Here is a 144179-nt window from a genome sequence, read left to right on the forward strand (position 1 = left end):
TCCAGCCTTCTTTCCCAGATGAGGAGTGTGGTCAGTGTGGAGAGCACATACTCACAAACGGGCTCTGCAGAGAAGGCAGGGAATTTTCCTATCAGAATCACAGACTCTTTTGGGTTGGAAGGGGCATTAAAGATCATACAGTGCCACCCCCTGCCATGGATAGGGAAACCTCCCACCAGCCCAGATGACTCCAAGCCCTATCCAACCTGGCCTGGGACACTCGCAGGGATGGGGCAGCCACAGCTGCTCTGCCCAGCCTGTGCCAGGGCCTGCCCACTCCTATCATAAAGAACTTTGTTCTAATACCTGGTCAGCCTAAATCTCTCCTCATAGTTTAAAATCATTCTCCCTTGTCCTATTACTGATTAAAGGGACTTATCTTTATTGATTGATCAATCCATCTATCATAAAATGTGCTTAACAGTTATTATAAAAATCACTTTATATAAAGTAGCTTAGTATATAGCTTCTATACTAAGGGACCTTAGGGATTTCTTATACTAACTAAAATAGACTGGACACCCTATAAAACAAAGATAAATCAGAAGATATGACAAAAGAACAGGATAATTAGAAAAATTCGCCAATTAGAGCAGTTATAGTTGCCAACAGTTCCAGTTTAGAGCACTTTTGAGCCAAAAGTAAAACATTCATATGAAGAAAACTACAAACTTCATCCCCAAAGACCACCAGAAGACCCTCGCCCCTAATTACCAAGAGGAAAGGCACAGGTGCAAGAAGGAGGTGCAGGGTGCAGAGAAGATAAAAATCAGTTTTTAGAACTCATTATAATAACCCTGCATTTTTAAAGAAAATAATGTTTATGCATGAAGGTATAATGAATATGTATAACTTACGTGCATATAAACAAGTTGTTAATTCGACCAGGTGTGCACGTTTTTAGAAGAGCTATCCCCCATGCACCTGGGCCTTGAATAAACGTACCTCTCTACAACCTTCTCAGATATAGTGTCTTTTCTCCGTAAATCATTGCTATCTGCTCATGTTAAAAGTCAATGTCCACCTTTTTTATAACCTGTCTTTTAAGTACAGGAAGGCCACAGTGAGGTTTCCCTGGGGCCTCCTCTAGGCTGAACATCCCTAGCTCTCTCCAGAGCAGAGCTGCTCCAGCTCTTGGAGCATCTTTGTAGCCTCCTCTGGACCTGTTCTAACAGGTCCACGTCTTTCTTGTGCGGAGGACCCCAGGCCTGGACACAGTGCTCCAGGTAGGCTCTTACAAGGGGAGAACAGAGATGGGCAATCACCTATCGTGACCTGCTGGCCACACCTCTTCTGATACAACCCAGGATGCATTTGGCCTTTTAGGTTGCCAATGCACATTGTTGGTTCATGTCCAACTTTTCATCCATTGGAACTCCCATGTCTTTCTTCTCAGGGCTGCTCTCAATGAGTTATTTTCCCAGTCTGTTTGGAGAACCCTGACCCAGGTATATCACCTGACACTTGACCTTGTTGGACTTCATGAGGTTCTCATGTCCCACTACTCAAGTTTGTCCAAATCCCTCTGGATGTGCCTGTACTGCTCAGCTTCATGTCATCTGCAGACTTGCTGCCATCTTACAGAAGTGATGCTTGTGTGTCACTTGAGCAACACCATGTCTTCACTCCTGTAGCCTGAATCTTGTCCCTTCTAACTCTTGTGCTTGCTCCCCATGGATGTATTCTCCTTACCTGTGCTTGAGATGGAGACAGAAATACTCCCAAGAAACAACTCTTGTGTTTGTGTAGTAAGGAAAGCACCCAGCTGGGAGATGGGCAAGGTACACATTCCCTTTTTTGTTTTCAATTTGTGCAGAGTGTTTCCTCTTGGAGGCCCACATCTGTAAGCAATAGGACAGAGCTGGAGATGTTTAAAAGTGTTCCATCCCCTGCTCATGCCTCCAGGGCCTCCTGAAAGAGCCTCATCCTGTAGAAGAGCCTTTCTGCAGTTCTGAGTGGAGTTTCTGTGTCCAGGAGATGTGATTAACAGCATGGTTTTGCTCAGACACTGTCTAGGATACCTGTCTTCCTTCTACAGCCTCTGGTATCCTGATCTGTGGAAGTCTCACCAGTTGTGGAGGATGGGACCTCAGCATGCATATTCCCTCAGGGTTTTTCTGCCAGTGCCCTTGAGGGGCAGTTTTTCCTCAGGCATTATCGATTGTTTTGTGGCATCTCTGGAAATAATGACTTGTCACAGCAACAAAAGCATGTTTGGGAATGGGTTCCACAGCCATGTCTCTTGCTGTTGCCTCCAAATGGCAGGAGCTGCAGCTCTTGTTGAAGTCCTCTGCATATTCCCATCTACAGAGAACCACCAGAAATTATAGGGTCTCCTCCTTACCTCACCAAACCCACACAGCTCTGTAACACCACGTCCTGGGTGAAGATGGTGATGGCAGTTTTGGGGTACTCAAACCATTTTGGTGGTGATAAGGGTTGCTGGGACCTGTGGAAACTTTCCATGCTGCTGAGTCAAGAAAATTGGGCTGGAAGTGATCTCCTTTAATTGGAGAATGCCTGCATTTGATGTCTCCATGGCCTTGAAGAACAGTGTTTTGGAAGGGAGATAATTGCTACCTAGAGCTTTGCAATGGAGAGGTGAATTATAAAGTGTTGGAATTCCAAGTTCAAAAGGTGATGGTCAGTACTGCAAACTCAAACTGGCAGATAGTTATTAGTGTAATCTTGTGGGGATCAACACTGTTTTTATTAACAACCTGCATTATGGGACTGAGTTGACTCTCAGCTAGTTTGTGGACTATATCAAATTTGAAAGAGCAGTTGATAGACTGGAGGGCAAGGTTGTTGTTGAAACTTACCTTCGCAAGCCAAAAAATGTATGAAAAGAATCAGCACCAAATTCAGTGAAGTTTAAAGCAAAGTCCAGATCTGACATAACCTCATTGATTACAAGTCTTGGGGTTGATTGGCTGGAAATCAGCTTTGCAGAAAGAGCCCTGGAATTACTGTGAGCAGGTGATCATGACTCAGTAAAGAAGATATTTTCTGGGTCACCTTAACAAGAACACAGGTCAAGGAAGGTGATTCTTCCCCTCTGCTAAGCACTTGTGAAAGCCCTTGTGCAGAACTGGCTCCAGTTTAGGACTCCACAGTACATGGCAGATTTTGGTATATTAGAGCAAATCTGGGCGAGGTGGAGGCTGGAGCACAAGGCATGGCGCTCAGACAACTGGGTTTGTGCTGCTTCAGGAAGAGAAAGCTCAGGTGGGACCTTGATGTGACATTCAGCTACCTTTTTGTGGGGTGTATAAAAGGATCTTCTTACAGGTACACAGAGACAGGAAGAAAACCAGTGGACAGAACACAAAATATTTCAGTTAGATATTCAGAAAAGATTTTTCACAAGGTAACCAAACATTGGAACAGGGACTCTGAAAATTTCCTTAATGTCTTGTCGATTCTCAGAATCAAACTGTACAAGGCCTTGTGCAGCTGCTGCAGTTGGGTCCTGCTTTGAGTTGAACCAGAGATTGTCAGAGGTCTCTTCTAAATTATATTATGTTGAAAGTTTCGATCATGTAGTAATTCTATAAATGATTATTTTAAAAACACCCTACAAGGACCCTGTAGTCAGGCATTCCCATTTTCTGCACTTCTAACATCCTTGCAACTCCCACAAAGATTCTCTGCCCATTTTTCTGTAGCACTATTTCTTTTTGCTCCCCCTCAGCATCTTTGCCTCTGTCCTATGTTGTTCTTCTCTGTCTAGAACCAACGTAGATTTAGTACCTAATTTACTATTAATTCCTCATAACTGAGTCAGACAACATCTTGGAAAAAAACAACTAGACAACCACAGAACTGATCCTGTTGTCCTCAAGGCCTTTGGAAAGAAAGTGATGTCCATGACTCAGCATAAAAACCGGGAATGAATACTCAGAGATCATTTGAGATTTCTTGGTTGAATTTGATTTTTCTTTTTGGACTGACAAGTGGAAATTCTTACTTTTTTCCTCACCCAGTACTATCCAAAATTCATCTCTTCTGCTGCAGCTATGTTAACTTGAAAACTTCTGAAGCTTTTTATTTGTGCTGATCCTTTCTGTAGTGTAGAAGTAAAGTAGCTAAGACCTCAGAGGTTTCCAGACTTCCTAGTTGGGAGATTTCTGCAGTATGATTGGACAGCTTCACCAAGTCAACATGACCCGACTGTTGAGGGAATGACATGTTTGTAAGTGGATGGACTTACCTGAAGTAATTTTCCTGCTGTCATGATTTACCACATTCTGTTTATCTGACAAAGCTCAGTGAAGGATAAATCGTATAACCCAAAGGTGTCTAAACTCAGTAACTGTCCCTTTTGGTTCATGGCGAAGGAATTAAACCTAACCTGTGAATTCATTCCTTCAGGAAGAGAGAAAATATTAACAATCAGAGTGGAGTTTTGATTCCTGCATGTCACGTGTTTTCCTCTCAGAGTTCTCTCATAAGCCAAAGACAATTTTAATACTGCTTTTTGATTTAAACAAAACCTTGCAGTAACGCATCTGTGGCAACCCCACTTCTAGTACCAAATTATTGTCACGTGACAGGGGGGAGAGACAGAAATGCAAAGATTTCTAGTCCCACCTGTATTAATATAAAGTTAATAGCTATAAGCATCCTCAGAACAATCAAAGCTTTATGAACCCAGCACTGCCTGTCGAACTATGGGCAGGACACAGGCTGGAAAGATTTTTGACTTTCCTGTGAGGACCACACTTAAGCCGGGGACAACTTAATAGCAATAAGCACCTCCAGAAAATCAGAGCCTTATGGTCCCAACACTGCCTATCAACTTTGGACAGCACACAGGTTGGAAGGGTTTCTGACCTCTGCTATGAGACCACACTTAAGCCAGGGAGAACTTAATAGCTGTATAAGTGTCTCCAGACAATCAGAGTCTTTGGACCCAACACTGCCTGTCAACATGGATATGATGGTTGGTTTCTTGTAGCCTCATTATACTGTGTGCTGAAGGAATCTGCAACGATATGGAACTTCTCCTGGTCCTGAATTATCAGTCCATTAACCTAGGAGAAGTGTGTGCTCTCTGCTTACCCCGACCATGTGGTCTCTGAGAGCCCCCAGAAAGAACACACAGGGACCACCGACGAAGGCAGGAACAAAGAGGAAGTTTAATCAGGGGTACAGGCTTATATGGACTTTGGAGGGATATAAACTCACCAATAAGGGACAAGGGGGGGAGTCTGGCTTTGGGCCAATAGGAGTAAGGGGATTTACATTCAATGGGAGGGGGTATCAGGTAACATGAGGTCACTGTCCTTCTCCCAGCCCCCTGGCCTGGCAGGGGGTTATGGGAAGAAAAAGGAATGACAATGCAGTTTTTACATTCAGTACACTCAAACCACATTAAAAACATCAGTTGTTAAAGCATTCTCAGTGGCTGGTGTATTTTCTTCATCAGCCCATTTCTGACATGACATTCTCCAAGACATGTATTGAGAATGCATTGCTACACATGGATAGCACACAGGTTGGAAGGGTTTCTGACCTCTGCTATGAGACCACACTTAATAGCAAGAAAAGAACTTTCCCCACAACAGCTCCCAAAATAACATTAATTAATTAATACAAGTATGTGACCGTTATTGTGGGTTTTGCATTGCCAGCGATAATATTTAGCTGCAAGATTGTATTTAATTGATAACTAAAGACCCCAAAAGAAACCAGCACAAAACACATTTTACAGAGACAAGCATACCAAACTTGAGTTTCAGTACAGCAGTGTATCCCAGTCCCATGACAGGCAGAAACTAGCAACAGAAAATTATAAGAAATTTTGGAGAAATTATAAGAAAACCACACCTTTGTGAAGAGGGAGTTGGATGCCAGGTGGGGCACCTCAGGGCATCTCAAACTCCTTGCAAGCCCCAATTCTGCTTTTGTGATAAGGTACACTTGAGGTTTTCCTTCAAGGGAGGGAACTGATGCTGATTTAGTGACAGTGATAGTGATCGTGTGTGTGTGTGTGTGTGTGTGTGTGTGCTCTGTGAGCAGTGGAGAGTAGAACTTGGGAAGCAGAGGGGCAATGCCAAGGGGTCCTTTGTCCAGTCTGGTTTATCTTCATCATAACGTGGAGAGAATGAACATTGTTGCAATTTCTTCCTACATCACTTGTAAGGTTGGCTGTTGTAGTTCCTCTCTTGGAGCATTCTCTGAGCTCTCACAAGAGGTAGTGGGATACGTGGACATCATGAGAAGCCCTAAGTACCATGGTTTTATCTCACAGAACAGAGAAGGAGATGTTCAAGGACTTAATGGGACAGAGGATGGGGACAGAGGTGCAACATTTAATTCTGTATATTTGAATCCAGAGTTGACCCAAACTGAGATGGAAGGAGGGAGCTGTGAGTTAGGGTGGCTGGTGGTTCCTGAAGGTGTTATCAGTGTGTGTTACAGTCACAGGGTGTGTTACAGCTACAGTGTTACATCCATAGTGTTTCATCACAGTGTATGTTACAGTCACTGGGTGTAATGGATGAGAACTTAACTGAGAACTGATGCCTGCTCATGACTATGAGAAACATTATAAAGTACCTCTTTGATTAAGTGTGTAGTTGCTATGAGTGTATATTGGAAAAAGGTAGGAAATGTTTTTGTGCAACTGTTCTATGACATCCACGTTTGACCACACCAGGTCACTGGCCAATGCTCTGCTTATGGCCAGCTTAGAGATCATGAGAAACTGAATGTCCACATGGATTAATAGTCACAGATCTGGCATAAAGCCAACTGTCTTTCTAGGTGTTATGAGTTTGGCCAGGTGGGCCTAAATTTAGGTTTTAAAGTTCAACTAGGCCTGGGATTGTCACCTGATTTAAACTGGGCTAAGCTAGCTAACAGCTGACTTCTTCCAGCCAATAATATTGTATTCCATATGTCCTAGTTCAGCTGGAGGGACCAGCTAACCCTGTGTGGTGGTGATCAAACCTGTGTATTCCACCCCCTCTATTCATTCCCCAAGGACAATGGGCCATTAGCAGCAGCTGCCCAGGGAGCCATTATCACTTCACACCCAGCCTGAGGGGGGCGGAGCTGCTAATGGGCCATCAACAGCTCAACAACCCCTGGCTCCCAGAGTCAATCACCCATTGTGTGAGTCCCCGCCCAGGGGGAGGGACTGAGTGCTCCCTGAGGGTACATAAGTGGTGGGTAAGAAGACCTCAGCCCCTTCTCGTCGGATCCAGAGCAGCAGCAGGACCTCGACAGCAGGAGATCACCGCTCTCGCCCAGACCACAGCCCTCGCCTGCACCAACAGGTTTTTCTTTTCCTTTTGCTCTGGACTTGGGGGAGCCACAGGGGTCTCAGCACAAGGGCAAACAAACCCCCTTGGGTTTGTGCCCCAGGACACTGGGTTATACTGCTGGGGTATTGTGAGTTGAAAGCAATTTCCCTTGTGTATCAGTGTTGTTATTGTAATATTATTATTAAATTTTAGCTCTGACTTATAATCTCTCTCGTGGTGAGTTCATTTCCCCTGCTGGTTCACCTTCAAACCAGCACATCTTTTGGCGCCCAACGTGGGGCACGAGAGAGAAGTCAGAACTACAATTTCATTTTGTGTATTTGGGTACAGAAACTCCCTGACTACCATGTTGCTTGATGTATTCATGTGGATCGTGTATCTGGGCCTGTTCATATTTCGACACATGGGGAACCATGTGCCTGTTTTGATGCTCTCTTTAGTACCAGGGAGAAGAATCAAAATTGCTTTATTAATATACTATGTTTATGTTGTCATAACATCAGAAGCAATGAATTTCATTGTGAATGTATATTCAGTCTGGTTTGCCTGTCCTGGTTTGGGTTGTTACCTCTGGGGTCTCATTAAAAATAGCACCCAGACTGTGGGGAAAACAGGCGGAGATGGTTACTTCCACCTTTTCACCTCTGCTACAACAATCATTGAAAATATTGAGCTTCCTTTTGATGTTAGGGACAGCATAATCCTGCTGTTAGTGTTGCTTTGTCTCCTCTGTACTGTATACACCATGTTTAGGGTCAGAACTGGGCTCTCTAAGGAGACTTGCTGGAGGCCTGCCCTGGGAGCGGATGATGTTGAGTGGCACGGGAAGTGGGAAGATATGGGCCAGTATTTGGAGACCTTCTCTCCTCAAATGATCTGGAAATTCACCCCGGAACAACTGCAGGACCCTGCCAAAATGCTAAGCTATGTCAAAGGAAGATGCTCTGGTAGTCCCAGAGATATGCAGCTCACAGCAACCTGCTGGGCCCTGGCCACTGCCTACCGCACACTGCTTGGTGTGGTACAGCATCATCAGGAGGAGGAGAAAAGGAGCAAATCCACAGGCACCATGTCCACCCAGACCATGACTGAGCCAGAGAGGAAGAGAGATACATCAACTAGCGCCATGTCCACCCAGACCATGACTGAGCCAGAGAGGAAGAGAGATACATCAACCAGCGCCATGTCCACCCAGACCATGACTGAGCCAGAGAGGAAGAGAGATACATCAACCAGCGCCATGTCCACCCAGACCATGACTGAGCCAGAGAGGAAGAGAGATACATCAACCAGCACCATGTCCACCCAGACCATGGAGGAGCCAGAAGGACAACAGAAACCGATAGCAGTTGCCCCTGTCCAGAAAAGAAAATCAAAGACCAAATCAGTTCGTATAGTGCATGACGAGGAAGAGTCAGGACCTTCATCTCAAGCAGAAGAAATGGAGCCAGAAATAATCACCCGGTCCCTATCCCTGGGAGAGCTGCGTGAGCTCCGGAGAGAGTTCACACGACAGGCAAATGAGTCCATCTTGACCTGGCTACTTCGAATCTGGGATGCTGCAGCCAATGATACAATTCTAGATGGGAGTGAGGCAAGGCAGCTGGGATCCCTGTCTCGAGATGTTGTCATTGATCAGGGCATTGGAAAGAGACAGGAAACTCTCAGCCTCTGGCGGCGACTGTTGTCAAGCGTGAGGGAGAGATATCTTTGTAAGGAGGACCTCCACGTACAGCAAGGACAGTGGAACACGATGGAACAAGGTATCCGGTGCTTAAGGGAATTAGCCGTACTGGAGATAATCTTTTCAGAGGATGAGAGATTCCCTAAAAGTCCAGATGGTGTCCAGTGCACATCCCAGATGTGGTTAAAATTTGCACGACTTGGGCCAGAAATGTATTCTCGCTACCTTGCAACATTGCAGTGGAGAGAGGGAGAAGACAAGGTGGGTGCACTGGTCAGCAAACTCAGGATTTATGAAGACACTGTCACTGCTCCATTACGAGCCCATGTCTCAGCTGTGGAAACAAAACTGGCTGAACTGGAAGAGAAGATTAAGGAAGGACTCTTCCATATCTCTCCAGAACAAACAAGAGTCTCTGCCATCAGAAGCAGGCGTCTCCCAGCTAAGGAGAAAGGGTACACTCCACGCGGCAATCTGTGGTTTTACCTCCATGAGCATGGAGAAGATATGAGGAAGTGGGATGGGAAACCCACCTCTTCCTTAGCAGCTCGGGTACGTGAATTGCAAAGAGGCACAACTAACACAGGGAATTCTTCAAGGTTGAAGGCTGCTCCGGTCTCTCGTGGGCAAGGCTCCAGACAGTATAGGAATGATGATGTTATGCCCGATCCTCTTGAAGGAACCTCCCGGTCATATTCACAGGGAGAGTGCAGTGAATACCATGACCAGAACTAAGGGGGCCCTGCCTCTAGCCAGGTAGAGGAGAGGGACAATCGGGTTTATTGGACTGTGTGGATTCGGTGGCCTGGCTCATCAGACCCACAGAAATACAAAGCTTTAGTGGACACTGGCGCACAATGCACGTTGATGCCATCAGGATACGTCGGGGCAGAATCCATCTCTATTTCTGGGGTAACAGGGGGATCCCAACAGCTGACTGTACTGGAAGCTGAAGTCAGCTTGACTGGCAAGGAATGGCATAGACACCCCATTGTGACTGGTCCAGAAGCCCCATGTATCCTTGGCATAGACTACCTAAGGAATGGATATTTCAAAGACCCAAAGGGACTGCGTTGGGCCTTTGGCATAGCTGCTGTGGAGACAGAGGAAATCAGACAGCTGAGCACCTTGCCTGGCCTCTCAGAGGACCCTTCTGCTGTAGGACTGCTGAAAGTTGAAGAACAATTGGTACCGCTGGCCACAGCCACAGTGCACCGTCGGCAATACCGCACTGACCGAGACTCTGTGACCCCCATACACAAGATGATTCGTGAGCTGGAGAGCCAAGGGGTGGTCAGCAAGACTCACTCACCCTTTAATAGCCCCATATGGCCAGTACGAAAGTCCAGTGGAGAGTGGAGGCTGACGGTGGATTACCGTGGTCTCAATGAGGTCACACCCCCCCTGAGTGCCGCTGTGCCGGACATGCTGGAGCTTCAGTATGAGCTGGAGTCCAAGGCAGCCAAGTGGTATGCCACCATCGACATTGCCAATGCCTTTTTCTCCATTCCGTTGGCAGCAGAGTGCAGGCCGCAGTTCGCTTTCACCTGGAAGGGGGTGCAGTACACCTGGAATCGACTGCCCCAGGGGTGGAAACACAGTCCCACCATTTGCCATGGACTGATCCAGACTGCATTGGAAAAGGGTGAGGCTCCAGAACATCTACAGTACATCGATGACATCATTGTATGGGGGAACACAGCAGGGGAGGTTTATGAGAAAGGAAAGAAGATAATCCAGATTCTCCTAAGAGCTGGTTTTGCCATTAAACGAAGTAAGGTCAAGGGACCTGCTCAGGAAATTCAGTTCCTAGGAGTGAAGTGGCAAGACGGGCGTCGTCAGATTCCAACAGAGGTGATCAACAAAATAGCAGCTATGTCCCCACCGACCAGCAAGAAGGAAACTCAGGCTTTCCTAGGCGCCGTGGGCTTTTGGAGGATGCATATCCCTGAGTACAGTCAGATTGTAAGCCCTCTCTACCTTGTGACACGGAAGAAAAATGATTTCCAGTGGGGCCCTGAACAACAACAAGCCTTTGAGCAGATTAAACAGGAGATTACCCATGCAGTAGCCCTTGGGCCAGTCAGGACAGGACAGGATGTGAAGAATGTGCTCTATACTGCAGCCGGGGAGAATGGCCCATCCTGGAGCCTCTGGCAGAAAGTACCTGGGGAGACTCGAGGACGACCGCTGGGATTCTGGAGCCGGGGATACAAAGGATCTGAGGCCAGTTACACCCCAACTGAGAAAGAGATCCTGGCAGCGTATGAAGGAGTTCGAGCTGCCTCAGAAGTGATTGGCACTGAGGCACAGCTCATCCTGGCACCCCGACTACCAGTGTTGGGCTGGATGTTCAAAGGAAAAGCTCCTTCTACCCATCACGCCACTGATGCCACATGGAGTAAGTGGATCGCTCTGATCACGCAGCGAACCCGGATAGGGAATCCTAATCGCCCTGGGATTTTGGAAATCATCACCAACTGGCCGGAAGGTGAGAGTTTCGGATTGTCCTCTGAAGAAGAAGAGGAGCAGGTGACACGAGCTGAGGAGGCCCCACCATATAACCAGCTACCAGAAGAGGAGAAGCGATATGCTCTCTTCACAGATGGCTCCTGCCGCATTGTAGGGACAAGCCGGAAATGGAAAGCAGCTGTATGGAGTCCTACACGTCGAGTTGCAGAAGCGACTGAAGGACAAGGTGGATCAAGTCAGGTCGCAGAGCTGAAAGCTGTTCAGCTGGCTTTGGATATCGCTGAACGAGAGAAGTGGCCAAGACTCTACCTTTACACTGACTCGTGGATGGTGGCCAATGCTCTGTGGGGATGGCTGGAGCGCTGGAGAAAGGCCGGCTGGCAGCGCAAAGGGAAACCCATCTGGGCGGCTGAGATGTGGCAGGACATCGCTGCCCGGGTAGAGAAGCTGAGTGTGAAGGTCCGTCACGTAGATGCTCATGTACCCAAGAGCCGGGCTAATGAGGAGCATCGTAACAACGAGCAGGTGGATCGAGCTGCCAGGATTGAAGTCTCTCAGGTAGATCTGGATTGGCAGCATAAAGGTGAATTGTTTCTAGCCCGATGGGCCCATGATGCTTCTGGTCATCAAGGCAGAGATGCAACATACAGATGGGCTCGTGACCGAGGGGTGGATCTAACTATGGACAGTGTCTCACAGGTTATCCATGACTGTGACACATGTGCTGCCATCAAGCAGGCCAAGCGGGTGAAGCCTCTATGGTATGGTGGACGGTGGTCGAAATACAGGTACGGGGAAGCCTGGCAAGTTGACTACATCACACTTCCCCAAACACGCCAAGGCAAGCGCTACGTGCTGACCATGGTAGAGGCAACCACTGGATGGCTGGAGACATACCCCGTATCTCACGCCACTGCCCGGAATACCATCCTGGGCCTTGAGAAACAAGTCCTGTGGAGACATGGCACACCAGAAAGAATAGAGTCTGACAACGGCACCCACTTCAAGAACAGCCTCATAGACACCTGGGCCAGAGAGCACGGCATTGAGTGGGTGTATCATATCCCCTACCATGCTCCAGCTGCCGGGAAAGTTGAGCGATGTAATGGACTGCTGAAGACAACCTTGAAGGCGTTGGGTGGGGGAACTTTCAAACACTGGGAGCTGCATTTGGCAAAGGCCACCTGGTTGGTCAACACCCGGGGCTCCATCAATCGAGCTGGCCCTGCCCAATCAGAACTCTTGAATACTGTAGATGGAGATAAAGTCCCTGTGGTCCATATGAGAGGTATGTTAGGAAAGACTGTTTGGGTTAGTCCCACCTCAAACAAAGGCAAACCCATCCGAGGGATTGTCTTTGCTCAAGGACCTGGTTGCACTTGGTGGGTAATGCAAAAAGATGGAGAAACACGTTGTGTACCACAAGGGGACCTAATTTTGAGCGAGAAGAGTTTGTAATGTTTCATTGTATACATGTGTATATATATGTATAGGTAAAAAGGGGGTTAATTTGGGAATGACTAGATGGAGTGGAATAAGGGGTGGATAATGTCCTAGTTCAGCTGGAGGGACCAGCTAACCCTGTGTGGTGGTGATCAAACCTGTGTATTCCACCCCCTCTATTCATTCCCCAAGGACAATGGGCCATTAGCAGCAGCTGCCCAGGGAGCCATTATCACCTTCACACCCAGCCTGAGGGGGGCGGAGCTGCTAATGGGCCATCAACAGCTCAACAACCCCTGGCTCCCAGAGTCAATCACCCATTGTGTGAGTCCCCGCCCAGGGGGAGGGACTGAGTGCTCCCTGAGGGTACATAAGTGGTGGGTAAGAAGACCTCAGCCCCTTCTCGTCGGATCCAGAGCAGCAGCAGGACCTCGACAGGAGGAGATCACCGCTCTCGCCCAGACCACAGCCCTCGCCTGCACCAACAGGTTTTTCTTTTCCTTTTGCTCTGGACTTGGGGGAGCCACAGGGGTCTCAGCACAAGGGCAAACAAACCCCCTTGGGTTTGTGCCCCAGGACACTGGGTTATACTGCTGGGGTATTGTGAGTTGAAAGCAATTTCCCTTGTGTATCAGTGTTGTTATTGTAATATTATTATTAAATTTTAGGTCTGACTTATAATCTCTCTCGTGGTGAGTTCATTTCCCCTGCTGGTTCACCTTCAAACCAGCACACCATACCATACTACATCATCTCAAAGGGTGTAAAATCCAGTGTGTGGGAGGTGTTTGGTCAGTTCTGCCATGGCCGAGGTACAAGCCGGACTGATCCAGCTTCTGTCTTGGAGCAGACCTTGCTCCTGCTCCTGCTCCTGCTGCCTCTACTTGCATTTTGTTTGAGTTCAGGGAAGTAGAAATATTTTGTTGTTATACTTTCTCTTTCTTGCAGGGTGTCTTTTAGAGTGCTTATAAATCTAGAGTAATGGGCTTTGTATTAACTGGGGAGTGGGAGGTTATATCTTGTTATACTATACATAACTTGTGTGTGTGTTATATTGTAGTTTTCTCTTAATTTTCTCTTTTCTGTATAAATACATATAGTTAGTTTCAGCATAAACCTGGTTTGAGGTTTTTTTTTTCCTCTCCCTCTTCTTCTTCTTCCCTTAGCTGGTTGGGGGGAGGAGGAACCCTTTTCACTCTGTCCTGAACAGTTGGCATTTTGCCAGCTCAACCCAAGACACTAGAAGTATAAAAAGTGGGCCCCTTTTGCAGGTGATCCAAAGCCTCACCTATGGGTGGAGGCACCACATAGGAATTCTCCCAGTTACCTGAGACTCTGGGCATGGGTTTTACTGGGCCTTCCCAGCTGAAGTGTGGGCATGGATGTGAAGCATTAGGTGGTAATTGGTGATGCATTTCTTCATTTCTTCTTAATCACTGTTCTCTCTATATATCTCATCATCATCATCATGGCTAGGCTTCATGAGAGAGGATTTGGGAAGGGCTCTACCTATATGGGTCTATTTTTCAATTCTGTGCAGTGGATTTTTTAGGTGAGGCACAGCATGTGCAGAACTGACCCTACTCTTTAACTCCTAGGGTTCATCTGCCACAGCTGAGCGAGCTTGGATGGTGACAGTGAAGTCCTCAGGACTAGAACCTAAAGCACCTGCTATTCCCAGGTCTCCCTTCCAAGTCATAACTGGGCCCGACCCTGCTTAGCTTCCAAGATCTGATGGGACTGGGCATCAGGGTGGCATTTAACTGCCTCTCTCAATATATAAACACACTGTATATTTTTTATGATACATTGCTAATTTTTATTTTATTTGTATACATATATATAATTCATTTTATTGTGCTTGTTTGAAAAACTTTTCATATCATACAGTGACTAGTATGAAGTCATTTTGCTGAGTACCCTACCTGTCAGCAAAATGATTTGGCATCACAGCACAATATAAAAAAAAAAGGCTTTTTTAAGTAAAGAAAAATGTTTTTGGTCCTGGGTATTCCTAGCTGGGAACAGTGTCCTTTTCATATTTTGGCTGCTGACTGGTCATGTTGTGGTTTGTGTGAGAATTGGACTTCTTTTTGAAGGAGGTAGAACTGCTTAATGTAGCGAAATGTTTCCAAAAGGTTTCAGTAGAGAAAGGAAAGGAAGTGAATTCTCTAGCAAGACGAGGATGGATTTTTCTGGCTTCATATTGAAAGCAGCATCAACAGAGAGAACAAATATGTAAGGATAAGATTGATTTGGAGAAGCAAGTATGTGAATTGCAGGGGGAAATACTTATGTTGCAATGTCAAAATTGACCATTAATGGACAAGTTGGACACTTATCAAACAGTAGCAGAAAAAGCTGCTGTCCTAGGAGCCCAATATAAATATCAAAAGCAAAGCTGTTGAGTAAACAAGAAACAAGTGCATGTTGTGATTGTAGAGGCAAGGATAGGCTGGGATCCCCAAAACAGGATGGAAATATGTGGGATTCAACTGATTTAGATAGTAGTTCAAGGGGTAAAGTATTTTTGAAGCAAAGACAATAATATCAAGGAAATTGGAAGGTGATCCTAATGGCTATCCAGTTAGGCGTGATGTTGTAGAGAATTTTATTCAGCATGAAATTTATTACATTATATATAGATTTAAACAAAATTCCGGAGAGTCTTTGGCCTCCTGGGTAGTTAGGCTGCATGATTTTGTAGCCTGTGATTAAATTAGACTTGGGACATAGCAAGAAGTTTGTAACGTGTTGCAGGAAATTTGAACGGTACAGGCCACAGCCTGGTGTTAGAAGTTTGTATGCACAACCCAGTCTATGCAGAAAGTAGCAAAGCCTGTGTTCTTAAGATAAAAGGGAACAGACCTGCAATAGCAGCAGCAAGCAAGGACCAATTGAATTGTGTCGTAAGGCATAGACACTATTAATCAATAATGTGCTTGTATTATTCACATGCTTTTAGAGGTATGAGATATAGTGTGTGTAATGTAAACAATAAATCAGAGCAATGACGATACTTCTATGAAGGGGACGTCTTTGACTCTGCGCTGGACCCTTAGGAGCTCAAAAAAATCGACATTTTTTTACTTTAAGTGGTGGAGAATGCGGGCAAAGAAGTGGCGATAAATCATCCTCACAGGTCGGTCAGAGACTGGACAAGGGAGCTGTGATCAGTGTCTGCTGAGTTACGCTGGTTGGGAAGCTGAGTAGACGGAGATAGGAGAGGTTACCGACGGTCTCGGGGTCCGCGGTAAGCAGAAGTGAGAGTTGCTCTCTCCCTCCTATCAAAAAATTTTGGCTTATTGAAAAAATGGAAGCCGAAATTGATAATTGGCTTATTGATAAAATTAGAAGCCGAAATTTGCAGCTGTTGCTCATGCTAGATAGTCTTGCTAAGCAAGAGAAGGCAGTTTGCGAGAAGCTTTTAGGAAGCTTTTAAAGTTGAAACTTAATTTACGGCTGATGTGTCAGCTACATAACCTCTGCTCCCTCCTGATAATGAGACCTTGGAATAGAGGGAAGCATCTAAGGAAAGACTTCTTAGTTATCTTCACGGAAAAAATAAAAAGCTTAAAGTGCACAGACAGATGCTTTTATATAAGCTGCTTTTAAAGTAAAAACTTTGATGAACCCTGAAGTTTTGAAAGGTTAGAAAAGCCACAGATTTGTTAACAATGTGAAGATTTCTATGAATTTTGTTTTGCTTAAGAAAACAAACTCACTCTACGCTGGACAAACAGCAGGAGAAGGAAACAGTTTTATTGCACAATAAAGACATTTATTACCTACTAAGCCTGCAAAAAGCCCTAAGTTGTAAAAAACTGGTTTTTTGGTTCTGTGTTACTCAGTTTTTCACTCTGAGGTACTGCAAAAGTTTATTTACAGCTGGTTTGCAACTTTGTCGATATGAGAAATTTTAATGTGCAATATCAAGATGGCGACACCACCACCCCCCCCCCCCGCTGTCCTGCGATAAGTCCCAAAATCAGCGCAAGAAAGAAAAACAGCACAAAACAAGAACTGAGAAAAAATCTATACTTGCTAAAGGACAGTATAACCCCCAACATGGCTGCTGGTCATCACGCACCACGTAGGCTTTGTTCTATACCATCTCCGAGCTCCACGTGTTTTCTTCAGCCTGCGTAAAAACTATAAGTTACCAAAAGCTGCTGTCTTAATTCTGTTTTGCCTCGTTTCCATCTCTGATGCTGCAAAAGTGTTTTTTTCCAGCTGCGTTCAAGCTGGCCCTTGCGAGAGAATTTTTGCTGCGCAACAGCATGGCGCTTCCCCCTGCCCCCCCCCGCCATCTCCAAGAGGAGGGGGAAAAACCTTCTCACATTACATCAGCAGCTTTTTCTGTCATGAGCAAGTCCCGCAAAGCATTGTGGTTGTTGTAGTTGGACAGGCAAAGTCTTGCACTACGTCATCAGCTCCTTGCAAGGTCTTATGGGAAAAGTAGTAGTCTCTCAAAGAACCTTGGGAATTGTGGTTCCAGCATGCACGTAACAGACGCAAGCTGTGTCAGCATAAGAGAAAACAAGCAGGCTAAACAGACCTTAACACACATCAGCCAGTTTGCCTTTGAAACAACGGAACACAAGCACCTGATGCCCTGCAATCACAGTTCTGCAATACAGCATGCAAGACAGAATCTTTCTCCAGCAGTTCAGACAGCAGCATAGAAGCCTAAAAGAGATCTGTTAAGCTAATTCCCTTGTTAATTCAGCGTTTATTAAATGGTTATAAAGTGTTGTAAGCACTTAATAATCTAGGGAAAAGTTCTATTTTTGTCTCCACACGTTGAAGTCAGTGATGGATAAGAACAATAAGTTTCCTCTGACTGAATCAAGATCAGTTAACAGAACATTTGAGTGACTGATTAAGCTTTTGATTTGATCCTTCAGATTCAAAATTCATAACACCTGTTAGTAATTGATGTGTTTCCATCTGTTGGTTCTAAGTATTTTCACAAAGCTCTTATTAAGAGTTCTGAAATGAATTAAAACAGATAATAGTTTTAGCTCTATAGCACTATATTGGTTAAGATATGTTCTTTTAAATGCAGAAATGCATATTTACCACAAGTGACACTAGAATTGCAAGAATTAAAAATGTTAATGTCTGGAGTTTCTTATGAATATAAGACTCAATGCAACATAACCAGTTTATAGAAATAGTATTGTGTAGTGTTATATTTCTGTTAAAGTTTTAAGTTTTCCTTGATGCATCACTGACAATGCTGGCAGGAATGTGTTTTTCATTTGTTACAGAAAATAATGATGTTAAGCAGACAGAATAATGTTTTTTCCTTTGTTAAGATAGTTGTTAAGATAATGAAATAATATTTTTAATCTGTTAAGAAAATAAGGATTTTAAGTAAAATGGAATAGTCTTTTTAATTTGTTAAGAAGTTAAAATGTTAAGCAGAATAAGTTAAAAGTTAAAGTGTTAATTAAATTAGCAAAGTGGTGTTGATTTAGTAAAAGTTTAAGTCATTAGAATAAGGTTACATTTATAGCTTTAACTGTATTAATAGCTAGTGCTTTCCTATATAAAGTTATGTTTGTGTCTTGGTTTGAGATAAGCAACTGCCAACCCCCCCCAAGCACAGAGAGAAAAGCCTCCCTCCTAACACCAGGGAAAGGGAGGAAAAGAGAGGGGAAAGGAAAAAAAACCACTTCAAACTGCGTTTATACTAAAACTACATATATTTTTCACAGAAAGAAAGAGACAATTAGAAGAGAGTACAAATATACACTCACACAAGTTTGCAACAACAAGTTCCTCACTTCTTAATGAACACACAAACTTTACTGTCTTAACTACACATTATTTAAGAAGAAGCTTATTCCCCAGGGAGACAAACTCAAGCAGAAAGGAGAGACTCAGAACAATACATTTTACTTTCCTGAGGTACCCTGTGAGCCAGTGGTGGGCCTGGTCCTCTCCATCCCCCCTGGGACAGCATCGTGCGTCCTCCCAAGAGGAGGGCTGAGAAGCGACTGCCTTAACCACTCCCACACTGGTTCCTACTTCCCTGGAGATGATGTCATAATGTGGTATGGAATACAAAGTTACTGGCTAGAAGAGGTCAGCTGTCAGCTCAGCCCAGCTCAAGTCAGCTGACAGCTTTGGCCTAGTCCAAACTTCAGAGCCCAAATCTAGGCCCACCTAGGTGAACCCATAACAGTTTGTCACATTACAAATACAGCAACATTGAAGTTACTAATTCTGAAAATAAAAAAGGGAGGAAAACAGTAAATAAAGCAAAAAGGGAAAAAGAAAAATACCAGAAAATAAATAAATAATTAAATAAATAGTTAAAAAAGAGGGGGAGAAAAGTGAAAGGAAATGATAAAGTGAATAATAGAGTGAATGATAAAAGTAGCTAAACAAATTGCTTCAAAATGGACTATAGATGGATTATAACTAAAAAGTTTTTATCTATGGTGAAAACTAGATTGTGGATTTTTGTGATTGTGACAATTGTGCTGTAGTTAACATCAGGCACAGGTGGTCTTCTGCTTAGGGCCCTGAAGAGGACTACTGCTACCATTTTTGTAGCACAATTATAAAAAGGGAAAATTATCAGAATGACACTGTGTGTGTGTATTCTCTGATATTTGTAATGACTGATGAATGCATCTTTAAAGACCAAAAAACCACCTGCAAAATGTAAATGCCTTGTCTTACCACTAATATGGAAACTATTAAGTATGCATTATTGTAAATTAGAGCTGCTTTTAATTTTCTTTGCTTTCAGCACAGCTTTTAACTCAAGTCCTTAGTTTTAAAGAATTGATGTGCTACATGAAATTGTCAAATCATTCAGTGTCTTTTCATGCAAATTTAAGATAGCTAAAAGACTATATAAAAAAGCTATTAGTAACATCATCTGCTTTTAATTTTTAGTTAAAAAGCTAAGATTTAATGGTTAATTATTCAATTTACTAAAAAAAGGCCTAACAACTATTTTAATCACTGTAGTTATTTTAGTTCTATTGCTTTAATTGCTAACAAAACTAAAGAAAATTCTTTTTGTCTCTCTGTAGCAACACCCAAAGACCTGTTTAAAACATATTTAATAAAAGTCACCAGGAAATCTTTAAAGCTAATTCAAGAATTGGCTTGTTAAACAGAAAAAAAAGCTAAACATGACAGCAAAAACCCTTTCAAAGTTAACCACTCATGTGGATAGCATCAAGCATGCAGTGTTGCAAAATAAGGCGGCCATAAACTTCCTACTGTTAGCTCAAGGCCATGGATGTAAAGACTTTGAAAGAATATGTTGTATAAACCTATCTAATTATTCCCAATCTGTACATAAAAGCTTTAATCAACTGCAAGAAAATTTTCATCAATTGACAGTTTCAACTTCTCCCTTCAGTAATTGGTTTGGGTCATTGAGTATTACCAAGTAGCTACAAAATTTATTTAAGCAAAGTGTTATATGTTTAATTGCCATTCTAATCTGCTTGCTTATGCTTAGCTATGCTTTATGGTGTATAAAACAATCATTCTTAAAAGCAATTAACCAAGCCTGACTTGTGCAAAAAGAAAAAGGGGATTTGTTGCAGGAAATTTGAACAGTACAGGCCACAGCCTGGTGTTAGAAGTTTGTATGCACAACCCAGTCTATGCAGAAAGTAGCAAAGCCTGTGTTCTTAAGATAAAAGGGAAAAGACTTGCAATAGCAGCAGCAAGCTAGGACCAATCAAATTGTGTTGTAAGGCATAGGCACTATTAGTCAATAATGTGCTTGTATTATTCACATGCTTTTAGAGGTATGAGATATAGTGTGTGTAATGTAAACAATAAATCAGAGCACTGACGATACTTCTATGAAGGGGATGTCTTTGACTCTGCGCCAGACCCTTGGGAGCTCAAAAAAATCGACATTTTTTTACTTTAGTAACATTAAGTTCTGATTATCAGCTCCAATTCGAAATAGGATTATTAAGATTACTTCACATGTACATAAAAGTGTTATAATGACTTTACTGATAAATGAAACAGGAAATCTCATGTTACAGATTTAGATTCTCTTGTGATTTCTCCATACCACCACTGGGCCATGCGCACTGCTAACAGTGCACCACGGCCCGGCTGCAGTCGGCGGGGGACCAGCCACGGGGGGGGGGGGGGGGGGGGGGGCGGGCACGCTTCGAGGTACATGCCATAGCAAACGGGCTGAGGGGGGAGTCAGGGGAGAGGGAGGTTCTCATGAGAAGTGATACTGGACTTCGAGGAGGATAAGAGTGACTTGTGGGATGGAGACCGCCTCTCAGTCCCTGTAGGGGAGCTGGGAAAGCCCTGGATTGATCTGCAGTCCCCAGACATTGCAGAACCACTGCTCATACAGCCCCTGCCCACAGCCAACTCCAGAGCAGCAGCTGTCTTCCCCGACTGGAGCCGTGGCACCTGCCAGCACCGCAGTGTCTGGAGTCAGTGGGTCCGCTGCCACCACCTGTCCCGTGCAAGCCTCCGCAAGAGCTGGGCCATCCCTGGAGCCCATGCTGTTTTGCTGCCACAACAGGCGATCCCTCTCTGCATGAGGTCTGAGCCGCCCGGCGCTCCCACCGCCGGTGCTGATGGTGCTTTGTTGCCATTTTCCGTCTGCACTGCCGGGGTGGCCGCAGTGGAGAGATCCAGGAGCTACCTTTGGAAACTAATCCTGTGTCCACCAGGCACACTGGCGGTGTCGCCCTGACTCCATTGTATCACGTTACTGCATTGGATCGGCATTGTCGCTTCAGGAACACGAAAGTGAAAAGATTAATTTCTGGGTGGTATTCATTCTCTAAGTTTTTATTCTGTTTTGTTCCTTGTGTTTTTAGTAAAAAATGTTTTTTTGTTTCTGTACACTGCTCAAAGGTCTCGTATTTTCAAATTTAAGGTAAGTCCAGGAGGGAGTGGATCTCCTTTGGAGGTCCCTCCTCCTGGCATACATTGTTTTAACCCAAGACACTCCATAGGAAAAGTCATAGAAAAAATCCAGCAGTTAGGAAATTTGGCAGAATGGGGACCCAAACAAAGTGGGGAGAGGTGATAACAGGAATGGTGAAGTGAAAGAGAATCGAGTCTCTTGCAATTAAATGTTTGCTGACTTGTTGAAACATTGAGACAAGGTTGATGGGCTGCCCACTAACGAGATGTGGAGATTAGATGAGCAGCATGGGTTGAACAAACCTGTTTAAAAAGTAAAGAATTCCAGCTCAGGCCAAAAAGGTGACATGATGGATGGAGCAATTTGACCTTCTGCTTCCCTCCATAAACCTCAAATGGACAGTACCCTGGCCAGTGGAAGACTCCCCTCATTGGTGAGTCAGTGCTTCGGGGGGACAAAAGGGGATCGGATCAGTATGCTGATCTCTATTTGTGGCCAAATGTCAAAATGGTGCAACAATTGAGAGAATTAAAAGCAGAATGAGATGAAGGCCAAGTTCGAGAACAAGGGAGGGTGAGAAAAGACCTACGTCCTCACATGGAACTTCAAATTAATTGGGAAAAAAACCCTTGTCAAACAGTTAAGGCCCTTGTTAATACTGGAGTAGAGGTGCCTCTTTAATTTATGGCAATTCTAAAAATTTTAAAGGACAAAAGGTTTTGATTACAGAAGTAGATGACAAACAAATTGAAGCCATACAGAGAAAAATTGAGATGAAAATTGGTAATCTGCCAAAGCAAACTTATCCAGTGATGATTGTCCCTGAATATATAATTGTCCCTGAATATATAATTGGAATTGATATTTTAAAAGCACTGTCTTCACACTTTCCTGATGGTAAGTATCAATCTGAAACCAGGACATGTATATCAGCCTTATCAGTTTTAGTTGGGAAACCTAAAATATCTCGGGTCAAAATTCGACCTGCGACCAAGGAATAACAATAAACCAGTATCTTATACTAGGAGGACATGAAGAAATCTCACAGACCATTAAAGATTTACTCAATATAGAAGTGTTGAAACCAACAGCCACTGCCTTTAATAATCCCATCTAGCCTGTTAAAAAAGAATGATGGAATGTAGCGAATGACAGTAGACTATAGGGAGCTTGATAAATTTACTCCACTACTGACAACTGCAGTATCAGATACTGTAACTTTAATTGAAAAAAAGAAAACAACACCCTGGAACTTGGTATGCAGTGACTGACTGTCCTAGTTCAGCAGGTGGGAGCAGTTTATCACTGTGTGGATGTGACCAAAGCTACGTATTCTACACCCTCTGTTCATTTCCCATGAACTGTTAACAATGGACCACTTGCAGTAGCTGCCCAGGGCACACCCGACCCCTCAGGGTGTGAGCTGGGTGTGAAAGACACCTGTGAGATAAGAGCTATGATAACTCCCTTCCAGGAAGTCATTAGCACCTCCACACCCAGCCTGAGGTGTCATGTCTGCTAATGGGCCATTAATGATTCCAAATACCCTATGACTTGCAGAGCGAGATTACTCACTGTGTAACTCCCCGCCCCGAGGGAGGTACTGGGCAGTCCCACCTGGACCTGAGGGCATAATATCTTGGGGGCCTGGAGACTTGGGAAAACCACTCATTGGATCCAGAGGAGGACCAGAACCTCGATAGGAGGAGACCACCACTTTCAACCAGATTGTGACAAGCACTCTTCACCAGACTGCAACCATCAGCTGCACCAACAGGTTTTTCACTTCCTTTTATTCTGGACTTGGGGGAACCACGAGGGGTTCAGCACAGGGGCTAACAAACCCCTTTGTGTTTGTGCCCCAGGGTGCTGTGTCATACTTCTGGGTTTTGTGAGTTAAAACTGTGTGCCATGGCATTTATTGCACTATTGTTATTAAATTGTAACTCTGATTTATAATCTCTTTTGTGTTGGGTTCATTTCTCCTGCCGGTTTACCTTTAAACCAGCTTAAACTTAGCTAACTCTTTCTTTACAGTACCCATTGCTGAGGAACATTAGGATCAGTGTGCTTTTATTTGGTAAGGCAGGCAGTATATGTTTATGTGCTTACCCCAAGGGTGGTTTCATAGTCCCACCTTCTGCCATCAAACAGTGGCAGAACACCTGGATGAATTGTCCTTGCCAGGGATGGCGCAAGTGATACATTATATAATGATTCAGATTCTATTATTTTTCCTATTATAAAATGGCTAGTGTGGAGTGATTTTGTTGAGTACCTGGCTGTCAGCAAAACATTGTGTTACAGTCACCGGGTGTGTAGCAGTCATGGTCTCTGGGTTGAGCATTGTAACTGAAGCCTGGGAAGCAAGGGCCGGTGCATCTGCCATTGTTTTGGAAGAGAAGGTTTGGAGAGGTGAGTCCATGGCATTCCCTTTCCACCTGCCATGTGTGCAGGTTGCTGACAGAAAGCACAATGTTTTGGTTTGAATACTTTGGCAAAAGGCCAAGTATAAACCAAAGGACAAGCTCCCTCCCCAGCCCACTGAGAAAAGGCAGGAAAAAAACCTGGAAACTTAAAATAAGTTTATATATTTATACAGAAAAAAAGAGAAAATTAAAAGAAAACTACAATATAACATACACCCACAAAAGTTAGAAATAACAAACAATAAGTCCCCACTCCCCATCAAACACAAATCCCACCATTCTAGTTACAAATCACCCAACAGAACTCAATCCACCAAGGGAGAGACCCAAGCAGAGAGAAAACTAAGAATGAACATTTTACTTCCCTAAAATAACATCGTGGTAAGCCAGCGCTGGGCCTAATCCTCCTGTCCCTCCCAGGACAGCACAGTGCATCCTACTGGGACCACAGGCATGAAGGAACTGAGAGAACTCCTCCTACTCTGTTGTATTTATATTTGAGATGACGTCAGAATATGGTATGGAATACCATTGGCCAGTAAAAGTCAGCTGTCAGCTGGCCTAACCCAGCTCAAGTCAGCTGATAATCTAAGACTTACTCTGAAACTAAAGCCTACATTTAGGCCTACACCTACCTAAACCCAGGACACATGACCTTCACCCTACCTGGGCACTGCTGTTTGACTTCTGTAAGGGAAGGCTGCTACAGGAGAAGTGTGAGGCTTTCTGAGCTGTCTGTAATCAAAGTCTGTGTCACAGTTTCTACTCTAATGAACCCTGACGGGGACACATTGTTCAACTTGGTTTCTCTTATCTCACCCTGGGATCCATTAAAGCTCCAAGTAACTTTTTCGCTGCTTCTGCCTGTCATTTCCCCAAGGCACCTGGCCAGATTTTGCCACAGCTACAACTAACAGGGAGGTGGTACACATTCCTCAAGGGACTCATTAAAATGCTAACATCCCTAATGAGTTCTGTGTTGTTCTTCTGCCCACCTGTAGAGCTGTAAGCATTGTAGTTAATTAGGGAGCTCCCAGATGTGTTTCAATGAACACCAACAGCATCATTTCTGTTTGTCTTTTGGTATAATTATGTATGACAGGAAGAATGGAAATGGAGTCATTTTGAAAAGAAATCAGTCTGGCTTATATCCTGGTGGGAATCAGGCAGAGAGAGGAAAAGTATCTGTGATCCACCAGGGACTGGCCAGAGTCACACTTTGATTCATGCGCTGACAATAAGACAATTCTTACTCCAGTCTCTTGTCCCGTGGCTGCAACCCACTGCACTGCCAAAGGCCTTATTTGCAAAGCCTTTCTCTGGTCTAATTAGCACTACCTTTACATGCTCTATAATTATGCACAGAAACAGGAGGACTGTTCATCACCATGGCAAAAGATTTTCAAGGCCTTTGTTAATGAATGAAAGAAGAAACACCTTAATTAAAAAAATGTCTTCTCCATTTGTCTGGTCCCCCTGAACTCCAGTTTTCTGAGGACATGAACCCCGAGAAGAGCTGATTCAGTGGAGAGATGGACAGGTGATAGAAATTTTCATGGACAGTTTGATTAAGAAAAATTTAAACAACAGAATGAATAGAAATAAATGAAGAAAATTGAATCCACATGCTGAAGGGAATGTCATTGGCTTGCAGATAATTTAACAGATGAACAGGGCAGTTGGACATCCACTTGCATGGTCCAGGAATTACAGAGTGAATGAGGTAGAGGTACAGAGAGGAGCAATCATTTGGGATGGCTTATTTTCTTTAAAGGTAATACCATTTTATCCCATTTTCCCAAAATTTTGATGATGGGGACATGGGTAGCTCTAACAGAAATTTCAAATGTGAGCAACTGGAACACGGGTTGGAATTTTTTTAGGAAGTGTCAAAATAATTATTGGAACTGTTGATTTAAAATTCATATTGGTCCTCAGGGATGAGGGAGTAGAACAGAAATGACAGATTTTTAAGAAAATCTTCCACAGAGAAAAAGTGCCAGTGACCCCCAGGACCAAGAAATCGGGCAAGGAAACCAGAGACCATCATGGCTGAGTAGGGATCTTCTAGTGAAACAAAAGGAAGAGAAGCAAACACAGGAGTGTAAACTGGGACAGGTGACCTGGGAAAAGCCTAGAGATGAAGTTCAATTGTGTAGGGATGGGGTGAGGAAGGCTGAGGAGAAGCTGGACATAGAGTAAACAACAGCTCTAATTCATGCTCTGCATGCAAGGTTTCCTGCTCATGACTCCTAGTTCAGTGTTTTTCAGACAGTGACCCAACAGTCACTGGTCTTCATAGCGGGAAAGGCTAAGCTGACTGCAGCACAGAAAAGAAATACTTGGCTCTCAGGACCGAGATGGGGATGCCTCCCAGAATAATCCAAGCACAAGCAGGAGCCAGGAACAATCCAAAAAGCGTTTATTTCTGGTGGGGGACTGGGTAGAGGGAAACCCATCTGGGCTGCAGATCTGTGGCAAGACATTGCTGCCAGAGTAAAGAAACTGAATGTGAGAGTCCGCCATGTAGATGCCCATGTGCCCAAAGGTCAAGCTAATGAGGAACATGATAGACAGGCAGACTGAGCTGCACAGATTGAGGTGTCACAAGTAGACCTAGATTGGCAGCAAAAGGGAGAATTGTTCCTAGCTCGATGGACCCATGATGCTTCAGGCCATCAAGGCCGGGACGCAACTTATAAATGGGCACGAGACCGAGGGGTGGATTTAACCATGAACATTATCTCTCAGGTTATCCACGACTGTGAAACCTATGCTGCCATTAATCAGGCAAAAAGGTTGAAGCCCCTCTGGTATGGTGGACGCTGGGACAAGTATAGACATGGAGAAGCCTGGCAGGTGGACTACATCACATTGCCACAGACCCGCCAGGGTAAGCGCTATGTGCTTACCATGGTAGAAGCGACCACCGGATGGCTAGAGACTTATTCAGTACCACATGCAACGGCCCAGAACACCATTTTGGGCCCTGAAAAGCAGGTCCTGTGGAGGCATGGCACTGCAGATCGCATTGAGTCGGATAATGGGACTCATTTCAAAAATAATCTCGGTGTTGCTGTGTCAACACCGGGATGGGACCTCACCGGGAGGGTTGGCAAATCGCTGCCTATGCAAGGAAAAGTCCTCATAGAACTCAACACAAAACTAACAGAACCAGATTAGAACAGTGCAAACCAAACCTTAAACCTCTACTTCTGTTTCTTCCCCATCTTCGAGGTAAGGTATATCTACATTTGGGTGTTACAACCAGAGCAGGATAAGAAAGTGCTTTTGAGCAGGGGTGGGGTGTTCAGCAGAGTGGCCTCCAGGAGAAGAGACCAGGAGTTACCTTCATGCTGCTCTAATATCAGACACAAATAGTTTCAGAGGGCTCACCTCGGGCCCACCTCGGGCCAGGGTTAAGCTAATCAATGAAACTGGTAGTGCCTCTCACAAAAAATATTTGTAAAAAGGTAGAATGCTGCATGGCAGGGAGAAGTGAGGCAAAACAAAGCATGAGAAACAATCCTGTGAACATCAAAGGCACAGAAGGAGAGAGGAGTGTTCCAGGTGCTGGATCAGATCTTACCCTGCTGTCCATGGGAGAGACCATGGTGGATCAGGGATGCTCCTGCAGCCTGTGGGGAGGACCACACTGGGAAAGACTTCCACCCTGCAGCCAGTGGATGAGTGTAGCAATGCATTCTCAATATATGGCATGGAGGATGTCGTGTTAAAAATGGGCTGATGAAGAAAATACACCAGCCACTGAGAATGCTTTAACAACTGATGTTTTAAATGTGGTTTGAATGTACTAAATGTAAAAACTACATTGTCATTGCTGCTTCTTCCCTTAACTCCCCGCCAGGCCAGGGGGCTGGGAGAAAGACTGTGACCTCATGTTACCTGAAACCCTCTCCCATTGAATGTAAATCCCCTTACTCCTATTGGCCCAAAGCCAGACTCCCCCCCTTGTCCCTTACTGGTGAGTTTGTATCCCTCCATATAAACCTGCTCCCCTGAATACACTCTCTTTGTTCCCTGTCCTCACCAGTGGTCCCTGTGTGTCCTTTCTCAGGGGCTCTCAGAGTCAATGTGGTCGGGGTTAGCAGAGAGCACCCACTTCTCCTGGGTTAATGGACTAATAACCCAGGACCAGGAGAAGCTCCATATTGTTGCCGATTCCCTTCAGCACACAGCATAGGCGAGGCTATAAGAAATCAATTCTCATAGATGAGTGTTATGGGTTCACCTAGGTGGGCCTAGAGTTGGGCTCTGGAATTTGGACTAGGCCGAAGCTGTCAGCTGACTTGAGCTGGGCTGAGCTAACAGCTGACCTCTTCTAGCCAGTAATTATGTATTCCATACCACATTATGACATCATCTCCGGGGAAGTAGGAACCAGTGTGGGAGTGGTTAAGGCAGTCGCTTCTCAGCCCTCCTCTTGGGAGGACGCATGATGCTGTCCCAGTGGGGATGGAGAGGACCAGGCCCACCTCTGGCTCACAGGGGATCTCAGGAAAGTAAAATGTGTTGTTCTGGGTCTCTCCTTTCTGCTTGAGTTTGTCTCCCTGGGAAATAAGGTTTTTCTTAAGTAATGTGTAGTTAGGACAGTGTCGCAGGTTTGGCCTAGCTGTTGCCAACCCTGGACTGGCCCCCCCCTTCCCCCTCCCAGAACCTTCCCAGCAAAGGAAAGGGGAAAAAAAACAAACTGAAGAGAAACGCACTCTAAAGAAACTAAACTGAATAAAAAGAATAAATTATATTTACTAACATTTACAAACCACACTGTATACACAATACATAGGATCCCACCCCCCAGGGGAGAGGGGAAGGGAGAAAAGGGGATTGATTAGCTGGGAAATAGGGAAGACACCAACCCAACCTAAAGAAACCGAATGAATCAAAACAAACACAATTAAAAACCTCAAGGAAGGGGAACAAGAATGAAACAATCTCACCCAGGACAGGAGAAACACCAGGGACCAGAGGGACCAGACTTCAACCACCTCCCTCCAGCTCCTCAGCCAAGGAAGGGAAAGCAAGCACAACCACTCCCCCACTGCTACGTGGAAGACACGTGTGGAATACTTGTAACTTCCTTAGATACAATGGTTACTGAGGAAGCCATGGGTCAAACCATTACATACAGTAGAATTTGTGTGTTCGTTAAGAAGTTGAGGTGGGGAACTTGTTGTTGCAGACTTGGGTGAGTGTATATTTGTACTCTCTTCTAATTGTCTCTTTCTTTCTGTGAAAAATATATGTAGATTTAGTATAAATGCAGTTTGAAGTGTTTTTTTCTTTCCCCTCTCTTTTCCTCCCTTTCCCTGGTGTTAGGAGGGAGGCTTTTCTCTCTGTGCTTGGGGGGGTTGGCAGTTGCTTATCTCAAACCAAGACAGTTAATGGTGCCGAAACCCGGGAATGAAGGAGGACCTTGGCGGGTGTCCCAGAATCTTGGCAGGCTTCCCGGGAGGATTGTTGTAGAAACATAGATTGATAATTGCCTTGTTTAGGTACATCCAGAAAGGAAAATGTAAACAACTCTCCCTTACTGCTGAATGCTCGTTTTCACTGTTTCACTGTCTTTGTGAGTTCAAACAGCTCGACTGGTGCCTGCTGTGAATGTAGCCACTGCAAAAAGAGAGGCCCATGTAAGCTGTTCATGTGTGGCAAGACACGGCTGTTTGAGTTGAATCCCTGAGGATACATCATGTGAATGCTGATGTGCCCAGGAGCCGAGCTGATGAGGAGCATCTCACCTGGACTGGCATGGGGAGGAGTTGTTCCTGGCTCAATGGGCCCATGGTGCCTCAGGCCACCTGTAGGTGGATAAAGTCGAGGGGTGGATTTAACCGTGAACACTATTCTTAAGGTTATCCACAGTTGTGAAGCGTGTTTGCCGTTGTGAGACCCCAGTGAACAGGGAAAAGAGGAGCTGCGGAATCCCCTGCAGAGAACCCGACAGATGCGGCGCCTGGAACCAGCGCCCGCAGTGCTGAGCGACCCGCAGGAGCCAGAGCTGTCACTGGCGGGGCTGCTGCCAGGGCTGCGAGTGAGCCGGGGGAGGCTGCGAGCCGTGAGAGGCTGTGAGCCGTGAGAGGCTGCAAGCCATGAGAGGCCGTGAGCTGTGAGAGGCCACAAGCCATGAGAGGCCGTGAGCTGTGAGAGGCCACGAGCCGTGAGAGGCTGTGAGCCGTGAGAGGCTGTGAGCCATGAGAGGCCACGAGCCGTAAGAGGCTGCAAGCTGAGCCAGGGCTGCGAGCGAGCCAGGGCTGGTGAGCCGCCGGGGCTGCTTCTGCCTCTGCTGCTTGCTTGTGCTGCTGTCGGGGCTGCTTCCGAGGCTGCCAAAGCTGTTAGGACTGCTGCTAAGGGGGATGGGTCACATGGTGAACTGTAGTAACTTCTGTGTGACCGAGGAGAAAGACATGAAGAGAAGCCTGCGTAAGCTGTTGATGTGTGGTGGGACACTGCCTTCACACCAGTGTATGTGTCGAAGAGCAGAGAGGAACAGTGTTGCAGAAGAGGCAGCTTTACAGTTTCTTCCAACTAAACTTCTATTTCACTTGTGGTTCAACTCAAAATTGGTGAGGATGACTAGAGAGAGGAGTGTTTTGTAGTGCATGTGTGGTCAAAAGTGTATAGGAAGGTCTGTGAGGTATTATCTGCATTACTTCTGGCCATGGAAGTCAAATTTAGATGAGGAATCTGAGGAAGTAACAGGTTTCCTTTAGTGTTTGCCTCTTCATCAAAACCCTTTAATCTGTCCTGTAAAAGGCAGTGTTTCAATAGGAAGATGAATAGCAAGATGAACAGATCTGGTCCAAGGCTGAACTCATTCTGCAGAGAAGAAAAAAAAGGAATTTAATGGAAATAGCTAGTCTGTTACATAGTTAAATTACTTGTTTTATCGCTGTGCCAGGCTCACCAGTCACTAGGTCTCTAATTTTTGATCCTTGACAAGTTCAAACCTAAACACCAACCAATCCTTCCAGGTGACAGGAATTAACAAGGGTTTAGTTTGTGTAGCAAAGATGATAATGTGAGAAATACAAGCTCAATTCATGTCAAAAATATAAGAAAGTATACTGTATGGTTTGCCAAATCATTCAATGGGATTCTGAGAGCATTGAATATTATACATCCGGGCGTCGTAGAATATGCCGTAAAGATTTAGCAACAGAGCAACTATAGGCAAGACATGAACTTAGTTTAACATGCAAAAAAAGGAATCATAGAATCATAGAATCAATTGGGTTGGAAAAGACCTCCGAGATCATTGAGTCCAACACTTGATCCAACTCTAGTCCATTTACTAGATCATGGCACTCAGTGCCACGTCCAATCTGTGTTTAAAAATCTCCAGGGATGGTGAATCCACCACCTCTCTGGGCAGCCCATTCCAATGCCTGATTACTTTCTCTGGAAAGAAATTTTTTCTGATATCCAACTTAAATTTCCCCTGGCAGAGCTTGAGCCCATCGTGCCCCCTTGTCCTATTGCCGAGTGCCTGGGAGAAGAGACCAACCCCCACCTGGCTTTAACTTCCCTTCATGTAGTTATAGACAGTGATAAGGTCACCTCTGAGTCTCCTCCAGGCTAAACAACCCCAGCTCCCTCAGCCTCTCCCCATAGGACTTGTGCACCAGTCCCTTCAACAGCCTTGTAGCTCTTCTCTGGACCCGTTCCAGCACCTCAATATCTTTCATGAACTGAGGGGTCCAGAACTGAACACAGTACTCAAGGTGTGGCCTCACCAACACAGAGTACAGGGGAAGGATCACTTCCCTGGTCCTGCTGGCCACGCTATTTTTGATCCAGGCCAGGATCCCATTGGCCTTCTTGGCCACCTGGGCACACTGTTGGCTCCTGTTGAGCTTCCTGTCAATTAGTACCCCAAGGTCTCTTTCTGCCTGGCTGCTCTCCAGCCACTCTGTGCCCAGCCTGGAGCGCTGCAGGGGGTTGTTGTGACCAAAGTGCAGGACCCGGCACTTGGCCTTGTTGAACTTCATCCCACTGGAATCAGCCCATCTCTCCAGATCCCTCTGCAGAGCTCTCCTGACTTCCAGCAGGTGGACACTCCCAGCTTGGTGTCATCAGCAAATTTGCTGATGATGGACTCAATCCCCTCAAGTAAATCATCAATAAAGATGTTAAACAGGACTGGACCCAACACAGACCCCTGGGGAACACCACTGGTGACCGGTCACCACCTGGATGCAGCCCCGTTCACCAGCACACTCTGGGCCCGGCCCTCCAGCCAGCTCCTGACCCAGCAGAAGGTACACCTGTCCAAGCCATGGGCTACCAGCTTTTCCAGGAGTATATTATGTGAGACAAAGGCCTTGCTGAAGTCCAGATAGACACATCCACAGCCTTCCCCTCATCCACCAGGTGGGTCACCTGATCGTAAAAAGAGACCAGGTTGGTCAGACAGGACCTGCCCCTCCTAAACCCCTGCTGGCTGGATCTAATCCCTTGTCCATCCTGAACGTGCTGTGTGATTGTGCTCAGGATGATCTGCTCCATAACCCTGCCAGGCATGGAGGTCAGGAGTAAAAGAAAAAAGCCAAAGTTAATGACTAAGCAGCCTTTTGATACAAGATAGACACAATGTAAACAAAGATTAAGCCGAGTATTTCAACACAATAGGAGACAGACGCAACTAAGTTAAGGAGGGAGTACCCCCAAAATGAGAGAGATAAAATTTGAGCAATGGAGCATCTCTAGTAAAAATTTAAGCTAAAAAATGTCACAATCCTTCCTGACAGAATCAGATGGGAAGATTTAAAAATAGTAATCATTTAACAAAAAATAAAGAATATGTATGTTTTGACTGTACATAAGCAGAGCCTGTGAGCTCTAAGGTTGTGTTACTGACAGAGCGGTGACTCTGTGGTACACCCAGCGCTGTTTTACTCTGTAGCTTTCATTACTTGTAAAATTAAACTACCCTTTATACCGAATGATTGGCTATTTGGTTGGTCTTTTATAACAATAATATAAAAACCTCTAACAGTATGACCAGAACAAAGTAATAAAGCCCTCTCATGTTTTGCAGTACTTACTGTGAACTCTTAAGGTCCCTGTCCGACCACTCCAGAAAAATTACCGGATTTATGTTCCTGTTTGACGTCTTTACAGGCTTTCACAGAAACAAACTATTTTTCTTTCTTTTTTTTTTTTTTTCTGTGACTAAAACTGAGCTGCCTGAGCTGCTCGGCTCTGCTGGGCTGCGGCTGCGTGGCAACGGCGCACCTCCCCACCCAGCACCTAGAAGCCTGAGTTTGCTTTGTTAGGAGAAGCTGTGTTGTTTTTTACCTCTCTGGATGGCTCTGTTTCAAGTGCTGATGAGCCTGAGATGGTTATCTTTGTCTTTTACATATGCATGCTGCTGAGTATCCCAGACTTTCAGTTTTTTCATTGGCAATCTTTCATTTTAAACTCGTGGCCTTTGAAATCAGAGAGGCTAGAGTGGGCACAGAAATTAGTATAAGAGCAATTAGAAGCAGGACACATTGTTCCATCTACCAGTCCCTGGAAGACATATATATTTGTAATCCTGAAAAAGTCAGGAAAATGGAGATTATTGCAAGATTTAGGAGCAGTAAATTCTGTCTTTGAACCCATAGGAGCTTTTCAGCCCAGAATTCCTTATCCAATGCTTGTGAAAGTATTTAGGCTGGAAAGTTTTTGAAACCGCAGTATTTCTCTCTTCTATAAAATTGCATGCTAACGTCAAAATGCTCAATGATTTACAGAAGTTGCTAGGAACCATTAACTGGATTCAGCCAATGCTCAGTATTGCTACAGAAGAATTGTCCCCTCTTTTTGATCTGCTGAAGTGTGACTCTGGTTTATCATCTCTGTGTCAAGTCACTGAAACAAGCCAGCAGGTCTTACAACTGGTCATTTGTGAAATCTTTTTAACCTTATGCTCTAATAGGACAATGGATTACAGAAGACCAACCAGTCATAATTTTAGAGTGGGTTTTTTGCATCACACATATTTCCTAAAACATTTACTGCAACTGTGGATATACTAATTCTTTGGTACATAAAGCCTGCCAGCAATGTGGTATATCTCCCTTTTAAGGAAGATGTTTTTCATTATTTACTTTTGCAATCTTTATCTTATGCAGACTGCTTTTGCTGACTTCTAGGAGAGTTAATTTTTCAATTACCCAGACACAAGTTTCTACAGTTACTATCAGAATTGTCTTTTCAGCCACAACATCTCTGTTCCAGTCATCACTGCTTTTATTGACAGTTCAGGTAAAAATGAAAAAGGTGTTCTAGCCTGATAATCACTCTTCTTGGCAGTCAGCAGTAATTATGATTTCTGCATCAACCCACATTGTTGAGTTTTCTGTGGCTGTAAAAGCATTTGAGTGACCAAGATTTAAATATCATTTGTGATTGTCTGTATGTTGTAGGTATCATAGCCTGGTTTGGAGATTCCTTCATCAGAGAATCCTCTAGTAAGTTGCTGTTTCAGTGTTTTATGTGCCTGTCTCATTTGATATGTTCTCATTAATATGTTTATTTTGTTTGTCATATTCATTCCCATACCAACTTGCCAGGACCAATTGTAGAAGGTAACTCAGCAGCGGACCAGCTGACCATTGCAGCTGTGGTACTGAATCTTTTAGAACAGGCACATCTGTCTTATTCTTTTTATCATCAAATTGCCTTGTCTTTACAGAAATCTTTTAACAAGAACGCAGGCCTGGGATATCATTTGCATGTGCCCTGATTGTCAGGTATTTGCCTCTTCATTACCCATGGCAGGAGGAGTTAATCCACAAGGCCTTTCAAGCAATGAAATGTGGCAAACTGATATTACACATGTGCCCTCCTTTGGGACTCATAAATATTTGCATATTACAGTTGACACTTTTTCTGGTTACGTGCATGCACTTGCTAGAAGAGGTGAAAAGGCTAAGGATGCTCGGAGTCACTGGGTCACTGCTTTTACAGTCATGAGTTTCCAAAATCCATCAAAACAGACAATGGCTCTGCTTACACTGCTGCTTCAACGCTGCGTTTTTTGCAAGACTGAGAAGTCACTCATGTTACTGGTATCCCTCGTGTTCCCACAGGCCAAGCTATTGTGGAACATACTCATCACGCTCTGAAAATGGTGCTGGAAAAACAAAAAGGGGGACTGCCCTAACCTTGATGCATGATTGAGTACAAGCTCTGTATGTTTTAAGTTTTTTGAATGTGCAGCATGGTATCTCTCCAATTATTGCAGTACAGCAACATTTTCCAGGAAGACCTTTTTCAGCATCTAAACCAAAGGTCTGGTACAAAGATCGTGAAACACATCAGTGGGAAAGATATGTTGGGCTAATTACTTGGGGAAGAAGGTATGTGTGTTCTCCTTTCTGCAGGACCTAGGTGGTTGCCAGCTAAATATATATGGCCTTATCATGAGCTGGAACAATGAACTGCAGAATCCACTTCCAGAAATCCAGGGCCTGCAGGTGATGCCTTGGAACAACAGAGCCAGGAAGAGAGAACAGACAACCACTGACACCAGCATTACCTGGGGTCAATCCAAACACCTAGATGAGCAAGTACAACGTATCATGACAACAGTGGGTGCAGTATAAACTCCTGGCAACATCTTTTTAGCTTATGCAGCCTTGGTCTTTTCTGCCTTTGAGGTTTGTATTACTTAGTTATTTCATATCATATTAGCAGCAGTGATTTTAGTTACTGCCTCAAATTGATTAAGCCCTTATGGTTCGCTTACATGCCTTAGAATCTGCTGTTGTGTGGATAGAAGGTAGATTAAATGCCTTGTAAACTAGAAATAAGTTGTGCTGTGAACTGTAGTAATTTTTTGCAAAGTTTTGCAGTGACTATTGTGAATTTCCCATCAATCTCAAGCCTTTAAGTGCCAAGCGATAGCTGGCCTCCCTCACCGTGCAAAATTCGAAGCAGGGAGATGTAGTGAGCCAAGCATGGGAACAAGAAAGAAGGAAAGCAGCAGGCCTGGGAAATGTCGAGAGAACCCTGTATTGTTTTATCTAAAGCTTTGATTTGTTGACCAAGAATGGAGCCAGTTTCTCTTGTGGGGGTGCAAAAAGGGCACCTTGAAACTCCAAAGACTCTGTGTGTGTGTGATGGCTGGCCGTGTAGTGGTGAATATGTGACCTGCAGCTGTATCCTGCCTTGTTTTCTTAGGCACTCCAAGCGGAAGCATTTCAATATAACCCTGGACAATTAACATTAAAGTGATTTCCTGCCAATCACAGCTGGGGGTCCATCCTGTCATTTCCCCACAGTCATCTTGTTTGTTTCAATCAGTGTTTTGAACTGAGATGGCAAAATAACCATCATAAAAACAAATGATTTTGTCAGCACAGACAAGAAGATACTGGGCTCTCAATAAAAGGTTTGAGCTAAATAGTGTGTCTTCTAGATGGATGTCAGTATTGATCATGTATTGATGTCAGTTATGTCTTTCTTAAGTGTATAAGAACACAACTGAAACATACAGTCATGTACTGAAGATACAACATTTAAGTTTCTTAGAGAATAAATTTGGGCTGGTATTCCTTGGCAACAGAATTACTGAAGAAAAACATGCATTACAATTTAATTCCTAAGAAAAAAAACTGCCTTAAGACAGCTAAACTTGAGGTGTTCATATCTAAATATCTCTGGTTTTCTGTCTAGTCTAAAGGACTCATTAAGGGTTGATTGAAGCAGATACCTTCTTTGTAGAAATAGAGGAGAAAGATCATGGGAAATAATCAAAGAAAACTATGGAAATCCAGATCTTTTAGAGAGGAAAATAAGGGAGAAAAGGAAAAAAAAACAGTAAAAAAGTGAAATGACAGCAGTGCAAAGGGGGAGGAAACCAAGTTTCTGCACTCAATGACCAAATCTTTTAATTTCACACAATTTGCTTCTCATCCATACAAGAGAGGTTGACCACACTTAAGTAAAACACAACTATAAAATAACTATTCAGAAATCTTTTTAGGTTGCTGATAGGTGTGAATTTAATTCCAGTAATTCTAGTCACATATGATTTTTAATTGCTTGATCCTTTTTTCCTACTGTAATTGATAGGAAATGACCAGTGTCCTGGGTATAGAGAGGGGAAGCAGAATATATTCCAGACCACCTATGTCAGAGCGGGGATGTGGTTTTCAGCAGGAAAAGCCCAGCACTGGAATCCAGGAGTTTCCCATTTTGGCGAGCTTGTCCCAGTGAAGGGACTGCTCCCCATTAGCTCTGACAGATTTGGTCCCTCTGCTGGTCCTTCCTCCTGTTTGCCACAGGACTATGGACTATTTTTGTGTTGCTGAATTGGGAGCCCCAGCAGAGCCCAGGCAGGGCAAGCCATAACTGTTGCTGGAGACAGAAAGACACAATTCCTGCTGCTGCCGCTGCTGCCATCTCAGTTGGCATTTTGGCAGCAGAACTCTATTCTGGATGAACTATCTCTCCAGGGTTTCTTTTGTCCCTGTTTCTCCATTGTTTCTGGGCTGAAAAAAGGACAGACTGGAAAAAAACACACAGGGTGCTCTCTTCAGGGAGTGTTTTTGTTTGGTTGGTGGTGGATAACCTTTTAGTGGGTAAACCATTCTCTCTTTTGAACAATCTTTTATTATTATTGTTAGGATTTTTGTTATTTCTTCAGTAAATTGTGATTCTAGCTTACAATCTCTCTTAGTAATTTTCCTCTGCTATGGAAAGGGGGCTGCTTGAGTGGGGTTAACTTTCCCACTGTTTTTTAAACCAGTACAACCAGTAACTATACTGATTTTTGTAGGTGTATGAAAATAAGAAAAGAGGGAAGAAAGGAAGGGGAAGAAGAGGGGAAAAAAGGAAATAGGGAAGGGAATGTTTGGGAAGGGAATGTTAGGGAATGTTAGGGAAGGAAATGCTAGGGAAGGGAAAGGGGAAGGGGAAGGGGGAGGGGAAGGGGAAGGGAAGGGAAAGGGTTCAAACCACCTCAGAAGGTAAAGGTAACTCAGGATCTTGATCATAGATCCCTTGGGGTGGAATAGAACGAAGCAACACTGAATGACCAGTGTTTCTAAACATATATATTAGTGGATTACTTTAGAATAAATTGGCTGTAAAGGAAAGCAGGTTTTTGTTATTATTATTTTCTATAGTCCTATAGCAATATCATCATCATGGTTAGGCTTTGCGAATGAAGATTTGCGAAGGGCACTACCTACGCTTGCTGCAAGTGTGCTGGTAGCTAAAAAGGCCGATACGGGATAGGCAGGTCCGGTCACAAAAGGCACAGTGGAACGTCTCTTTAGGTGATATTGGTGAGGAACGGTTCTTTCTGCATTGTCTTTTCTCCTCGAGACTGACTCTGCGTGCATACTCAAAGGAAGCAGCAGCATCGTGAATGGTGTGTCTCCATGAATCCTGATTGGAGGCCAGAGTGGACCATTGATGGCAGTCAATATGGCCAAGGCTGAGGTGTTGTTTCAGGAAGTCCTTGTATCTCTTCTTCGGGGCTCCTCTCTTGCGGCAGCCGGTGGCGAATTCACCACAGAGCACAAGCTTCGGGAGGCAGTGAGTGATCCTCCATCCTGGAGACATGCCCTGCCCAGAGCAGCTGCATTTTCATCAGCATGGCCTCGATACTGCTGACCCCTGCCTGTTCAAGAACAGACACATTGGTCACATAATCAGACCACTGGATGTTTAGGATTCAACGGAGGCAGCGCTGATGGAAGCATTTGAGGAGCCGCAGGTGGTGGCGGTAGATGACCCAGGATTCAGACCCATATAAAAGAGTAGACAGTACAATGGCTCTGTAGACACTGATCTTTGTCCTTTTCTTCAGGTGTTTATTGGACCAGACTATTTTATGGAGTTTTCCGAAGGCTCTGTATGCCTTTGCTGGCCTGTTGTCTATCTCTTTGTCAATCTTACCATCTGAGGAAATGATACTTCCCAGATAGGTGAACTGCTGGACTGACTTAAGCTCTGAATTGCCTATGGTGATGTGAGGATGATGGAAGACTTCCTGAGGGGCAGGTTGGTAGAGAACTTCCGTCTTCTTCAGGCTGACTTCCAGCCCAAAAAGCTCAGCAGCCTCTGCAAAGCAGGATGTTAAGCACTGCAGAGCTGCCTCTGTGTGAACAACGAGGGCGGCATCGTCAGCAAAAAGCAGCTCATGGACAAGGTGATTCAGGGTCTTGGTGTGGGCCTTCAGTCACCTTAGGTTGAATGGGCTTCCATCGGTACGATATCGGATGTAGATGCCGTTTGCTACATCGAGGTCTGCTGTGGCTCTTTGGAGCATCATGCTGAAGAAGATTGTGAATAGAGTTGGTACAAGAACACAACCTTGTTTCACACCATTGGTTCCTGGAAAGGGCTCAGAGAGTGCATCGCCAGATCTGACTTGCATGCAGTGAGCTTCAACAGAAACTTCGAGACATCCAGAACAAATGGTGGCTCAACCCAGCAGAAAAGACACAACTATGCACAGATTTAGGTGACCAAAGAGGATTCTATGAGGCCCTGAAAGCAGTGTACGGACCCACACACCAGGTTCAAAGCCCCCTATAGCAATATAAAAGCATAAAAATAACACTTAAGAATATGGCAAAAGAAAGAAAGATAAAGAAAAAATAAGAGTGGAAAGATCTCATGACCCAGGGATTCTGTGACAAGACTTCATCATTGTAGTTTTGATGTCTATTGGTCACAGTGGCAGTCACAGCCACTCACTGGGGGCAGGGGAAGCCCATGAAACACAATGTTCAGTGGGTTAATACTCACTCAGATTTAGATGGAACACCCAGGTATCTCCTCTGGCAAGATGGGGGAGTTTCACACTGTCTGATGTAACACTGTGGACCATGCACAGTCCACTCATGGAAGTCCGAGAAATTAGTCTGGAGCTCTTCAGAGGTGTTTGATGGTTCTTCTAAAACATGACAGCTGTCTTTCACATCAGCATAGTTGAGCCAGTTATGCCCCATGAGAAGTGATGAGTAATGTGAATGTTCTAATGCAGCACTCAGAGCATGAGAACTTTTACAGCTGAGCCAGTTGTGAAAGGGGTGGCAATTGGCATGATAAAATGCACTATCCTGCCTTCACAGGGTCTGCTTCTTCCCTTATCTGTCTCAAAACCAAGCATACAGTGGTGGGTGCTTATCCCCTGTATCTTATCGCAGATCAGAGGCTTCACCACCAGGCACAAAAAGCTCTCTTCTTTCCTCACTTTACAGACACAGGAGGAAAATCTGCCATTCAGAATAGCAATTTGTCTGCTAATTTAAGTATGTAATTGGTTGGGGACATCCCCTTACCCACAGAGGGAGTATAGTTCTGAACAACCATCCCTGGCATGCATAAAATCAGCTGAAATCAATCCCACCCATAGGGGAATCAGGGATTTCAAGAGGCTCTATTTAAACCTGGAGTGACTCATGTGTCAGAGGCAGCTCAGCTGTTCACTTCTTAGGAAAAATAAAATTGATGCATTGAGGTGTCTGCTTTTTCAGCTGAAGCCAATTCAACTGAGTTGAAAAAAATCTAACAAATTTCTTCTCTTCCTCTCTAAGAGGCAACTCTCTGGCTGACTTTCTATGGAATATGTCATGTAGTAATGTCAACAGATTATTCAAGATGTGGCAAAAGATCATCTGCATTCCAAATATAATTTTTAATCTGAAATATAAGCTGACTGTAGGAAACATCAGCCCAACACTGTTGCTAATGTAAGGAAAACAAAGGAAATACTTGTATCAGAATCTGTAGGACCCATTTTGGAGGCACTGGATGGCAGAACTGCTTAAGGTAGGACACTTTACTTCAAAATGTTCACTGCAAATGTATAAAGCAAATTCAAGGAAGAACTAAGACTAAAACTTACAGGGCCTCAGAGCACTATACATGAATTACAAAAATTGAAAGTTCATTTCTGAGAGTTGCTCTGCATTACGGAATAAAAGCTAATGTGTCAATAAAACAGTGACTGCTATGAATATGATTGGCTTTAATAAAAGGCTAATGTTCAAAGCAATAGTCTAAAACTTTAAAGAGCAGAATTAGGTAGCTTCCAATTCAGCTATATGGATCTAACAAGTTAAGAAAACTATTGTGAGTGTGTGCAGAGGATTTGCTCTATCTCTCATGCACAGGCTATATTGAAGTATCACTCACGAGAGTCTTCTTTCATTTCTGTGTTAATGTCAACAATCAATCCCAGAAAGACTTCTTTTAAATATATCAGACCATTAAATGTCTGAGAATTTTAGGGTTTCCTTTATTGTATTTGAAAGTTAAAGTTGTCTGTGGCTCCAGGATCAGTACCTTTGTGTTCATGTCTAAAACATACAGACAAAAGACATCCCATGTGAGGAAGTTATAGCCAAAAGAGAAATTATATGGAGTCAGGCTGAATGGTGGCTGAGTCATGGCAGGGCTGTGGGCTCTGCTCTTGCTTTCACAGTGTGTCCTTCTCTGAGTGCCAGGTCTGTTGAGATGACAAGTCTGAAGAAAACACAATTAACAATCCCTTTCTTCTCTGTGTCAGAATAATTTTTTCTCTCTTTCAGAGCATCAGTTTCCCATCCTGGGCAGTACAAAAACACACAGCTGTCACGGCTGGCCCAGCACTGCCTGAATACACCACGAGCATTGCACCCACACCAACACTGCTCAGGGGAACAAGGCAATACTACTAATAAAGTGAATGGTGCTGGGCTTCACCCTCTACATTCTAATCATTCTCTATGAGTACCTCTCCCTTTAACTATCCCTTCTTCCTTTGTCTCAGTACAAGGCAGAATTTTGGTTTAGTTTACTTTGGTGATGCTTTCTTTAGTCTGTGGGTGTTTTCAGTTGTCATCTGGGCTTTCCTCTAGTGACAGGACTTGGCTTAGGTCTTCCCTTCACAATTTCTGCTTCCTCCCTTTGGGGGAGCTCTCCCCAGAGCTGGGCTATTTGAAGTCTTTCTGTCCCATGGACAGCTGGGGAATAATGTGAATATGAGCCAAATCCTTCCACAGCCTGAGCTTCCCTGGCTTTCATCTAAAGTTCAGTTGCTTTCATCTAAAGGTAACTTCCGATATCTTGGAGGAAGCTGCCTGCCCTGTTAGTTCCACCCAGCAGAAAAAGCCAGGTCTCAGCAGAGGGCAAGGAGCAGTGCCCACTTCTCCCTAAGTAGTAAAATGGTTTTTCTTTCTTGGGTCTGTGGGTGTTCCAGTTGTCAGCTGGGTGTTCCCCTCACTGCCAAAAGTGCCTACGGGACCATCTGGGAGCACAGACCTGACATTTGATGGGGAGCACATATTCTCAGTAATTAACCCTGCACCCAAGATGGAGCCAACCCTTAAAAGTTAACTCATCATAGTCAAAGGCTTGGTCACTGTCCCAAATGATGACACTTGGAGAACACTGACACCCCACACTTCCGGAACAGCCATTGCCTTCTTATTTTGCTCAGCTCAGCCTGTTCTAGAGTTACACCCTTTGATCCAGCAGCTCTCCAGCGATCCCCAAGAGACTGCTCCGTTGAGTAACTGGCTGAAGCACCATCATCTTGGGGCAGTGACTATGGCTCTGACACTCTGTCCATTTAATTACTCCCAGGTTGGGTCAACAGAAGAACCAGAATCAGGAAACCACACTTTTCTGGGTGAATTTATCCTCTCTGGATTGTCCAGCCACCCAGAACTGCAGCGCTTGATGTTCTTCACATTCTGCTTAGTTTACACCATGACTGTCATTGGGAACCTTCTCATCTGCATGGTCACAGTGCACCCCACACTCCACATGCCCATGTACTTCTTCCTCCGGGTCCTGTCCTTCCTGGATATTTCCACAGCATCGACTGTGGTCCCCAAGATGCTGGTAAACTTCCTGTCAGAGAACAGGAGCATCTCCTACATGGGCTGTGTCACACAGCTCTACTGTGTGGTTTTCTTAGCAACCACTGAATGGTACCTTTTGGCTGCCATGGCCTATGATCGTTATGTGGCTATATGCAATCCCCTGAGATACACTGTCATCATGAACACCAGGGTTTGCCTTTCCTTGGTCCTGCTGTCTTGCTGCAGTGGCAATGTTGTGTCTGTGGTGCAGACAGCTTGGGTGTTCATGCTGCCCTTTTGTGGGCCCAGGATGATTAACTACTTCTTCTGTGACATTCCCCCGCTCATCCTCCTCTCCTGCACTGACACCTCGCTGTATGAAAAGCAGATCATTACAGCCACAGTGCTGGTCATCTTCACACCATTCTGCCTCATCCTGGTGTCCTATGCCTGCATAATCTCCAGCATCCTGAAGATTTCCTCTGCAGACAGCAGATACAAGACCTTCTCCACCTGTTCCTCACACCTTATTGTTGTAACTCTGTACTGCGCAAGTGGGACCTTGATTTACTTACATCCAAAATCCAGTAATTCACAAGACACCAAGAAAGTCCTTGCTCTCATATACACAACTGTAATTCCCACATTAAACCCCCTGATTTACAGCCTGAGAAATAAAGAAGTGAGAGAAGTACTAATTAGAACAATGGCTGTGTGGGTGAAGAAATAAATCAGTTCTTGTCTGTGAATGCATGCATTAAAAATCTTATTTCCATTTTTGGGGGGTGTAAGGTTCACTAGCCGAGTGTAAACTGCAGAAACAAAGAGATGTTTCATACTTGTTTCATATTTTGTCCTTGGTCTTGGCTTCTGAAGCAAATGATTTAGATTTTCTAGTTCCATTTCTTCTTTAGGAGAACAAAATCTATACCAGACATTTCTTCTAAAACAGAATATGCAAAACCCACCCACTTCCCACATCTAATTCAGATATCCAGGTTGGAACTTGGCACTTCCATTGCCAGTATTCAGCTCACCTTCTTACTTCAGACATACTCTTTCACAATGAACTTTTCAGGCTAATCATACAGTAATTTATAGGAACTAGTTGTTTCACTTTGGTTTTTTATTTTTCCTTGTTATATGTTTTCCATACTTTCCAGCAAAAAAGAAATCCACTGAATGAAACTTATAAAAAAGTTCCTTCACCTCTTTTAGAAACTCCGGTTTTTCATTGAAGGCAGGGGGAAAGAGAAGGAAAGGAAGACAAGCTACTGCTCATTCCTTATTTCCAGCAAGAACTCGGCTTTTCGTATCGTACAGCGCTCACAAGCACCCTGGAGTCTGAGTCGGGGGCCTCCTATGGAAGCTTCCACCTCTATCAAGCCACAGATCTGTCAGTTTGATTTTGAAGACTTACATTCCACTGAGATTGCTCAGTTTGCATGCATGAAACTGGCCCCACCCCTTAACTCCTAAGGTTTGAACGGTGACAGTGAAGTCCTCAGGACTAGAACCTACAGCACCTGGTATTCCCAGGAGTGTCCCATCCAACTACTAAGCGGGCCTGACCCTGCTTACCCTCTGAGATCTGATGGGATCGGGTGTCAGGATGGCATTTAACTGCCTTCACACTGCATCAGACAGGTCATAATTGCTTATAGCTCACAGTTGTGTACAGTTCCCTTGTGCTAGTTGGCCCACTGATTCCATGGCCGAGTCACCTGCCCTCCAGTAAAGGAAACGCAGTCTGAAGACATGCCTTGTATGGGAGCTGTAGGTGTTCAGGTGCAAGAGGTTGGAGAGCAGGCTCTGGGAAAGTCAGCCTGGATCAAGCACTGCTCCTGAAAGCCCCAGGAGCAGAGGAGTTTGGATACCAAGGTACATACATGTAGGTGAACACGATACACATACTATGAAAGAAATTCCCAACTGAGGTGGCTGGGCACTTCATAGTCCCTGGTGGGTTTCCCACCATTGAAGTTTAGACATTGAAGATGATCTGACAGATGAAGAACCATAGCTCTAATCAAACTCATTGTTTGCTATCAGGGAGAAAAACACAAATCTTTAAGTGCATTTGGGTCATCTTGGAAACCCCAAAAGTCCTTTTGTTCAGACAGACATTCATAGAAATAGAAAATAGTTGGGAAAATATTATTAAAAAACTGAAGGATCAACAATGGCAAGACAGGAGGCTGACAGCATCCTGGCATCTATCAGCAGGAGAGCAGCCAGGAAGTCTAGGGAAGTGATTAGTGTGCTTTACTCAGTACTTACCTGACCACATCTACAATGCTGCACTCAGTCTTGGGCTCCACAAGAGAAGGGAAATGTTGACACACAGGATTGATGTGCCAGGAAGGAGGTTAGGGTTGGAGGACACATCCTATAACATGAATCTTTCCCATGAGTTCCCAGCTGACCTACTGCCCACTCATAAAATTGCTGTTCCTTCACACAGAAGGAAACCCCTTCCCTCTGTCCCTGCCTGCCTTTCCTGTGTATCCTTCATGCAGTACAAAATCAGTCAAATAAAGAGCTTGGGTACTCCAGGGACATCAGAGTTGTAGTTGCAGAGCTTTTGACGAGCTTCCACCTGTGTGTAGCTGTGTGCAGAGAGCCCAGTTTTAGGCTGTTTCATCTTTCTTGAGATCTTCCACTCTCATTCCCCTGCCCCATGGATTCAGCATGTGCCCCCCCATGCCTCCCCTCACCTGTGGGCTGGAATCCCCACCCTCCAGTGCACCTGGTTTAACAGTCTGACTTATTGACAGATATCTTGCTACACTTCTGATGTCTAAACATTTAGTGTGTTTTCTGTATATTTTTAGAATCATATGGGTTACATGGATTCTCTTGGGTTTTTCACATTTTTAGATGGTGTTGGAAAGTTACTAAAGCTCTTTCTCAGATTCGTAAGCTGTCTCAAGGACAAGATGTTTTGAAGAAGACACCTGCAAGATAGCCTCAAGACAGAACGGAAGAAGACCCAGGTCTCTTGGAATTTCTCCAGAGGGCCAGTTATGATGACCTCTATGGAATGGCTACCCCAGGTTGGCTGTAGATAACATATATGCTAATGGCCGGAGAAGTTCTAAAAACCGTAAGTCCTCTGGTCATGTGTGGGCAGATATCTGGTGGGCACCATGACATCTTTCAATAAAGGTATACCATATATCTTTTTCCATTAACATTTTTTCTGAGTGTCTATTTTGCAGGACTTTAGCCAACACTTCTTTACAGTTCTGGACAAGTTCTGGGTTTCCTTTTTGTCATGTTTCAGGCTGAGAAATGGAGACATATCAATGTAGCTCAAATTCAGTGAAAAAATCTGAGCTCACTTAACAGAACAAAATCAAGTAGTCAGAGTTGGCCACTACCATGCCCAGATTTCCACCTGAGACTGTAGCTTTCCATTATAGCTATGGATTTATATACAGCTATAGATTTCCATTATATGAAAAACATTCCTTTATCAAGTTGTCTATTTCAACCTTGCAGTTGAAGAATGCACCACAGATTAGATTTGTATCTGTGCTTCTAATCTTCTCTGCAGGCCTCCAGGGTGCTGTTCCTATGGCCCACAGAGGCATTTATAGGCTGTTTTCTTCCAGTGTTGGTCACATCCCTCCAGCAGAGCTGGGAGGCAGCTGTATACAGGGCTTTCTAAAGTAAGTTTGTTTGTATGTACTCCTGTAATTTCATCCTGACACTAAGGCATAAGGAGACTGCAATGATTGCATCCTTTTCACCTAGACAGCACAGCAACTCTTTCAAACGATTCATTTCCGAGTCATTTAGAAAGAAGCTCTGTTATAGAGGAATAGAGGCTTCATATCTTGGAAACACATATAAAAGAAGCAACATGCCAAGTTTGCTATTTTAATTTCAGGTAACAGCAATAATGATGCTAATGTAAAATAGAACAAAAATGTTGAGTTCAGTAAATGTTGAGCATTTTTCTCTATATTTACTCCCCCTGCAAAATGTTCAAGAAGAAAGTTAATTTTGCACATACTTGCAACATTTTCTAAAAGTTAATGAGACCATAAATGATTTATCTCTTTGAGACTAGAGGTACAACAGGAATAGGATTAATCTTCTTGTGGAGATAGGTGAATCTCTGACTGAGAAGAAAAGTAGGGATCTAAATATGGATCTAGCCAACTTAGCTTTGACATTTAAAATTGTCAATTTAGATCCAGACTAATCATGTTGCCTTCCTTTTATTAGCAGAAGTGTTTATTTTATTAGCAATGAAAGAGGATTTTGGAGTCCATCCTAAGGCAGAATATTTACAAGAGGTCACAGGAATCCAATCTGATGTTTTCTCTTCACTAATCAGGGTTGTCTTCTGTGAAAAACATCCTACAGTGGAAGGCAGATTCTTAAATGTGTCTTTAATGTATTTTGGGATGCCCTAAGATTGCTAATATGTTTGCATGAGGCTTTAGGTTACCTGCCACTTTCTGAAAGTCAAGAGGGGAAATACAAGGACATCTCCATAGGCACTTTCTAACTGCATATAGGGACGAGGATTCTGTTAGCAACGGCTGAAGAGTCACACTCCATAACAGGTGATATTAGCATCTCTGACTGCTGTTAGAAGAAATACGCTGAAAGGACCATGTTGCATCACTGCAGACATGTTGAGACTCCTGTTTGTATCTGCATGTATTTCTGGGGAAAAAATCTGTTACACTGGGTTTTCATCAGGGAGATTATGGGATCGATCATACATATAAATAGGTATGTATGTATAAATATGAACATGTAAATATATTGAAATAATTGTAAGAAATTGTCTTGGTTTGAGATAAGCAACTGCCAACCCCCCCAAGCACAGAGAGAAAAGCCTCACTCCTAACACCAGGGAAAGGGAGGAAAAGAGAGGGGAAAGAAAAAAACACTTCAAACTGCATTTATACTAAATCTACATATATTTTTCACAGAAAGAAAGAGACAATTAGAAGAGAGTACAAATATACACTCACACAAGTCTGCAACAACAAGTTCCCCACCTCAACTTCTTAACGAACACACAAATTCTACTGTCCTAACTACACATTACTTAAGAAGAAGCTTATTCCTCAGGGAGACAAACCCAAGCAGAAAGGAGAGACCCAGAACAACACATTTTACTTTCCTGAGGTACCCTGTGAGCCAGTGGTGGGCCTGGTCCTCTCCATCCCCCCTGGGACAGCATCGTGAGTCCTCCCAAGAGGAGGGCTGAGAAGCGACTGCCTTAACCACTCCCACACTGGTTCCTACTTCCCTGGAGATGATGTCATAATGTGGTATGGAATACAAACTTACTGGCTAGAAGAGGTCAGCTGTCAGCTCAGCCCAGCTCAAGTCAGCTGACAGCTTCGGCCTAGTCCACACTTCAGAGCCCAAATCTAGGCCCATCTATCTAGATGTTTATATAAATATATATAGAGAGATAAGCATACAAAACTTCTACATAATACACATATATAAACCATATGTAGACTACAGACTTACATATTATTTATGTGTGTATATACAGTATATATATGTATGCTATCTATATGCATACTTGTGTATTTCATATACAGAACTGTGATTACTGGGGGATTTGTTTCCAGTATTGTTTGGTGTATCATGTGGGATAGGATTTGTGAACTTTTTCTTCAGTGACCAAAACGTATTTAGGGCAACTGTGAAATTCAGATGGTGGAGAGACTACAGAGCAGATCTTCAAGTCTCAACCAAAACCCTCAACTTTCTTTTTACAGCTTTCACCAACACACTGGAAAGAAAATGTTCATCCAAAGCACTGTGGCAGAATTCCTTCTGGGATTCTCTGATACTCAAGAATTTCAGATATTCCACTTTATGTTATTTTTGGGGATTTACCCTGCTACCATGGTGGGAAATTTTCTCATTATTGTGGTTATAGCTGTCAGTAATCACCTTCATACCCCCATGTACTTCTTGTTGAATTTGTCCCTCTTAGACCTTTCAACCATCTCTGTCATCCTCCCAAAGTCCATGGCCAATTTTCTGTGGAATACCACATCCATCTCCTATTCTGGCTGTGTCGCCCAAGTCTTTTTCTTGTATGTTTTTGGTGCTGCTGATCTTGCTTTACTCACTGTCGTGTCATATGATCATTATATTGCCATCTGCAAACCTCTTTACTACAAGACTGTTATGAAGGGGAGCACTTGCATTTGCATGGCAGCCAGTGCATGGCTCAGCTATGTCCCTTACCCTGCTCTCCACACCAGGAACATCTTTCCTTTAACCTTCTGCAAGTCCAACATTTTTAAACAATGCTTTTGTGAAGTTCCACAGCTTCTTAAGCTTTCTTGTTCTCATTCATATTTTAGTGAACTGGGGGTTCTTACATTTAGTTTTCTTTTAGTTGCCATCTCCTTTGTTTTCATAAGTATGTCCTATATTCAGATTTTTACTGTGATTTTGAGAATTACTATCAAGAAAAGCCAGCATAAAGCATTTTCAACTTGCATCCCTCATCTCCTTGTGGTGTCTGTATTTGTTAGCACTGGTTCTTTCACCTATTTTAAGCCTGTCTCCAACTCCAAGCTCTGTATCTGACAGTTTCTCTTTTCTATTCTGTGTTGCCCCCATTGATAAATCCAGTCATCTACACCATAAGGAACAATGACATCAAAATTGCCATGCAAAAAATTCACTGGCTACAGATTATTATGCAGAAATACATAGAGTTTTTATTAGACTCTGTGTTCCAGGTAATGAGCACTTCATGAGCACAGGTTCTACAGTGTAAGTCCTATGAGGTGCAGCTGAGGGAGCTGGGGTTGCCTAGCCTGGAGAAACGTAGGCTCAGAGGAGACCTTATCTTTCATCCCTCACCCTGCCTTCATAACAAAGATGCTCCAGTCCCTTAACTATGTCTGTAGCCTCCACTGGACCTGCTTCAGAAGCTCCATGCCTCTCTTGTGCTGAGAAGACCAGAACTGGACACAGGACTCCAGATGTGCCTTGGCTAAGCAGAGAGGTAGGACCACCTCCCTGACCTGATGATAATGCTCTTCCTAATGCATTCTAGAATCCCACTGGACTTTCTGAACCCCAGGGCACACTGCTGGCTCATGGACAGCTTGCAAGGACTCCCAGGTCCTCCACAATGCTCCTTTTCAGCAGATCAACCCTAGCCTGTAGAGGTGCCTGAGTTTGTTCCTCCCCATGTGCAGGACCCTGCATTTGCCTTTAACTTCAGAAGGTTCTTCTTTGTCCATCTCTCCAACCTGTTCAGGCCCCTCTGAAGGGCTGCACAGACCTCTGAGTTATTGGCCACTCCTCCCTGTTATGTATCATCAGGAAACTTGCTGAGGAGGAATCAACCCCCTCATCCAAACCAGTGATAAATAAACAATGCTACACCTGGTATTGAACTTCCAGAAACTGCCAAATAGGTCATGATATTTATTTGAAAACATGAGGAGAAACACAGAGAGGGGTTTTGATGGTGTCCATTTAGATATGTCTCCACTGGAGTGTTTGATATTTCTTAATGACATCAGGTCCATCACATACTATAGTGATTAGAGTGCAAGATGTGCATCTTTATTATCATCTCTTTAAAGAGTGCAAGATGTGCATCTTTATTATCATCTCTTTAAAGACAAATAAATGTCTGTTCATGTGATCTGCTCTGTAACTCATCTAAACTACCTGTATAATTGCACATTGTTCTTTTTCAAAGAAAATTATCATAGCTTTCCATTTCCTCCCAGCCTCACCCTCAAACCCTCACAGAATGGAATCACTGTGGTCTAATTTTGAGCAGCTGAATAATTATCCTTTGTTGGAAATCTCAAAAGTTTTGTGTGAGATTCTAAACACCAAATACTGTTTTTGCTTTAAGATCCAATAACCCCATGAGAAGAAATTCCTATTTATCATCTTTGACTATGCAGGAAATGTGAAGGGAATCTTACATGGTTGATTCAACTGAACAAAAGAACTCCATGAGAAGTGTAGATGGAGAAAAGTAATCCTTGTTAAAATACGTTGTATTTTTTTAGGATTTGAACTTGACTAGCTGCCAGGCACCTACATAGTTGCTTTCTCATTACTCTTCTTAAAAACAAGGGGATCCAGGAGGGATGGACATGTTTCAACCAGGAAATTTTGAGTGCACAGAAACAGGCTATACTAGTGTGCCCATAGGCCAGCCAGAGGGAAAGATGGCTGGCTTGGTTATATAGGGAGATTCTGACGGAAATCAGAGATAAACAGAAAGTTTACCAACTGTGGAAAAAAGGGCTGGCTACTTATGAAGAAAAAAATCAGGGAAAGAAAAGTGCAATTTGAAGTTAATTTGGCTAATTCTGTTAGGGATAACAAAAAAGTCCTTCTAAATACATTAATAACAAAAGGAGGGGCAAGGAAAACCTCTAGTCTCTCTTGGACTTGGAGGGAAATGTAGTTAACAAAGATGAGGAGAAGGCTGAGGTACTTAACACCTACTTTGCCTCAGTTTTTATCAGTAAAACAGGTGGCCCTCAAGACAATTGGCCTCTGGAGCTGGTAGACAGAGAGGGAGCTGAATAGCCCCCCATGTATTCCAGGAGGAAATAGTGACTTATTGAGCCAGCTGGATCCTCACAAGTCTATCCCAGATGGGATCCATTCCAGAGTGATGAGGGAGCTGGCAGAAGAGCTGGCCAAGCTGCTCTCCAGATGACTGAAAATTGGTGAATGTCACCCCAATCCACAAAAAGGGCTGGAAGGCTGACCCTGGCAACTACAGCTCTGTCAGCCTGACCTCCGTGCCTGGCAGGATTATGGAGTAGATCATCCTGAGTGTGATCACACAGCACCTTCAGGATGGAGAAGAGATTAGATCCAGCCAGCATGGGTTTAGGAGGCAGGTCCTGTCTGACCAACCTGATCTCCTTTTATGATCAGGTGACTGCGGGGGCCCGGGCTATGCTGAAAGACTGCAGATCGAACAACTCCAGTGGGGGTCGCCTAAGGGCCACGTGATGAGGGAGTCACCCCAGAACGAGAGAAAAACAAGATATAAGTCTGGGACGACCCCCTGGGACGGCTCCTGCCCTTTCCTCGATCAGGATTGGATTCTCCATATGGACAGCAGTCTGTAACCTATGAGATGGCTTGCAGAGACGCGTAACACGCACGGGGCGTGGTTTTCGGGGTTAAATGTGTTGCATACTTGTAATAAAGTGGATTTTGCTTTCGACATCACATTGGTGTGTGCAATTCTCTCTGGTGGTCTGCAGCAGGTGACCCACCTGATGGATGAGGGGAAGGCTCTGGATGTGGTCTGTCTAGACTTCAGCAAGGGCTTTGACACTCTCACATAATATACTCCTGGAAAAGCTGGTAGCCCATGGCTTGGACAGGTGTACCCTCTGCTGGGTCAGGAGCTGGCTGGAGGGCTGGGCCCAGAGAGTGCTGCTGAACGGGGCTGTGTCCAGCTGGCGGCCGGTCACTCGTGGTGTTCCCCAGGGGTCTGTGTTGGGTCCAGTCCTGTTTAACATCTTTGTTGATGATTTAGATGAGGGGATTGAGTCCATTTGCTGATGACACCAAGTTGGGAGGGAGTGTTGACCTGCTGGAAGTCAGGAGGGCTCTGCAGAGGGATCTGGATAGACTGGAGAGATGGGCTGATTCCAATGGGATGAGGTTTAACAAGGCCAAGTGCAGGTCCTGCCCTTTGGCCACCCCAACCCCCTGCAGCGCTCTAGGCTGGGCACAGAGTGGCTGGAGAGCAGCCAGGCAGAAAGAGACCTTGGGGTACTAATTGACAGGAAGCTCAACAGGAGCCAACAGTGTGCCCAGGTGGCCAAGAAGGCCAATGGGATCCTGGCCTGGATCAAAAATAGCATGGCCAGCAGACCCAGGGAAGTGATCCTTCCCCTGTACTCTGCATTGATGAGGCCACACCTTGAGTGTTGTGTTCAGTTCTGGGCCCCTCAGTTCAGGAAAGATATTGAGGTGCTGGAGCGGGTCCAGAGAAGAGCAACGAGGCTGGAGAAGGGACTGGTGCACAAGTGCTGTGGGGAGAGGCTGAGGGAGCTGGGGTTGTTTAGCCTGGAGAAGAGGAGGCTCAGAGGTGACCTTATCACTGTCTAGAACTACCTGAAGGGAAGTTCAAGCCAGGTGGGGGCTGGTCTCTTCTCCCAGGCACTCAGCAATAGGACAAGGGGGCATGGGCTTAAGATCTGCCAGGGGAAATTTAAGTTGGATATCAGAAAAAAATTCTTTCCAGAGAGAGTCATCAGGCATTGGAATGGGCTGCCCAAAGAAGTAGTGGATTCACCATCCCTGGAGATTTTTAAACACAGATTGGACGTGGCACTGAGTGCCATGATCTAGTAAATGGACTGGAGTTGGACCAACGGTTGGACTTGATGATCTCAGAGGTCTTTTCCAACCCAATCAATTCTATGATTCTATGATTCTTCAATAGGACATGGAGAAAAATAAATGGAAAAGGTTGTGATGGAAGAAAAAGATTAGCAATTGCTGTCCCAGGCAAAACAGACTCAACCTGGGAAAGACCAGTATCATTTACTGACAATTGAAAATAGAGTAGATGGTGAGAAACAAAATGTCAATCTAAAACACCCTCCCACCATCTCCCCTTATTCCCAGACTCAGCTTCACTCCATTCCTGACTTCCTTTGCTCCCCGCCCTTGCCATATGTACAGGGTGAACGGCAGATGGGGCCTCTGATCAATACACAGCGGTTTCCCTCTGGATCTTCTTCCTCCTCACACTTTTCTTCTGCTTCCAGATGGGTCCTCTCCATGGGTTGCAATTCTTTCAGGAAATCTCTGTCTGGTCCAGCACAGTCTCCTTGATGGGCTGCAGTATGAATATCTGCTTCATCATGAGTGGCAGGCAAATACCTCCTCCTCCCCCTCTCACCCTGCTGTTTGCATTGCTGTTCCCACCCTTCCCTCCTGTTCTACCTGCATGGCATTATTTGCCTATTCTTACACATGTTTTTACAAGGAGGCCACAAGCTTTGCTGACTGGCTCTGCAATTGGGTGTGGTTTGGAACACCTCTGACTGGAACAGGGCAATCCCATGTAGAGGATTCTCATAGACGTCACTGCTGTAGCCTCCCCACTACCAAAACCTTGCAATGTAAATCTAATGCACTTCAAAATCCTCGAACATGATAAATGGCACTAGACCTCAATATATAGGGAGCCAAATTCCATTCCACAATGGTATTTCGTTTAGTCTGTAGTTGTCACCTTAGAAATCCAGCCCTTTCTATCCTGCCTCCTACCTGACTGATGTTTCAGACACCTCTGGACAGCCAAAATAGCACTGGGCACTGCAGAGTTTCAATGAAATCTACCCTTATATTTGACAAACCCTTTTTTAGTGAAAAAAAAAAAGAAAGGAAGAGGAAAAGAAAAAAATAACATTGTTCTTACATTTCTATAAAAACCCAGAAAGGCACACAGGAAGTGAGGAGGGAGGCAGACACACAGTCAAATACATGAAGGTGTTTTCCTGTATTATCTTACCAGGATTTTTCTCCCTACAGTCTGGTATTTTGAGTCAGTGACTGAGTAAATGCCAGAGAAAAGAAGAATATGGAAATTAAGAAAAATTTAGTATTTGGGTTTAGCATTATTTTTCCAAACATAGTGGAAACTCTCAAATGGTAGAGAACAAATGTGTGAACAGGCCAGCTTTGTTCAGTTGGCCATGAACAGCAACTAAGCACTCACACAGTCACACATTCATGATGTTAGTGGTGTGTGATATGACCCTTTGACTAGTTTGGATAAGCTATCCTGGCACTTCTTGCCACCAGCTTCTTGTCTACCCGCAGCAGTGAGGTAAGTGCACATCCTGAATACTGTCGGCTCCACAAAGCAGCCCAGCAGGGAATTTGCTGCCTGCAGACATTCATCCAGGTTGACTTCTGCAAGAAGAGAGAAAATGCAAAGGGGAACCACAGCCCAGTAAGGGAATACACTATCAACAGCCTCAATAGGTTGCAGCACAAGAGCATTGGGAAAGAGGAACATGAGTCAGTGAGTGTCAGCCATGGATTTAATGGGAAAGGTCCAGAGTATGACTCCACACAGCAAAATCATGTTACCAGCTTCATCCTGCATCCACCTACAAGCTTTGGCCTCCAGAAGCTCTGACCAAGGTACCTTCCATTTATACTTCTCAACCAGACTAAGGCCAAAACTGTGGCCCAGGCTGCTGGCTGCACATCCTGTGGGGAAAAACAGAACAATCAAGGAGAATAAATAAAAAAAATCAGATCTAAACCAGCATGTAGTAAAAGAAAGACTTTCACACATACACACAAACTCTTTAAGCTTCTGAAATCCTCAAAATCAGAAAGTTTCCTGGTATGTCTGCTGATTTCACCCCACACCCTCCACATCCTTACTCCACAAGTGGAGAGGATAAACCCAACTGCCTTGACTTCTTCCTCTCAGTTCAGCTTAGAGTAGAAACTTGATTGGAACAGGAAAGTTCAGCTCAAGACAGCATCATCCTTTTGCCCCTGATTTCCTTACCTCACTGGGCCTCTGTGCCTCAACTTCAGCTTTGCTGAGTCCCAACGCAGAGGCCAGGGCTGTGGTGAGAGCCCAGGAGCCATTTACTTTCTGGAGTGCTACCACTGCCCTGAGCCCAGAGAAGTCACACAGTCTCGTTCCCAGTGGAGAAATTGTCCAGTTCCAACTGATGTTAAATGCTGACAGTTCCTCCATCATATGTTCTTCAGGAGAAGGGTTCTGCTCTGGAAGACAGAAACGTTCACACAACTCATATGAGAAAGGCAATGACTAGTAACCTTAAATTCTTCCTTTTCCAGGTATACTTTACTCTATCCTCTCTGGACATTTTCAATTCTTTCCAGTCATATACAAGCATCTCAGACTTTTTCCAGACACCCCAGAGCATCCTCAGGTCTTTCCAGTTCCTCATAATTATCCTAAAATTTATCATAAATGCTGTAGTTTACCCAGAGTAATTGTGTCAGGGCAAAACTAGGGTAATTTAAGACTGATCTAAAGGTATAGGGACCTCTGAAAATCTTCTTGATCAAATTCCTACTCAAAGCAGGTCTCATTAGAACAGGTCACTCAGGTACCTGTGTAGTCAAGTCTTAAATATCTCTAAGTATGGAGATTCCAGCAATTTTTGTATTTTCCTTATGATTTTTTTAAAAAAGTAAATTTCTTAAACCCAGTCAGAATTTCCCATGGTCCAACATGTGTCTGTTGCCCCATATCCTGATATTGGGCACTGTCAAATAGAATTTCCTCTGGGTTTTTTCTCTTTTTCTTCAGTCAGCCACTTGTAGACAGAAATAAGGTATCTTTTTCTTACAGATGAGCAAACCCAGCTGTCTCAGCCTCTCCTCATGTGCCATGTGTTCAGCCACCTCAGTTCAGTGGCCCTTCCCTAGAGTTCCTCCAGTATGTTGATGACTCTCTGCTTAAGGAAGCAGAAGCTGGACACAATACCCCAGGATCACTCCCTGCACAGTGTCTACACCAGCTTACTACAACCTGGGATGCTGTTGGATTTCTTTGTTGCAAGGGCACACTTCTGACTTTTGTTCAAGTAGTTGTCCTCTAGGACCCCAAGATCCTTTTCTGTAAGCTGCTTCCTTGAATGTGCATGCCCTGACCCTGTACTCTTCATAGGGTCATCCCATTTCTGATCCGTTCCTGACACAAGACTTCACATGTCTTCTTACTGAACATCATACAGTTCCTGTTAGGCCATTTCTCCAGCCCCCACTGTACTCACCACATACCTGCTGCTCCTGATACGGTGTTGTTTATAAACTTGTTAAGACTGCACTCTGTCCATTGATGTCCAGGTGATTAATGAAAATATTAAATGGTACTGTTACCATGAGAGATCCCTCTGGAATTGCACTGGGTTTTGAACACCAGCTGAACTCTGAATTGCTGATAACTGTCCTTTGAGCTCAGTAGTCTAGATAATTTTCTACCACTTATCCAAGCCAGTATCTCATTGATGCCTCAACAGGGAGAGTGTCAAAGGCCATACTAAAGTCAAGGGATGCAGAATCCATTACCCTTCTCTTGACGACAGTTTCAGCTACCTCATTTGAGAAAGCAGTGAGGTTGGTCAGGCATGATTTTATTTTCAAAAATCCATACAGGATGGCCCTTCTAAGAGAATATTTTGCTCCAGATCCTTCCTCAGACTCACAGAAGGTTGACCAGCTTGAAGGTCCCCCAACTTTTCTTCTTCCCCTTCTTGAAGATGAGTGAGTCATCTCACTGTTTTCCAGTCATCAGGAACTTCTCTTGGTTGCCATGATCTTTTGAAGATTATAGACTGGCAGTGGCATCAGCCCACTCTATTGGCACTCTTGGATGCCCTCAATCCCATGGACTTTTATAGGTCTCTCACTCCATTCATCCCCACTACAGTGATAATCAGAAAGTCTAGTGAGAAGATAAATGCTGAAAGGGAAGTTCAGTCCTAGTCCAACACATTTTGAGAATGCTCAGCTAAGAATTTTATCCTTACCTTTACAGAATGTTGAAAGCTGGGTGAGTGTCTCAGCGTCAGGGGCTTTGTGACCAAGCATGTCAAGGCATAACTGACTTTTCTGAACTATCCAAAACTTGGTAGACTGGAGCAACACAGGCCTGAAGCCACACAACGAGAGCAGCTGGCAGAGAACCAGGTTGCAAGAGGGAGAGAACAACATGGAAGGGTCTGGAGGCAAAGAATCTGGGAAGAGAGGCAGGGAGGTGAGAGTAGATTCATGGGTATTAGAGACAGGCAAAAGGGTGATCAGGCCCATGGGACCAGCAGCTGCAGATGCTCAGAAGGCATCAGATCACCAAGCCCCACTTTCCCCTTCCAGTTCCATCCCCACTGCTGCTACCTTACCATGGTGCTAGGTGTCCCTCTGTTTCACTCATACAGCCACACTAGATGTGAGAGGAGATGGAACCCCCAGGCTGAGGCTGAACTTCACTGCACTCTGCCAGGTGTCCATCTCTGCCCTGTTTGTCCCCTCCCAGGCTTGTTCCCACAGCAGGTGCATCAGGGCCATACGGTGCACTGGCAGCCTGCAGGGCCAGGTGGAAGGTCCCAGTGTAGTGAGATCCCACTAGCCATAGACTGCAGATTTTGCTGCAGACATTTCATTGCCTGGTGACATGGGAAGCAGAGAACACAGACCACTTGCATTCCCTACATATTCTGGGGGAATGGCAATTTGGAAGGGGTCTTGGAGTTGATGTGGATGGTGATATTTGGATTGTCTTGCATGTTTAAGTGGGCCATAGGAAGCGTTGAATATTGCAAGGGTGATGCTGGAAGCCCAGGTAGCCGAGTCATTACCTCAGATGTCATATCCACCCTAGAGTGGATGCACACACATTCACCCTTTGTCTCCAGGGCTATGGCCTGGGAAAGGTGGACGTTAACACAGCTGCTAGTAGGAAAACAGAAACACCTGTACAGGAAAAGAGGAAGATGTTAGTCATGGGAGACAGGTGAAAGGCACAATGGACAAGAGGTCCAAAGGGCAAGTTTGGAGAGGTAAGGACGCTTCTAATTGTAGAAATGAAACTGATGTCATGTTTTCCCATTCACTCTGGGATAAGAGATGTTGCTTGATGGACAGGATGACCGTGAAATGGGTTTTGGGCCTGAAGACTGCATTGAGGAAAGAGGAATACTGCTGAGATACTGCTGACAAGAGTAGGGAAAGACTGGGAGAGGAGGCTCACTGGGTAAAGAGTGTATGCAGTCTTAGTGAGGTATGGAATGTAAGAATGTTTGGAGGGCTCTGGAAGTCAAGGGTAGAGGAGGGTGATGAGTTAACATGCTGGGGGACAGGACCAGGGCTTGCCCATTACCGGTGGTGGTCTTGGTAATGGCAGACCTCAGCCATGACAGCTTCCCCTTCACTGGACATCTTCCTTTGGATGAAGATAAAAAGTTGGATGAGAGAGGAGAGAAAATAAAGATTCCCATGTGTTTGAACTCCCATGGAGGAAAGACACCCTCCTAAATCCAGGCAGACTTTCCAGTTTGCTCCCTTACCCTCTCATGCCCACTGGCCTTGACATAGGAAAAGAGATTGTGAGTCTCCTTTCGTTAATACCAGGACACTTCTTAGCACAAAGAAGTGCCCTACAAGGAAGATCTACCTCCCCCACATGTAGGAAAATTCAACAGAAGCCCTTCCAAGCCTTTCAACCAAAAGATGGTGCCCCTTTCTCCCATGAGGATGCCTTCCACATGCCAACTCTCCTTGCAAACAGCAGAGTATCTCACCCTGAGCCCTGAAATCTACATTTGTTTACACCCGTTCCCCTCCCCAAAATCCTTTGACCCCTCATACCTGACGGGGTTGCCCATGAAGGAGAGGAGTGCGGTAAATAGATCTTAGGACCCCCAACAGGTCTCAGCCTCCCAGATCAGGGCAGATGGATGAGATGCGCCCCATTGCATTGTCCATGTTTTCCTGCGTGTACTCCACACTTTGGTTGTGGGAAGACAACCAGAATGTCAGAGAGGAGGAGAACCTGACCTGTGGCTACCCTCAAATGGGGACTCACCTCATTACTGTGGCGATACATCCTCCACCCACCTCCTCCTCAGGCCTCATCTGCCATCTCAGGAGTCCCTGACAAGCCTTGACCAAACCAGCTGAGCAGTGAAATGCCCCTTTAATGTACTATTTGGGAGGTGAAGCATTCCTGATTGTTCAGGGAGGCCTTCGAACAGAAACATCAGCTGCCTGACCAAGGTGGGGAACAAGGGATAATCAGTCATCCCTGGACAACTTTAGAAATTTTTTTACCTGAATCCTAGTCAGAGTGGAACAGTACCATTGCTACCAGACTTTTGTGAAAAAACATTTCAGGATAAAAAATCTGGCAGCTAACAACTTGTGTTATGGCCTGAACAGAAACTTACTAATGAGCAAAGCCAATTATCTTGTGATCCTATAAACACTGGTCCTAAGTGAGGCCCTTTGAGCCTTCCTGGGCCGCCAGCACCTCCCTCAGAGTGGGAGCTTGTGAACCCTCAAGTTTGTAAGGCTTGAAAGGCTGTCAGTGACAATGAGGCCTGGGATAATACACCCTCAAACACATTCCTCAAGGTGCAACCCACGCTTGTCAAAGAACACTAGGTGAGTATTTCATTAAACACAAGAGATATTTTGGTAGGTGCCTTTACACACACAGATGTGCTTGGGTGCATGTGACTTGATGATGGTATGAAAGCTGCTATTCTAACTTTCACAAATTCGTATTAATACCCACTTTATGCTAATACCTTTGGGGGCAATTCTTTAAGCAGCCTAAACCACTCACCTACAACTACCAGCTGTGCAGAAGCAACACAAAAACTGGACTTACTCTCTCACTGCCCCCAAGAGATCATGGACTGTAACTGCTCTCTGGTAAGAACTTGTCCCATAGTTCCATTTGGAAAAGTCATACTATGCTTACCTCTCAGCTCTACTCCCTTATCACCCCGAACTCACGGCTAGAACACTTTGAAAGTGGCCCCAAAACTGTAGATGTTGAAGTAACAGCCCAGAGGCAAACTCTTGAGGAGGAAAAACAGTGTTTTCTGTGGACAGATGGAGGGATGGGCAGAAGTCAGATGGGGAAGCTAAGCAGAACATCTGTCCATGTGAAGCAACTTGTATCTATCTCCACCAATTGGGCATGACTGGTGAGGAAAATACCCACTGGAGACCTCCTGCAATAGTACCTGTGCATCCTGGAAGAGGCTGCAGTCCATGAGAAAAAGGAATTCTCCAAGGTGTCCTGAACTGGGCACTACCTCAGGAATGTTTGGCATCAGTGTGAGCATCACAACAGAGTCTCCCAGCAGAGAGCCTTGAGTGTGTGTGGGGAAACAAGAAGGATTTTTAAATTGGGGCACCCTTCTGTGTCTCTTTTCTTTTTTCTTCAGCTCCAACCTATTGCCCTTGTGAGAAAAATCTTGGCTTCAAAAATTTTCAGAGAGATGAGTTGAAGGAACATTAACAACAGTAAAATTCTCAAAGGAGGTCGGGTATGACATTTCCTTCCACTTACCATGGCTATTGGGTTGCTTCCAACACCAGGTTTGTATATCTTCTCACAGCAGGGAGAAGAGGTCAATCCAGTCTTGCCCTCCTTCCTCGTGGCCAAATTAAATACGTTTCCTGGGGTAGTGGATACCTTTATACCTTTCATGTCGCAGTCCTTCCCATGTTGCTATTCAGCCGAGACTTCCTGTCTCCCTCCTTCGCTCTGTCACCTGTCAACTACAGAACTGTGGTTAATCTTCAGATTTATTCACTGGGTGATCTACAGGACCTTTAACTCTACTGTGATGAGTCCATCCCTTCTCCTTGGTTTTTATGACTGTTTTTATCACTGTTCCACCAGTATTCTAGCAACTGTTTTAGCATCCGCTTTCACTACTGGGTAGGCCTCCACCCAATGGGTGAAATGGTCCACAACAACCAATAGATGCTTCCACCTCTGTTGTGGGGGCAGGTCTGTAAAATCTACCTGAATGCTCTGGAAGGGCCTCAATGCTAGTCCTCGCCCCCCTTTCTGGCCACTTCTCTGAACTTGCCTGTTAACCTTTTGGCACACCAAACATCCCACAAGTCTCAATATTTTCCTACCCCCTCTGGGAACTTTTGTTCTCCCGCACAAACCTCTTTCCTTTCGGGGGTTCCAATTTCCCAAGCCATTTTGTGGCACGTCCCAACGTTTCAAATTTCATGTCCACACCTCTCACATACATGCTACAAGGTTGCCGGCTCACCTTTAGCGTCCATTCCCAGACATACAAAACTTAATAAACATACAAGGGCCCATATACACTCTCACCACACTGTTAACACATTAGGTACCTTCATAGAAGAACTTTAGCCATAGTGCTAAAACTTGCTTCTTATGCAGCTGCATCAGTAACCAAAATTTGAACACCGTTCAGGTCTCCTGAGCTTGAACCCAAACACAGTAATTACATGTATCAGGAGATGTTTGAGGGATCCAACCAGCATCACTCCCATGAGGGAGACTGTTCTTCACCATTTCCATTGCCCCATTTCATCCATTCAACGATGGATACTTCAATAAAGGATACTCTCTTTCATCACTGTTTCCACCCAGCCGTTACAGTTGCTGGAGAATATCCTAGTAGACTGTCCTAGTTCAGCAGGTGGGACCAGTTAAGACTGTGTGGGGGTGATCAAAGCTGTGTATTCTACCCCCTCTATTCATTCCCCAAGGACAATGGACCATTAGCAGCAGCTGCCCAGGGAGCCATTAGCACCTTTACACCCAGCCTGAGGGGGCGTGGCTGCTAATGGGCCATCAACGGTTCAACAATACCCCATGACTCCCACAGTCAATCACCCATTGTGTGAGTCCCCCACCCTGGGGGAGGGACTGGGTGCTCCCCGAGGGTGCATAAGTGGTGGGTAAGAAGACCTCAGGAACCTCTCATCGGATCCAGAGGAGCAGCAGGACCTCGACAGGAGACCACCACTCTCGACCAGACTACGATTGCCACTCTCGACCAGACTACAGCCATCACCTGCACCAACAGGTTTTTCACTTCCTTTGCTTTGGACTTGGGGGAACCACGCGGGTCTCAGCACAAGGACAAACAAACCCTTTTGGGTTTGTGCCCCAGGACACTGGGTTATGCTGCTGGGTTTTGTGAGTTGAAAGTAATTTCCCTTTGTGTCAGTGTATTTATTGTAATTAAATTTTGGCCTCTGACTTATAATTTCTCTCATGGTGAGTTCATTTTCCCTGCTGGTTCACCTTTAAACCAGCACACAGACTCACAGCAGCTTCATGATGGACAGGCTGCACTCATTCTGTGATTACCCAAGGCTTTATATTAACTTAATTCCCTATCTCATCTTGAGATGACAATTGCCATCCTCTTGCTGCATCTGTGCTCTAGCTTCACCAACCCTTTGACTTCCATAATGATTCCATCCATATACCTTTCCTTTCTCTCCCTCTCTTCCCTTCTAATTCCTTCTGTTGCTCCTCTCCCCAACTCTCAGAAGCCAATCCTGTCCTTCCCCACTCGGTCCTTCTTTCCCTCTTCCCAGACCATTTTTCTCGACATACTTTCTTTCACAACCTGAGCCAGCAGCAGGAATCTGGGGAAGTGATTAGCACTAGAGTCATAAGCATCACTCTTCAGACCAAAGAAACCTTAAATAAAAGCTTGCCTCACCAATTCACTCAACTCCTTCTCATGCCAATTCTCTGCTTTCTCCAGCTTTCTCCTTATATCAGGCCACAACTGTGTTACCAAGATCATTTTTAACAACTCTTGGCCAGTCACTGAGTCTATCTCCAACCCCGAGTGCCTTTGCATACTAGCCATTAACCTGTTCAACCATTCAGTAGGGTTCACATCTTTGCTTTGCCGAATACTCTTAATCCAACCTTCTGCATTTCTAATATTGTCTGTAGTCACTTCCTTCTCGCTTTCCTTTCTCATTGGACCCCATTTATTATTCTCGATCCCCATTTCTCTATTTTCTTTTCCCGAACCATTTTTTCTATCTCTTCCATCTTCTCCCTTTCCACTCTTAGTTCCACATGAACCCATCTTACTTATTCTCGCACTCGCACCACAACCTATCCCTAGGGATTTGACCCTGTCTAGTCCGACAGCCCCAAGCTGCTCCAAATCTAGACCCTGTCTAGTCCGACAGCCCCAAGCTGCTCCAAATCTAGACCCTGTCTCGTCCAACAGCCCCAAGCTGCTCTAAATCTAGACCCTGTCTAGTCCGACAGCCCCAAGCTGCTCCAAATCTAGACCCTGTCTAGTCTGACAGCCCCAAGCTGCTCCAAGGTTCTGGCACTGACTTCCGGTCTCTGTCCACCAGTTCCGCCTACAGGTCTCCACCCTTTCTGAGTCTCCACCCCACGGGGTCCAGACACGCCCCCAACAGCCCAAGTCGCTGCCCTCTGTGACAGCACCACCTCTCGTTGCCATGCCCTTTGGTGACCACGTCCTCAAACTCCTCCTTCGGCACCGCCTCTCTCGGTAACCGAGCAACCAAACTCCTCCTTCATCACCGCCTCTCTCGGTAACCGAGCAACCAAACTCCTCCTTCGGCACCGCCCCTCTCGGTAACCAAGCCACCAAACTCCTCCTTCGGCACCGCCTCTCTCGGTAACCGAGCAACCAGCCCTAGAGGCTTTATACCCAGTTCTGGAACCTTCTCTTCCAGGACACAGCACAACTCCCCTGAGACACCCACCGTCCCAGGGTTCCGTGAAGAACCTGCACAAGTCTTTATTCCTTGACACCCTCCAGTCCTTTGAATGTGCCGCTTCCAATGCCAATCACTCAAATGGTGGGACAGCCCACCCATATCGGGGGTACACCCCCCCCCCCTTGTGGGTCCTCCCGGAAGCACTGAAATAGTGCCTTCTCACGCTGCTTTCACTACCAAGGGTACACATCCCCCCTTGCGGGTCCCCAGGCACTCCACCGGGAAACTTCACCACTCCAAACTACTCCAAAGGGACACCTGCACACTCACGCACACTCCTCTTATTCCATCCCCACCTTCTCCCCCCAGTAGGGCTCGGGGATTGTCCTCCCCGCCTCACCAAGTCCTGGTGACTTGAAACTCCAGAAGGTGGTTTCTATCCCTCGTTGCCCTCGGGTTCCCCTATTGCTGGATCCAGTCTTCTTTTACCCTTTGCTTTGCCTCGTCTGTCTCGGGTCCTCGGTCACTTCCCTCCCAGGAGTGGACCTGGGTCCTCGGACCGCTGAAATCAGCGGGGCATGCCTTCTGGGGGTTCACCAGATCCTGAAGCAGGACGGCAGACTTTGGATCCTGGATGAGCCCCCAAATTGTGGGAAAAATCTCGGCTTCAAAAATTTTCAGAGATACGAGTTGAAGGAGCAAAGCAAAATAGGGTTTATTGGCCAAACTGCACGTGCGCAGGGTGCCTCACCACTGCGTAGTCACCGGGGAGCACACAGAGGAGGGGAGGTCACCCCAATTTATTTCCTTCACACCATGCCCCCTTCCTTCCCCTCCGGGAGCTCAGCCCTCCGAAGTCCATGTTTGGCACCTTGCACGCTGATTCGAGCTTACACCATCACCTCACTTCTTCACTGCCTTCTTTGGACAATTTCTTACTGCGCCATTAATGCTGATTGGTGCATTCAGCTGCCCTATCAGGCCCTAACACCGGCCGCAGTCCCTGACAACAGCCCCCCTGCTGGGACTGCTGCCTCACAGACTGCCCGCCAAATTCGCCTGTCTAACCTGCATGTGGAGAAATCCCCCCTTAAAGGTCCAGCCCCCCTTTCCCAAAGGCAATTAACACAGAACCTTTAATTAGAACTGTATAACCATTAACCAAACCCCTTCACTCCACACCTCCCACAAGGAACCCTCTCTCTTTATTTCTCACAGCCCTCAGATCCTCCTACTCTCCCTGATACCCTCTCCCTGATGCCCATTTCCACCATCTTCACTCACCAGGTGGGGCTTTAGGGTCTCTCTTCTCCACCACAGCACTGAGAATGTGAGACCCTTTGTAATACACCAACAAGTTCAGATCATCCTGCGTTCAGGGTGACGATTTCAAGAACACCTGAGCACAAGTAGGGTGTGTGGAGAAAAGAGAACCAAATTAGTGGATTGAGGAGTCCTAAGGAGCAGCAGAAGGCTGCAGATCCTTTTCTGTTCTTGCTCTTTTGGAGGTATCTGGCAGTGACATACCTGAGCAGATGTCTGATCAGAAACTGTGTATTGCAAAGGGGTGTAGCTGCTGTTAATGACTACATGGGACACACCATGGGCTGACTTCAGGGAGATGCTGAAGTGCAAGTTTTTGGTCATCTCTTTGGCAGAGATCCTGCCTGTAGGGAGACAGAGATGTGAGAAACTAGGAGACCCTGGGGAAGCACTCAGCTGTGGTGGGGCTCTGCCCTTGCTAGAGAGAAAATGTGGCCTCTAAGAAGTCCCTCGCTGTAGTGTTTAGTGATGGTAGTGGTGGTGAATCTGTAGACACACAGTGTGATCTGTGTAAGGTTCTGTCGGAGTTTCTTACTGTGGTAAATATGAGACTTGTGGAGTTCCTGACTATGAGGTGCAAGGGATAATATTCAGATTCTCTGAGGCACTTGTACAGATACACGCCTCCCACCCCTCCCCGAGGAATGTTGGAGAGCGGTGCATTCCTCCCTGGATCACTCACTGGTGTATTTTATGCAGGGGAACAGGTGACGTGGCCAGCAGAACTGGGCAGCCCCATCAGGCTGTAGTGGCAGCTCCTGGACATAGCACAGGCTGATGGTCACTTCCCCATTAGGAGGCAGGGGCCCCAAAAACAAGCAAACACACGACACCAAAGATCCCACTGATCCTGAAGGTATCTTAAATTCTCCATGCCTAAAGTAGTTTTTATAGCTTCTGGGCCTGCCACAAAGGGAGAAAAATGTATTGCTGAGTTCTCCATAGCAATAAAAGAAAGAACTGAAATACATAGGGTTCTTTCAGCCAGTCCAGAAACCACCCACTCCCACTGCAACTCCAGTACCTCCTCCTTCTCCCAGAGCATTGCTTCAATGCAGGAGTCCCCCATGCTAGCATGGAAGGTGCGTACAATAGTGTTCGAATCCACAGGAAAGATGAACATGATCTCTTTGGAGACTTGCTGCACATTGCAGAAAACCAGCTCAGACACCACATCAGCCACAAAGTCCTGAATGGTTACATTTACTGTCACAGTTTCCAGCTCTACTTCAGGATAGGAAGAAAAGAACCATATTCCCCCTCTGGAATAAGCCTGAGGAAGACACAATGGTTGTCAGACTCCTCAGTTGCCTGTAGTAAACTGTAGTAAATTTGCGGTGTCCACTTATAGTGGAAAAGAATTTTGTTTCCAAACCTGCCACAGAAACACCAGTTGCAGAAGCTGGCAAGCAAAAATGAAAGGTTGCTGGGGCTGCCAACATTCCCCTTAGACCAGTTTGTCATCTCTCTATGACCCTCTCTGTCTAAAGCATATGGCAGCTGTGACCTCAGATCGCCTACTGCCACGCTTCATCTTAGCTCAGGCCTACCACAACATTAAGACGAGTCTGTCTGTCCCCCAGCACATAGCTGGAGACAGTCCCACAATGGAGCTTCACACAAATGGCAGGAGGTGCCAAGCAGATTTCCTTCACTGTTCACTGCCAAGGCCAGTTGTGTTAGGGTGACTGAGCACTGGAAGAGGATCCAAGAGAGGTTTTGGTGTCCCCTTCTCTGGAGATATTCAAAAGCTGTCTGAACTCAATCCTGTGTAATGTGTTCTACAGGATCCTGCTTGAGCAGAGAGGTTGAACTAGATGACCTCCAGAGGTCCCTTCCAATCTTACCCATTCTGTGATTCTGTGATTTATCTCCTTTTCATTGTTGACAGCAGAGATATTTCTCACTGACGTCCCTTTCTCATCTGTCATACTTGTAGCATAGGATTTATCTGAGATCAGCAATGTGTAGATCTGAATTTGGCTGGAAAATAGTCTTGGTGATCTCACTGTCTGCTGTGACAGCAGCCCATGGAGGGAAACATTCTTCATACCTGTGCCCTTGATTTGAGAGGAAGAACACTCATTTTAGGGCAACGCTTGGCATCAGAGAGGCATCAGAGCTGATGGTAAAATACATTGGAGTAGTGTCTTTGTCAAGAATGGTGCAACACTGTAGTAGGAAGAGAGTGACACTTCACAAAGGAAGGTCTAAGACCTTTATAGGTGCTGCTATAATGTCTTGGAAGGGGATGGTGCACCTAAGATGATGTAGATGATGCAATATCAGAGCACTGAGGAGAGTTTCCTCCTTTCCCACAGGAGTAGATATCTCTCCTGCATCTTCCTACTCCTTTATGATTGTTTCCCTGGAAAGCCTTCAGCACGATGAGATGAATCAACTTACAGAATGATCTTTTGCTATGCCAGTGACAGAAAGTAAAGGCTGATTACAGCCCATGCCCCTGCCTTCCCAGAACATGATGAGATATGACTCCCTGTCAACCAGCTGAGAAATCCATTCTTCCCACATTATTTCTCAGCTAAGATCTCCCCCACTGCCTGCATTTCTGTCCTCAGCTTACCCCTACACATATACTGTTTGCTCAGGACACCACTTTTCCTCATCTTGACTGTTTGGTTGAAGAGAGCTTCTGTGAGGAAAAGAGCAAGAGTGAGCTATGAGGACCTTCTAGAGAAAAACAAAACAAAACAAAGAAACAAACTACAAAAAACCCCAACACCAAAAAAAACCCAAACAAACCACCAACAACAAAAAACTGGGCACCTCAATCTTCCCTCCTCCATGATATGTAGCTCACACCTGCATACATAGGTCAGGAAGACTCATTGCATCCTTACACTGGGGAAATGAGGAAAGTAATGGATGAATTAATTTGTATCTGGAAGGCATGGATGCACATCCAGGGAAATGAGGGGTAGGAGAATGATGGAAACATTGATGAGCAACAGAAGTTACAGGTGTTGTGTGGATCGTGAGAGAGTATGATAAAAAATGCCTAGTTTGTGACTGATCTATCAATTAGGCACCTAAACTCACCAGTTCGGTGTACAGGTCACTGGTATGAACTCTTACAGATACTGAGTAGAGCCTTGATTCTGCTGACAAAACATTGGACAGGAGGGTCAGGTGAGTGGTTCTAGTAAAGGTGAAGAAATCCGTTCTAGCTGCATCCTATATGTTCTATGCTATAGGTATTGGTATCAGGTGTCTATCTTGGAATAGACAGGACAACAAAAATGGTAGTAGATACCTATTCAATTATGAAATCTCACCCCTAAATTGCACAATAGTAAGATTCAGTTCAATATTATTATGTATAAAAGTGAATGTTTCCATAGATATATTCAGATCAATTTCTAAACCTCTGCAAGGATGCTTACTAAAGATCTCAGAAAGAGGGAATGAAAATGGAGCAAAGAAATGAATGAGGAATGAGAGGAATACAAGAGGGAATAGAATGAGGAAGAGAAGGAGGGATGTGCATCCTCTGCGGTAGTGCTCCTGACTGTGGGACTATTGTACCTCAGAAAGTCAGCGGCCACTGTAGCAGTTTATCTGAGGAGGCACAGGACAGGACTGTGCTGTACTTCACAAATCCCATGGCTGCAAGACAACCATAGCCAGCTCACTGTAAGAGAGCCAGAACATGCACAGGTAATATGCTGCTGGATCAGAGGCCATTTGGTGCTGCACAGCCCAGGGCTCTCGGCATCTTACGGGGTGTAAGATTGTCCATGCTGTTCTCTCTTTTTTTCTAGTGTCAGGTCTAAGAAATTACATTTCAAGTGATACTTTGCAAACTCTAAATATCTTTCTTACTGGGATCACTGTGAAGCAGCACCTACATCCTGGGTCAATGCATTTGGTGCACTCAGTGGGTCCCAGTAAGAAATATTTTTCTAGAGAAAAGATAAAGAGGGAGAGGGGCAGTCACAAGAGACTTGGTCCAAGGGGTTTTCCCAGTGAACTTGGGAAGTAGGAGGGGATCTGAATGTTCCAGCCCAACTGAAGTATTAGCATGACTCAAGGAACACAGGGTGGAGCAAAGGTAAGGCAAGGAAAAAAGAGCTTACTGCCACAAGGGAAGCAAAAGAAAACTTCACTATTCTAGGAATAAATCAGAATTTGATGGTGTCTGTTACTCCATAGTTGTGCTGTCAGTTTCTTTAAACTATATTTGGATAATCCTCCAGATTCTGGAGGACCTCTTCATCAGAGGAATTCCTGGAGAGATAGCTCCTATTAGATGAAACTAAGAGTTGATAGACTGATAAAAGCCTGAAGATATGATTCTTTGTTCCTAGTAAAAATCCTGATTTACTGATATCTGCCTTTAAGGATCTGTTATGGGTTTAGCCAGGTGGGCCTAAATTTAGGTTTTAAAGTTCCGACTAGGCCTGAAATTGTCAGCTGACTTGAGCTGGGCTGAGCTAGCTCACAGCTGACTTCTTCTAGCCAATAATATTGTATTCCATACCATACTGCATCATCTCAAAAGGTGTAAAATCCAGTGTGTGGGAGTGGCTTGGTCAGTTCCACCATAGCTGAGGTACAGACAGGACGTAGTGCAACTCCTGTCTTGCTAGAGTAGGCCTTGCTCCTGCTGCTGCCGCTGCTTGCATTTTGTTTGAATTCAGGGAAGTAGAAACATTTTGTTGTTACTCTTTCTGTTTCTTGCTATGTGTCTCTTAGAGTACTTACAGATCTAGTGTAATAGACTGTGCTTTGTATTAATTGGGGAGTGGGAAGTTATTTCCTGTTATATATATATATACATATATATATATATATATATATATATATAACTTGTGTAAGTGTGTGTTATATTGTAGTTTTCTCTTAATTTTCTCTTTTCTGTATAAATACATATAGTTAGTTTCAGCATAAACCTAGTTTGGAGGTTTTTATTCCCTCTCCCTCTTTTTCCCTTGGCTGGTTGGGGGGAAGAGGAACCCTTTCTCTTTGTCTTGGACACTTGGCGTTTTGTCAGCTCAACCCAAGACAGGATCCCAATAACAAAGTCCCTGTGCTTGCACATCGATTTCCTGTATTTTACAAACATACAATTTATTTACAATATATTTCAAATATCATGAACTATGTTTGTGCCTCATTGTGAATTTAGACCTAAGCCTGCTGTCCTTGACCTCAGCGATCCCAAATGTGTAGGTATCATTTGAACTAAGTGGCCTGGCAGGACAGCACAGCAATCACAGACACACAGAAGCCCCCAAGCCTTTGTCAGGGTACTGCAAGCACAGACAGACAGACAAATAAACAGATGCACACAAAGCAGGTTTGCAAAACTTCCATGTGGAGGCAGGGAAGGATGGATGCACAAAATACACTCACCATGAGCAGCACACTGCAGCAGGAATGATGGGCACACAGACACAGGAATGGCTCCAGGTCTGAAAACTCTGAGCTGCAGCAGGGAAGGATGTTCCCAGGAGCACTGGCAGGAGGAGGAGGGGGACTGGTCTTTGCAGTGAGTGACAGGGGTGGATGGGAGTCATGGTCATTGCTGCAGTGCCTGGCCAGTTCCAGGAAAGGGAATGCTGCCAGACATGAACTCTGAGATATATGGTTGAGAACCTGAGGTACCGCCAGCCCTACATGATGTGATGAATGGGAAGCATTGGGTGTAGGAGTGCTCCAAGTCTCTGGGCAGCTCTGGGAAGGTCAGTGGAATAATGAGGGAAGCATGATCAATGGGAAATCCACATGGAGGGTGAGTTTTGTGTCCAGAATTGGGAACCAGAGGTACTAATGGAAACCATGATGTGAATTGACCCCATACAGGAGGTTCTGAGCTGGGGATGTTGCCTGAGAAAGGTCTGGCATGTCCAGGGAGATGAACTGCAACAGCGCTGGGCAGGGTGCAGAGCGTGGGGGATGCTGCCCAGCACTATCTGCCCTGTAGGAGAGGTTGGAGGTGTTTGGTTTGAAGTGGGGAGGCTCCCATTTTTACCATGGGAAGCACTTCCCCATCAGAATTGCAAGTGGCTGCTAAGAAGGGAACAATTCAGTTCCAACAGCAAAAAGTGTGCCCACAGGTGCTTCAGGCTGCTTTCCTGACACCCTCCCCTGATTTATCCTTTTTCAGTGGACCTCACTGGGTCCAAGAGGATACAGGTAACAACAGTTTTGGACCAGTTAGTAAACCTTGGAAGAAGAGATGGGTACCTTTGGTCTTTATTCTAGATATTGCTGAGTTTGCTTAGAGTCACACACCTACAGAATAGTGAATGCCAAAGCTCCAGACCTGGAGGGGTATTGCTATGGATGACCTCCGAAGACAAGGTCCATTTTCTTGGAGCGTATGGAGACCTCTCTGTTCCATAGAGCACAGACCATTTATACTGAGAGCTGGAGAGTAAGAGAGTGTGATGCTACCCAAAGATGGTTTGGCTAACTAGTTGGCTACCTAGCTGGTTACCAAGTTGGTTACCTAGTCCCCAAAGTACACTAGGTAACTTCTACCTAGTCTTGTCAGAGAAGCATAGACAGGATAGTCTGATGTCCATCTGCATGACTATACAGTGACAGACACAGTCAATTTTTATTTGCTTCTGTAGCAGTGAAATTTTCCTTTCCTTACCTTGCAGAATTTCAGTAAGATGTGGCAGTGTTGCTTTTCAGGAATTTTCTTCTCCAGTGCTGATTATTAAAAATGTCCCTTGAAAAATTCTCAGAACACTTTCAAAGCATCACGGAGATTTCTGGTGAGTATTGAGAGCTTGTTATTTGGTTCTGGATATAAACTGTGTTCTGTGCTTTGATAAATGAATGCATGAATTAAATCCACTGAACTGAAAACTGAAACTGCTTCCTACTGAATGCCTTTTTCCATTCATGAGGAAAACCCACTACTGCAGAAAACCAGTATGGACATTATGCTAAATTTGTTTCCATCAGTACCCCAGCAGACTATACATTTTAAAATGTTCATTCACAATGCCCCTCCAATTCTGCAGCACACACCTTCAGTGATGTGCTTTAAAAAAAAAAAAAGCCAAAAGTAGACCCTCTGGTAACTTGCAATGTGGGTGTGTCTTAGTTTCAGCTTCTATAAACTGGACATTTCCTTCAAGAGAACACTCCCTTTTATATCAGCGTCACTGGTGTCAGGAAGAAGACATTGGCAGTGTGCTGCGAACAGCACATGTTCTGCCACAGGGACCCCAAGATCTGGACAACAGCCTCTCTGTAAACCTACCTTTGGTGGCCTGGAAACTTCCTGGTGTCTTGCACAAAGGCAGAAATGATATAACCTAAATTTTAGCTCATTAGATAAGAGATAGAGGAGAGTTGACTTGTGCTGTGACTAGAAACGAAGATGTAGTTGTATTCACAATTGTATAAGAAACTATTCCAGTGAGTGATCCCTTATACCCAGACCAAGGAAGTGTAAAGCAGCTTTGCTCCATATTGTAGCTGAGCAACCAACAGAGATCACCAAGGCTCCCCTGTGCAGCATTTTGCCAACATCTCTGGCAGACAGTGATCCTAACCCCAGAATTTTTAGACACAGTAACTTTTCTTACTTTCAAAGTGCTTGAAATAAAAAGACTATGGTGCAAGCCACAGAAGGAAGAATTATTTTGCATGACAGTGAGGATGTGAGTGAAGTCTGTGGTGGGTGGTGTGCAAGTGTTTGGGGCTATAACAGGTGCTGACTTGGAGCTGGAAGTATCAGAAAGTTGTGTAGAGAAGAGGGACTAGAGCCCAGCTTTCTCCATAAAGGCTTGCAGGAGAATCTGTAGGCTGAATGACTGTCATTCATGATGAGTTCAGTTCCACATGGAATTAGCTATTTTGTTCCACAGGAGACTTCAAGACTGACCTTACAGTGATGCACTATGAAAGAAAGGTAAAGGTGGCAAAGCGTTCATCTAGGTTTTGTGGCTCTGTGTTGATGCATCTCTGGGGTTTATTTGTCAATGCCTTTGTTGTGTTTGGGTCTCAAAACTGGACACAGAATTCTAGAGGCTGTCTCACAGGTACTCAGCAAAGGGAGAAAAATCCCTTACCTCAGTATGATGGTCATGCCCCTGCTATAGCAACCCAGGTGGCTGCTGGCTTTCTTTGCCTCCCAGGCATGGTAGTGGCCAACTCTTATAACTTCATTTTGTTTTGTTAAGTGAGCTCTTGTTTTTCACAGAATTTGTGCTTCATTGATATATACATTTCTCAGCCTGAAAAAGGGCAAGAAGAAAACCCAGACATCATATGTAATTCACTCACTTGTCCAGAGGTGCAAGAATTGTAGCAAGATATCTGTCAATAAGTCAGACTGTTAAACCAGGTGCACTGGAGGGTGGGGATTCCAGCCCACAGGTGAGGGGAGGCATGGGGGGGCACATGCTGAATCCATGGGGCAGGGGAATGAGAGTGGAAGATCTCAAGAAAGATGAAACAGCCTAAAACTGGGCTCTCTGCACACAGCTACACACAGGTGGAAGCTCGTCAAAAGCTCTGCAACTACAACTCTGATGTCCCTGGAGTACCCAAGCTCTTTATTTGACTGATTTTGTACTGCATGAAGGATACACAGGAAAGGCAGGCAGGGACAGAGGGAAGGGGTTTCCTTCTGTGTGAAGGAACAGCAATTTTATGAGTGGGCAGTAGGTCAGCTGGGAACTCATGGGAAAGATTCATGTTATAGGCTGTGTCCTCCAATCCTAACCTCCTTCCTGGCACATCAATCCTGTGTGTCAACATTTCCCTTCTCTTGTGGAGCCCAAGACTGAGTGCAGCATTGTAGATGTGGTCAGGTAAGTACTGAGTAAAGCACACTAATCACTTCCCTAGACTTCCTGGCTGCTCTCCTGCTGGTAGATCCCAGGATGCTGTCAGCCTCCTGTCTTGCCATTGTTGATCCTTCAGTTTTTTAATAATATTTTCCCAACTATTTTCTATTTCTATGAATGTCTGTCTGAACAAAAGGACTTTTGGGGTTTCCAAGATGACCCAAATGCACTTAAAGATTTGTGTTTTTCTCCCTGATAGCAAACAATGAGTTTGATTAGAGCTATGGTTCTTCATCTGTCAGATCATCTTCAATGTCTAAACTTCAATGGTGGGAAACCCACCAGGGACTATGAAGTGCCCAGTCACCTCAGTTGGGAATTTCTTTCATAGTATGTGTATCGTGTTCACCTACATGTATGTACCTTGGTATCCAAACTCCTCTGCTCCTGGGGCTTTCAGGAGCAGTGCTTGATCCAGGCTGACTTTCCCAGAGCCTGCTCTCCAACCTCTTGCACCTGAACACCTACAGCTCCCATACAAGGCATGTCTTCAGACTGCGTTTCCTTTACTGGAGGGCAGGTGACTCGGCCATGGAATCAGTGGGCCAACTAGCACAAGGGAACTGTACACAACTGTGAGCTATAAGCAATTATGACCTGTCTGATGCAGTGTGAAGGCAGTTAAATGCCATCCTGACACCCGATCCCATCAGATCTCAGAGGGTAAGCAGGGTCAGGCCCGCTTAGTAGTTGGATGGGACACTCCTGGGAATACCAGGTGCTGTAGGTTCTAGTCCTGAGGACTTCACTGTCACCGTTCAAACCTTAGGAGTTAAGGGGTGGGGCCAGTTTCATGCATGCAAACTGAGCAATCTCAGTGGAATGTAAGTCTTCAAAATCAAACTGACAGATCTGTGGCTTGATAGAGGTGGAAGCTTCCATAGGAGGCCCCCGACTCAGACTCCAGGGTGCTTGTGAGCGCTGTACGATACGAAAAGCCGAGTTCTTGCTGGAAATAAGGAATGAGCAGTAGCTTGTCTTCCTTTCCTTCTCTTTCCCCCTGCCTTCAATGAAAAACCGGAGTTTCTAAAAGAGGTGAAGGAACTTTTTTATAAGTTTCATTCAGTGGATTTCTTTTTTGCTGGAAAGTATGGAAAACATATAACAAGGAAAAATAAAAAACCAAAGTGAAACAACTAGTTCCTATAAATTACTGTATGATTAGCCTGAAAAGTTCATTGTGAAAGAGTATGTCTGAAGTAAGAAGGTGAGCTGAATACTGGCAATGGAAGTGCCAAGTTCCAACCTGGATATCTGAATTAGATGTGGGAAGTGGGTGGGTTTTGCATATTCTGTTTTAGAAGAAATGTCTGGTATAGATTTTGTTCTCCTAAAGAAGAAATGGAACTAGAAAATCTAAATCATTTGCTTCAGAAGCCAAGACCAAGGACAAAATATGAAACAAGTATGAAACATCTCTTTGTTTCTGCAGTTTACACTCGGCTAGTGAACCTTACACCCCCCAAAAATGGAAATAAGATTTTTAATGCATGCATTCACAGACAAGAACTGATTTATTTCTTCACCCACACAGCCATTGTTCTAATTAGTACTTCTCTCACTTCTTTATTTCTCAGGCTGTAAATCAGGGGGTTTAATGTGGGAATTACAGTTGTGTATATGAGAGCAAGGACTTTCTTGGTGTCTTGTGAATTACTGGATTTTGGATGTAAGTAAATCAAGGTCCCACTTGCGCAGTACAGAGTTACAACAATAAGGTGTGAGGAACAGGTGGAGAAGGTCTTGTATCTGCTGTCTGCAGAGGAAATCTTCAGGATGCTGGAGATTATGCAGGCATAGGACACCAGGATGAGGCAGAATGGTGTGAAGATGACCAGCACTGTGGCTGTAATGATCTGCTTTTCATACAGCGAGGTGTCAGTGCAGGAGAGGAGGATGAGCGGGGGAATGTCACAGAAGAAGTAGTTAATCATCCTGGGCCCACAAAAGGGCAGCATGAACACCCAAGCTGTCTGCACCACAGACACAACATTGCCACTGCAGCAAGACAGCAGGACCAAGGAAAGGCAAACCCTGGTGTTCATGATGACAGTGTATCTCAGGGGATTGCATATAGCCACATAACGATCATAGGCCATGGCAGCCAAAAGGTACCATTCAGTGGTTGCTAAGAAAACCACACAGTAGAGCTGTGTGACACAGCCCATGTAGGAGATGCTCCTGTTCTCTGACAGGAAGTTTACCAGCATCTTGGGGACCACAGTCGATGCTGTGGAAATATCCAGGAAGGACAGGACCCGGAGGAAGAAGTACATGGGCATGTGGAGTGTGGGGTGCACTGTGACCATGCAGATGAGAAGGTTCCCAATGACAGTCATGGTGTAAACTAAGCAGAATGTGAAGAACATCAAGCGCTGCAGTTCTGGGTGGCTGGACAATCCAGAGAGGATAAATTCACCCAGAAAAGTGTGGTTTCCTGATTCTGGTTCTTCTGTTGACCCAACCTGGGAGTAATTAAATGGACAGAGTGTCAGAGCCATAGTCACTGCCCCAAGATGATGGTGCTTCAGCCAGTTACTCAACGGAGCAGTCTCTTGGGGATCGCTGGAGAGCTGCTGGATCAAAGGGTGTAACTCTAGAACAGGCTGAGCTGAGCAAAATAAGAAGGCAATGGCTGTTCCGGAAGTGTGGGGTGTCAGTGTTCTCCAAGTGTCATCATTTGGGACAGTGACCAAGCCTTTGACTATGATGAGTTAACTTTTAAGGGTTGGCTCCATCTTGGGTGCAGGGTTAATTACTGAGAATATGTGCTCCCCATCAAATGTCAGGTCTGTGCTCCCAGATGGTCCCGTAGGCACTTTTGGCAGTGAGGGGAACACCCAGCTGACAACTGGAACACCTACAGACCTAAGAAAGAAAAACCATTTTACTACTTAGGGAGAAGTGGGCACTGCTCCTTGCCCTCTGCTGAGACCTGGCTTTTTCTGCTGGGTGGAACTAACAGGGCAGGCAGCTTCCTCCAAGATATCGGAAGTTACCTTTAGATGAAAGCAACTGAACTTTAGATGAAAGCCAGGGAAGCTCAGGCTGTGGAAGGATTTGGCTCATATTCACATTATTCCCCAGCTGTCCATGGGACAGAAAGACTTCAAATAGCCCAGCTCTGGGGAGAGCTCCCCCAAAGGGAGGAAGCAGAAATTGTGAAGGGAAGACCTAAGCCAAGTCCTGTCACTAGAGGAAAGCCCAGATGACAACTGAAAACACCCACAGACTAAAGACACAGAAAATGGAAAATACAACTGCTCTGGTTGTCTGTCAACAAACAAGAGGTATTTCATCATAAAGGAAACAGCTTCCAATTATTTTGTGCAACATTCACTCTGCCTCCATTACATGACGTGCACACTGCAGAGGCAGGTTCAGCACCTCATTCCCCAGTCCTCCAGCTTGTCCCCTGGAGGTGACTGATTTTGTCCCAGGTGCAGGGCTCTGCAAATGATGAGCTCAAACACAAGAGGCTCTTGTAATATGCAAACACTGCAAGAAAGGCTTTTGGTGGATTTCAGCTTAACTCACGAAGTTCACTCAAAATCCACCTTCAAGTCCAAGCTGCCTGTGTAGGCTCTCCCAAAAGTCCATGCTGAGAACATCAACTGGAGTCTTGTACACTTTTCTAGACAGGTCAGAACATACAAGGCTCAGAGAAGAAAACTACCCTATTCACCCCAGAAATAAATATTGTTTCACAAAAGTGAAATGTTAGGAGTGCTTTAATAATAAAAGCAAGAAACAACCATTAAGCTTCAGAAGGCAATACTACTTCGCTCCCTCAGCACATTTTGTTTGCAATCCATTGTCCTAGTTCAGCAGGTGGCACCAGTTTATCACTGTGTGGGTGTGACCAAAGCTGTGCATTCTAAACCCTCTATGCCATTTCGCAGGAACTGTTAACGATGGACTATTTGCAGCAGCTGCCCAGGGCACACCTGACCCCTCAGGGTGCGAGTTAAATGTGAAAGAAGCCTGTGAGGCAGAAGCTGTGATAAGTCCCTTCCAGCAATCTTTAGCACCTCCACACCCACCTGAGAGGTCATGTCTGCTAATGGGCCATCAATGATTCCAAATACCCTATGATTCAAAGAGTGAGATTACTCACTGTGTAATTCTCTGCCCTAGGGGAAGGACTGGGCAGTCACACCTGGACCAGAGAGGATATCATCTTGGGGGTTTGGGGACTTGGGGGACCACTTATCAGATCCAGAGGAGGATCAGAACCTTGACAGGAGGAGACCACCACTCTCGACCAGACTGCAACTGCCTCTCTTCACCAGACTGCATCCATCATCTGCACCAGCAGGTTTTTCACCTCCTTTTGCTTTGGACTCAGGGGAACCATGTGTACCTCAGCACAGGGGCTAACAAACACCATTCTGTTCGTTTCCCAGGGTGCTGGGTTATTCTTCTGGGTTTTATGGGTTAAAAGCAATTTCTCTTTGTGTCATTGTATTTATTTTAGTATTTTTATTAAATTGTAACTCTGACTTATAATCTCTCCTGAGCTGGGTTCATTTCTCCTGCCAGTTTCCCTTTAAACCAGCACATCCATACATTTTAACTGTAAGAAATTTTGGTATTTACCTTTTTCAATTCTACCTATTTTTTTACTTATTATATTTTTGGTTTTCATTGCTAACAAGCATTCTTACCATTCTTTTGGCTATAAACAATATATCATAGAATCATAGAATGGTTTGTGTGGTCATGAACCTGATCTTTATTACAGTAGGAAGCACTTTGCTCTCCCAGTCCCATCCTGTTGTCCACCCACTCAAGAGGTGCAGAAAGAGAAGTTGCCATTGAAGATTGAGGCAAAAAAGTTTTTGAGCACCTCAGCCTTCTCCTTATCTGTTACCGGTTTTCCAGTGGTGTTTTTGGGATGTAATATTTTCTTTGACCTTACTTTTCTGGCTGACATACCTGTAGAAGGCCTTCCTTTTATTCTTTATGTCCACTGCCAGGTTCAGTTCCAGCCTCTCCTTGGCCTTCCTCACCCCACCTCTATAAAACTGAACATCATCTCTAGACTCTTCTGAGGTCACCTGTGCTAGTTTTCACTTTCCCTTTCATTTGACCAGAAGGTCCCTACTCAGCCATACTGGTCTCTTGTCTTCCTTTCCAAATTTCTTGGTTCCGAGTGTCACTGGCACTTGTTCTCTGTGGAAGATTTTCTTAAAAATCTGTCATCTCTGTTCTACTCCCTCATCCCCGAGGACCAATATGAATTTTAAATCAACAGTTCCAATAATTATTTTGACATTTCCTAAAAGAATTCCATCCCGTGTTCCAGTTGCTCACATTTGAAATTTCTGTTAGAGATACCCATGTCCCCATCATCAAAATTTTGGGAAAATGGGATAAAATGGTATTACCTTTAAAGAAAATAAGCCATCCCAAATGATTGCTCCTCTCTGTACCTCTACTTCATTCACTCTGTAATTCCTGGACCATGCAAGTGGATGTCCAACTGCCCTGTTCATCTGTTAAATTATCTGCAAGCCAATGACATTCCCTTCAGCATGTGGATTCAATTTTCTTCATTTATTTCTATTCATTCTGTTGTTTAAATTTTTCTTAATCGAACTGTCCATGAAAATTTCTATCACCTGTCCATCTCTCCACTGAATCAGCTCTTCTCGGGGTTCATGTCCTCAGAAAACTGGAGTTCAGGGGGACCAGACAAATGGAGAAGACATTTTTTTAATTAAGGTGTTTCTTCTTTCATTCATTAACAAAGGCCTTGAAAATCTTTTGCCATGGTGATGAACAGTCCTCCTGTTTCTGTGCATAATTATAGAGCATGTAAAGGTAGTGCTAATTAGACCAGAGAAAGGCTTTGCAAATAAGGCCTTTGGCAGTGCAGTGGGTTGCAGCCACGGGACAAGAGACTGGAGTAAGAATTGTCTTATTGTCAGCGCATGAATCAAAGTGTGACTCTGGCCAGTCCCTGGTGGATCACAGATACTTTTCCTCTCTCTGCCTGATTCCCACCAGGATATAAGCCAGACTGATTTCTTTTCAAAATTACTCCATTTCCATTCTTCCTGTCATACATAATTATACCAAAAGACAAACAGAAATGATGCTGTTGGTGTTCATTGAAACACATCTGGGAGCTCCCTAATTATCTACAATGCTTACAGCTCTACAGGTGGGCAGAAGAACAACACAGAACTCATTAGGGATGTTAGCATTTTAATGAGTCCCTTGAGGAATGTGTACCACCTCCCTGTTAGTTGTAGCTGTGGCAAAATCTGGCCAGGTGCCTTGGGGAAACGACAGGCAGAAGCAGCGAAAAAGTTACTTGGAGCTTTAATGGATCCCAGGGTGAGATAAGAGAAACCAAGTTGAACAATGTGTCTCCGCCAGGGTTCATTAGAGTAGAAACTGTGACACAGACTTTGATTACAGACAGCTCAGAAAGCCTCACACTTCTCCTGTAGCAGCCTTCCCTTACAGAAGTCAAACAGCAGCGCCCAGGTAGGGTGAAGGCTGTGCTTTCTGTCAGCAACCTGAACACATGGCAGGTGGAAAGGGAATGCCGTGGACCCACCTCTCCAAACCTTCTCTTCCAAAACACTGGCAGATGCACAGGCCCTGCTTCCCAGGCTTCAAGTACAATGCTCAACCCAGACACTGTGACTGCAACACACCCTGTGACTGTAACACACGTTGTGACTGTAACACTCACTGCTGACACCTTCAGGAACAGACAGCCATCCTAACTCACAGCTCCCCTCCTTCCACTCCAATCTGCATCAGCTCTGGATTAAAACACACAGGATTAAATGTTGCACCTCTGGCCCCATCTTCTGTCCCATTAGACCTTGAACATCTCCGTTCCGTGAGATAAACTCATGGGACTAATGGCTTCTCATGATGTCCATCTGTCCCACTACCTCTTGTGAGAGCTCAGAGAATGCTCCAAGAGAGGAACTACAACAGTCAACCTTACAAGTGATGTAAGAAGAAATTGCAACAATGTTCATTCTCTCCACGTTATGATGGAGATAAACCAGACTGGACAAAGGACCCCTTGGCATTGCCCCTCTGCTTCCCAAGTTCTGCTCTGCACCACTCACAGAGCACACTCACACACAATCCCTGTCACTAAATCAACATCAGTTTCCTCCCTTGAAGTAAAACCTCAAGTGTACCCTTATCACAAAAGCAGAATTGGGGCTTGCAAGGAGTTTGAGATGCCCTGGGGTACCCCACCTGGCATCCGACTCCGTCTTCACAAAGGTGTGGTTTTCTTATAGTATCTCCATCATCTTTAGTGACCTGCTGAGAATGTGCAGGTACTCCAGGATACCTCAAAAACTTGGACAGGTGAACTGAGCTCTGTACAGCTGCATTAGGCTACCTTTGGGCATTTGTGAATTCAGATTCCATGGCTGCCATGATGATTGTCTCATGAAATGTGTGAAGTTGGAAATTTTCACATTGAGTGCTAGCTGCAACCAAAGACATTGCAGTCAGAACAAACCTTGGGATTGTGACTAACTCAGTAGTTATGAAATGGAAAGGGCTTCCTGCTAAAGGCAACTGGGTTCCCTCAGATACTTTCTTGTACTCTGGGTGTTGGAGAGATGGTTGTTACTTCTCATACAGAATTGTAAGGTTCTTTCCCAGAGTCCTTCTGGAGCTCGATGTATCTCCTGTTGTTCTTCAGTGTTCTAAGTTACAGGACTGGGTAGGGAATAGTCTTCTGATAAGTATCTGTTCCAAGTGCACTACCATTTTCTGATTTGCTCTCACTGTTTTTGGCATTCCCAGTGACCTTGAAACAGGGACAGAGAGCATTGAATTATGGAGCTTCTTGTGACATCCTAGACACAGGGAGAGATTATTGTATTTTTAAAATTATTTACTCTTACGCAGATTTTTAAACAAAATTGTTTTCTTCAGTTTGGAAATCATAACAGAGAACTACAGCTGGATGTTTTGATGACCTAGGCTATATTAGATAAATACAGCCAGAGGAAACCATAATGTGCATTTCCTACGACCTGGACAACTTTATAAAAAACTGAAACACCCAGGAAAATACTGAGGAAAATTGTGAAAAGAATGGTATATCTTACTTGGTAATATTTTTTGAAACCTTCAGGGTCAGAAAACGATATTCCAGCCAACAGACAAGCTAAGATTTAGAAATATTCAACAAAAAGAAAGGAAAAGAGGCACTTTGGGGTTGGTGATCATTTCACCCCCCAAGATGACAAATCCTATACCTAAGAAATAAAACAGATACTGAAGGAAATTGTTACAAGAAATGTAATTTTTTAATTAAATGCGGGGTTTGGTGATTTTTGTTCTAGTTTTTAATTATATTTTGGGGTTTTGCTTTTTGTTTTTGTGGGTGGTTTTGGTTTTGTTTCTGTTTTAGACTTCCTTCAGAAACTAAAAGAACATAAGACTGAAAGAATAAGTAAGTGGCCTTCCAGGGATCTGGTGTTATTTGCTAAATTAAATGTATTTAAAATCATTATCATTTCACAGACAATCAGTGCAGACACCTGCATACTAATCCTGTGCATACTAATCCTGTGGTTTCCAAAGGAATTAAACACTGACTGTGTCTACACTATAAGAGGATTTTCTTTCTCTATTGGCTGCAGATTATCATCTTACTTCTGGACAATCACACTGAAATATCTTTTTCTCATTCAGACAGGATATCTAAAGGAGCAAAAATGAAAAACAGAATAAAAATTATTCCTTTTCCACAAATCATATTTCAGTAGCAAAGATGATGGGAAATGTTCCCACTTACCTTTTGGCAGGACAGTTTGCATTTGTAATGCTCACAGACAGACTGCTGAGGCTCTCAGTAGAATTTCTGCCCTTATCCAAAATATAATATACTAATGGAAAGTAAAATAATACCTCAGGAAATCTGGTACTTATTTGTGGTACAGTGAATATCTCACAGGCTCACAACATGCTTTTTTGTCTATCTCTTCTTCCTTCTTGGTGTCATTTTCTTCATATCCTTTGGGCAATAATGTCTATCCTAATATTTTCATCCTGGACTAATCACAGATGGTAGAAGACACCTACACAATAATATTTTCTAATTTGAACAAAATTAATCTGATTTACCTCTTAGAAATGTGATTTCAGACTTGCCTGCTATTGCAGGGAAAATTGTAATTGCAACTGCTTAGCAGCGGTAATTTGTAAACAAGAAATTATATGGAACAGAGAACAAGAAGTTTCAACTACAAGAAGAGTTTAAGCTGCCTCAAAGAAGGGAAGCCAGAGACAGCACAGACTTCTGGAAAAGGTCTGAGATTTCCCTTGGTAATAAGATAAGAAATAACTTCATCCTTGTCTTGTAGTCATAGGAGCACTCTGGGACCTTTGAGCAGCAGAGCCCAATCCATTGTTCATTACTTTTTTCTTTTATATTTAAGCACAAACATGTTTAATTCACCTCAAGGAGTACCATAAAAATTCCTCAACCATTTGATTCTCACTCACCTGAAGCGCTTTCACTCCGTAGGTAAATCAGGTCTTCCAGTGCACAAACCTTCTCCTGACGGCTTTGGCTCTGCTCTGTTTGTGCATTGCAGCTCATATGAGATGGGTCAGTTGTCCCACTGCTTATTTTTCCTGATGGAAAAAAATAGAGTGCCTGGAAAAAAAACAAGTGTCCCTTGGCTTTATTGCATTTGAGAATTTACCATTAGCAATTCACAATAATCTCACATGTTCTGCATCTTTTCAGAACTATGAAAAGGAAATTAGAACAGAGTGAAAACAGAATATTCAGTCTGAAATAAGACCTTTACAAGTATTTTTATAATTTACCACTCAAGAAAGCAAGAAGCTGCTTATATTTGCGACATTAAAATGATTTTTCCTAAATAGTGTTCTTTCAATGTCTATGTTTTAACCATGTATATACATGTATTTTACACTTCAGCAACTACTTTTCACATCTTAAAACAGACTGGATCAGGCCAGAGCCTCCAAACACGTATCAATCATGTTTAAACTTTTTTACTGAAACTCTATATATACCTTTATGTCATGAACATTTGTGTAAATTGTTATTGAAAGCAGAAAGATTAAGTGGTCATCAATGGACATTTTAGAACGAAAATATTTGAAAATGTTTTTACACATTGAAAAATGGGAGCAAATTTTGAAAGTACAAGTTCCTCAAACTTTGCTGAAGAAATAAATAACCTTTACTGTTCAAGTACCCCTGAGGATACTGTAGTTCTTGTGATTAATTTAATATGAAAAGACCACCTGAGTCTGTGACAACCTGTCAGAGAACCCTAAAAGGAGGGCAAAGGAGCACAGCTGAATAGTGTTCAGGTGAGTTAGGGACTACGGGGTGAAGTCATCTCTGGAGGTAGAACTGTTGAAAGATTTGTTGCCAGAGGCGTTCCCAGACATGTACTCTGGAATTCTAGATGCTGGAGTGCTGAATCACACTCCCTGTATACCTTGGGTTTTTTCGTACTGATTTGTTGCTCAAGCTGAGCACTATGGTGAGCATTAAGCTCTTTCAAATCAGTAAGTTTCAATGGGACTTGCTCCACTACAGGATCTCTTTAATCTGTAGAAAGGCACATCTTGGAAGCCTTGCTTCCAGCTGTGTTTTCCTTCTACTAAAGAGATTTTGTCTGGAAGGTACAGAGAAGTAGATATCAGTTCTACCCAGGTTACCTCCTTTCATTCCTCTGTCCATTTGAATGGAAACTTTTAGAGTACCAAACCTTCTGAAAACTTGTTATTGGGAACTCTGAAAGAAAATGAGCCTATGCCAAATAACTTTTGTCATCAGCTGAGGGAGAGAAGCACATCTGGAAGGTCTTGCTCCTGCTGTTATCCAACTTGCTGGATGACTGCTGACTGTGCCTGACCCTGGCCACTCTCTCTGGAACCAGTTCTGACCCTGAACTACCCTCCAGCATCCTGGCTCCATGTTGGTGAGGTCACTGCTCTCACCCACCTTACCAGTGCATTTGGCTCCCAACTGCCCTTTGCTGGAGTAACAGCTGGTCTTTGCTGCTCCCTGACAGGGACCTCCACACCCAAATCTGCTGGGACTATGTAGCCTTAAGAAACCAGTGGAAACATAGTGCCCCAAATGCTTTCATGGATTTGTACCCAGAGCCACAATTTCTGCACACCTCAGTTCCACTCCTTTCTGAGCTTGTAGCACTGTCACCAGTCAGGCCATTCACTTTGCTGTTTCCCATCTCAGATGAAACAGATTCTGCTGACCTGTCTGGACAGAAAATATCTGAGTATCTGAGCAGATGACTTCTACAGCACACTAAGATCAGGTAATACTTCTTTTCACTTTAAAAGGGGCCCAGACTCAAGGGGCTGACATCCTCCAGAGATGCTCAGAAGAGAGATAGTAGAGATCCAGCAGCTGAAAACCATTCACTGACATGAAGTGGTCTCCATCAAGAGTCAGTGAGAATCTTCAACTATGCAACCAGCTGGACAAAAGTTTTGGGAAGATGAAGCTGGATTAACAGGTCAGCAACTTGATGTTTATGGGACTTTTTGACCAAGTCCCACTTACTCATCTCCTGCGGTGAGGAAAGGATGATCTAAAAGGCAGGCTGCTCAAATGCAATGTGTAACATCTACACCTGGGACTTCTTTGCCTGCTCATAAGCATCAGAACTCTCGGAGACAACATGGAGTGTTCCACCAGTTCCTGAAGGTCCAGTCGTGGGTCTCATCTACCAGCAGCACATGAATGTTGATTCATCCTCTTCTTCAGAGAACTTTCCCCCCCACAGGTGTAATGAGACTGGAAACACTGTGACAGAACTTGAACAAAGGCATCTTGAACTGCCCATGCTCGTCAAGGCTGTTACACTGTCAGCATAACCCTTGGAGTGGTCATATCTGACGATCACACCAGTCCTGAGAGGCAGATTGAGAGAAGCTGCCAGTGTCTGCAAGAGCTCAGTGCTCTGCAGACTCACAGGGAGTGAAAGGCAGACATGGTGTGCTCTGGGAGCAGCACAACTGAAGTCAAATGCAATTTAGCCCCTTGAGTGTCTAGAGACCAGCAGCGAGGTGGGTTGCCTCAGCCAGGGGCTGGTGCCAGGGAGGCATGAGCTCATGGAAGGAAGGAGCCAGACCATTCCAATTCAGCAGGCGAGAAGAAACACCTATGTCAAAAGTAGGTATATATAGTATGTTTGATATATACTGAACTTGTCTGCCAACTCCTCCCATTGCTCAGCTGGCCAGCAGGCTGGCTTTACTTCTTTGCAGTCCACGACCCAATTAACAGCATACCACTAAGCAGTGTGTGAACCTGCAGGCCTGGCAGGGGACAGGTTCTTGGAGGTCGAGTGCCACCTTCCTGAGAGACACAAAAGAGGCTGCCCGGGTTGCAGGGGTCCTTGGCAGCGGCTGCCCATTGCATCAAATATGAGGACAGAGCGGAAGGGCCGGGCGGCAGGGGGAGGTTCGGCAGAGTCGGTCCTGACGAGGGCTCTGCAATCCCGCCCCTCACCGTGCCTGGATCAACCTGCGGCACCGCGGAGAGGGCGATCCAGGGACCCGGTCAGATGTCCCCTGACCCCTCCCCATCCCACAGCCTCGCAGGCTCCTTGCCATCCTGGACTCCCACAGCCCCCATGGCACCCAGCGCCGGCTGTTCGGAGGAGGTTTGCAGCGATCTTTCTCCACTCCCGGCCCGGCCGTCTGTCCGGCAGTGCCCGCCTCTCTTTACCGCAGTCACCCCGCAGCTGACGTGGCACTGCATCTCGCTGTCTGCCCGGACACCTCTCGCTCTGTCTCTCCATCCCTTCCCTATCTGTCCCTGGGTCTCATCCGTCTGACCCTTCCTCTTTCTCCCCCTCACTCTTCCGTCTCTCCCTCCATCAATACTTCGTTGCTCGCTCTGGCCTTGATTCAGGTGAGTGGCTGCTTGATTGTGCTTCACTTCGTTATTCTGACCCTGTTCTCTGTGCATTGTCCCTCTTTACTAAGAGAGCTAGTGCCTAGTCAATCCATCCCTCTGACCATCCCTCACCCCTGTTCCCCCCAGGACTTACACCCTATTTGCTCTATCTGTCCACTCTGTCAGTGTGATGGCGGGGTGGGGATGTTTCAGGTGCTTCCCACCCTGACATCTGAGAGCAGAAATAGGGAAAATTGAGACAAATGAGTCTGAAACAGAGAGATTTATGTGGAAGGGTTTAAGACGGAGGGTATTCCCTTTCACCTTCTGGCATTGGCCTGAAGACACTTAGGCTACACCATCCCCCAAATGCCTTTCTGGGAATTGTCCTGCAGTCATGGAATACCTGAACCTCGCCCCATTTCTTTCTCCATTATATTCCTGTTACTATGCAGACTTTCAACCCTCCCTCACAAGTTATTCCATTAATATTTCGTCACAACAGTTATCCCTTTGGCAGCTGCATTCACAGAATACTGTTAGTGATGGGTATCTGTCCATCTATCCTTTTCAGAAAAAACTCTTATGTCTCTCTGTTTATCCACCCATGCATCCATCTGTCCTAAAATGGACCTTATCTGCCAATCCATCCAGCCAGATATGGATGGATAGCTATGTACTGTTTATCTCAATGCAGTCCCTTCCATCCATCCATCTAGTCTTTCTTTCATATCTTCTCTCCTTGCTATCCCTCCTTTCTCTGGCAGATGAAAAGCTGGACGTGATGAGCCAGTAGTGTGTCCTGGCAGTTCAGAAAGCCAGCTGCATCCTGGGCTGCATCAAAAGATGTGTGGCCAGCAGGTCGAGGGACGGATTCTCCCCCTCTGCTCCCACTTAATGAAACCCCACCTGAAGCACTGTGTACAGGTCTGGGGTCCTCAGCATAAGAAGACATGGACCTCTTAGAGTGGGAGGGGAGTAGGAGATCACGAAGATGCTCAGAGGGCTGGAGCACCTCAGCTCTGGAAACATGCTGAGAGAGCTGGAGATGGTTAGCCTGGAGAAGAGAAGGCTCTGGGAAGATATCATTATGGCCTTCCAGTATTTAAAGGGAACTTATAAAAACAATCATGTGCAACTTTTTACATGGGCAGATACTGATAGGACAAGGGAGAATGGTTTTAAGCTAGAAGAGGGGAGATTATGTTAGATGTTAGGAGGAAATTCTTTCCCCAGAGAGTGGTGAGGCCCTGGCACAGGTTGCCCAGAGAAGGTGTGGATGCCTCATCCCTGGAAGTGTTCAAGGCCAGGTTGGAGGGGGCTTGGAGCAAACTGGTCTAGTGGAAGGAGCCCCTGCCCATGGCAGGGGGCTTGGAACTGAATGATCTTAAACCATTGATAATTCTGCGATTCTTCAAGATTCTCCCATGGTGGGAATGTGATGCAGAACTCTGCATTGCAGAGACACTCCTGGTGACATTCCAGTGCTAATGAACAGACATATCTGAATCCCTGGGTTTTCTCTGGCTGGGCACAGTGGGTTGGGCTTCCATCTATGTGTGTGGGAATAGTCAAATGACAAGGAATCATGACCAAATAGGGGCTGCCTAGTGGTTTCTGTGGATCTCTTCTCTTACTAAGTCCTTTCTTCTCTGCAGGTCTCCAGAAATGTGGCATCAGAGTTTTGGACTTCTAGGAAAATCCTACACCCATGACAGTGAGCTGGGGATCAGACAGGGACATTTGGGGAATGTGGGATGCTCCCAAAGTAGAACAAAGAAAGGAGAAGGATAGGCAGCCTTGGAGGAAAATAGTTGGACAGGATCTTCACAGAATAAAACAAGGATGGGAACGATCAAGAGCATTTCCACAGGAAATGAGTAGGAAACACAGGCCTGGAGAAAAAGGGAACTTGAGGGGATGGGAGTCAGACATTGCTCTGTGGCAGACTCACACTAGACCCTTGTTAACACTGGTCACCTGGTCTTGGTTTCCAGGGTGACAACAGCCAAATATTTGAAGCAGCCCCAAGCACCTACTTATGTCCTTTGTGTGTGCTGATGGGCAGCTTGCATGTCTCTCTACAGCAACAGGATCCTTTTTGCTGGGGAAGTGGATCTACATGTCACTGTACTCGGTGCCTCTGTGTAGTGCTGTGGTGGATGTTGCTATCCAGGATTATGTGGCTGATGTGGCCTCAGAACTCATATACCAGAACAAGAGTCCTATCTCCACAGAAGTTCTCTTTGTCTTCCCCTTGGGTCCACAAATGTCCATATACTCCTTCCACGCCTGCAGTGAGGATGCCAATGTCGAGGCCATACTACAGGACAAGGTACCAGTGTTCAAAGACTAATGTGCAAACCACCACAGGGGTGTGGGACGAGCAGCCCATGGCCTGCCTGGTGATTGGCTTTGTCTGCATTTCCACTCAGGCCCAGCAGCTTCATGAGGCTACAGGGGGATGGGAGAACCTGGAATACCTTCAGGATCAGTCTATGTATCCAGGCGAGGTGTTTGCCTGCTTCCTGGGCACCTTGTCACCTGGCAAGGAGCTGGTTGTGACACTGCGCTATGTCCAGGAGCTATCACGGGAGCCAAATGGAGCTGCCCATTTTGTGCTGCCACACACACTGCATCCCTACACAAAACTCTATGGTGAGTGACCCCACAAGGAACCTGCCATCCCAGTCAGACACCATGCGAAAAGGCTACACGGTCCCCATGTCTTTATGAAGAGACTTGATGCAACTTTCCTTTACACTCACAGGGGACCCACACTTTCCCCCCATGCAGCCCCTCAGCAGATTCATGTATCCTTCCTTGTGCCCCAGGAGGGTATCCATAACTCCCACACACATTTCCCATAAACAGACTCATGGACCCGTCCATGTACCTCATTCATAACCCCCAACTCCCTCCATATGCCCTATATATGGATACTAAATGCTGTCTACCTACCCCTTCTGCAGGGAGAGCCTGTGCCCTGTCCAGTACCATGTTTCTCTTTGCAGACTGGAACTGTCTCAGTAGCCAGCTGCCCTACAGCCTGCTGCTCACTGCTAGCCTGCAGTCACCCCGTGGAGTGGTCAGTGTGCAAGCCAACTGCTCCCTCACCCCTCTGATCTACACTGCCCAAGACCGTAGCACTGCACAGGTTTGCTCTCCTGAGTGTCAGGATCCTCCGGGTAGCTAAGGAGTGACGTCAACACTGAGAAACAGGGGATTCACTGGGATCAGTGCCTGTGCTCCTGATCCAGTGCTGGATCTGGTCCCTCTTGTATATGACCAGGCACCTGTTCTTCAGGTCTCATTGGCTGGCAGCCCTCCAAGACACCATAATTTGGAGCTGCTTGTGTATTTTGGAGATCCCAGTGCAGTCAGTGCTGTGGTGGAGAAGGGAGACCCTGGGGCCCTTCCAGGTGAGCACAGATGGAGAGGGAAGATGAGGACAGCTCTGGCAGGAGGCATAGGGACATAGGGAGACACTGGGGATTCTGGCAAGTAAGAAATCATTGAACACTGGTTTGTGAATAAGAGGCATTCACATGGGATTATTGGGTCCTGCATTTCCAGTGTGGAATGCTGAGAACATTGTGATGAGGTATCAGATACAGCAGGATGCATTAGGGCTCATCGGTCAGCTCTCTTGGAGGCACTGGGTTGGAATATATGGGCATATATATAATTGGTGGACAGTGTAGCAGGGTATTAAATTAGCAGTATGGGGCATCACAGTCTCTGGGAGAGAGGAAGCAGAAAGCAGAAGAGAATCCGAACCAGGATGAAGAGGAGTGTCCCTATCTGGCCTTTATCTCATCTCATCTCATATCTCCTCCAGGCTCCCTACTTGGTGATCCCATGGTGTTGGTGACACTGGTACCCAGTATCCCTGAGGCAGTGCCTGGGCAGCACCAGTCTGGAGAGTTCATCTTCCTCCTGGACACCACTTTCCTTGAGCATGCACAGGTACCCTCATAGAGCAGAGACCAGGGTGGAGGAGCAGGTTGAGAGGGAGTAAGCCAGAACAGGCAGAGAGGAACAGAGATGTGATTGGGGACTGGTGGGGCCTGAAATGGTCCTGAAATATCTTGGGTGCTCAGGGCAGTTCAGGACACTGTCTTGGGTCATCCAGGGGAGTCCAGAGGCTTTAGGAGGACAAGTCTGTGGTCAAAGGTATCCATACCTGTAATGGTTTGACCCATGGCTTCCTCAGTAACCATTGTATCTAAGGAAGTTACAAGTATTCCACACGTGTCTTCCACGTAGCAGTGGGGGAGTGGTTTTTTGTTGTTGCTTCCCGGTCCTTGCCGGAGGAGCTGGAGGAAGGTGGTTGAAGTCTGGTCCCTCCGGTCCCTGGTGTTTCTCCTGTCCTGGGTGAAATTGTTTCATTCTTGTTCCCTTTCCTTGAAGTTTTTAATTGTGTTTGTTTTGATTCATTCGGTTTCTTTGGGTTGGGTTGGTGTCTTCCCTATTTTCCGCCTAATCAATCCCCTTTTCTCCCTTCCCCTCTCCCCTGGGGGGTGGGATCCTATGTATTGTGTATACAGTGTGGTTTGTAAATATTAGTAAATATAATTTATTCTTTTTATTCAGTTCAGTTTCTTTAGAGTGCATTTCTTTTCAGTTTTTTTTTTCCTTTCCTTTGCTGGGAAGGTTCTGGGGGAGGGAAGGAGGGCCAGTCCAGGGTTGGCAACAGCTAGGCCAAACCTGCGACATTATTGGAGGTTCCACCGAGATACTGACCTTGGATTGTTTTGTAAATAATTCTCTGTTTAGAGAACAGTGGCCGGGAGAACTGCCAGCTGAAGTGGTATTATCAAAAGAGTATCTTTTTGTTATAAACAAGGTTTTTGTTTGGGAACAGAGGACTCAGGCATAAGGTAAACAATAGAAAGAATGGTTTTCACCCTTTTTAGCAAATACCTGAGAGGTACCAGAGGAGGTCAGTCCAACCATGCTGGCATGGCCTGGCAGTCTCTTGTAGTGACAGGCCTCCTGCTAAGTGTCTTTCTATTCTTTTACATACTGATGGTGCTAATGCTTACTCCCACTCTGAGAGGTCTCCTAGGGACATACCTAGGTCTGCCTGATAATTGTCATCCATGTAAGGCCCTCCTGAATCTTGGCATTAAAGACTTGTTGACATGTGACATTAAAGGCCTGTTAAATTATGACATTAACGGACTATTGAGAGAGATCCCTACTGTTACAATTGGTCCCAGTTATTACCTAAATTGTATTGTGACAGCACTAGTGTTTATGAAGGTAATGAAACTGTTGTATAAGATTGGAAGAATGCTGGCACTTTGTTGCTTCCCTTGTTTTAGACCTAAGAAAGGCTATGCCTCTGGGGGACTCGCTGGAACTTTGGAAGGGGCTTTGGACAGGCCAGTCCCGGGATGGGATGGGGCTTGGTCGGATCTCGGTAAAGTGCTAGGGTGTATCTCACCCTCCGTTTATTGGAAGTTCACATCAGAACAAGTGTGTGACTCTGCTGAGGTGGCCCGCTGTTTATCAGAAGAGTGTTTTTCCTATGAGGACCCGTATACGCGAGTCTCTGCTTTGTGTTGGGGCCTGGCTAGTGCTTATCGATGTGCCATGGACTACTGTCACTGGCTTGAGGACAGGATAGAATATGGAGATATGTTGTCCGAGACCCGTGCAGTCCCCGTTCAGACTACCGAAAGCGGAGTCCAAACACAGCATGAGGTCGATGTTGTTTCTGTAGAGACCCAAACTCAAGTAGCTGAAACTAATACAGCCTCCGTCCGCTCTGTAGAATCCCAAACTCAAGCTGCAGACCCGGACATGGCTATCTCCGCTGTCCCTGCTAAAACTACCGTTGAAACTCAGACTCAAACAGAGGCCAACAAAGCCCCCGTTCACTCTGTAGAGACACAAACACAAGTTGCTGAAGCTAATACAGCCTCTGTTTGCTTGGTAGAAACCCAAACTCAGGCTTCATATCTGGACAAGGCTATTTCTGCTGTCCCCGCTACAACCACAGCTGAAACTCAGACGCAGGCTGAAGCAAATACAGTCTCTGTTTGCTCGACAGAAACCCAGACTCAGGCTGCAAATCTGGACAAGGCCATTTCTGCTGTCCCCGCTACAATGGCTGAAACCCAGACGCAAGCTGAAGTCAATACAGCTTCTATTTGCTCTGTGGAAACTCAGACTCAAGCTGTAGATCTGGAAGCGGCCATTCCTACTAAACCCACCAAGACCACAGTCGAAGCTCAAACTCAAGCCGATGCGGAAACAGTTCCTATTCGCTCTGTGGGAACTCAAACTGAAGTTACGGACCGGAAGATTATCATTGCCCCCATAAAGAAGAAAACAACAAGGACAAAGGAGACTACAAAACTCATAGAGCCACCTCCGCAATTGGAACGAGAAGAAGAAGAAGAGGAACAAGAAGAAGAAGAAAAAGAAGAAGAAGAAGAAGCAGACGAAGAAGCAGCTGCGAGAGAGGAAGAAACTGCTGTGACGATGAAAGGAGCGACGGCACGAGAGGAAAGACTAGTCACAGTAGAAGAGGGAGCAGCCGTCAGAGAGGGAGGAGTGGTCACAAGGGATGGGGCACACCTAAAGGGACTGGGGGCACGTCCAAAAGAGACCAGAGGCATGCCTGGAGAAAGGAAAGGGACAGTGCGAGCATCCTGGGATAGAATAACATTCGACGATTGGTGCTCTGACTACATACGCAAGTACCCAGTGGAGGAAAAGAGGAGGTCAACGCGCTTCCGTCAGCCTGAGGAAGGACCGTTTCAGCCTCTCCAAAGGCAACCCTCCTTTGGAGGTATGATTCCACCTCCCCAAACTAGACCTACATTTGAGGGAATAGATGACCAGGGAAGGCCCTTACCCCGGCCTTCCAAGGACTATGTGCTACCTCCATTCATCAGACCTGATGAACAACGCAGGAGCTCCCTTTCACGGGGTGCACGAGCTAGGAGTCTTTCCCCACGGCTCGAACAAAGTAGAAGTCTCTCTCCACAGTGTGGGCGACGTAGGAGCCCATCCTCCCGGAGTGAACACCATAGAAGCTCGTCCTCGTGGCGCGAACAATCCCCATCTTCGCGTGAGAGGGTCAGAAAGGAAGTGAGAGAGGTTCCATGAAGGAGTGGAAGAGTAAAAACACAGGTAGAAAGAATAGTACGTGGGAGAGATGGACAGGAAATAATGAGGGAAAGTGAAATTATACGATCATTGACCCCAAAGGAGATTCGAGATATACAAAGGGATTACAGTCGGTGGCCCGATGAACGCATCCTCACCTGGCTGGTGCGATGTTGGGACCAGGGGGCCAGTAGTCATGTGCCGGAAGGTCATGAAGCACAACAATTGGGATCTCTTGCCCGAGACCGTGAAATAGAACAGGAAATGGGACAGGGGGAGATGGCATCCAGTCTCTGGACCCGAATCCTCCGTGCCGTGAGGGCAAGATACCCATTTAAAGAGTATTTGGTGAGTGCTCCAAGAGAGTGGAATACTGCAGAAGAAGGCATCCAGTATCTGCGGGAACTGGCCATGCTGGAGATTATATACTCCGATCCAAATTACTATGACATCTTGGTCCCAGAGAAGATGCCATGCACACAGCCGATGCGGGATAAGGTGATGAATGGGGCCCCTAAGTCTTATATGCCGTGTCTGATATCTGCATACCCTCTAAGTATGGACAAGAATGAGATACACGTTGACAGAATGTGTCACTGGATACGGAGAATATCAGAAACCATGAGGGTCCCCTCTAACTACCAGCATTCTTCCCTCTACAGTGGGGAAAGGGTAGGGAGGAATGCTAGACGCTCTGTGTATGAAGAAGAACCTAGAGGCAAAGGTTCTAGAGGTCGCAAAGAAAGGTCTCGTTCTCATTCTCGTTCAAGTTCCCATTCCCATTCTCGGTCCCGTTCCCGTTCTCGGTCACCTCATGCAGCATGAGGGAGAACTAGAGGCCACCAGAGGAATACTAGACGCTCTGTGTATGAAGAAGAACCTAGACACAGACGTTCTAGAGGTCGCAAAGAAAGGTCTCATTCTTATTCTCGTTCCAGTTCTCGTTCTCGTTCCCGTTCCCGTTCTCGGTCATCTCATGCAGCACGAGAAAAAACTGGAAGCCCCAGGAGTAAGACACAAAGTGAGCGTGGTTTCTTGTGGGCCTTTCTGCGCGAACTAGGGGAAAACATGAAAAAATGGCACGGTGAACCCGCCTCTAAACTTAAAGCCCGAGTGCAAGAATTAAAACGGAAAGTAGCTGGCAAGAAAGCTGTCAACATAGTTGAAGCAAAGACCCCAGAAAAGAAACATCAATCTCCGAGACGCAAAAGAAACAACTCCCCCCATGCTGATGAAGGAGCCTCTGACAGAGCATCACACACGTCAGATGGAGAATGCTCCGACCAGGAACAACAATAGAGGGGCCCTGCCTCCTGCCAGGAGGAGGAGAGGGACGAGGATGATAATCGGGTTTACTGGGCTGTGTGGGTTCGATGGCCTGGCACATCGGATCCTCAGAAATACCGAGCTTTGGTAGATACTGGTGCCCAATGTACATTAATGCCATCAGAACATGAGAGTACAGAGACTGTGTCTATTTCTGGAGTAACCAGAGGGTCTCAGGACCTGTCAGTGGTAGAGGCTGACATGAGCCTAACAGGAGACCAATGGGAAAAGCATTCCATTGTGACAGGACCAGAAGCCCCTAGCATCCTTGGTATGGACTATTTAAAAAGAGGACACTTTAAGGACCCGAAGGGGTACCGGTGGGTTTTTGGTGTAGCCACAGTGATTGAAGGAGAGTCCAAACAGTTGTCTACTCTCCCTGGTCTCTCAGAAGACCCTTCTGCTGTGGGATTACTCCGAGTCAATGATCAAGAAGTACCGATGGCCACTGCAACTGTACATAGGCGACAGTATCGTACAAACCGAGATGCTGTGATTCCCATCCATAAAATGATCAGGAAGCTGGAGAGCCAAGGGGTGGTCAGCAGAACACACTCACCCTTCAACAGCCCTATCTGGCCTGTACGTAAATCAGATGGAGAATGGAGACTGACTGTGGACTATCGTGGCTTGAATGAAGTTACGCCACCGTTGAGTGCTGCTGTGCCAGATATGTTGGAGCTCCAGTATGAGCTGGAGTCCAAAGCAGCAAAGTGGTATGCCACTATTGACATTGCTAATGCATTCTTCTCCATTCCTCAGGCTCCAGAGTGCAGGCCACAGTTTGCTTTCACCTGGAGGGGTGTGCAGTACACCTGGAACCGATTGCCCCAGGGGTGGAAACACAGTCCAACCATTTGTCATGGGCTGATCCAGGCCACATTGGAGAAGGGTGAGGCCCCAGAACACATCCAATATATTGATGATGTCATTGTATGGAGAGACACAGCAGAAGAAGTCTTTGAAAAAGGATGAAAGATTATTCAGATTCTCCTCAAAGCTGGTTTTGCCATCAAAAAGAGCAAGGTCAAGGGACCTGCCAGAGAGATTCAGTTCCTTGGAGTGAAATGACAAGATGGACGTCGCCAGATTCCAACCGACGTCATCAATAAGATTGTAGCAATGGCTCCACCGACTAACAAGAAAGAGACCCAAGCGTTTCTGGGAGCCATAGGCTTCTGGCGAATGCACATCCCAGAGTACAGCCAGATCGTGAGCCCTCTCTATTTTGTGACCCGTAAAAAGAACATTTTCCAATGGGGTCCTGAACAACAACAGGCTTTCAAGCAGATCAAGCAAGAAATCGCACATGCCGTGGCTCTTGGACCAGTCAGGACGGGACCAGATGTGAAGAACGTACTTTATTCCACAGCTGGAGATAAAGGTCCCTCCTGGAGCCTCTGGCAAAAGGTGCCTGGTGAGACACGAGGGTGACCACTTGGTTTCTGGAGCCGAAGCTACAAAAGCTCTGAGGCCAATTACACCCCTATGGAGAAGGAAATCCTAGCGGCATATGAAGGCATACGAGCAGCCTCAGAGGTAATTGGTACTGAAGCCCAGCTTTTCCTGGCACCTCGACTACCAGTGTTAAGCTGGATGTTCAAAGGAAAAGTGCCCCCTACACACCATGCTACCGATGCCACGTGGAGCAAGTGGATTGCTTTGATTACACAATGTGTTCGAATTGGGAGCTCGAATCGCCCTGGAATTCTAGAAATTATAACCAATTGGCCTGAAGGTGGGAACTTCAGTCTGGCAGATGAAGAAGAGGAAGAGTCAGTGAGTCGAGCTGAAGAAGCTCCACCATATAATCAGCTGCCAGATGAAGAAACACGCTATGCCCTTTTCACTGATGGTCCTTGCCGTATCGTAGGGAGGAGCCGAAAGTGGAAAGCAGCTGTGTGGAATCCCACCCAGCAGGTGGCAGAAGCCACTGAGGGGAAAGGCGAATCGAGTCAGTTCGCAGAACTCAAAGCTGTCCAATTAGCCCTAGACATTGCAGAAAGAGAAGGATGGCCAAGGCTCTACTTGTACACCGACTCATGGATGATAACAAATGCTCTCTGGGGATGGCTAGACCGGTGGAAGAAGATGAATTGGAGGCGTAGAGGGAAGCCCATCTGGGCTGCAGATCTGTGCCAAAACATTGCTGCCAGAGTAAAGAAACTGAACGTGAGAGTCCGCCATGTAGATGCCCATGTGCCCAAAGGTCGAGCTAATGAGGAACAAGATAATAACAGACAGGCAGACCGAGCTGCACAGATTGAAGTGTCACAAGTAGACCTCGATTGGCAGCAAAAGGGAGAATTGTTCCTAGCTCGATGGGCCCATGATGCTTCAGGCCATCAGGGCAGAGATGCAACCTATAAATGGGCACGAGACCGAGGGTTGGATTTAACCATGGACACTATTTCCCAGGTTATCCGCGATTGTGAAACCTGTGCTGCCATTAATCAGGCAAAAAGGTTGAAGCCCCTTTGGTATGGTGGACGCTGGGACAAGTATAAATACGGAGAGGCCTGGCAGGTTGACTACATCACATTGCCACAGACTAGCCAAGGTAAGCGCTATGTGCTTACCATGGTAGAAGCGACCACTGGATGGTTAGAGACATATTCAGTACCACATGCAACGGCCCGGAACACTATCTTGGGCCTTGAAAAACAGGTCTTGTGGAGGCATGGCACTCCAGATCGCATTTAGTCAGATAATGAGACTCATTTCAAGAACAATCTAGTGGCCACTTGGGCACAGGAGCATGGCATTGAATGGGTATATCATATTCCATATCATGCACCTGCTGCTGGAAATGTTGAAAGGTGCAATGGACTATTAAAAACAACTCTGAAGGCACTAGGTGGAGGAACCTTCAAGAACTGGGATAAGCATTTAGCCAAGGCCACCTGGTTGGTTAACACCAGAGGCTCTGTCAATCGAGCTGGTCCTGCCCAAGCAGAATCCCTCCACACAGTAGATGGAGACAAAGTTCCAGCGATTCACTTGAGAGGCATGTTAGGGAAATCTGTCTGGATTACCCCTCCCTCGGGCCAAGACAAACCCATTCGTGGGATTGTTTTAGCCCAAGGATCCGGAAACACCTGGTGGGTAATGAGGAAAAATGGTAAGATCCAGTGTGTGCCCCAAGGCAATCTAGCCTTGGGGAAGAACTAATGATGTGCTTTGAGTTGTGTTTTGCAGGAAACCAGACACATGATGAGAAAAACCCAAACAAAGCCGGTACTGGTATCCCATGATGTCCAACAATAAGGCAGCCCTAAACTGTGAACTAGGCCTCAACTTGGAACTGTGACTCTAACCAAAAGGCAATGGACTAAAACTGAACTGATGCTGGTGTTGATCCTTGATGACAAGACATCTGCCTTGAAGGACCGCATATGGACTATATATATATATGTGTGTGTGGGATATAAGCAAATGCAATAATACAAAGATTGCGTGGAAAGACCAGTGTGGAATAAGAGGTGGAGAATGTAATGGTTTGACCCATGGCTTCCTCAGTAACCATTGTATCTAAGGAAGTTACAAGTATTCCACACGTGTCTTCCACGTAGCAGTGGGGGAGTGGTTTTTTGTTGTTGCTTCCCGGTCCTTGCCGGAGGAGCTGGAGGAAGGTGGTTGAAGTCTGGTCCCTCCGGTCCCTGGTGTTTCTCCTGTCCTGGGTGAAATTGTTTCATTCTTGTTCCCTTTCCTTGAAGTTTTTAATTGTGTTTGTTTTGATTCATTCGGTTTCTTTGGGTTGGGTTAGTGTCTTCCCTATTTTCCGCCTAATCAATCCCCTTTTCTCCCTTCCCCTCTCCCCTGGGGGGTGGGATCCTATGTATTGTGTATACAGTGTGGTTTGTAAATATTAGTAAATATAATTTATTCTTTTTATTCAGTTCAGTTTCTTTAGAGTGCATTTCTTTTCAGTTTTTTTTTCCTTTCCTTTGCTGGGAAGGTTCTGGGGGAGGGAAGGAGGGCCAGTCCAGAGTTGGCAACAGCTAGGCCAAACCTGCGACATTACCCCTGACAAGTGCCTCCCAAGACCTGCCTACTGTGTCTTTTCATAGGACTCTCTGCTCTTCCTCCTCAAAAGCCTGCCTCTGGGCTGCTACTTCAACATCTACTGCTATGAAGCAGCATCTGTGGGCATCTACCCATGAGCAAACATGGGGTGGGCTGGCTGCTATGGGGCTGAAAAGGGTGCTTGTGGGTATGGTTGGATACTGTGGGGCATGGCTTGGTACTGTGGTACTGGAATGGGCACTGAGGCAGAGTTAGATGTTGGAGGACAGGTGTACATGCTCTGAATTCAGCTGGTGGATATGGAGCAAGGGCAGATGCTGGAGGGCCTGACTGACTACTTAATAGGGCAAGGCTGGATTCTGGGATGTGATCTTGGCTTTATGGGACAGCATGTCGTGGGTTCTATTGAGCAGTCTTGGAGGAACTATGAAACAATGTCTCTTCAGGAATTAGTATGGAGCAGGGACTTGTAGAGAAATATGGGGCATAGCTGTGGGATGTGCTATGGAATAAAGTTTCAGGGAGCACTAGGGATGGCATGGAGCTCCAAACATGCTGTACTCTCTGCAGGCAAAGTGTTGCATATACTCAGGACAACCTGACCAAGGCCATGCGATGCATCGCCTCCAGAGAGACCAGTCTGGGTGACAACAACCTGCTTGGAACCCTCCGCTCAGCCTACAGTACCCCTCGGCCCCGTGGGCATGCACGCCAGGTCTGGGTCAGGGGCGTGAAGGGGTGGAGGGGCAGGTGTCCTGGGGAGAGAGAGGACACAGGAGTGTGGGTGTGTGCTGGTTTAAAGGTGAACCAGCAGGGGAAATGAACTCACCACGAGAGAGATTATAAGTCAGACCTAAAATTTAATAATAATATTACAATAACAACACTGACACACAAGGGAAATTGCTTTCAACTCACAAAACCCCAGCAGTATAACCCAGTGTCCTGGGGCACAAACCCAAGGGGGTTTGTTTGCCCTTGTGCTGAGACCCCCCTGTGGTTTCCCCAAGTCCAGAGGAAAAGGAAAAAAAAAACCTGTTGGTGCAGGCGAGGGCTGTGGTCTGGGCGAGAGCGGGGATCTCCTCCTGTCAAGGTTCTGCTGCTCCTCTGGATCCGACGAGAAGTTCCCGAGGTCTTCTTACCCACCACTTATGTACCCTCAGGGAGCACCCAGTCCCTCCCCCTGGGCGGGGACTCACACAATGGGTGATTAACTCTGGGAGCCAGGGGGTGTTGAACTGTTGATGGCCCATTAGCAGCTCCGCCCCCTCAGGCTGGCTGTGAAGGTGATAATGGCTCCCTGGGCAGCTGCTGCTAATGGCCCATTGACCTTGGGGAATGAATAGAGGGGGTAGAATACACAGCTTTGATCACCCCCACACAGGGTTAGCTGGTCCCTCCTGCTGAACTAGGACAGGGTGAAAGAAGACACCCAAGGTATGTGTCACAAAGAGAACCAGAAGGATACTGGTCTGTGAAAGGAATGTGAAAGGCAATGGAGAAGTGGGTCTCTAACTTTGGAGGTTTCTGTCCCTCAGTGAATAACTCTCTCTGGGGTAGTTTTTCTATAGAGTGTCTGTGTCCTTGGCTCATCTCTTCAATTCAAGGGCCTGCTTTCCCCATTTTGGGGTCCCTGTGGAGGACTCCCCTACTCATGTGCCCTGTCTCTCAGCTCTTCATCTTCATGACTGGGCTACCCCCTGACAAGGAGGCTATTGCAGCTGAAGTCTGTCATCACCGCAACAGCCACCGGTAATGGGGATTCTCTGTCTTGAGTCCTACAGTTGCCCTTTGGTTGTCCAGTCATTTCTACCCCTGATGAGGGCCATGGTACATCAGTGCCTGTTCCAATCCTTGGGCTCATTCAGAGTCCCAAAGACCCTTCTCAGTCAACTCAGGTCTCCAGTGCCAAGTCCCCATTTGCTTACTACTCTCACAACTAAGGCATCTGTCCCAGAGTGAGCAGGGAGACTGAGGCACAGAGCTTATATACCCCAACATGCTTCCAAGATCCAATGTGCTGCAGCCCTATGAGTTTGATACCAGTTTCATCCCAAGCCTCAGCTTTCCTCTGCCACCTCCCTGCCTAACCCCAGCTCCAACCCAGTCCCTCACTCCCTGCTCTTCTTCCTGCTCCTTTGTTCTGCACCTCAACTTTCTTCCCCCAGTTTTAACTCCAGTCTGTCTATCCCAGCATACTTGCGCCCACCTCTGGCTCTCACTTTTGACATCTTTCTCTACTTTCACCATAGGTGTTTCTCCTTCTGCTTCTCTGAGGACAGCGCTGCCCTGGCTACAGCTCTGGCCTGGGAGACAGGGGGTGAAGCTACCTACGTCTCCTCCAACAACAGTATGACAAATGTGGTAGGAATGCAGGAGCCCTGGCAGGTTCCCCTCTATTCCACAGACATGCTGACTTCCAACCAGCCCAGCACCTAAACTGCCCATACACAGCAATCAAGACCCAGCTGCCCCAGGAACCCAGGCATGCAGACTGCCCCTGACTGTACCCCATAAACAACCCAGTAGTCTGGGCTCCTGCAACACTATAATCCACAGACCAGGAATCCAGCTGGTACAGGCTACTCCATGCATTCTGCTGTTCCCAGGGAACCCTGACACTGGGAGTCAAATTGGTGCAAACTATTGTGCCTTGCCCTCTGTCCTCAGGTGCTGCAGTGCCTGAAGCAGGCCCTCAAGCCAGCAGTTGAAGTAGTCTCTCTGAGCTGGACCCTGCCACATGGCCTGGAGGTTGACATACTGGGGGGCACTCCTCAGTCCATCTTTCAGGATCAACACAGACTTCTCTATGCCCAGATCCATGGACAAGTACAGGTGAGAACTGGGACTACAGTCGCTCCCAGCTATCTCACAGTGGTCTCCCAGTAACTACCAGTAATCTTTTAGTAATTTTTTTATATCCCCTAATAACCATCTTATGTCTCCAATTAACTCCAGTATCTTCCCATGTGTTCCCAAGATACAACAGTGGCCAAGGGGGTCATGACCTTGCGATGTAGCCTGGACAGCCAGGATGTCACTTCACGATTGAATTCCCACTGTGCTCACAGGGAGATGGACGGTGAGAGCCTGTCTCAAGAGAAAATGCATCCCTCTCATTTCTAACATGCATTCCAGCTGAGATGGGGCACAGATAACTTGTGCATTCCCACCTTCCACACACCATCCCAAACCTTCAGAGAATGCAGGTGTCCAAACATGCCCTCCTTCCCTGCTTTGACCTCACAGGGATAGAACCCAGGCACCTGGGCATCACTTCCCTCCACAGAAACAAGGACCCAGGCATCCAGATTTTCCCTCTGTCCATCCTCAGCCCTGAGAAGAGAGAACCCATGTGTCCAGGCTCTCTCTCTTTCCTCAGCACAGAGATGATTCAGGTGTTCAGGTCTCATCCCATTCTGTCCCCAGGATGGCTGGGCATCGTCTGGCTGCAAGGTTCTTGCTGCAGAGGTTGTTGCCTGAGGCTTCAAGTGGGTCAGTGGATGAACCTAGGAATCGTGCAGTTGAGATCAGCCTCACTTCAGGGATCATCTGTCCCTTTACCAGCTATGTGGGTGTTCGTACATCACAGAGGGTGAGGTACCAAGGTAAGGAAAGACACCAGCAGAAAAAAGCTGGTGGGGCAGCTCCATGAGATGTCCTCAGCCACAGAACACTCCCAGGTTCCTGGGGCAGGCCCCATCACCATCAGATGCATCTTTCACATGTGATTAATTCAGTCCCTTCTTCTGTTTGCCCTCAAAGGACCTCTGGCACTGTTGGCATCCTGCCAGTCACACATCCCCTGCCAGATTGTTGAGCTTCGTGGCTCAAGTAAGGCCTCTTCCTGCTATCCTCTGACCATCTGGGTCCCACCTGGCTGGCTGACAGCAGTGCGTGAGTCATGGCGGGCCCTTTGTCGACTCACCTGCAACATTGCTGTCCTGCCTCCATGGGGAGCTTGCTCAAAAGGTATGGGGCAGCCACCCAGATGGGAGATGTAGTGATAATCTGATGTCTTGCAGAAGGGTTATGGTGCCATGTCTTGCTTATGGTGTTGAAATCCATGAATTTTGCCTTTGTCTTCCCTTAATTACCCTCATATTTGAAAGTCCTTCAGTAAATATGAGGACACCCAGGGAGGGGACAGGGATGGTACTGAATCATAAATGCATGTTTGAATAAAATGTGTTGGGGTGTATCAAGAGAGGTAGTTATTGTGACATAGCTGGGCAGGAAGGCAAGGAGAAGAGGCAGTGGTCAAGGCTGGGGATGAGATAGGGATGTCCAGAAAGGACTGTGCATGAGACTGCTTTAGGAACATGTAGGAGGGTAGCAGGAAGATGCCCAAAGAAGAGCAGAACTAATGTTGGGGCATTGCACAGGGGAGTAGAGAGAGGTCAACTTCCTGTGATTTTCCCAATTCTCATTTTCACAGCTCCCCCCCCCCCTCCAGCATATGAACCACTACCACCAAGTATTTCTTCTCTCAAGTATGTGGATCCCACAGCATTTGTGTTGTGCTCTCCAATTTTTGTGCCATGGTCCACTGAAGCCATTGCTGAGTGCCAGAAGCTGGTAGCATTGCAGGGTGAAGATGGCTCCTGGGCCCTCAGCTCAGGCTTGGCCTCTGTGCTGGAGGTCGATGAAGCTGAAATCAAGAGAAAGATGCCTGGTGAGGTAACAGGGAATTCTCTTATGTTGACAGTGGGACAGTGGGACAGTTGCCAAGAGTGGCATCACAAGGATAGGCTAGGGGAATTAAGGGATCAGGAACCAGAAGCCACAAAGGATGAGAGGAAGCAGTGAGAGAAGAGGCAAGATAGTGAGCAGTGCATGCCAGTTCATTGTTTTCCTGCAGGTCATGGAACCGAGCATTTGGGTCACAGTGCTGGCTGTGACCTGGCTTCACAGACCTGACAAATGTTACCAAGACTGCTGTAGACTCCTGGAGACCAAGGCCGTGACCTGGCTGTGCAGTCAAGCTGGTGGTGAGTCTTGAGCATTCTTTTCTTGCTGACTCCCTTCTTTCTCAAGTGGGACCTGCCTCCCTCCTTTGCAGGGCAAAGATTTCCTGGGGGCAGGTGAAGAAGTCCTGTGTCCCCTTTCTCCTTTTATCTGTGGAGTCTTCCACCCTGTCTGACCCATCTAGAGCCTCTGTCTCTCCCTGACTGCAGTGTCCCAGCTGGACAAGTGCCTGGAGGCAGCCGACAACCTCCTTGGGAGCAGCATGAAGCCAGATATCTTCAGGCTCTGAGTTCACACATGCCTTGAAACAGACCAACAGCAACTGCAGAGCTAACAATGGCCAGAAAGCATAACCCAAATTCACATGCTGTGCTGCAATGACATTGGTGCTACCAGCTGGGGTCTTACATTACAAATTCTCACTACACTTATGTTATACTACTTGGGCTGAACCTTTATCATGCTGAACTCCTCAAGAGAAAAGCTCCAGTTCAGCTCCTCCAGAGTGTTTAGTTTGGGTGGAGGTGAGAGTGGGAAGGAAGCATCACATTCCCAAATGCCTCTCCTTCCCAAATAAGACTTTGGCAAAATGCCTACTGGCCCCCACAAAGGTTGTGCTTAGGGATATGGTTGGACCTAGTTGTGGACCAGGCTGTGCTAGTTTAACAATTGGACTCAATGATCTTAAGGGTCTTGTCCAAACTAAATTATTCTATGAATCTATGGTTTCTTTTTTGACAAGAGAGTGCTTTGCAGAGGCTCACAATGAAGTACTGGTGATACACCTCTGTTGCTGACCTCTTTGCTTTACCCCAAAAGTCCAGGTTGTGTTAGGAACCCCCATATCTTTGCTTTGCCATGTAAACCAATCATTTTGGAAGAAAAATTCTCATTTTCATCAGACTCAGCCCATCATAATGTCTACGAGAGCTCATGTGGTGTGAGTTTGATTTGAAAACTATTGGTACATTGGAGATGGAAATGCAGGAGCTTTTGATTAACAAACCAGTCATGCAATTTACTTCCTCTGCCTCCAGGCCCTGAGTTCATGGGTGTCACTCCATGTTGGCAAAGTCTCTGCTTCAATTTCCAATAAACGGTGAATCTGTAAGCCAAAAGGTATGACATAGCTTTTATTTCACTTGGGCCTATGATCTTTTCTTCCAGGAATCATCTATGATCCACCAGGAGGGACAGGAAAGGTCATACCCAGAGTTATGTATTATAATACACAAAATAAGATGCTGCATTCAGTCTTGGAAGAGCACAGACTTACCTGTTCTAGGTTAGCAGGGCAGGAGCTGAGGACTTGCTGAGGCTTTTTCTAGATATCTTTTATCTTGAATTTATTTCAGCTAGTGGTTGTAGCAACATTTTGTCCAGCAGATGCATGACTGATGCCCAGTTTATTCTAGCTGTAGCAGAAAAGTTGTCAGGTGATTCGTGTTCAACTTGGTTTTAGCTTTAACTTTCTAACTCCATTGGAGTTTATGTCTCTGAAACTAAATGCTGTTCTCCCTTGAATCTTTACCTCTGTTGTTTGGAGCAGACAGAGCAAGAATGTCTCTGTGCACTCACACCCACCTCGTGTCTTGGAGGTCCGTGGGAAGACATAGGAGTCACCTTGCTTTGAGAGGCAGATGAGATGACGAATGTACCCTCCTTGGGGCATAGGAGGAAAGAAGGACACTGGGGACCTCACATTTTGGAGAGGTAAATCATGACTGTGATAAGGTACCCATAGCTTAGTTTACTTCGGCCACCAGCAAATGTATTATTTATCCAGGAAGAGGTTTGGGGTTCTTCCCTCCAAGAGACTCCCAAGGGTGACTCATCAGATGGAGTTTAGTCCATGGCCTGGGGGAACACCAGGCTCCCTGCTTTCTACCTGTTGACCATTAGAAAGGCTGAAAAGGCAGTCCCAGTCACCCACAGCTGCCCAACTCTGAAGGTATTAACCCCTTATCAGCTTCTGCAGGATTGGAGCCTCACCTCACCAAACTCTGCTGCAGTAATTCAGAAAAGCCAGTGCTAGCTGCCCCACCTCAACTTCTGTTTCTTAGAGCAGGCTGAAATGCTTTGGAGGTTTGGGGAAGGACAACTATGTCCCAAGATGTAGAAACAGTTTGCATCAGCTCATAACTTCCACCTCCACAAGGATACACTTGTGCAGTGCTTCCTCCCTGAAATCCTAAGGGAAAGACACTCCAGGACCTTGATTACATCCATAATACTGGGAAATGGCATTCAGGGGCTTCACTCCCAGAGCTCCATCTGTGGAAGGAAAAGTGAAAGAGCTAAACTTTTTGCTGGCCTTCCTGGGAGAGCAGGGTTTTCAGACTGAATAGGGAGGGAAGTGACATGGGACAGAACAGACCTGAGTCTTCATTTCCAAGCACCACCACAGGAAAGATCCTCACACTCTTCATTAACAGCGTTCAGTGGGGGAATCTCTCCTAATTGCACTTGTCATCAGTATTTCCAGACACAGCTCATCCTAGCCTGGGAAAAAGGTGTATTAGACTTTGGATGCATCACCTTTTTGAGCAACTTATTCATCCCAGGACTTTTATGGATCACTGGGCTGTTTTCTTTTAGCACCTCCATCTCCCTGTAAGGGCTCAAAATTCACAAGGAGAAAACTACCAGGAATACCATTGTGCTCCACAATGGAAGGAAAACCCTTGGATACAATCTGGCCAGAGGGTTCTGTTCCTCATGCATGGATGCTACTTTGGGTTCAAGTTTTATGTTTTTGTTGGGTTTGATTTGGGGTTTTGGAGGGTTTTTTTTGTTGTTTTTTTTTTTTAATTATTTGCTTGTTTAATTAGTTTGCTTTTTATTTTTTTAACAGCATTTGAAAAACAAACACATCTATTTACAAATTTATGTCTTTTTTATGTGTGTTTAACACCTTTCTTTGAAAACCAGCATGTTCAGCTAAGGAAAGGTATGTGCTGGCATGACTGTCTGGAGCCAGAACCTGCAAGGAGGTCTGGCTTCAGGGGATATCTCAGGTGCTCTGGCTTTACAGTGCAAGCAAGATCTGTACAGCATGTTTCTCAGGGGTCTGGCAAAGTGATTGTCTTTATGATTCTTGCATATCAAGAAGGAAAAGCCCACAGCATTCTTAATATAAATGCACTTGGTAGGACAGGTGTTGCAGACCTGCGCTAGAGGAGACTGCACACACCAATGTGATGTAAAGCAAATCCCAAGTTTATTCAAAAACACAGGTATATATGACCTCAAGTGACCCCGCCCCAGGTGCGGTGGTCTGACTCCAATTGGTTGAGGCTGGAAACATGTCCTTTTAAGGTGAAACGAAACCTGTAAGGTGGTCCTCCAGACCCACCTGAATTAGAGGCTGCAACATCTCCCCCTTTTGTTTCAAAGAACAAAGCAAAAATGCAAACAACAGAATACACATCATGCATATTGCAATTTGAACAGAAAGGCTGAAAATTTTGAAAATTGAGAAATAACATTTTGAAAATCTTAAATTTTGCTAATTCAAGACTTAACAGGGTATTTACAGGTTACACACCCCTACCTCCCCCTCTCTTTTCAAAATAGAACTTTTGGAAGGAGGTACAGTAACCTTTGTAAACTCACACAAACTAATACATGACTAAGACATGTATGTTTGAAATTTGCAAACTTACAACTAGTGCAAAACAAGAAACTTTTCTTTCACGCGTGAAATTGTGGTCCTTCCTGTGCAGTCGTCACTGCACAGACCACTGTACACAAACTACGAATTTTATTAAATTTTGTGCAGTGTCCAAGAGTGCAGAGTGACTTAACTTAGCAAAGAAGCAAGCTCAGTCCAGCTGAACTAAATCTCCTTATGTTCAAGGTCCATTCTCAGAACTTCTGTGTGGCCATCACAGAGGTTTGAGAATGAAGCTTTGACTTTTAGTCCTTATACACTCTTGGTAAAGCAGCAAACAAGTGTGAATTCACAGAGGAAATTCACAAAGGCTAAACATAACTACTTACATTCTGCAGTGCAATAAGCTTAAAACAGCACTTTAACTGAAAGTTAACAGAATTTCAAAATACAGGCTAAACAACATGCTAACTTGAACTGGACTGTTCTTGTTTGATTGGACAGTTAACGACTAGTCCTGCAAATAAGAACAATCAAACAAATCATAATAACAACTAGGATCAATACTCCTTGAATCAGTGCTGCTTCTTGCCAGGTTATTAGGCTCAGGGCATGAACCCATTTCTTTAAAGAAGAAATGTTAACTGTTAGCTTGTCAGGATTATTTTTCACTGCTTGTACTTCTTTGGAGTGTTTGCTTAGTTCTGTGGAACACATTCCTTTAAACTCATCACATTGGTAACCATGAATCATCAACAAGAATCTTAGGGCTTCTCTGTTTTGTAATACTGCTTGTTCTATCCTATCAGCATCTGTTGAGAAATCATTAAGCATTTTGGCAATGATGTTTAGTTGTTCCTGCATCCAGTAGTTAAGCATTTGCACTAAACATAATGCTCTGTCTACACCAACTGGGGAAAAAACTGATGCTAGCAAATGTCCTGTATCACTCCAATGTTCTATGGTGTTTTCCTCAGCTTGAGGACTAGACCACTTAACATGCTCTTGTATTGATTGTGTAAATTTGGTCAGCTGGCCTAAGTAACAAGGTCCACTTTTTCCCTGGGCAGGTATTCCAGGCCATGCTCTATTACCACAAATTAAGAAATATCCAGGAGGCAGCGCTTTTCTCTGGTTACCTTTTGTGTGAACCAATCTTGTTTTGGGGTAACTTGTATTTTGTGAACCAATAACATTCCAACAACAACTGCTATTGGTGTAACTCTTATTATGAGGAGTGACATCTGTGCTTCCCACAGGAAAATATTGCTGTGACCAGTGTTTGTTTGACCATTCTGATAAACTAGAATGCACAGGGTGAAATTCAACACACGACTCATTTCCAGGGAGAGCTCCTGCTAACCTTAGCTCCTGTGGATCTCTCTCTAAGGAAGTATTCAATTGCCATATGATGTCTGCTATGGTTTCTCCAGTACCACTGCAGGACACTTTTGCTTCCTCAATACCAAAAGGAATGAAATCTTTGATGTTATGATAAGGTATTCCTATAAGGCACACTTTGTTTGGTTTTCCTGCTTTAACCGTGTTATCTGAGCAGAAAGTTTTTAGATTTGCCTGTTGAGAAAGCATTATCCATACATTTTGATTAGTAACAGCAACAAGACAAGTCACAAATGCAAGAGATACACTTTGATACTCTCTGGATTTAACTACCTTTTGAATTATGGTGGCTAGATGCTTTTCATCTGGCTTCACCATAGCTGTGAAGGCTTCTGAAATGGTCTTTTGAGTTACCAGAGGCTTCCCTATTTTAGGAAGGTTAGAAAAGACAGCTAAAGCAGCATTTTTGGATCTTTCAAGTCCCTTTTTTACTACATCGTGATTCCCAGCTCCCCCCAGCATTTCCCAAACAGAGGCTTCTTTTTCTTTTAGTGCCGTGCCTTTAAATGGCTGTGATGTTGCTCTCCATTCTGGGATGCAGCCGGTGGGTGTGGCTGTCGGTGATGGAGGCTGCAGGTACCAGGTTGCCGGCGCAGGGGCAGTCTCTACCGGCGCGGGGGGTTCCCGTGCTGGTGTTGGCAGCTGCGGGCAGCGCGCGGCTATCGGGGAGGGAGTCCCCGCTGGTGCTGCAGAGCTTGTGTCCTGCGCGACTGGCTCTGACGCTGGCGCTGTGAATGGCGCACAGTGAAGGAAATGCCCAGGGGGAGCTCCGGTGGCTCCGCTCCACTGGGGAGGAGTCTCTCCCCTCTCCATGACACGGTCGATCCACGGAGGAGGTGGTGGGGGTGGCGCGGGAACTGATCCGCCCCCGGCCCCTGCGGGCTGCGGGGGACCCGCGCCTGGCGCATGCGCTGTGATTGGCATGCAGTAGGGAGGGGGGTTGGGCGGTCCTGGCGCCTCGTGGTAAGGGCGCGCCGGTCCTTTGTTTGATTTCGCGGGCTTTGCCATCACGTGGTCTCTCTGTTTTCCTGGCCACGCGGTTATGCCGGGCGGCTGTAGCCCTGCTGGAATGTCTGCCTCAACAGTCTCCTGCCGCAACGGAGTGACTCCGGCGTACCCGTGGGGCGGTGGGGAGCGCGGCGGCGGGGCGACCCCAGCCCTGAGGTACCCGCAGGGCATTGGCGGCAGCGGCGGCGGTGGCGGAGCCGGCGCCAAAGGTGGATGGACAGGGGGAGAGAAACTCCACGGGGTCTGTCCCTCCCTCCACATGTCTCTCTCAGCTGAGGGCCTCCCCCATCGCGCCTTCTCGGAGTTAGGATTTAAATAAAACTCACTAACGGTTTGTTTTTCTGCGGCGTTTCTCGTGGGGTTCCAAGGTTGCTGCTGAGGTCCGGCTGCTTCTACAGCGGCAGCCGGTGGTCTCATTTCCTGTGCACAGGCTGTTTCTTGGTAGTTGTAAGGCGGTGCAAAGACGACTTCTTGGATTTTTGCGGCGACGAACGGCATGGAAAAGCTTTGATTCCATGGTTGCTGTGGTTCTGCCGGGTTTTCCGGAGCGGGAGCGGGCGGTGCCGCGTATGGGTACGGGAACGGCACAGCGCTGGCTCCGCGGCTCAACTCCAGGCTCCGCGCTTGTGGCGGCGGGGGTTCCGCGAGCGCTACGGGTGGAGAGGGGTACCGCGGCGGCGTTTCTGCGAGCGGCGGTGCCCACGGCGGTGCAGAAGGATGTTCAGAGGAAAAACTGCTATGTAGAAGCTGACTTTTTTCCCTTCTCTCCGGTAGATCGAGGTTTTTACGGGCTCGTTCTACCTCTAACAGCATTTTCCTTACAGCTGCATATGACGAAATGTGCGGCAGAAATTCTTCGGGTGCAGTTTGCACTAAATTCCACAAATCTGCCCCAATTTTATCACACACTTCTATGGAAAGCGTGGAATTGGCATCTGTTAGGTGCTCTCGAGTGAAACACCAATCCAAAAATTCCTGTAATGCTTGTCTTTCCATGTTTGTTTTTGTAACACGAGCTAGTTTCTCAAATTTATCAAGCAATAACTTCGTCTTAGTCGAGTTGGAATTTCCCATGTTTCTTTAACTCACCGGTTCGAAGGTCGTGGTTCCTTCAGTCCACGTTCTTCCAGCAGCTCTCAGGGCCACTACACAAAACTCCCAAGTTTACGGGAGACAGAAGCTCTCAGGGGCTTCTCCACAAAGCACCCAAAAAAACTGGGGCATAGCAGCTCTCAGGGGCCACTTCTTAAGGTTCTAGGCAGGCCTGCAGGTGGGTTTCATGTTCTGAGACACTTTGGGGTCCACCATTTGTTGCAACCATGGCCTAGTGGAGACTGCACACACCAATGTGATGTAAAGCAAATCCCAAGTTTATTCAAAAACACAGGTATATATGTGACCTCAAGTGACCCCGCCCCAGGTGCGGTGGTCTGACTCCAATTGGTTGAGGCTGGAAACATGTCCTTTTAAGGTGAAAACGAAACCTGTAAGGTGGTCCTCCAGACCCACCTGAATTAGAGGCTGCAACAGACAGGGGTTCATCATTCAACCTTTTATCTGGATCTGAGGAAAGTGTTAATTCTCTGTTGTTGGTTTTGAAGGCTGTCTCCGCTGTGGGCTGACTCTGGTCAAAGCTGGAGCCTTTCTCCTGTGTAAAGAAGAAAACGGAGCTTCTTTAAATCCCTGGGTGTTTGCGATAGGAAAAAAATAGGTTATCAAGATTGTGGCCTAAGCAAGAGAGACAAATATAGATAAACATCATTAATGGTTTGTGAAACTCTTTGAAGTTTGGGGAAGAGAAACTTGCATGAGTCAAAATCCTTTGGTGTTCTGTTCTTGCAGGTAGAAATGTTTGGAACTTCAGATGCAAGCTGGTGTAGCTGATCTAAAGCAAAACCAAAATGAAAAAAACTTCTGCATGAAAGCTTCTAATTCAGTTCAAACCATGAGCATCCTGTTGTAACAAAATCCCTGGTTCTATGCTGAATTGAAACAAGCCATTGCTTTTCTTGTGAACATGGGTAGTTTGCTTGACAAGCACCCGAAGTCTTTATCAGACTGCTCCCCTCCATTGCATATGTGTATATGTAGATATCTGCCTTTATTTCTGCATATCTATGCAGTTACGTGCACAAAATACACTCTTGGCCTATTCTGTCTGTCCTCAGGCACTGTCTGTTCATTATCACCCTGCAAACCTACACTTCTCCACAGGGAAAATAGCTTTGGCTCTTACTTTCTCTTGGTAGTTAAGTAACATAATGTTTTAACTCCCAGTGGAAGCTTTTAACTTAGGTGTTAAACAAATCTCAGAACATCCAGAGCCCATCACCCATGCCCTTCCATTCAGAGCAAGTGGATGTGCTCCTTCCTTGTCTGAGGACTTCCTTTGGGAGAGCTGAGTGGGACAGAGACCTTTGTTTGTGGCAATAACAGCCTAAAATTTATTGAGTTAGTTCAGGAAAAAGCTGCCACTATGGTATGACAATATATTGTGGAAGGAGTTCTCAGAACAGACAGGTTTGGGTGTCTTATTCCCACAAGAATTTTGCACTCTCTGTACCATCTTATCAGCAGTTATCATCAAATCCATCTTACCCAGGGAAGTCTATGTAATCTTGGTCACAAATTAAATCATCATTGCTACCCAAAATGAAGAGAAACACAGGGAAACAAAATACATCCTTACAGTTTTTGAATCTGTAGGGCTGCCATACTCTGCAACAGCTATTCATCAGGTCTGTCTGAGAATTTGGGGCTCTTTTCATGACTCTTCACATGATTTAATTTCTGTTACTAGTTAAGAAACTTTTATTTTTCACGCTGATTTATCAATTACTCTGTTGATTTAAGTTCTTCAGAGCCTTTATGCTTTTTAAGCAATCCTTTTATCCACTAAAGATTTCATTTGGATGAACTGAGTTAGCTGCTCCTTCCCCACTAGTAGCCTTTGCACGCTGATGGGCTTTATTAAATGGAGCAATGTGTAATGGAGCCATCTGAGTATCTTCCCTCAGTCTGGAGCCACTCACTTTGCTTAAAAATACCATATGGAGATGTTTATGTGCTGAGCATAGACATTGCCAACAGATATTTGTCTCCCTTCCTTCCGCAGAATGTATTTATATGGAATGACAATTTTAACACTGACAGCTTTTTCACAAATGAGAATATTTTCTTTCCATTTTTGATTTTTCATTATTCAGAAAAGCACTGGTGGCTACTGAAGGTAGATCAGGCCATAGAGAGACTTGTGAGTATTAGGACAAGAGAAAGAAAACATTTCAGAAAAATCTGTTGACTGAGAAATGTAGACTGTTTGCATGTATGTGTAATTAGATTGCATGATAGTAAAAAGCATGAGTAGAGACACAATGTGTCCACAATAACATACTAGTAACCTGTTTCTATACTGATTCGGCAGGTACTTAGCAAGAAAAGACCATGATTTGTAGTCCCAAGACAAGTTAATGCTTATTTTGATGTGTGAATGAAATAACTACTAAATTAAAAAGTTAAACTCTCTGTGACAGAATGAAGGCACGGACTCCTGGCTGTGATTGACAGGAATCACCTTATTGCTGATTGACTAGGGTTATATAGAATTCCTTCAGCTGGGTGTGACTAAGCAGTGAAGGTAGAACACTGCTGCAATGCCACACATCAAAATCACACTCACGTGGGTGGCTGCCACTCACACAGACCTAGGGGTTTCAAGTTAGCCTCATTCACACCCCATGCATTACAAGCCCAGAGCTTAGCTTCAGCTCTGGACAGTAAATCCAGGCTTTAGATAAAACAACACAAGGTCATCTTGACATTTCCCAGGCCTTCTTGTTTGTCTTCTTACTTGTTCCCATGCTTGGCTCACTACAACTATTATAAGGATCTCAAACCTCCTGGTTTCTTGAAAAGAAATGTTAAAATCAATTTTCAAAAGTCTCCTACTTGTATTCTATTTGTATATGTACCTACACGTACCTTCACATATATATCTATATATTTCCACTTTCCTACTCACATAAAAAGAACAAAACTAGTAAAACCAAACCTTTTTGCTTACTTATTCTTACAAAAATATACAAAGGGGAAGCAGAGGATGGAAAACAAGACTTTTGTGACTGAATTTATTATTCTCAGTTTTCCCAACCTCCAAAGGGTTCACATTTTGCTCCTTGTGGGAGTCTTGTTCATCTACCTTTTGACTCTCATTGGGAATGTCATCAGGAATGTCATCATCATTGCCACAGTGGTAAATGGCAACACTCTGCACAAACTATGTATTTCTTCCTTGGGAATCTCTCATTTTTGGAAATCATCCATGTCTCAACCACTGTACCCAAGTGTTTGACCAGTCTTCTAAAGGTCAAGAAGTCTATCAGCATACCTGGGTGCAAAGCCCAAACCTTCCACTTTTTCTTGGTGTTACTGAGCTTTTCCTCCTCACAGCCATGTCCTCTGACTGATACACAGCAATACACAACCCTCTCTGCTACACTGCTGTCATGAGCATAAAACTGTGCTCAGGTCTCATTTGGCTCTTGAATGGGCAGCTTTCTGACTGTCTTTGTGCAATCTGTTCTGGTGTTTAGACTGCTATTGTGTGGCCTCAACACCATCAGTCACTTCTACTGTGATGTTAGGCCACTGCTGGAGCTGGCATGCACGGAGACCCAACACATTGAACAGCCTCATTGCTCTGCTGCTGCAGTTCTTCTGTTTAGCACTTCCTTTTTGACCATTACCTCCTACTTCACCATCATTTTTACCATACTGAGAATCCCATCTGCTTCTGGGAGACAGAAAGCTTTCTCCACCTGCATTGTATACCTGACTATGGTCATCATTTTTTATGAGGCAGTTGTGTTACTTTATGTCAGGCCAGGAGGTCAGGCCTCAGTAAACCTGAACAACGTGATCTCCATTCTGAACACCGTTGTAACACCACTGCTGAACCCTTCCATTTATACCTTGAGGAACAAATGGGTAAAGACTGCCTTGAAAAAAGTCTGTGACCAGAAATAAAATATTTCAGGTTAAAGAATGAGTACTAAAATTTGAATTTTCTGCAGGATCCTGTAGCAAATTGATTCTAGAAACCTCTTTGGGAAGTACATCTCAATAATTTTTATAAAGAAGGCAGATGATTTGGATTATGCTTAGGGAGGCAGATATACTGCCACATGACTCCCTACTCTATGGACAATATTTGACCTACATATTCAGGCCTGTTCATTTGTTTATTCCGATAATAAGATTCCAAATATTTTTCAAAGATTCATTATTTTCATTATCCATCAAAGAAAAAAATTAAAAATAAAAGGATTCTCTTACAATTAACTTGTTGTTACTGTTAAAGAGAAATTTTATGATTACAAAATATAATTCTTCTAAACTAAAGAGGTTGAGGAGCTTGTGTTCATATTGTTGTGACCCCACTGACCTTTAACATAGGAAATTCTCCATAGGTCAGCATAAGTAATCCTACTTCTTACTGATCTTAAGCATAACTCACGTGATTTATGTTATTGATGTACAGTGCCTCCCTAATTTCTGTTATGGTTATCCTAATTGAGTATATTGATTGTCTTCTTGTTTCAATTGATAGTATGTGTAATTTGAAATATTTGATTTCCTTTAATTAATCATTGTTTGAAACCAAATAAAGATTCAGAGGAATGTTTCCTCTATGTTTATACTAATCTCAGCTAAAGGATAGATAACCTCATTTACATAGCCCACTTAGTCTCTCTTCTCAGTCCACCTCAGAATGGAAAACTGAGCTGGTATGCATTGGCAAAAGGAGGTCTCATACGTAAATTTAGAGAAAAATTTTGCCTTTGGTTCTCAAGTAAATCAGAATTCTGCAGAAAAGGAAAAAAGGCTCAAACCATTTTAAAATTATGTCTAGAATTTTTATACCTCCCTGTGGACTTTTATATGCATTTCAGTCCTTGGAAACCTCCCATTCAGTAGGTAACAACCATGAAGAGTCATTGAAAGTGTCTAATTATGACATGTATTAGAGACTTAGTGTGATGGGTTCACCTTGGCTGAAACATCAGGTGCCCACCCAGCCACTGTATCATTCCCCTTCCCAGACGGACAGGGGAGAGGGTAAGATGGAAGAAAAACACCTACACAAATCATGGGTCGCAATAAGGCAGTTTATATTTATGCAAAAGAAAAGCAAAGCAGCTCATGCACAAACCAGAAGCCAGCAGTTAATCTCTACTTCCCATAAGCAGCGATGGTCAACCACTTCTCTGAGAAGCAGAGCTCCAGCACATCTAACAGTTGTCAGCAGGCAGCTATTAGAGGCAATGAATGCCTCCGTTCCCACTCCTCGTCTCAGCATTTATGTCTTGGTTGACGTCATATGGTATGGAATTTCCCCTTCGTCAGTGTGGGTCAGCTGGCCTACCTGTGTCCTCACAGGATCTCACCCTCAATTGAAAAAGGAATGATACAGTGCTGTGCTCAGCAGTAGCCGAAACACAGGTATGCTTGTCAGCACTTCTCTACCTACCAGTGCAGAGCACAGCACTGTGTCTGCTGTGGGCTACTATGGGGAAATAAATTCCGGCTCAGCCAGACCCACCACACTTAGACATTGCTGCAAATGCTGACCCTAGGCCTTGCCTCTCTCAGTTTAACTGCTACCAGCACAGGCACTTTCAGGGGACATGCCAAAATATACAGACAGATAGTGCAGAAGGGACCAAACTATTTACTGTTTCCAACTGAGGAAAGTAAAGGGATGAAGGAATGGTTTTGATTGTATGGTTATTTTAATTTTGACAAGTAATTATTTGAAATAAAAATGTTTTTTGAAAGTAATGGAAAAACAGATGGAAAGCTGTTGTAGGAACTAGGATTGAGACTCATGTGAATGGACATACCAGTTCAGAGACACCAGCATAAACCTACAAGATTTGGTTTTAGTGGCTTGTGCTGGTTTAAAGGTGAACCAGCAGGGGAAATGAACTCACCACGAGAGAGATTATAAGTCAGACCTAAAATTTAATAATAATATTACAATAACAACACTGACACACAAGGGAGATTGCTTTCAGCTCACAAAACCCCAGCAGTATAACCCAGTGTCCTGGGGCACAAACCCAGGGGGGTTTGTTTGCCCTTGTGCTGAGACCCCTGTGGTTCCCCCAAGTCCAGAGCAAAAGGAAAAGAAAAACCTGTTGGTGCAGGCGAGGGCTGTGGTCTGGGCGAGAGCGGTGATCTCCTCCTGTCAAGGTTCTGCTGCTGCTCTGGATCCAACGAGAGGTTCCCGAGGTCTTCTTACCCACCACTTATGTACCCTCAGGGAGCTCTCAGTCCCTCCCCCTGGGCGGGGACTCACACAATGGGTGATTAACTCTGGGAGCCAGGGGGTGTTGAACTGTTGATGGCCCATTAGCAGCTCCGCCCCCCTCAGGCTGGGTGTGAAGGTGATAATGGCTCCCTGGGCAGCTGCTGCTAATGGCCCATTGACCTTGGGGAATGAATAGAGGGGGTAGAATACACAGCTTTGATCACCCCCACACAGGGTTAGCTGGTCCCTCCTGCTGAACTAGGACATGGCTCTATTTATCTCACAATGTTTCTCCAGAAAAGCTATGAAGATAAGATGGAAAACCAGACCATGCTGAGGGGAACTCTAGACTTTAAACAGTCCTGCAAATCTCTTCTGTTATAGCTTTATTTCCATCAAATCCTTGCTTTACAGTCAATATCATGACTGACAGCAGTGACCTGTTGCTTACTGATGATCCTGTGCATACTTTCACAATCTGCTCTTTTCATCCTCCAAACTACAAAGCCAGCCACCAGGCCTTCTGGTGGCTGGGGCTGTATATACCTCTTGCTATCATTCTAAGATTCTGTTAAGACCTTTTGTAGTGGGTCTGGCTGAGCTGGAATTTATTTCCCCATTGTAGCCCTTGCAGTGCTGTGCTCTGCATTAGTAGCTAGAGAAGTGATGATAACAAGCCTATGTTTTGTCTACTGCTGAGTGCAGCGCTGTAGCATTTCTTCTTCAGTCAGGGGCAAAATCCTGAGAGGGGACATAGGTAGGCCAGCTGACCCACACTGATCAAGGGGATATTCCATACCATATGACATCAACCCAGATATAAAACAGGCAAGGAGCAGGAAGGAGGCACTCATTCATTGTCTCATAATGGCTGCCTGCTGACGACTGTTAAGAGTGCTGGAGCTCTGCCTCTCAGAGAAGTAATTGACCATCACTGCTTATGGGAAGTAGAGATTAACTGCTGGCTTCTGTTTTGTGTGTGTGCACACTGCTTTTGTGTTTTGGGTTTTTTTTTGCATAAATATAAACTGCCTTATTGCAACACACGGTTTGTGTTAATGTTTTTTCCTTCCAGCTTGCTTTCTTCCCTGTCCGGCTGGGAAGGGAAGTGACAGAGCAGCTGGTTCACCTGGCATTCAGCCAAGGTGAACCCACTACATCTTTACAAACTGATACTGGCAGCTCAGCCAGATAATAACTACTATGAAACTGCTGAAATGTGTCAAGACCAGCTGCCAACTCCAGCAGTCCTCCCAGAACCCTCTGGCCTGTCTGCTGGTGCCCCCATTGTAGAAGTCTCTGTCTAGGATTGGGGATGCAGCTGCCAGTTTTTCATCTGCAGGCTCAACTGGTAGGAAAGCTGAGCATGTATCCCTGACACACACATGCACAGGCACAAAAGCACACTGGCAGAGTAGGTACTGCCTTTAAACGATGTGCTGCCTTGCACCTATACTCAGGACTTGAATAACACGTGCATCAGGACTTGAATAACGCAGTCATCAATTAGGATGACTGACCAGGTGTGGTTTGATTCACTGTCTCCCTTATCATTTGACAGTCAGGTTTCTGTACATGTTTGTTCTTATCTATGGCTCCCTCCTGTTATATTTATTATGCTGCCTGGGTAGAGGAGTTGGCTCTTAAAGTCTATCATATAGATGCACACGTACCCAAGAGTCAGGCTAATGAAGAGCATTGCAACAATGGACAGGTGGATCAAGCTGGCAAGATTAAGGTGTCTCAGTTAGATCTGGATGGGCAACAAAAGGGTGAATTATTTCTGGCTCAGTGGGCCCAAAACACCTCAGGTCATAAGGGAAGAAATCAGACACCCAGATGGGCTCGTGATCCAAGGATCACTATGGACATAATTTCCCAGGTTATCCATAACTGCAAGACCTGTGTTGTGAAGTACCCAAATGAGTAAAGCCCCTGTGGTGTGGAGGGTGATGGCCAAAATTTAAATATGGTGAGGTGTGGCAGATTGATTACATCACACTCCCCAAACCCACCGAGGCATGTGCTATGTGATGGCAATGGCAGAAACAACCCCTGGAAGGCTGGAGATGCATCGTGTGCCTCATGGCACTGCCTGGAACACTGTCCTGGACCTGGAAGAGCAAGTCTTTGGTGACAGGGCCCTCCAGAAAGAACTGAGTTGGACAAAGGGACTCTTTTCAAAAACAGCCTCATGGACACCTGGGCCGGAGAGTACGGGATTGAGTGGGTGTATCGTATTCCCCACCATGCACCAGCCTCTGGGAAAATTAAATGATACAGTGGTCTTCCAGGGACAAGGGGTTCCTTCTGGTCAAGAAAATGTAGCAGGGGGAGCTGTCCAGTATTCAGTTTTCTGTCATGGTTTTCTGTGCAAATAATTTCTTTGTCTCATACCTTTTGTTATTAATATTGTTGCTGTTACTGTTCATTTTCTTATCTCATTGCTCTGTCCAGTAAATTATTCTTATCTCAGCCTATGATCTTTGCTTTTTGTGCCTGAGGCTGGAGGGGCAGTGTGGTTTTAGTGAGAGCACTAATTGGAGAATACCATTGCTGAACCACTACCAAAGAGATCTACCAAAACCATGAATTAACCTCTAAATGTGATTTGCCCTCCATATGTAGGAGGACCCTTATATTAGCTACCATGAAGAAAATAAACTATCCTAGACAAAACCAGCACATTCCATTAGAAAGACAGACTGGTACTCAGAATTATTTGAATGGGCCATATAAATGCTCTGAAAGAAATCTTCTTGAGCTTTAAAAATGCAAGTACAAAGTATTATGTCTGAAATAAAGTAACAGTATGTAACAATGCTGGCTCTGTGGCTGGGGGCAGAAAATAGCTGTTATCCAGCTTTTCAGAAAAATATTTGTGCGTCCCAATGCACAAGTAAGGTGCATGTCTACAGTGTGTCCTTGTAGCAACTGAGGCCAAATGCATTCTGAGCTATAAGAGAGTAGTTAGCACATCTGTGGGAAGTGACGTCCATTGGACTCATTTCCCCATTTTTGGCCTTCCCAGAACAAGAGAGACATGGACTTACTGTAATAAGTCCAATGAAGGACAAACTAAGAGAAAGAGGAAAAGGCTATAAGGGAGAAATTACTGCTGTCTCACTCTACCCAACAGAAGGATTTAGAGAAAACTAATCCAGGATTTTCTCAAAGGTGTACAGCACTAGGAGGAGGTGCATAAGACATAAGTTGTACCATGACAGTTTAACTCAGTTTAAAAAAACATCTTTCTTTTACAAAGAGTGGGCATGCATTGGAATAGGAGCCAAGACAGGGCATAGCATTGCCACTGAGATGCTAAGATATACTCCAAACTCAAGTGGATAGGTCCCTGAGCAATTTTAACAGGAAGTTGGATGAGAAACTTTCAGAGATCCCCTCATCCTATATGAGTATGTAATTTGCTGAACCTGTAGCTGTTGACCCTGAGATTAGTTCAGTTTGTTAAAACTTGGTTGCAGTAATGCCAAGGTGATGGGTTCAATCCCCTTTGTGGGCCACTGACTTAAGAGTTGGACCCGATGATCCTTGTGAGTCCCTCACAACTCAGAGTAGTCCGTGATTCTGTGAATTAAATAGTCTGTGATTCTGTGAGCTCAAAAATGAATTATTCTCACTAAAATTCACATACAGGGGAATTAACAAAAGAACAAAAAAAAAAGAGCAAAGAATTTATTGATTAGCCAGGTATTATCTGTTGACTACTGAAATGATCCTGGCATGTAACTCACAGAACTGTAGGAAGTCACATAAAGTATTCAGGCTCATGGAGCTTAGCACAGAAGGACATTTGCTGAGCCTCTTGTGCCTATGGGATTATTATCTACAGAGTAAAATAAACCATGAACTTTCTAATTCATTACCTTAGGACAGAATCCCTATTTCTCCAAAAAATACTGTTTTGGGGTTTTTTTTCTTAATCCTGTTACTAAATCTCACAGGTGTTTCAGATAGGGAATCTGAGACTAACAGCTGACACAGTGCAGTCCTTAGAAAACACAGCAATAGGAAGATTCATAGCACAGACAACTCTTTATTCTGTATTTTCTCTCCATGCTTTTCTCCAAGAAACTTCATAATCCTTGTCACTGTCATCAGCAATCTATGGTTTTACCACCCCATTCACTTTCTGCTGGCCTGTTTGACCTTTCCAGTTGTCAGTGACTTCTTAACCAATGCTCCTGGTTTACTCATGATGAGTTTCTCAGATTTGATGAGACAAATGGTAAAGAAACAGGTTTAAAGTGCTCTGATCTGCCAGTAAGATCATTCTTTGTACTCCTTTGCTGTCTGTCCTAGTTCAGCAGGAGGGACCAGCTAACCCTGTGTGGGAGTGATCAAAGCTGTGTATTCTACCCCCTCTATTCATTCCCCAAGGACAATGGGCCATTAGCAGCAGCTGCCCAGGGAGCCATTATCACCTTCACAGCCAGCCTGAGGGGGGCGGAGCTGCTAATGGGCCATCAACAGCTCAACATCCCCTGGCTCCCAGAGTTAATCATCCATTGTGTGAGTCCCCGCCCAGGGGGAGGGACTGAGAGCTCCCTGAGGGTACATAAGGGGTGGGTAAGAAGACCTCAGGAACCTCTCGTCAGATCCAGAGCAGCAGCAGGACCTTGACAGGAGGAGATCACCGCTCTCGCCCAGACCACAGCCCTCGCTTGCACCAACAGGTTTTTTCTTTTCCTTTTGCTCTGGACTTGGGGGAACCACAGGGGCCTCAGCACAAGGGCAAACAAACCCCCTTGGGTTTGTGCCCCAGGACACTGGGTTATACTGCTGGGGTTTTGTGAGTTGAAAGCAATTTCCCTTGTGTGTCAGTGTTGTTATTGTAATATTATTATTAAATTTTAGGTCTGACTTATAATCTCTCTCGTGGTGAGTTCATTTCCCCTGCTGGTTCACCTTTAAACCAGCACACTGTCTCTTCTCTCCTGTCCTGGGTTGAGCTGGCAAAATGCCAACTGTCCAAGACAGAGTGAAAAGGGTTCCTCCTCTCCCCAACCAGCTAAGGGGAAAAGAAGAGGGAGAGAGGAAAACAAAACTTCCAAAGTCAGGTTTATGCTGAAACTAACTACATGTATTTATACAGAGAAGAGAAAATTAAGAGGATACTACAATATAACACACACTTACACAAGTTATGTATAACAAGAAATAACTTCCCACTTCCCAGTAATACAAAGCCCATTACTCTAAATTCATAAGCACTCCAAAAGACACTCAGCAAGAAAGAGAAAGTATAACAACAAAATATTTCTACTTCCCTGAATGCAAACAAAATGCAAGCACAGGCAACAGGAGCAGGGCCTAGCATAGTAGAGGAGCTGCTAGATGTCCTCCTCTTAGTGCAGCCATGATGGAACTAACTAAGCCACTCCCACACACTGGATTTTACACCCTTTGAGATGATGTAGTATGGTATGGAATACAATATTATTGGCTGGAAGAAGTCATCTGTGAGCTAGCTCAGTCCAGCTCAAGTCAGCTGACAATTCCCAGGCCTAGCTGAACTTTTAAAACCTAAATTTAGGCCCATCTGGCCAAACCCATAACATATTCCACCCCTTATTCCATACCATATTACATCACTCATATCTTAAATCTATCTATTCCCGCGCTTAAACAGTCTTTGTTCTTTCCAGGGCTGTCTTCCACCCCTCCATATTGTAGGCAATAGTCCATTAGGATGGGGTAGGTACTTAAGGCAGGAAAAACAGTTCATCATTGGACACTAACACCAGTTCAGCTCAGGTCTTCTTCATCTGATGGTTAATGTCCTGCAACACAGAACTCGAAATGCAAGTTACCTTTTTTTTCTCAAGGTTAAATGTCCTTGAGGCACACATTGGGATCATCCCATCCCCTTCTCAGGGGTCACTATACCCTCATTAGGGTCACCATCCCCACACTGGGGGCACTATCCCCTTTTCAGGGGTCACTATCCCCACACTGGGGTCTCCATCCCCTTTTCAGGGGTCACTATCCCCTTCTCAGGGGTCTTCATCCCCTTCTCAGGGGTCTTCATCCCCTTCTCAGGGGTCTTCATCCCCTTCTCAGGGGTCTCCATCCCCTTCTCAGGGGTCTCTATCCCCACACTGGGGTCACTATCCCCTTCCCAGAGGTTTCACAATAGTGGATAACCTGGGAAATAATGTCCATGGTTAAATCTGCCCCTCGGCCTTGTCCACCTGCAGGTGGCCTGAGGCATCCTGGGCCCATTGAGCCAGGAACAACTCTCCCTTATGCCAGTCCAAGTGTGCTGTTCCTTATTAGCTCAGCCTTTGGGCACATGAGCATCCACATGATGAATCTTTACAGATTCTACTCAAGCAGCAGTGTCCTGCCACACACCAACAGCCCACATGGGCCTCTCTATGCGTCAAATAATCTTCTTTTATCGGTCCAGCCACCCTCAGAGGGGCATTGGCTGTCATCTACAAGTCAGCGTAGAGGTACAGTCTTGGCTAGTTTTCTGGTTCAGCAATGTCCAGTAGACTTGGTCGTTCTCCTCCTCCTCTCGGCTGGAGGCAGGGCAACTTAATTGTGGTTCTTGGCTCTGTTCTGGGATCTCTGCTTCAACATGTGGACAGCTTTTTTACCAGCTTTCTTACGTTTTGATTTCCATACCTGGACTTCAAGCACAGAAGTAGATGCACTGTCCCACCTCCTCATGCCTTTCCCCTGGTCACACAGGCAGGACGACAGTTCACCACATGACTCACGCTTGGGGTTTGCTCTCTGTTGAGGTGAGGCAGGAGAGACAGACCGCTTGCTGTGGCTGTGAGGCTTCTCCTTGCAGTGGCTACATTCACAGCAGGTACGAGTTGAGCTGTCTGAACTCACAAAAACAGTCAGTACAAGGAATAACATGAGGATCCAGTTGCAAGAGGACATTCTTATCTAGGTTGTTCTAGATGTACCATAACAAAGCAGAAATCAAGGAATGTTTCTATAACAAAGCTCCCGGGAACCCTGCCAACTCTCTGGGACATTTGCTAGTGTCCTTCGTTTCCCGGCCAATGCACCATTTATCCGTCCTGGGTTGAGCTGGCAAAATGCCAACTGTCCAAGACAGAGTGAAAAGGGTTCCTCCTCCCCCCAACCAGCTAAGGGGAAAAGAAGAGGGAGAGAGGAAAACAAAACTTCCAAAGTCAGGTTTATGCTGAAACTAACTACATGTATTTATACAGAGAAGAGAAAATTAAGAGGATACTACAATATAACACACACTTACACAAGTTATGTATAACAAGAAATAACTTCCCACTTCCCAGTAATACAAAGCCCATTACTCTAAATTCATAAGCACTCCAAAAGACACTCAGCAAGAAAGAAAGTATAACAACAAAATATTTCTACTTCCCTGAATGCAAACAAAATGCAAGCACAGGCAACAGGAGCAGGGCCTAGCATAGTAGAGGAGCTGCTAGATGTCCTCCTCTTAGTGCAGCCATGATGGAACTAACTAAGCCACTCCCACACACTGGATTTTACACCCTTTGAGATGATGTAGTATGGCATGGAATACAATATTATTGGCTGGAAGAAGTCATCTGTGAGCTAGCTCAGTCCAGCTCAAGTCAGCTGACAATTCCCAGGCCTAGCTGAACTTTTAAAACCTAAATTTAGGCCCATCTGGCCAAACCCATAACATTTCCCCAAGGATTTAGCGGGTTTAGCTGCCTCTTTTCAAGGTCAGCACTGATATAATATGATTTATTTAATCTTGTACTAATCTGATGTGAAACAGCTAAGTTGCAAGAAAGCTGTGGGAAGCCTCATCTGGAAATTCCATTTTACTAATTGGTTCAGGACTGAAGTATTTAAGCCTAAATTCTCTTCTTTTTTCTTGTCATACCTATGCTGCAGCTATACTGTGCCTGGCCTTGCATCTTGCTGGCTTTTACCTCACCATTACCACTTAATTTCCTGGCAAAAATTTCAACCTGCTCCCCCCTACTGTATGTATGGCTAGGCTTTGTGAACGAAGATTTGGGAAGGATTCTACCCACATGGGTGTGTCCTTTGAGCCTGCACTGGCCTGACCCTTTTGCTCCTAAGGTTCATCTGCCATGGCCGAGCAAGCTTGGACTGTGACAGTGAAGTCCTCAGGACTAGAACCTACAGTCCCCAGTATTCCCAGGAGGTCTCCCATCCAAATACTAACTGGGTCTGACCCTGCTTAGCTTCTGAGATCAGACAGGATCAGATGTCAGGAAGGCATTTGTTTAACTGACATGGGAGTACCATGGCCTTGCTTTGCTCAAGAGCCAAGTTGCAGTACAAACTGGATGCAGAAAGTGATGGCAAACTGAACAATGCACACAAGACACAAAGGACCTTGGATCAACAACAGAACAACATCTGAAACTGATGGAATTACGTAATTGCGGGCTTTCTGATTAGTAGTCTGCATTGACTACTGCTGTAGTAGATGTAGGAGGGGAACTTTGCTCCTGTGTGCAGATACAGAGGGCACCTGGAGAAGTTGTCACATGTTTGTGCCAAAATGCTACCCAAGAAACCAGTCCTGAAACTGTCTGGGGAGTGTCATCTTCCCCTGGACTCGACCATGCTGGCTCACTGGAATGACAATTTCGGAAAACTGTTTTTAATTGTCTGTTTGTATGTATGTGTGACTGCAAAACTAATCTTCACACAATTTACTCTTTGCTCAGTCCACTTGCCACACTGAGCTTAGTGATGCCATGTTCCCTGGCACCTCTTTCCCTCTGGCTGTCTCAGGGCTGTTGCCTGATTGGTTACTGTAAATGGTGTGGCTCTGCTCTTTTTTTGTGTGCCCTGTGGGACTGCTGCCTTTGCTGGTGAGGTGAGGTGCTCCTGGTGGTCTTGCTGTCACTCTCAGCCCTCAACTTGCCTTTCCACATGGAACGGGCAACTATTCCTGCTTCCTGACATCTCAGTTTTCAGCGAACATAGCACACAAACATTGACCAGCAAAGTAAACAGGTGTTGCTAGTCACAGCACCTGTGAGCGGAAGTTTGTGGTTTCAAATGAAAATCTGAGAAGGATAGGGAAGGAACAGATTACTCTGAACTCCTTAATGACGCAACAATTGTACAAGCCCAAATTCCCCAACAACCCCTGATTTGGTTTATCCTGTGGTTTCTCTCCAAGCAAGGCGACACATACACAAAGAGGAAATGTCCAAAATTCAGGCTTTGTCCATGCAATTCATTCAGAGAAATTGAGTCAAAGGAACTGACTCTGTAAACTTCAGACCAAACAAAAGCAAGGAAGTGGCAGCAAGCAATGCTTTTTTTTTTTTCATAGCACAAAATAATCTGTCATCTAATAAGTATAGAAAAAAAACCAGGTAAAAAGGAGGGAAATATTTTATGAGAACAAGAATAATTCACAGTTTACAAGGACATAGAAGTATTCTAAGAATATGTGGCAGGACCATAAAGGGTGCGTGGAGGACAGCACAATGCCTCACATTTTCAGATGAGAGAAACAAGTACATCACATGTTTTGGGCAGGTAATCAGAACATACAGAGAAAATTTAGTGTGCATGAGGAAGTTCTGTCTTCTAGTAGGCTGGACACAAACTTGGCAAATGTTAAAGTATATGAAGGGGCTGGTGTGCTGTGTCACTGAATTCAAGGCAAAGAAAGAAATAGAGGCTAGAGTTCTGGAAGCAGAGAGAAGAGAGTCTGATATAACAGCTCTGAGATGTGGTGTGAAGTCCTCACAGACACAGGGGGAACAGGTGAAACCAGAGCATGGAAGTTTTTCTTATACAGAAGTGAGCACTTGGGACCTCAACTCTGTCAAAAGTGCCTCTTGCAAGGTCAGGGCATAAAATATGGGTCACATATCTTCAGATACCTACAGGACAGGAATCCAGTTATGAACTAGTTTTTAAACTCCATTAGAGTAAGTGGTGAGAAACAGGCACTCCCAGGGTATGGATTGTGTTATCCCAGGGCTGGAACAAAACTAGGACAAAATTATTTCATTCTGCAGCTGTTCTATATTTACTTCAACTGGACTGTACAACTAGTTCACATACACAGATTTAGGATGCTGAGGGCTGAGGTTAAGACAGTTGGAGTTCAATGTCTGTTTCTAAAATACATTGCAGGTGGGATCCAGAAAGGCCTAGAGGATGCCATCTGAATTGCACCTGCCATCCCTCAAGGGCATGTGTCACTCATAGAGCATGTATGGAAGTTGCCAAGTCAGTGTAAATGTCTCGGGTATTTTAAGACATCTAAAATTACTTTGAACTTTTATTTTTAGAAAGGCAGACCCCCTTTTTGTGATTGAGCTAAACATCAATATCTGTTTAGAATAAACAATGAGAACTAGAAACACTCAGAGGATGATTGAATATTAACTCAAGAATCTGAGGTAAGTAGAATGTGGTGCCTATGCCAGTATAAAGGAAATGAACAGCAGCCAGCATATCCAAGGTTCTCTCTGAACGTACAGTCAGGGCTCACCCCTACAGGATATGATCACCTCTGCCTTGAAACAGACATGCCTGCAAAGTAAAGAATGTGCTTCTTCCTGTTTCCATTTGGCTAACACAGGAATACCACATGAAACACTATTACCCCATAAAATGCTCTGAAGTATTTATTTTGTCAGTGATTGTCAGAGCGGAAATCCCTTAGTGGCTACAGTAAAACCATCTTTGTTCAGACCCAGGAAAGTTATAGATTTCGTAGTAACTTTATTCCTAGCATCTACTGTGATGCTTAGGCAGAATGATGTATGAGTAGTTTGTTGGGTTTGGAGTTTTTTTGGTTTTTTCTTTGTAGTCCTCTATGAAAGAGAGGAATCAGGCAACTCTGAGACTATAGATAAAACAGTCCCATGTGGAATAAGTACATTAGATGTGTGAATGGAAAAAGGTAATATTAGAGGGAAGTACTGTTGCACCAAGGAGTGGCCAAAGCTTGCATTACTGGGGAAATAGAAGCCTATTTATGAAGATAGCAACTAATTTTAAAGTTGCACTGGATTTTAAGGGTAGAGATGCAGAGGAAAAAAACTGGAGCTCAAAAGAAACAGTTCCAAACACTCAGACTACCTCCACTGAACAAAATATTCACTGTATAGTGCAGGGATATAAGGAGGTTGCTAGAATGGGGGTTTCTGAGCCAGAAGACCAGAAAGATCATCTCTCAGTGTTGAAAATCTTAGGTTCCTCAGTCTCCCTTCTCTAGGAGAAAGGCATGCTCAGATGGTAATGGATGGAGCCGCAGAATGCAACCCATCATGTGATGGAATTTGTTCTCCTGGATTTCAGCCACAGTCTTAAGATCCATCAATTCCTCTTCACAGTCTTCTTCATTGTCTACCTGATAACCTGCTTGGGAAACATCACCATCTTCATCACTGTTATTACTGACTTCCATTTGCACACACCCATGTTATTCTTCCTGGCCAATTCACATGTATCACTGAATCATCAGTAAGTACTCCCATTCTATTGTCAGGTCTCCTCTCCCAGCACCAAAATGTTCCATTCCAGAAGTGCACCCTTCACATATTTTACTTTCACTTCATTGACGGTGCTCATATCTTCCTTCTTGCAGTGATGACAGCTGGCCAGTACATGGCCATCCACAAACCCTTGCAGTACTTGACAATAACGAACAGTGAAGTATGTTTAGGTCTAGTGGCAGGGTCATGGGCAGGTGCATTCATTCACTCTGCAACACAGATTGCTCTGTTTCTTCCCTTTCCTCACTGTGGTCCTAACACTTTGGATGACTTCCACTGTGATGATCCACAAGTACTGAAAGTGGTCTGCATTGACACCTATCTGACAGAGCTGCTGATGGTCTCAAATGGTGGACTGATTCTCATAGTAATTTTTGTCTTATTGCTCATTTCATACACTACCATTTTAGTAAAGATAAGGAGGCAAGCCACAGAGGGAAAACACAAAGCTTTGTCTACCTGCATTGCCCAGATAATGGCAATAAGCATAAAATTCACCCCAGGAATATTCATATATGCTCAGCCCTTCAAGGTATTTGAACTCGACAAAGTGGCTTCCATCTTCTTCACTGTGTTTGTTCCAGTGTTGAGTCTCATCATCTACACCCTGAGAAATATCAAAATGGAAAAGGTCATCAGGAGACTTGTTTCTAGGGTTCTGTAAGAGGACAGCTTAACTTCCTGCTGAATGGTCACCCTTATTTGTAACTATTGCAGCTCACCATGATTGTGATGCTGAAGGAGTTTTTGATTTTTTGATTTTCATATTTTGTAGATTTTAGGAACACAGTACCAGTAGCTGTAGATTTTTAGTGGGTTAATATTTAGCAACTTAAGTATAAGGTCTTTCTATCTCTACTCCTGTTCCAGAACAGGCAGCTAAGATCTCCTACCTGTTTAGTCTCTTTTTCAAGGTACAAGATTGGAGGGTATCAGAGGGAAACATAAGCATGAAGCAGAGTGACCCGGAACACCGGAAAGCGTCCAGGAGACCTTTGAACACTGAAGAAGAGGAGGTGGATGAAGAAGGGGGTCTCATCACCCTCAGCCCCAATTCCACAGGGGGTGGGGACTGGGAGGGGACAGAGGTGGAACTGGAAATGTGTAAAGTAGTGATTGGATAGATTATATTATAAAAGCTATGGAAATCAAAGCTTGCACATGCACATGCATCTATATATTCCTGGATGAGCTGGATTGCTCATTAAAGTAACTACCCTTTATCTCCTACTAAAAGTTGGCTCAGAGTCTTTTTTACAGACTTTTAAGGCAACAATTGAAATACCTGAACTTCTAGAAAAGACATTTGCATATAAGGAAACCTTGCTGGAGAACTAAGAGGAAACTCAACTTAGGTGGCCTTAGATTAAGTGCAGTTCCCACCATGACAGTCTGTCGAGTAAAGGGCAGGTTGCCCTAACACTAAATAAGGTGTGCTGGATTTTCTGCTGAAATACCATCTTTAATTGTTTTTTGGGGGTTTGGTTGTTTGGGTTTTTTCCAGAAGTAAAGGGATTCCACTGGCTTTTCACTGGCATAATTTCTTTTTCTGTTATTATGTCTAATTATGAGTGACTTCTCTTTTTTTAATACCAATTCCTTATATCCTTTAAGAAAAAAAATATTCTACAAAATTAATCTTCTTTAGATCACTTAATTCTTATTGACACAACTCTTAGGGTCTGCTACAGGCTGCCTGATCAGAAGGAGCCTGTTGGCAAGGGCTCTTGTTTCAGTATACAGGACTGCACTTGCAGGTTCTCATCCTGATGAGGGATTTCAATACCCTGGGATTAAAAAACAACAACAACAAAAACTGAGTGAAAAATCTTCAGTTTGGAACTGTTTAATAAGCTAAGAAAAAAATAAGAAGTGATGCAAAGCAATGCCTCCCCACCAGCAGGTCAATGCCCAGCTCTCAATGGTTACTTTTGAAAAACTCCCTCCAGTTTCCTTGCCAAGCATGATGTCATGTGGTCTAAGATATCTTCTTGGAAAATTTGAGTCATCTGTCCTGACTGTGACTCTTCCAAACTTCTTGCCAACTTCAAGTCTTACTTGTTGGGGGTAGGGCAGTATGAGAAACAGAAAAGAGTTTGCTCTTCCAGTTGATTCTTCTATAATGCATATTCACTGTTTTATTAGTCAGAAACCACTCTTCCCATGCAGTTTTACCTTGAGAGACAGAATTGTCGTAATCACAAGCTAATTTTTTTGTTTTTAAATTTCCTTCTTTTTCAAAAGCAAAAATCAATCATTAATTTGACAGTATCTGTGAGGGTTTTTTCACATTTCACTACAAAAGAAAACAACCACCCCAAGAAAGGTGAATTTCTCATTTTTAAAGAGGTGATGTTTAATAATCCATTGATTCTTCATCCCTCTGTTCTTCAGTGAGTAGATTATGGGATTAAACATTGGAGCAATGCCTGATGTTGACTAGGATGAATTCTCTCCCAGTTCTGAGGGAAGTTCATTCCCTTTTCAGTTTTGTATACAGCAAAGTTAATGCTTTTCCCCAGAAACAATCTTGCAAAGCTATCCCAGCTTTTGCTGCACTCTCAAACACTCCTACATGCCTTTGCTATGTGTCTTGGACTGTCATGGGTTCACCTAGGTGGGCCTAAATTTGGGTTTTTGAAGTTCAGACTAGGCCTGGAGATGCCAGCTGATTCGAGCTGGGCTGAGCTAACAGCTGACTTCTTCTAGCCAATAGTGGTTTATTCCATACCATATTATGACATCATTTTCCAGGTAAGTAGAAGTCAGTGTGGGAGTGGTTTGGGCAGTCATCCCCACAGCATTCTTGACGAGAGGACACACACGGTGCAGTCCCAGGAGAGATGGGGAGGACCAGGCCCAGCACTGGCCCAGCAGTTGTTTTGGGAAGTAAAATGTTTGTTGTGGGTTCTTCTCTTTCTGCTTGGGTCTGGCTCTCTGGGGACTGATTCTTTTAAGATAATTTGGGGTTAAAATAGTGAGATTTGCGTGTGTACTGAGAAGTGAGAAATTGTTCCTTGCTGTTCCTAACCTGTGTGAGTGTATATTTGTACTTCTAATGTTCTCTTTTCTTCTGTAAAATATATGTAGTTTTAGTATAAACGTGGGTTGAAGTTTCTTTTTTCCTTCCCCTCTCTTTTCCTCCCTTTCCTTGGTGTTGGGAGGGAGGCTCTGACCCTGTACTTGGAGGGTTGGCAGTTTGTCAGCTCAAACCAAGACATGGACAAAGGCACATTTGTATTCAACATCATACCTGAGTTGTGGTTCATGCACTTAGAACCAAAAACAATCCCCAGACAGAAAAAAAACTAACTAACCAACCAAAAAACCCATCAAAATTGAACATATGACAGTAACTCTATTCCTTTAAAGTGCTTATGGCACAGAGGAAGATCAAGCTTAACTGGATATAACATGAATACAGAGCGGTGAGTATGAGCTGCCTGGTCACATTTGCTTAGAGGGTAAAAAGTAACCCAAACTTCTCAGGAAAGATCTTCCTCTTAAGAGGCAAACACATCATGCTGGACCTGGCAGTCCAAGTGAGGTGAGGATGATGCATCTCCATGCCCCCAGGTAGAACCAGTATCAAGTTCAATGAGAATGTAGTAACGCAGCAACTGTGAAAACAAGAGCAACTTGTAAAGAACTTTAGTGCAAGGTAGCTAATAGACAGCCATTATAAAAGACAAAAAGTGAATTTCATGACTCTGTAGCTGAATGCCAAATGATCCAAAATGGTGTTTCTTCTTTTTGGTACCAGCACAAGGAGAGAAAAGTATGAAAAATTTGTCCTATGTAATTTTGTAATCTTAAATATTACATTTGAAATTAGTGAAGTATGAATGGAGATGTGTGTTTGAAAACCTCAGGAGAAACCGTAGAAAACAGATTTTATAAACGTTGTGTTTTAGTTCTGTTTTACATTGCATGTGATTGCATTCAAACAACCACAGAGCATGATGAAAAAAAACGAAACTGAAGCAGAGAAGATAAATCCAAGATGAAGAACCGGACTGGACCCATAAAATACCTACAGAAAAAGCAGAAGGGCAGAGAAACAGCAGGGTTTCGCATACCTCTGGGTTGTACATCAGTGATAACAAGCAGACGGTTTGGACACAGCATCTTAACAGTTACGGAGTTGTAGAAGCAGAAACAAGTGAAACCTTTTTGAGAACAGGTATGAATTAATGACATCAGATGTTCACAATTAACACCACCTTCCCTTTCACCTTGTAGAATGCTGCATTAATTACATATATCCCACGGTCACATATATGCACATATGAGTGAAATTTCCACACATTGAAGAAAATTTCCTCTAAATCTCCAAAGGTAGGGAGAGTTTTGAAGTTTATTTTGAATAGAACAGGCACTTTGCCTTGGTTAACAACCTGGGCCTGAGCCTGCAACATTCAAACTGCAGTTTCCAAATTGAGGTCAAGCATAAGAATTCTTCACTGTCGATGTGGTCATACTGATCTTTGAAGTCTGTCTCTATCAGGAAGGTTTAGAGGTTTCATCTGACTTAGTTAACTGACCATAAGGGCAGTAAAGGTCAATATAATGTTCATTTTTTGTTTTAGTTTGCTTGTAAAGAGAAAGGCATTGTAAGTCATCACAGGATAAAGTCACTGCCTGATTTCAGAAACTTCACAACAACTAGTTAATGACAAAGTGTTTAATTGCCTTTGGCAATGTTGTGTTTTTCTAGACTCCTCCAGGGAACTTAACTTGTCTGTGTGTTGTTGGAATCCATTTTTCTTCATAATTAAAACACTGGAGAAACAGAGTTAATGAAACTTCATCTACACTTCTACAGACTTTGGTCCTGGGAGTTCATCTACTTTACCTCTGCCAAAAGACAGATTTTTTTAAAAATGTATTCCTTGAAAAGAAGAAGCAAACTTCACTACTCTAATACAAAAACAGTAATGTGATTAGGCTAATCACTTTAAGGGACATTGCATTTGAAATAATTAAAGCTTTTAGATTCAAGCCTCTTTTAAAGATGTTTCCAACTGCAGTATAAGAAGAAACAGACATCCAATTTAGTATAAACCTTTTTTATATCTGCTGCAGAGCCCTCCCATCAAACACTGTCACTAACTTACTGTGTTTCGTAAACTCATCTCTTCTGCTCTCCATTTCCATATGCCTCGTCTGCTTGAACGATACCCCAGACAGAAACTGGTATGGCAGACAGCAAGACAGGTCTTCAGCAAATCAGAATTTCATATTAGGAAGGAGCACTGATTTTTGGTATTTTGGTACTTGGAAGGAACCATTGATTTTGTTAGGGCTGAGCTCGCTTGTACTTACACCATCCTCTCTCGTCTATAAAGAAGGAAGTTCTGGTTAGTTATGCCATTTAGTGGATCACAGCTTCACAAATAGACCAAAGCTGAAGTTTGTGGTTGGATTCATCTCCCCAACACCAATACTTGAACTATTGACTTAACATGCCTAATACGATTTCAAGCTAGTATTAATTTTGTATAGTTTTCCTATGCCTCAAAGAGAAAGGCATAGAACTCTGTAGGGGGTATTCCTGTAAGGTTGATCCAAACCCTAGCATATGGTATTGAGGTTGCATAAGCAAGACAAAATTTTGGTAAATATGTCACAGAATCGAATACAGGCATTGTCCTCCTCTGACCCACCATGGAGTAGATCTTGGAAAGGTGGGAATTACTGTCAGGTGCTGCTGTCCCACAGTCTCAAGCCTCTCATGACCTGAGAAAGTGCCCATATCTGGTTCCTTAGGTGCCTATCAGAAATTAATTTAAACACTTAGTTTCATTCAGAGTTCACAATAAGCTGTAATAAACTCATGTAATTGACAAAAATAAAGAAGAAACAGAAGTTACAAAGGCACTTTGTTGGCTCTGCCCTAGCCTTTAAATATTAATGCATGTATATGCAACTATGTATGTTCATCTGGTATGTGCGCACACAACAACCCACACCCAGAATGCTATCCAAAGTAAATAAATGAAATAACTGTAGCATATTTGTGATACCCTATGTAATGCTTCTAATGAATACAGTATGAGTTTTGGTTTAGTGGGAGACAAAAAATAATAAAAAAAGGGCAAAGTAAAAGGCAAGGAAGCTAATTTCCTTACATTATGAAAGATATAACCATATCTTTAGATACAACCCTATCTAAAACATATTTACTGTGAATTCATTTTACCGAAGAATGCATCTTAACAAAAATAATGCATTTTAACATTTTAGTTCCTTTCTATTAATTATTTTCAGAAGTCCGTTCAAAATAGTATTTAATACCTAATTAATTAACTTTTTCTCACAAAAATTGGTACTGAATTGATACTGATCTAAATGTTTGTCTTGACTGGGCTGCTGAGCTCTTGACATGCTGCCACAGCTAATGCTTCTGTCAAGATCATCTCCTGTCATAGGAGCACTTGGCCTCATAAGGAGGCTCCAAGGGAGGAAAAATCCTGAGCCATGGCTGGGCCACTAACTCCCTCAGGCAGCCCACAAGTGAGCAGAGTGGCCTAGTGAGCATGACCCATGTGAGCTTGGATCATGCAATTAACACATTAATAGCACATGGCTTTTCCAAGACTCCTTTATCAAGGAGCAAAGGTACAAAGTGTGAATATGAGTCCCATGCACACCTTTTACTTTGCAGATAATTTGACTACAATCCAGCCACCTTATTCCATAAATTTGGCAGCATGTCCTAGTTAGAGCAGCCAGGATCAGCTTACCACTCTGTGGGTGTCACCAAAATTCTGTATTCTACACCCTCTAGGCCATTTCTCATGAACTGTTAATAATGGATCATTTGCAGCAGCTGCCCAGGACATACCTGATTCCTCAGGCTACAAGCTGGGCGTTAGAGAACCCTGTGAGATAAGGCCTTCACACCAAGTACTCAGGTGTGATAACTCCCCTCCAAGAAGGCATCAGCCCCTTCACACCCAGCCTGAGGGGTCATGTCTGTTAATGGGCCATCAACAAGTCCAAAAATATCCCATGATTCACAGAGTAAAACACCCATTGTGAAACTTATGACTGTAGGGGAGGTACTGGGCAGGTACTGGATCCAGAGGAGGACCAGAATCTCAACAGGACTGTGACCACCACTCTCAACCAGACTGCAACCATAATCTACACCAACAGGTTTTCCTTTTGTTTTACTTTGGACTCAGGGGACCACGTGGCGCTCACCACAGGGGATATTGAACACCATTCTGTTTGTGCCCCAGGGTGCTAGGTTATACTTCTGGGTTTTGTGGGTTGAAACCAATTTTTTTTTCTCTGTATCATTGTATTTATTGTAATCTTTTTATTAAATTGTAACTCTGACTTGTAATCTCTTTTTGAGTTGGGTTCTTTTCACCTGCCAGTTTACCTTTAAACCAGCACACAGCCTAAGTGAGACTTCTTCAAACTCTTCCTGCTGGTCAGCGTGACTGCATGGCAGTGACCTCTCCTTGAGCTGGTACATCTCTCAAGGTTGCTCCTTGAGGCAGAGACACTTTTCTACTAATCACAGATAAACCAATCACAGGGCATTATTTTAAAATCATAGTATGGTCGTGTATCATCACAATCAGCAGTCATAAAAGGCAAGGAGCAGCAGGCTTACCCAGCCATGGGATTGGAAGAGAGACAGGACTTCCTTGTCAGGTGGGACATGTGACTTTGAGTGCAGGGTGGGATTTCCACTTCCAGGTGGAGTCCTGGCACCTGTCACTTCTTATCCTGGATAAATGGTGCATTTTGGTTAATCATGCAGGACAAGTTGCACTGAATTACCCTCTGCCTAAAAGGAAGCCTCAGAAATCCTAGAAAACAGCTAAAATACTCATTTGACATGTTGTTAGTGCAGTATTTGATGCTTCATTATAGAAACACAAAATGAATTTTTAGCATTGCTGGAATATGCTGCTTCTTTAATTTAGTTTCCAACAGTGAAAATCAGAGATGATTTTCATTTTTATTAATATTACAAAGGGTATTAATTAATATGCATATATATAGTATATAATATATAGTATTCACTAAGTATGTATAAATACACAATGGAGTTATTTTCACTTAACTTTAGACACACTTTAGATGGTATATCTTTAGGTATGACCTACTCATTCTTTGTATGCAATGAAAAGAAATAAACATCTCTCAGTACTAATACATCCAATCCCTTGATATACTGTCAGCACTAATTAAAAGAAAAATTTTTGGGAAAGAGAGAGAAAGAGAGGAAGGGAAGAAGGAAGGGAGGGAAGGGGGAAAAAGGAAGGAAGAAATAGAGGGAAATGGTTAAATTTGTTTGGTTTACACTTTCTGAAGATATGTATCTCTGTCAGTGGCATATGGAGAACTCATTCTGAATACTCATAAAATACAGAAAATTAAGTGATCTCTAAAATTCTACTTAACTTCTTTCCATCCTGTGCATTTCCAGGTGAAAATGTCTATGGAACATGGCAAATTAGAGGTTTCAGTCGTGGGTTAAATCGCCTGTATGGGCCATTGACTTAAGAGTTGGGCTCGATGATCCTTGTGGGTCCTTTCCAACTCAGAATAGTCTGTGATTCTGTGAAACCAATTTGGGTTCCTCACTGAAGCCAAAGGGCTGTGATTTGTTTCCCAGAAGAAAAAAATTCCATAACAAAGAGGTTATAAGGTACTTTTTGAGGCCATATGGTCCAAGAACAATGAGTTACAATAAATAATTAATAAATACTAATACATAGTTATAAATAAATCCATACACTTTAGAGCTTTCGCTAACACCCTTGGGCACTTCCAGAACCACAGCTGATGCCACAATTCTGGAATTTTCACCCTTGGAACCAGAAACAACCAGCACACTCTGAAGAGACAAAACCCCCCATTATCTAAAGGATGCAAAGAGGCAAACTCTTCTCCTGTCTCTGGCACACAGTGTTCACCATCTGTCAGCAAGGTTATGAGTGCAGCAGCTGATGTCATGGGCAGTCTGGGTGCAGCGTTTGGTGCTAGTGCTGCCATTTGGGCAGGGAGACCACCAGCCAGAATGTACCAGATTGGCAGTCACCTGAGAAATTAAATATCAGTCAATTGATACAGATATCTAGCACAATGAGCCCTTCAGCTGTCCACAGAAGAAAGGAAGAGAGGAGAAAACAAAGACTGTCAAGAATTTTTTTAACTTCAAGGCATGACATGAAGTTTTGTCTTTTGACAAAAACATCAAAAAGTGACACAAGGAGGTTTCTTCTCTTGTTTTTATTACATTCTTTTCTCTATTTTTTTGCTTTTACTTATTCTGAATTTTACTATTTCTTATCACTTTCTCTTCCCATCAGTTGTTTTTACATTGGGGTTTTCTCCCACTAAAGCACTTTCAGTATGCTTTTTTCTTCATCTCAACATTGCCAGTGAAGTTACTAATGCAGTAATGTGCAGATGCCATCATGCAGACAGACATATCATCCTTCTCTTTTGTGTCCAGCAAGACCAGGGCAATGATTGTTCCCCTGTACTCAGTGCTGGTGAGGCCACACCTCAAGTACTGTGTCCAGTTCTGGACCCTTCAATTTAGGAAGCACATTGAGGGGCTGGAGTGAGTCCAGAGAAGGCCAATGAGGCTGGTGAAGGCGCTGGAGCATGGGTGTTATGAGGTACAGCTGAGGGAGCTGGGGGTCTCAGCCAGGAGAAAAGGAGGTTCAGGGGCAACCTGATCACTCTCTGCAACTCTCTGACAGGAGGCTGCAGTTGGAGTTGGATGGGAATCTGCTTCCAAGGAACAGGATAAAAGGACACAGCTTCCAGTTGTGCCAGGGGAGGTTTAGGTTGGCCATCAGGAGGAATTTCTTCACAGAAAGGGTGATTAGAGTTGGCTGCCCAGGGAGGTGGTGGAGGCACTGTTCTTGGATGTGCTTAGGAAAAGACTGGACACAGCACTTAGTGCCATGGTCTAGTTGACATGGTGGTGTCTGGTCATAGGCTGGACTTGATGGTCTCAGAGGTCTTTTCCAATTTGATTTGCTGATATAGCAAAATGGAAGAAAAGAGTTAAAAAAAAAAGGAGACAAAAATTCATATGACTTCTCCTGACCCAAAAGAAAAAATAGGAGGCATGAAATAACTTAAGACAGAGACTTTAAAAATTTAAGTGAACAATTTTATGTGTTTCCTAATGAGGGAGGAGTCAGTTCTGTTCAAAATGTAAATGAAATTATTTCATACAGTCTGTGAAAAATATCAGTCTGATTTTCAGACTGCCATCATGCTGATTCGTGGTGGGTTAATTTAACAGAGATACTAAGGTAACTGTGGGGCTTTTGTGTGCTCTGCTGACTTAATAGGAAAATTATAAACACCTCTCTCCTGCAACCTCCGTGGGATTTCTTGGAAAAAGATGAAAGCCTGAATGTAATCCAGACATCTTCAGGACATCCTTGAAGGTCAATTGGGAAAAATGAAATATTTTGGAAAATACTTAAACTGATATATGATAGAAAAAATTGAAGATGCAATTAGTTATTCCCTGAGTTGGCTACAGCAACATAAATAAAAAGTTTTTTAAAGAATTGCAAAAAACTTTGCAGCTGTCAGATAAATTCACCTGAGGGATTCATAAACCTTTCAGATGTGAGAAATCTACACACTTAGTTTCCTTTTATAATCAGTGGATGTGATTTAAATTAACTGTATAGTTTTAGAGTACACTTAGTTTAGCTGTCTACTCTAGAATTAAATGTTTGCCCTGTTTTTAACAACTGGACAGGGAGTAGAAATGAGTAGCTCAGATAAAGCCATGAATCACAAAAATTAGCCTACCTGTGGAAGAATGTACTGACACTCTATGACAAAATCCATTCAGGTGCCAGTTCCCAGGATGCAGAGAAAAGAAACAAAACATCTGATGAAATGTGAACATTTTCAGTTTATATTTTCAATATAATGCCCAAGTTAATGTGGGTCTAAATTACAGGTTGTCCAGTACTTCGCCATTAGGAATTCCTTAAAACCAGGAAATGGGAAAAGGGTATGCATTTTAGGCAATCCAAATATGTCCTAAGTTGTTCAAATATTTCTGAAGATTTGTACTGGTGTGTTTTCGTGGGTTTTTGTAATTTTCATTACTGTTTTTTTTCAGGGTTCTGGAGAGTAAAAATTGAGCATGAGAACTATACAGTGGTTACAAAGTTTATTCTGTTGGGATTGTCCCAAACCCATGAAATTCAGATGATTCTCCTCTTCTCCTTCCTGCTTTTCTATATGATCATTCTGCCAGGCAATGCCATTACCATTTTTGCAATTCAAGAGGATTTCCAGCTGAGATCACCCATCTACTTTTTCCTTACCAATTTGGCACTCTTAGGTATCTGCTTCTGTTACGTGACTCTACCCAAAACACTGGCTAGCTTTTTCTCACACCATAAGCCCATCTCATCCAAGGCCTGCATGGCCCAGCTTTTCTTCCTCCATTTCCTGTGAGCAGCTGAAGCTTTTCTGTTCATGGTCATGGCCTTTGACCACTATGGAGTCACTTCAAGATTTCATCTTATACTTGAATCTCTGATGGTTGACACTGCCTGTTGTTTGACTCTTACACAATAACTCTGCTGGTGATTGCCCAGGCCTCTGATCTACCCACTTTTCTCCGTAAGGCCTCTCTGCCCTTGAGGGAGTCTACAGCTCCTCCCAGATTACTACCATCAGGAAACTTACTTAATGTATACTTGATTTCTGTGTCCAGATGGTTGATAAAAACATTCAAGAGCACTGGCCCTAAAATTAGCCCTGGGGCCCCTGCTGGTGACTGGCAGCCAGTCTGATGTAACCACATTTACTCTTTTAGCTGCTGACCTGTCAGTCAGCTGCTCACCCATCGTATTATGGACTTAGCCCTCTTGAAACCCCTTCTGTTGAATGCTATAAGAATCCAAATACAGTTACACATGAAGTAGGATTTTTTTAATTGTTATTTCTTTATCCTCTTATCTCTCCTACCTGTCCTCTGGCAAAAGAGAACAAGTGCCTTGCAAAGAGAGCATGCCCTTCTGTTGAAGGTCACAAGCATCCAGCCTTTCCCATCCTGAGAGTCTTACCATTCAGCAAAGTGTGCCCTCCAGCCATCCATCAGTGCTGTAAAGTACTTCGATATTGTCTCTGCTCTGTCGCAGGCCTTACAGGGCTAAGCGAGCTCCATTTGCCTGGGTTTGAAGTTAGAGTGGTCCTTCTCCTAGGATGGTTGCCAGATGTCTAGCGAGCCCATCCTGCCTGTGGACACCCTTTTTCTGACCCTTCAGCTGAGACCTGTCTGGCATGGGAGACCCTACCGGCGGCACAAACCACCACCAGCATAGCACACAACCTCATGAGGGCACACAAGCTTCTCTCCCGTGACAAGGGGGTGTCCCCGGAGAAGCCATAAACAGCACACGGATAAATCAGACGCACCATGGTGAGGCACATGTGATGAGAACAAACCTAATCAGTCACCCAAAGGGGTAAGGATGTGTAGAGCATGCGTAGAAAACATTTATTTTCACAGTAGGAAAGGAAAAGCATGGAAACAAAACAGTCATAAAACCTTAACGATTAACATTAACAATAACCACGAAAAAAAGTATAATTCACAGCAACTGAGGAACTCTCAAGAAGCTACAGGCAGCCAGAACTTTGCAACTAAGGATGCAAGTCTGAGTATCCAGAATGTTGGAGACAGTGGGATGTGTCAGATGTTGAGGGAATGGGCAGGCGCAGAGAGTAGCCAAAATGGGGTTAGAGTAGGGTTGTAAGACGCTGGCTGGGTATAAACTAGGGCCAGTCAGTGCAAGTCTGACTAAGCTCTGCACCTGACTATCACAAACGGTTCTGGTTTATTCAATCTTTTCATAACACTTTCTGCGCAACCTCAGTGCCCCATGTGTGCACTGCAAGGACTAAGTTCCAATGTGCCTGGATTTGGGGCCAGCTGCTGAAGTCAGACAGGAGTAGAGGGGGGAGTAGCCACCCCAGCCTTAGGTAGCAGCTCCTGGACCTAGTGGGAAATCAACCTACAGCCACTGTGGCTGGAACACTGTGTTGCCCACAAGACCAGTTCATGGGGGGACCAGCATGAGTGAGGGGAGTGAGGGGCTCCATTCCAGCAGCTGGATGGGACAGCAGCTCACAGCATGTGTGCCTGATTCTGGAGGAGGCAACTGTCTGTATGTCCCACAAGCTAGGTGGGTTAGGGGTGGTGTGTGTGTGTGTATCAATCAGCAAAAATGTGGACTAGCCAGCAAGTACAAGACTCCAGGTCTGGGTAGGGTTATCAGGCAGGCAAGGCATCCATGCTGATATGTAGAGATATCTGTGAATTTGCTGTGCCTTTGGGATGAGTGTCGGAGTGCTTCATCTTTGGTTCATCAAGCTGGACCAGCTGGTGAGTAGGGGACCCAGAGGACGGTTCAGAAGGCTGTGGTCCATATTAGAGTGCTGGGTTGACAGATGGGTCAAGGTGCTTAAAGGACTTCTGAGTGTGCATGTGCTTGTGAACCCGGAGGGCGTCACATGCATCTGCCAGCCTCAAGGAAGAAGGTATATGGTTGGCTGTGTATGTGCATGGCTCCTATGTGGGGGTGTTGCTGACAGCAGCACCTTGGCTGGGGCAGTCTAACAGCTTTGTCAATGTTATTTGTGTCTTATTTGTCCACGTGTTTGTGTGTGATAGCAGCTCAGTGTCAGGGCTGACTTACGCCTGCAAATAGGAAAGGAGAAGCTATGTCCTTAGCTTGGACAGAGACTCTGGGTACCAGGCACCCAGGATGTGGCCAGACAGGAGGGTCCTGAGCCAGAGCCGTTGGAGGTGGCAGCTACTCTTCACATGACTTAAACATTAGCATTCACCTCTAAAGAAACAGACACCTGCCCAGAGGCAGAGGGACAGAGTCAGCTCAGACATGCCTGCAGAAACACTGCTGGCCCTGAGCCCTAGAAGGACTGGCTGTGCCAGTGTTGGGATAACACAAGCCCTATACTCAGGACCAGAAAGTCTTGCAGCCTGGGTATCTGGAATTCCTTAAAGTCATCAAAACTAGACACTGATCCAAAATCCAATCCAGTTCTCAGCCTACTGTCACCTGAATATGCATCTTTTCTGGCTCTACCACAGAAAAAGGAGCATGGTGTATGTGTGAATTTATCATTAGGGAAAGTCTTAATTGTACCCAGCACAGTGCTTTCAGATCCCGCACTAGGACTCAGGTGACAAAACTCAGATAATCAGACCTGTGACACGTGTTTAAGTCAAACACCATGGAGAGGTTTACACATCCAGGTGGGGAGTCCAAAGACTGGGAGCTCTGCTTAGTGTCAGTCTTCTGTGGGATACAAACCCTCTTTCAGAAGAGCTGCAAGTTGGTGGCTCTTCTCCAGCCACAACCCAAAGACATTGCAATCATCAAGGTACATACAGGTACAGAAACCACCTCACTGGGCTGACTAATCAGCTCAGCTGACAGAAGGATGCTGTGGGTCACAACATTTGGGGAAGATGACTCAAGCCCTAGGCTCTAAAAAGG

At 44.9% G+C, this 144179-nt stretch overlaps 4 protein-coding genes and 2 pseudogenes across 4 annotated transcripts; 4 read left to right on the forward strand and 2 right to left on the reverse strand.

Annotated features, from left to right (window-relative positions):
* The first annotated feature begins 42918 nt into the window (after window positions 1-42918).
* LOC139682597 (olfactory receptor 10A5-like) lies at window positions 42919-43743 on the forward strand. The gene has a single exon (XM_071577056.1). The coding sequence runs from the start codon at window positions 42919-42921 to the stop codon at window positions 43741-43743; it is 825 nt and encodes a 274-aa protein (XP_071433157.1).
* A 5057-nt stretch (window positions 43744-48800) lies between these two features.
* LOC139682598 (olfactory receptor 14I1-like) lies at window positions 48801-49774 on the forward strand (annotated as a pseudogene).
* A 5285-nt stretch (window positions 49775-55059) lies between these two features.
* Window positions 55060-67519, reverse strand: LOC139682599 (von Willebrand factor A domain-containing protein 5A-like; annotated as a pseudogene).
* An 8420-nt stretch (window positions 67520-75939) lies between these two features.
* LOC139682600 (olfactory receptor 10A7-like) lies at window positions 75940-84029 on the reverse strand. The gene is made up of 2 exons (XM_071577057.1): window positions 83933-84029; window positions 75940-77036 (listed from the first exon to the last, which is right to left on the reverse strand). The coding sequence occupies exons 1-2, from the start codon at window positions 84027-84029 to the stop codon at window positions 75940-75942; spliced, it is 1194 nt and encodes a 397-aa protein (XP_071433158.1).
* A 4983-nt stretch (window positions 84030-89012) lies between these two features.
* Window positions 89013-105078, forward strand: LOC139682881 (von Willebrand factor A domain-containing protein 5A-like). Its single transcript, XM_071577526.1, is given in 18 exon segments — window positions 89013-89061; window positions 89432-89679; window positions 89780-90002; window positions 90359-90501; window positions 90652-90766; window positions 91186-91313; window positions 99866-99969; window positions 100392-100536; window positions 101494-101573; window positions 102074-102185; window positions 102492-102650; window positions 102780-102861; window positions 102864-102903; window positions 103251-103429; window positions 103587-103793; window positions 104278-104501; window positions 104683-104809; window positions 104999-105078. Coding segments are annotated over 18 exon segments (2445 nt in total).
* A 24299-nt stretch (window positions 105079-129377) lies between these two features.
* LOC139682601 (olfactory receptor 4D1-like) lies at window positions 129378-130294 on the forward strand. Its single transcript, XM_071577058.1, is given in 2 exon segments — window positions 129378-129570; window positions 129573-130294. Coding segments are annotated over 2 exon segments (915 nt in total).
* The last annotated feature ends 13885 nt before the right edge of the window (window positions 130295-144179 follow it).

Source organism: Pithys albifrons, chromosome 25 (genome assembly GCF_047495875.1).
Source record: "Pithys albifrons albifrons isolate INPA30051 chromosome 25, PitAlb_v1, whole genome shotgun sequence".
Taxonomy (NCBI): Eukaryota; Metazoa; Chordata; class Aves; order Passeriformes; family Thamnophilidae; genus Pithys; species Pithys albifrons.

Coding starts and splice junctions, on each gene's coding strand:
- LOC139682597 (XM_071577056.1), top strand. CDS start 42,919: ATGACTGTCATTGGGAACCTTCTCATCTGCATGGTCACAGTGCACCCC.
- LOC139682600 (XM_071577057.1), bottom strand. CDS start 84,029: ATGAGCTGCAATGCACAAACAGAGCAGAGCCAAAGCCGTCAGGAGAAG. Junction 77,037..83,932: donor ACGGAGTGAAAGCGCTTCAG/GTGAGTGAGAAT, acceptor TATTTTGCTCAG/CTCAGCCTGTTCTAGAGTTA.